At 45.1% G+C, this 144,179-nt stretch overlaps 1 protein-coding gene and 1 pseudogene across 2 annotated transcripts; both read left to right on the forward strand.

Annotated features, from left to right (window-relative positions):
- Positions 1 to 9,110: 9,110 nt before the first annotated feature.
- On the forward strand, positions 9,111 to 118,432 carry LOC147444929 (FAD-dependent oxidoreductase family protein). 2 transcript variants are annotated; one of them, XM_086527424.1, is made up of 10 exons: positions 9,583 to 9,721; positions 13,661 to 13,723; positions 72,558 to 72,707; positions 72,780 to 72,994; positions 73,218 to 73,288; positions 73,357 to 73,510; positions 89,965 to 90,112; positions 90,317 to 90,475; positions 90,572 to 90,660; positions 118,029 to 118,432. In XM_086527424.1, exons 3-10 carry the CDS (start codon positions 72,599 to 72,601, stop codon positions 118,146 to 118,148), a joined length of 1,065 nt encoding a protein of 354 aa, XP_086383550.1. In that variant the 5' UTR covers positions 9,583 to 9,721; positions 13,661 to 13,723; positions 72,558 to 72,598; the 3' UTR covers positions 118,149 to 118,432. The 2 variants fall into 2 exon arrangements, with proteins under 2 accessions (XP_086383549.1, XP_086383550.1); XM_086527423.1 differs by lacking the exon at positions 13,661 to 13,723 and having other exon boundaries at positions 9,111 to 9,721.
- On the forward strand, positions 26,801 to 27,747 carry LOC147444930 (uncharacterized; annotated as a pseudogene).
- Positions 118,433 to 144,179: the final 25,747 nt, after the last annotated feature.

Raw genomic sequence — 144,179 nt, forward strand, 5'->3', positions numbered from 1 at the left:
GCTAAAAGTGAGCAAGCTAGAGGTATGCCAATATGTTTGGTGCAAAACTTGCACGACCATAAATTTGGTACAAACCTGAATGAGTTTAGCTGTACTCATGCAGGTCTTTTGCACGTATTTTATCCACCAAATTGTTATATTTTGGTTTTTTCTAGTATGTCTGATGAGGAAGAGCCTTTCATTTTGTTGAAGCACAAATATTGAGAGGTTGAGACACAATCTGAGTACAATACATTTGTGGAAAAAGGCACATGGTCCTTGTGTGCTTACGTCCAGGAAAAAAAAACCATTGGTACTAAGAGGATTTTTAAGTTCAAATCTACTCCCTCAAGAGAAGAGCATTGATTTGGATGAGGAAGAGTATGTATCTCAACCTCATGGTTTTGTTCAAAATGGGTAGGAGAACAAGGTGTGCAGTCTTAAGAAGGTTTTGTATGGTTTGAAGCAAGCACCACATACTTGGTATGGAGAGATTCATGCTTAATCAGCTACACTTGGGGAGGAGCATGTCACAAGCATCCTTCACAGACCTACTAGAGTGGCGCATGGGGAGGACTCACGTGGGCTTTGTTGGGGAGGGGGGGGGAGGGATACAATATATGTTGGGTATCTTTAGCAATGGGGTTTTTTTTTGTACAATTTGAATAAATAATAATTGTACAATTCTAATCTATACATTTTCTAATGGCTTTAAAAAAATTAAATTTACTACCTACATAGTGCAAAGAAACACTAAGGAGGAAAAAAGGATAAAAAGAAAAAATACACAAAGTTGTCAATGCACTCTTGGACCACCTCTTTATAGGACATGAAAAGTCTTTTGACTTTCCATTTTCATGGGCTTTTGATTTCCTAAACTCACCCTTCACTTATACATTTGAGATGTTTTGAATTATTTTTATTTTTCTAAGGTTGGACTAACGTGATTTTATATTACCATACTATGGAGACACATTTTTAGGCGTTCCACATGGTAGTAGCTTTCAATCGTGGTGATGAGTAGTCAGGAGGGTGACCGGGCCGGTTTCGAGGAAGGGGAACAAGTGTTGAGAGTAGCAACGGCTTGGAGAAAGGCCAACAGTCAATCGAGTGGGGGAGTGGGGACAGGAATGCGTGAGAGAGAGAGAGAGAGAGAGAGAGAGAGAGAGAGATTCTTGCTATGGCAAGTTGTTGTTGACATCAAGGGACTGCATGTGCTGGGGGGACATAATCCTCTTGGCCCTCCTCCATCAACATCTGGTTGATGTAATCTAGCAAAGGATCAACCATGAGCACATTGGGATCATCTGGGCCAATACACAGGTCCGAGTCATAGCCACTGCTGAGATGCTGAAGAGCTGCTTCCATGTTGAGAGACAGACCATGGGCACATTGGGATCATTCGGGCCAAATATACACAAGTCCAAGTCCTAGCTACTACTGAGATGCTGAAGAGCTGCTTCCATGTCGAGAGACAGACTGGAGAGGAGTGACGTGAAAGGGGTGTGCAATCCCTACTTCTCAACTAGCTGTAGGGAGAAGGGCCTGTCACTATGACCCTCATTGTGATAAAATCCAAGTGGGAAAGGCAGTAGAGGGAGACCATGAAGAAGGCAGAAGGTCTCCATGTGCTAATCATCTTGGACCGAGAGAGAGAGAGAGAGAGAGAGAGAGAGAGAGAGTCCATTGTTACTCGCAAGCTGCTATTGATTAGAGAGAGAGAGAGAGGGACGTGGGAAGGAGCAGAGCACTTAGTTGTTGGCGAGCTGCTTGGGTAAATGGACCTCCATGGCATGGTGGGGAGCACTGGTTGCCCTCTCTCTCTCTCTCTCTCTCTCTCTCTCTCTCTCCCTCCTTCCTCGCCATCAAGCTGCTCTAGACTCCATAACCGCTTCAAGGACTCTCTCTTTCTCTCTCTCTCTCAATAATTTTGGTGCCTCCCTAGCTAAAGCCAAAGTCTCATTATCATAAGGTTACAATGACGATTGAGTCTTGACGATCTTCATGTATTTTTGCTTGGTTCCACTTCTCCGGTTGGGCTCCCAGCTACATGTTTTGCTGTGTGTGTGTGTGTGTGTGTGTGTGTGTGTGTGTGTGGGAGATGATCTACAATATGCATGCATTCTAATGGAAAATGCCAAGCTGTAGGTCACTCTATGGCTCTCGTTGGGTTCACATCAAGAAAAGGACTCCATGAGAGATAGTTATGATCTAGCATTTGGTTACCTTTCCCAAGGAAAAGGATGTTGTGTAGGTAGAGCAAAAGGCCCTGGGTGGAGCAAGGGCAAAGTTTGCGATAGAAAACATGCAGGGAAGAAGCTAGCTTGCAGCTGAGAAGAAGCGTGCCGCAACGAAGGAAGGTGACAAGAAGATTAAGAAGAAGAAGGCAAAGAGTGGAGAGTGTATCTACAAAATCTACATCTTCAAGGTTCTGAATCACTTGCATATAGAGTTTGGCATCCCCTCCAAGGTCATGGCAATCATGAACTTCTTCAATGACAATTTGAAGCTTACCCATGAAGTAATTACTTGCTTGGATCGCTATAATAAGAAGCCCAACATCACCAACCGCATGAGATAGAGATTGTTGTGTGACGTACCTTGCCTGGAGAGCTTGCAAAGTATCCTTATATCTCTAAGGAGGCCAAGGATATTGTCACCAAGTTCACAAGTGTACGTCTTCAAGGTTATGAATCACGTGCATATAGAGTTTGGCATCCCCTCCAAGGTCATGGCAATCATGAACTTCAATGACAATTTGAAGCTTACGCATGAAGTAATTACTTGCCTGGATCGCTATAATAAGAAGGCCAACATCACCAACCACATGAGATAGAGATTGTTGTGTGACGTACCTTGCCTGGAGAGCTTGCAAAGTATGCTTATATCTCTAAGGAGACCAAGGATATTGTCACCAAGTTCAGAAGTGCTTGAGCTGCGCTAAAGAGCAGCAAGCTCAAAATAGTGTTTTTGAACACCACCTACTTATGAAATTCGTATTTGCTCTCTTGGTGATTACATTTTATGTTGTGCGAATTTTGTTGTTGTTCGTGTGTATAAATTATTTGAGCCTTTGATTATTCTTGCGCTAACCATCTACTGGCAAGGTTTTTGCCCTGTGATCATCTATTAATACTTAAGTGTTGTGGTGCTTATTGTGATGTGGATTCGAGATCAAAGCATCAAATCCTTAAGAATTTTGAGGGCCCATGGAAGTGCTTCAGATCCGTAGAGTTTTGAAGGCCCATGAACACTTCCAGCCACCTTCGCTCTACCCAAGCAGGAGATGCTCAGTGTCTTCTTGCACCTATCTCTTTCTATTCTACTCTTTAAGGGATCGACCTTTTCTAGCTTGCCACATGGCATATGAGGAGGCTTTGAGTGAAAAAGTGCCATCTTGCAAGAGAGGGAAGATGCCATTGTGGATTCATGACCAGCATTCTGACAGGCCGACCTGCAAGAGGGGGGAAGTTGAAGAGTCAAGGGGGAAGCTAAAGAGTCCACAATCATGCCATGCTTGGGTTAGACCTCGATGGCATGGTGGGGAGCACTGGCTGCCATGCGTGCCTCATGTGCAAATGATGGAACGATAGGGATGGCCATCAATTTGCTGAGGTAGGAAGGTGGTTGGCTTTACTGCCTTTATTGATGTTTAAGGAATCATTAGTGCCTTGGGCCTTCAATCGACAGGGGCATGCTCACACAGAGCCTTGAGTTGCGAGGCGGCATGATGGATGCCACGGCCAATTACCATCACAGTCTCATAAAAGGGTAGCCCCAGCCTCTCTGGCAACTCATCATGGTGATTCACTGCAATGTACAAGAGACCCTCCTTCTTGAGGCGTGCTGTGTGGCATTGTGAGGGACCTGAGGGGGGAGCCGACATGGAAGAGTGGGAGGACTTGAATAGACAAGAGCTGAATAGCTACAAGATGAACATTCAACCCAAGTGTTAGAGAGAGAGAGAGAGAGAGAGAGAGAGAGACCAACTTGCCATATATTAGCATTGATTCTTGCAATAATTGGCCATATGACGATTCATCAATGACCAATAGAGGTGATTGTAGTGGATCATCCCATTGTTATCGGCTTGCAGAAAGATTGCTGGGTCTAGGCAGTGATAGGGAGAAGTGACTTGACAAAAATTAACAAGAGGGAGAGTAGGAGGACTTGAATAGATTTGAGCTGGAATAGCTACAAGATGAACATCCACCAACCCAAGCATCCAAGAGACAGAGAGAGACATCAGCTTGCCATATAGAAGCATTGATGCTTGCAATAAATGGCCGTATGACGAGTCATCAATGACCAGTAGAGGTGATTGCAATGGATGATCCCATTGTTATCGGCTTGCAGAAAGATTGTTGGGTCTAGGTGGTGGTAGGGAGAAGTGACTTGACAAACATTGATGAGCTTTCTCTTCTGGCCCCGCAAGAAAACCTACACCTCCACAAGATGCATCGTGTGCAGTTGTAGAAAGATTGATGGGTCTAGGCAGTGGTAGAGAGAAGTGACTTATCAAACATTAACGAGCTTTCTTTTTGACCCCGCAAGAAAACCTAGCAACACCTCCACAAGATGCATCATGTGCAAGTGCAACATACACATGGGACAAATGATGGAATGCTAAACGATGCAGGCCATGACTACCGTGTGCCCTCTAGATACAAGAGGGAGTGGTAAAGGTAACTTTGTGCTAAGTGATGAAAGCACAACTGTCATGAAATTTGTGATGAAGTAAGTGATCAAGGGTGGACAAGGGGCACCAAGGCCAGTGTTGATGAGCAGTCATTGCCAACCAACCACCATCGATGCCTACGATGTTGGTCAAGGGCACATTCTGTATTGGCAACCTATTTGTTAGCAAAGTCATCTTAGTTGCTATTAGTTCCACATGGTGTATTGCATGTGCATGCAACAATAGTGATGGGAATGGGATCGTGCTAGCTAGGGTGGATGAAAGAGAAACATCGTGCACACGAGTGAGTGTGTGTTGGCTAGATTATCACTCAAGCAAATCAGGTTCCAATATCAATCAATGTGGACTCATAAACATAGTCTTGAGTATTTGCTAAGCCATCACAAGCTCACCACATAAGCAAGGGAGATGTAATGCAAAATAGACATGAAATGAGCTTTAAGTAGCTCTAAGCCTTGCACCATTGCATGTGGGATAAATCCACTTTTTCTCTCCTTGACTCATACTCTAGGATTCTAGGACAAAGCTTACACCTTACAATCCTCCCCTTGAGGTTTGGACTAGGAAGATACACATGGTATCCACTAAGGATGTCTACACAAGAGGAATCCTCCCTTGAACTTTGGGCTACAACTTGATGAAGAAAAACAACACTCCAATCCAGGAGCACAAACAACATACATCCCCAATCCCGGAGACAAACATAACACTCCAATCCAGGAGCAAAAACAACACTCTAATCCAAAAGCAAAATTATGAGAAAATGTCCGCTTCGCTCTAATCCAAGAGCACCTTCGCCTTCTCCAAAGCTTTCTCTTTCACTGCTTCATGGTCTTTGTCTTCTTGCCGCACCTTTTTGGTGCCAATGATGCTGATGTCGCCATATCTGTGTCTTGAGCTTTATTGAAAAACAAGTGCAATGCGAAAATACTGATGCAAAAATTACTAATGCGGATGCGAATGCTATTGCCAAATTCCCTCCTCTCGAAGTGAACTTTTGAAATTTCCCCATGGTGCCTTGGAGCGGTGTTTGCACTTGTAGAGTCTCGAAGGCCAGTGTTTGGACTCTGCACATGAGCACAACTAGAAAATAATCTTCATAAATGATGACATGCATTGCAAAGATTGTGTTTGGCTGCAAAGTTTTTGGAGCTAAATGAGAGAGAGACAGAGAAAGAGAAAGTGAAGATTTACTCCTTTAGTGAAGCTCCTCTTCACCGTTGGTGAAGCACCTCTTTACAAAATTTCAAGCTTGCTTACCACAAGGAGTCACACTTGGTGTCCTGCAGGTAGTGAGAACAGCCTTGAGGCTTTGGCTTTGAAGTTCGAGATGCAAAGCTCTTGTTTTAGCTTTGAAGCATGAAGCTTTTTTATGCTTGAATATTGAAGCTAATTGCGTTGATGCTTGCTGGATCATCCTCGGGACATTAAGCTTTGGAAGCTTTTTGAATTTTGAAAAACAAAAACTTGCTAGTGGGCAGTTATTGCCTCGGTGTAGCAGGATGGGACTGCCCGCTTGGAGAGTTTTGTTTGGCGAGTTGACCGCGGGAAACTCCTCCCGGGAAGAGGGTGGATGCCTTTTACTATAGCAAGCCGTGGGACGAGATGCCTCTAAGGGTTATACAATTCAGCTCAATGCCAAGGGGAGGTCCACCGAGTGGCCAGAAGTAGGAGAAGGCGGTGCCACTTGCACTCACGGGCAATCCAAAGCGACCCACCAATGCTGATTGTTCGATCTCCGAACAGTTGGCCAAGCGGGTGAAGGCGAGGCTGCAGCGCCGTGGGTAGTACAGATTTGTGGGGATCCGGTAGATAGAAGATTTGATGATTAGCAAGCGATAAGCCACATTTAGCAGAGCAGCAATGCGACAACCTCTGGTTGGCTGAGCAAGGCCAAGCCTCTGAAAAACTGCGCGCTTTGTGTCACCGAGGTCGGATGAGTGCAGCCTTGCTTGGTGTGGGCTGTCAACTAGCCCTATATGATGAGGGCGAGGGGCCAACCAGAAACCAGAACACTAGTGATGACTGGAAGCGCGGACTGAGCATTAACGGGGCCGGCCACTGCGGCAAAGAGGTATTCGAGAATGAGCTAAGAGTCGTTCACGGACCCGACCGCTCTATAGGCGTGGTTTGAAATTCGCCAGCTGGTGGCAGTGCTCGCACCTACAAATGTAGAAATTTACCGCTAAATTTTATATTTGAAGGTGAGAAAACCTACAAAATTTTGAAAAAAAATAGTGTAATCTGGTGTGAAATTTACCATAAGCAAGGGAGACTTAATGCAAAATAGATTTGTGTTTATTCATTCATGAAATGAGCTTTAAGTATCTCTACAGCCTTGCACCGCTGCACGTGGGATAAATCCACCTTTTCTCTCCTTGATTCATACTCTAAGATTCTAGGACAAAGCTCATAGCTTACAAATAGCATGGATGCATGGTACGAAACAAAGATCATACAAGCAATTAAAGTGTTTGCAGGGGAGGAGATTCTTATTACAACTACTAAAGTATACAAAGTAGGTGAAGAGGGTGGAACCTTGTTTGTATTGGTTGGATGATATGCTCATCATCAAAAGTAGGGTCACGAAGCTCGGCTATTGTTCAAAAATGGATGCTATCGGAGCGAGCCTCCAGAGTTTCTCTGCAAAAACCGTTTTCATATTGGATGAATTCATGAATAAGAGCGGCCGAGGAAGCTCTTAACTATTTTCAAGCAGCCATGCTTCCACCTTGAAAGCATACGACAAAGAACTTTCATCATTAAATTTATGAATTAGGAAGTCTTGGAAACATTTTGTGCTTATCAGTTCTTTAATGGACGTGTGGACTAAATATGCCACCCATGATACAATGAGAAGTGCAGACTGTCACACGTTTTTTTGTTGTTTTTTTAATGGCTAAACCACTACTCTATTTACAACACTGCTACCACCTAAAGAAGAGAGAGAGAGAGAGAGAGAGAGAGAGAGAGAGAGAGAGAGAGAGAGAGAGAGAGAGAGCGCTTTGCAAGCCCTAACAAAGTTGCTGCCATACTACATGCACCCTCCAAAACTTAAGCCTTTGTCCATTTTGCTGGCAAGAACAACATTCGCCAAGTGATAGGCAATCATTTGCTCCATGGGGCCTTGTTGATGCTGTTGAAGTGACTTGGTTATATGATGTTGGGACATGATATGTGGGTGCTAATGAATCTGGAGGTTGATGTTTTTCGCTAGCCTGATCTTCCTGATTGAAGTTTTTTGGTGGGCTTGCTTCGGTTGCTTATGGCTCCTCAATAAGTTCCTCTTTCTTATGTTTCTCTTTTAGTATATGTTTGGCTAATGTGATGTTCTATGGGAGGGAGCTAACCCGTGATGGCATCTATACAATTGGAATGTATTCCGTTATGGCTTCCATGTAAAACTCCAATCTTAGATGAGCGATCGTTTCTTATTTTACCCTCATATAGAAGATTATTTGCATGAGGTTGTATGGAGTGTGTTGATGCTTTTTGATATATTCTATCGCTTGAGGGAATTCCTAAAAAAAGAAAAGCAAGATTCATCTCTCTATGAGCACTTTGACAATGTGGTTTAGGGACCCGTCGTCCCCTAAAAGATAAGATGAAAGGGGGCCAATAATGGGACATATGTGAGTGTATTGTTTAGTGGCTATCTAAGATGAAATACAAATCCTCACCATTTGATGCTAATTTGATCCCTTCGAGCAGCTTTGATAAAAAATGACCCCGTGTGACGTGCAGTTGGTACCCCCTTTTTTTTATAGACGAGAATGTCTAGTTTGCTGACAATCACGGCAACGTGGACTGTCGCAAGCGAAATTGCCTTTGTTGCAGGTGGCTACTGGCATCCATTGCAAAGTTGTCATGATATGTGTACATATCAACATCTGGAGTCTCCCCCCATAGCTATTTGGCAAGATGACTAGAGAGACACTCTGGCATAAAGATGAGATGGCTTTTACCAACAGTTTTGAATAGCATTTGCATATAGGGTAAAACCCCCAATAAAAAACCGCATCCTTGTAGAAGGACCCATCAACCCCCAATTCAAGTAAACAAAAGCCCCAATTCAGGGACAACGAAGCTTGAGTGTTGTTGTGGCTACGGCAAGCGGGACTACATCTTCACCCTTGGATCCTGGGTTCCATCCCTGCTGGCGCGTCGGCTACTTACTCCCCTCGGGGGTGTCTCCTTATTCGACCCTGATTTTGTTACACTGCAAAGTTTTCGTTGCGTTGTTCGTCACCTCTGCATCGCCGCTCAAGCCGCGGCTTTTACGGGTGGTAGATGCTGCTCTCACCTACGTGATGCACCACTAAGAGCTGAAAACGGTGCACTATGCAAGTCGCGCGTTGTCAGGTCGCTTAGGTGGCTCTAAGTTGGGGGTTTTACCCTAGGATTGGTCGCGTGAGCTCGTATATATTATGATGAGAATTTTAACCCGGAAATTTACACTACAAACTTTGCCAGCTTTGAGCTCAACGGCCGAGGAGCAAGGAAGGGACAGTGAAGCAGCAACCGAATCTAAATTCACTCCAAGCTGTAGAGGGGAAACCTAAGCGTGAATCAGCGCTACTATGTCGTCACACCTTGATATTGCCCGCACCTCCGATCTCTGGGCTTCATCATGCAGACCGCTTGTGAAATCAGGAAAATTTCCGGCTCTCGCATGCAGAAGTGGCGCTTTCATGGAGATTCGCAGCAAAAACTTCCCTCCCACATGCCTGGACCACAGCTTGATGCACACAATTGGGGCCAATTTATTTCCTAGACACGCCCTTAGAGGTATCAGACATGTAGGAAATGCGGGACAATCTATTGTTCAGGACTCTGTAGGGACCCAAAAACAGAGAGAGAGAAATCATGAAGTTTTTCCTGCCTCAATACAACCCTTGACTCTTGAAACTGCGCAGTTTGATGTGGTGATTGTCGGAGCTGGTATCATTGGTCTCTCCATAGCTCATCGCCTACTCTGCACAACCAATCTTTCAGTTGCCCTTGTCGATGCAGCACGCCCATGTGCAGGCGCTACTGGTGCTGGTTAGTCATCTCACTGGATATTTTGTTCCTGTCAAACAGGATTCGTCTCTTCTTTTTTCTGATGGTAATGCTTATAAATCTTTCAGGAATATAACGTTCCTTACGGGCAAGGCTTAGAATCCAGCAATTAATAGAAGATTAACTGCCTATGGAGGAAGCTACAAACATAGAGGGTAGTAGTATAGTATCGTTGTCTGGCAACTTCGTTGGGCCCCTATATAGGGAAGGGAGTGCCCACGCTTGTATCATCATTTTTATGCATTAACAATCAGAGTTATTGTTTTGGGTCTCTCTCTAGCAACATTTTCTTTCTTTGGTGCTTTCTTCTCCATCTAGTGTTTTTGTTCTAGATCCCCCTAGTAGGTTTGCTCCTTCTGTGCCCTTTCTTGTCTTAGGTGACATCTCCTCTTGTAGCATCCTTGGAGATGGAGGAGATTACTGCGACGGGTTGTTCTTGGAGGTTCCACACTCAGAGATTGCTGCTGTCCACCATTGGATATGGGAGGTTGTGCACCCGTTGCCGCCGTTTTCAGCCACATCCGTCCGGCTTAAGCTGCCACTTCCGACATGGTATCAAAGCTCTGCGTTAGATCCAGATTGGACCTTCGTCACTCTTGGAGGCCGGAGACTTCTAGTGTTGTTGTGTATCAAGGGTCTGAGAGTGGGTGTCTTTGGAGGTCATCTCCTTGGTTTTCCTGTCTAGATCTTGTGAGTGAGGGCTTCTTTGTGGCTATGCCTGGCCTTGTGAGGCTTTTCTAGAGTCTAGGCATCATGGGGAATTTTTCCTAGATTTTGTCTAGTGTGCCACTTTTGGCCTTTTTGTTGGCACCCTACTTTTGACCCCTCTAGCGTTCTTCTCCTCTTTCTCTTGCACGTGCTTTCTTGTCACCAAGTTGTCTGTTGCACTTTGACACTAGCCTGGTTCAAAATGAGCAAAATAAGAAGTGCTTGAAAAGAGAAGCAAGAAAGAAATGCGCTTGGACTTGGAAGTACAAAGAGTAATCTGAAAAAGAGTGATTAAAGAGCGCAATTTGATGAAAAAAGAGGACAAAAAAGAGACCACTTCAATACCTTTCTTACCATAAGAGGATGGTGGCATCCTATCCATTTACAAGTCTAAGGAAAATTAAGATTTCATTGAAGTTTCAGGATAGGATGAACTCATTGAATCATTCATGACAATTCTACTTGTGGTGGACTACATAGTGTTAGAGTTTTGGCATCTCGAGTGAACTGCCCAAAGTGATCCGATTATTTATTTTGGTTGTTAGGTATTTATTTTACTTATTTGTCAAAGTTTGGGCAGGGCAATTTGCTGAGGTGGGTATATATATGACCCCTTGCCCCCACTGTATATATGTATCAGTTATTCATTGCCAAGGTTGATTGGTTCAGGACTCTCTCTCTCTCTCTCTCTCTCTCTCTCTCTCTCTCTCTCCTTGATCTCTACGCTTCCGTGTCGTCGACTTTGACATGGTATGAGAGCCTTGGCGGAGGAGGAACAACATTGAGAAGAGCCCGTGAAGAGATCTTACCCCCTCTCTATCTGTCGGCGGCGTTCTTGCCTCACACGTTGCACACATCGTTTTAAAGCGCTGAGGTTCTGAAGCTCTTGGCGTTTCGTCAACCGTCATCTCCCACACTGCTAACGCTACTGACAATCTTTTGAAATGCTCTCCTACGAGCGTTGCTAACGGCACCATTGTTAGTTGCTCGGCTAACAGAAGCCTCAAAAGAGCGTCATCATCATTTTTATTCCCATTTATTGTATCAGAACCTCATTTATTGATGAGAAATCCCGTAAAAGTCCAAATTTGTTGTAACACAATTGAGTGCCAAAGAGTGTAAAGGGGCGAGGGGCTTCCAAAGTCGTAATTAATTGTAGTTTCTAGCCTTATTACTGAGCCAAATTAGCTAGGTGATCCATTTCTTGAACCTTGGCTAAGGTATAAAAGCCAATTTTTGTAACTTTTGACCTACGTTTTGGATAATGAAAGTGAGCATACGAGTGTTGAGTTCATTGATTGTATCTGTTTTCTCTTCTCTCCCCCTCGTGGGTTGCGACATTGGCATTCTGTGAAGAGCATTGGACTCGCAGGTGAAAGCTCTTCGATTTGACGTAATTTTCTTGCATCATTTCTGTGTTTTTAGTTGTGTTCATCTACGAGCTATTTTGGCTCATAACACATAAATCAACATTCTAAATCAACTTTTAAGCAAAGAAGGGGATAGAGCATTGTCTAAAGATGATGTAGGATGATCAGGAGACCAAAACAATAAACCTAATTTTTGCTGTTTATCTTATGCACGATTTTGTCTAGGTGCCAAAACTGACATTTCTAAGCTTGACTTCGTCTAATATGACGTGTTGAATTAGTGTAGCAAGTTTGGGTCCATTTGGACATTGCTAGCTATCTCAAAAGTGATGTGACAGACTGGCGGCCATATTGACTAGTTTTTGAGAAAGATAGGATAGAGAACTCTTGAACAAGGGTTTTTCGAGAGATTAGCTCTCTCTTGTAGCTTCCATGCACTAATTGAGTCAGCTACGTCCCACGGATTGACATTTTATGTTTGTGGTTCTCGCTTTGCTAGCATTGATATGGTGAGGCTTTTGGCAACCGATTGACATTTTGGCGTCGTTGCCAGCGACGAGGAAACCTAAACTAGAGAAAAACCCAAAGCATTCACTAAAATTTCCAGTACTTCTGTAGTTTCAACTAGAGTAAAACACTTTTGGACTTCATCACCGCTGAGAGGTGCTTGAGAATAGGGATACTTGGTAAGGATCTCGGGAGCATTAGTTTAGTAGGACGGACTAGGTGAAGGGTCCTTGAGACTAGATACTAGTCGGGAAGGGTATCACCTAAGTAGAAATTAGAGATTTGGTAAGGAAAGTTGATTTTTTCACATTTTGCACTCTTTTTCCATGTTTAGTAGGAGTAGGGTAAGTAGAAAACAGTTAGGACTGCATCTGATTTGAGGTGCACTGAAAATATAAAAAACTGGCTAAATTTATCTCTGGTGCGCCAAAGATAGACAAGGGCTTTCTAGGGCTGAAACTGGGAAATTGAACTCGCAAGGCGAAAGAACAACTTGTTTAGACCATCCCCATTGATTTTGGTATCATTTGGACCATTGAAAACGTGATCAGGCCGAAATTTGGTAAAAAAACAGCCAATTGTGAGGAAATTAAGGAAAGTAAAGCAATTTTTGGATCAAACATTGAAACTAGAGTAGGGGTAATCCTTCAACCAAGGGAGAAGTCAACCAAGGGAGGGTAGGGGTCAACCAAGGGAGAAGTCAAGCTGTGAAACCAAATCTGCAAAAAATTACAATTCTACAGAAATATATCTTTAGCGCGCCAGAGATAGATCTCTCCCACCAGGAGGTGAAATTTGTAAAATTTTCAATTGGTAGAGCTTCGTTGGAACATTATACAGCTCTTGAGCAAGTTTTGAACAAGTTTGGAGATGCGCAAAGACAAGAAATACCAAAAAAGTTGAAAACCTTTACAAAGGGACAAAAAAGGGTGGCAAAACACTGGTAGACAGTTTAAACTTTGTTAAACTCATTGGACAAGCTTGAAATCACATGTCAAAACCTAGGCAAGTCACATTAGGTAAAAATATATTGAAATAGAGAAATTTATCTTTGGCGCGCTAAAGATAAAATTTTCACCGGAAGGGTAATTTTGTTGATGTGACACCAAGGTTATCTTTGTCAGGCTATGAGGACCCCATCCAAGCGATTAAAGATAGATTTACTCTCTCAATAAGGTGTAGCCATCTCTAGCGCGCCTAAGATAGCCTGCACATAATTATAGAGTTTGGGGCACATTGAGTGTATCCAGTAATTGGTGGTAGGAATTGTTAGATATTCTATGACTTCAAATTAACAATTGTGGAATCACTTACGGTTTGAAGCGCTGTTGTGCAGGAAATCACGCTTTGGCAGAAAAGGGCTAGACACGGAGTGGAAGCATTGCGCTTGAAGCAAAAGGTATTTTTCCAGGTTTGAAGTATGTGTTCAATTAAGTTGTTTGAGTCCATATATGAACTTAATATTTGGTAGAGTGTTGGGAATTTGGGCACATTGGGAGAAAATAGGAGTAGAGCGTCCACAGAAGAGAGCATAAACCAAGGGAGACCTTTAGAGACTATAGCGGAAGAGGTGCCAGACACTTACTCCGACTCAAGTTCCGAGATGTTTTCTTTTTCGACTTAATCAGGGGTTGGGACCTTACTCAAGTTCAAGTATATTCTGACCTTCTTTAAGACTAAAAAGTACGATATCCTGATCTATCTGGATCCTAACGAGGAATTTGTCGTAAGGATAGATGACCATACGATTGAGTTTGAAGAGGAGATTAGAGCGAACAAGCACCATACTTTCTACATGGATCGAAATGGTGTGCAATACCTCAAAATACAAGATCTTGATTTGGTAGACAGATGAGGATTGGAAGTTGACACTCTAGTTTCAAACATGGCTATAAAGGAAGGACCGCACGTGCTAGAGTTAGAGGGATACGATTTGATAGACACTAAACCTCTAAAGCGTAAAACCACTGACAACCCTAGGCTTGGAGTCTATTGTTGGAAAGACAACAACGTTACAGACTTGATCTTGATTGCTCATGCCAAATCAGAGCAGTTGACACCCTTGAAAATCATGTATATTTTCAACATAAAAGAGAAGGGTTTGGCAGAGCTTCCCACTCACCTCTGTAGGGATTGTTATAACAACAATTTTGTAACATTGACTGTCACGATTGTGACGTATTCTTTGTCTTTGTATTACCTTCTTCACTTGATTCTTTTGTAGATACGAAGAGGTACCAAATCAGAGACCCCTATTGTAAGGATTCTAGGTACTAATGCTTAATTAAGTACTTAAAACTCATGATTAAGACTTGAGAAACTTGAATTGAACTCAGAAACAAGACTTAGAAGACTCCGTGTTTGATTGACTGAATGTTGCTTAAACTATTACAAGAGGTCTCTTATTTAGAAACTGAAGACACACATGTGAATAGGTGTGACCAATCATGAAGAGACACATCCTTTAGGCGAATAGACATGTTCTACGCAAATAGACACATCCATTCGATGAAGAGCAACAACCGTTGGTTGAAGGGGCATGACTAGTCGTCAAAAGAGTGTGGCTGTTGGTGAAGAGGCACGACTTTAGAGCGAAGGGTTGTGACCATTTGAGAACAGGGGTCCTCCTGGGTTAGTCACACTTTGCATTTGCATGTGTAATGAATCAAGAAGAGTGTATAATGTAATAACAAGTCACAATCGTGAAATTCCCTCCCATTTAAAATAAAGCCCAGGGTAGTAGAAACTCCGGGAGAAGAAAATGTATTGTTGTAGTGCTTCTGCATCCAAAGCTCTTTCTGTTAAGTCCCACGTCATGGCACTATTATTGACCATAACTATTTTGCCAAATTGAAAATTGATCATATCTGCAACTTGTCTCATCTTTGTCAAAAGTATGAGTATCACGTCTGCAACTTGATTATTGTTTTTGTCAAAGTCATTTGTAACTTCGAGGTTTTTCCAAGAAAAGATTGAATCTTTATCTGCTTCGAGTGAAACTATTGGTAAACTTTTCTATTGATTGATGACCACTGGTTGGAAATTTGCAAGGTATTCCATTGGTTTATCTAGAACAGAAAAGTCCTCTTGAAGGGATGTCGTAGACCGAGATAGAGTTCACACTTGCTTGGAGCAAATGCAGATGCAAACCTCTTCCTGGAGTCATACTACTACTACTTGGACTACAAATGCCGCTTCTCTGTCTTCTTCCAAACTTCAATGGCCGACCAAGAAGAACCGCTCAAACCAAAGGTTTTGCAACCCAAATTTTCTCACCCAAAGCATGGTTTCTCAAAGGCAACTAGACACAAAGTATCTTTGTGCGAGCAACAAAAGTCTCAGCATGAATATTCTTGGAAATGTTACAGCTCTAAGCAACCTACTTCTTATTGGAATCATCAGCAACATGAAGCTTCCAAAGGATCTTATCTTAAATAGAAATCAGCCGTATCAAGATGGGCTTACTTAGTGGCACATATATCCGACCCTAGTCAAGTACTCAGTCGTGAATGCCGTGACGTTGGACAAGTTCCCCCTCGCGAGCCATACCCTACATTTCTTGTTTGATGGTGGTAAAGTTGAAGATTTATTGATCCTTTCCTTGTGCAAGAGGATTCTTCAAAGGTTTAAGAAGTAACAACTCCTCTCAACCTGCCCCTTCTCAATTGAAAGCCTTAATACCCGTTGAAACAGCTAAAGATTCAGAAGATTTTGGTTCTTGTGTGACAACCAAGAGGCACATAACCCCTTCTTTGGCCGTGTTCCACGCAGAAAAATTCACCTCGTCACCGCCCTTGCAGAATAAAGTCTCTCTCTGAACAGATACCAAATGCAGTGGTGAATAATAACTTTTCAAACGTAAAGACTCCAATTCTTACCTTCAGCGGTGCAAAGGATAAAATAGATGCAGACTCTTGCAGCACAACTTTAGTCACTGCAATTGAATCTTTTGTCACAACTTGTTCCACACATAAACCTTTACAGATGGATGTATCTTCAAACACTACTCTGTCTCAGTCTACGACATCTATTTAGGAGGATTTTACTGTTCCAGACAAACCAATGGAATACCTTACAGATTTTCAACCAGTGGTCATCACTCAACAAAAAACTCAAGTGAGTTTACCAATAGTTTCACTTGAAAGAGATAAAGATTCAATCTTTTCTTAGAAAAAGCTCAAAGTTACAAATGACTTTGACAAAAGCACTAATCAAGTTGCAGATGTGATACTCATACTTTTGACAAAGATGAGACAAGTTGCAGATATGATCAGTTTTCAGTTTGGAAAAATAGTTATGGTCAATAACAGTGCCATGACATGGGACTTAACATAAAGAGCTTTGGATGCAGAAGCACTACAACAATACATTTCCTTCTCCCGAAGGTTCTACAACTACCCCTGGGTTTTATTTTAAATGGGAGGGAATGTCACGATTGTGACGTATTCTTTGTCTTTTTATTACCTTCTTTGCTTGATTCTTTTGCAGCTACGAAGATGTACCAGATCAGAGACTCATGTTCTCGAAAGGATGTGTCTCTTCGTCCAAGAGTCACACCTATTCGGCGAATAGCCATGCCTCTTCAACAAACTTTACGCTAAAAGGTCACGACTCTACAACAAAAGGATACGACTATTGGCATAGGGTCATGTCTCTTGACCTATGGTCATGTCTTTTTTATCGTGTCTCTTCAATTTCTATATTAGAACACCCTTAATAACAGATTTCAATCAATCAACACACATTCAGTTTCTTGAGTCTTTGTCTCTAGTTCTAGTTCAGTTTTAGTTTTTATCTAAGTTCAGTTCTGAATAAACACACATAGTAAGCGTCTTCACAATACAATACCAGGGACATTCCATCCGAGAAGTTGTTATGGGGACAATACTTGAAACTGAACAAAATATGGGCCAAATGAAGGAGCCTATGATAGCATGGTCAATCAGAGAGGAAGCACTGCCAGAGGCAGTCACCTCAATGATGGAAATAGGGGTAGAGATGTAGAAACCGCCTTTAACAAGGGAAGAATGAGTGACACTAGGATAAGAAGGGGTCCACATGAGTCACACCTACCAAACAATTGATTTGAAGGCGTATTGGTGTAGCCTGCTACAGTGTCACTTTCACTTTCACACGAGAGTAGTTTACAGTTGGGCTTTGGTCAATTGGTCTTTGGTCTGGTCGGTTCACACTTGGGCAGAGACACGTGGCAGGGTGGTCTAGTGGACATCGTGGCCAGTCACCACCACCACCCAGTGGGGATAGACTTAGATGATGTTCTTTATGAGCCGTTGGTGGCTCTTGATGATTGTACATATGAGTAGTCGTTTTGGGGCCAGTGGCATTATCTTGTACGTAGTCGTCTAGAGTGGGTCTTTACACAAAGCACGCCTTCACCATCCCGACACATCTGAGCCTCAACCCCCCCATCGTACCTGTGAGTCCTGGGCTGGAGCTGAGTGTGCTGCCACGCCAGAGTCTGTATCAGTCTTTGAGATAGTCGAGTCATATGTTCTGGTTTGCTGTTGTGTCTTTGCGAGCACTGTTGACGTCTATTGTTTCTTCCTGTTCGGTCTGTTTGAGGGAGATTCAGTCTGTTTGAGTGAGATTGTCACGCGCATTGCATTGAGTGAGATTGTCACGCACATTGCACTGAGGACTACCCACTGTAGAGAGCACGACACATTATCCGTGCTACAGGTGCTCCCATTTTGGCGATCACGGTGGGACCTCAAAGGAAGTCTCACTCTGCACACTTGCTTACACTGTGTAGATAGTCTGCAAGTCTGGTCCTCTCTCGCCCTGGTCCAAGTCCTAGTCCTCGTCCCTGGTCCTTGGTCTTTGGTCCTGGTCTAGTCCTCGCCCTGGTCCAGCCCTCCTCGTCCTGCCAGCTAGGTGGTCTAGTCACTGGTCCTGGACCAGGTGGTCTAGTCACTATCCTCACTTGTTCTGTGTTAGACCTGTGCTGTTCACTGTTCACTGCATGACACATACAAGGCAGTCAGTTGAGCGTCAAAGCGCACTACTGAGCCCTCTGAAGCACTATAACAGAAGACGCCCTGTGGTATCTAGTAGAAGTTCATTAACCTCATCAACCTTACCTCCACATACGACATCCCCTATTCCTTCATCTCCCATTCCTTCATTCCCCATTCCTTCATTCGGTTCCACATCTTCCAGATCACTTTCTCCAGTAAAGATCACTTTCTCCAGTAAAGCTCTCTCCTATTCTGCTACAGCAGGCTATTGAGCAACAGGCTCAACAAGGGGCCATGGAGGCGTTGGCTAGCGTGTTGGCCAAGGTAAACATCAAGTTCCCCACCTTCAAAGGACTCTCCTTGGAAGATGCAGACGACCATGCACGGAGGTTCGTATCTCTCTGTAGAGGACGTGGTCTTAACAGGGAAGATGCTTATCTGGTACTTTTTCCATCCACCTTGGACGGCTTAGCAGACAAATGGTACTGCCAGTTTGCAGAGAATCATTTTGCAACTTGGAGAGACTTAAGACAACAATTCTGTGCAGCTTTCAGGTCGGGCGACTACCAAGAGAAAGTGTTGGATGGGTTGGCCAACATGGTGCTCCAACCAGAGGAGACTTTTGCGGAGCTTATGACCAAAACCAAGTCTCTGGTTGCCAAGCTTCCCCAGCAACCCGGTGAATTCATGGTTAAGAAGTGGGTGGAGAAGGCGCTTCCAAAAACATCTCAGCAAAAACTCCGGGAGAGCCTCCGACCTGACGCCACTCTGGAGGAATTCATCGCAGCTGCTACTAGAATAGAGGGGGCTAGGAAGCTGTTCAACAACTCTCCTCACATAGATACTCCCTCTGTGTTCTCCGAAGGAAGTCCTGTTGATCCTTTGACTTCCTTGCGCAAGGAACTCGAAGCCCTCAAACTACAACGCGCCCTCCAAGAAGAGAAATCAATCTCTCTGAGACAAGAGAAACCATTGCACCTGGAGGCTTTGGATCAAATCAAGAGAGAACTAGAAGAGCTTCGGTCTCAGCAGGAGACCAAAGCTATGGTATGGTGCAGCTCTTGTCGCTCTCCTGGACATCCTCCACAGGACTGTCCCCTTCGGGCTTATTGCCACTTTTGCGAAAAATCTGGGCACGAAGATAAGGATTGTTACTATATCAAAGGATTGCGGCAAATACAACAAAATCTAGGTCCTTCTCTCCAACAAGGTCTAGCACCTGCATCCAACATGGTCTCACCCTACGGCCATCAAAACCCGTTGCCTCCCCTGCTGACAACACCCCCTATGCAGCAAGGTATGCACAACAACTTTGCACCCCACAGCTTTTATCATGCCAGTACTCCCCCAGTTCCCCAAAGTTTCTACACCTCAGCCTCCAGCACCATGCAACAACAAGAGCAGCGACCACCTCGTCCCCCGTTTCTTCCGTCTAATCGGCCAATCCTATGCTACAGATGCGGTGAATATGGGCATTACCAAAGTAAGTGTCCTTTACCTGAAGGGTCTCCTCCTTGTAGACATTGTCCGGAGTCTAAGGACCACTACAGTAAAGATTGTCCCAAACAAAGGGCATCCTCATCTTCAGGCCCAAATCAAAATCAACAAGAGTTTACATTCCCGAAAATCAATCTAATCACAGTGAACACCACCCCTCAGCCAACATCTGCTACACATACAGTTCAGCCACAACAAGTAGCAGAGCCTATTGGGGTGCTCACTCGAGCACAAAGAGCAGCCCTGGGTTTAAGTTTGCCAACGGGACCATCCGGTCCAACACTTCCGCAACCTGTTCAAAATGTCGCACTCGTAAGTGGTGCAAAGAATAGGCCAATCTCTATGCTTTTGGACATTGATGGAGCCAACCTGGCAGCAATAGCTGACTTGCAACAGGTCAAAGTTTCCGAGGAGGCCCAGGTTGTAGAAGCTAGGCCCACAGCGGAAGCAATCTTGAAGAACACCTTTCAGCAAGTGTCTCTTTATGAGATGCTCCGGCTAGATGCAACCCTTAGAAGTGACACCCTCTCAATAATTCAGTCTTTGTACCCTGGTACAGGGCCTAGTGGCGGGCACCTACCTGTGCAGCCCCTGGAGTCCTACATGATTTCATATCCAGCTGCTATCCTCACCGACTATGAAAGTCCACGTCTTATTGTATCTATTCTTGGGCAGTCATTCTCAGGCATCATAGTGGATGGTGGGTCTGGACTCAATGTAATGCCTGAATTTACCATGTCAGCCTTAGGTCTGCAGCCTACTCGCCCCGCTCCGTTCACTGTTACATTGGCAAACCAGAGGACAGTCTATCCTGTGGGCATAGTAGAGAAGGTGCCTTTGAAGGTACAAGACTTCACATTTAGCTTGGATTTTGTGGTGGTCAGTCTTCCTCAGGTGGAGGGAGGGTTTCCTTTGTTGATTGGTAGACCATGGTTGCGGCATACTAAGGCACTTCATGATTGGGGAAACGACGCCATGTGGATACACACTCCTGGCTCCCAAATGCAACCAATCCGGCTTGAAGGAGGGATGGATCCAGTGGCTCAGCACAACTCATTGTCAGTACAGTCCAACCCCGACCCTGAGCAGCCCATCCCACCTGACGGGTCTGACGAGGACCTGCTACAGTGGTTGGAAGCTACCTCTTCGATGCCATGCTACATGGTCTCTACTCAAAACTTACTTGTGCCGCCGGTAACACTCTCTTCAAACTCCTCAGGAGGACACAGATGTCCAAAGTCCTACAACAGACAGTACAACAGTCGAAGAAGTAAGTGTGTCAGCCCCAAATTCTCATGCTTCGAATGACCCGCCGATGGAAGCCCTCTGTCTTGGGGAACCCATAACACATCAGAATTGGGTGTCCACACTATACCTCTGGTTGAAGGGGCTAAGCTTGTAAGAGGCCGAGCTTACAAGCTCAACCCGAAGTATGCTGAGGCGGTCAAGGCAGAGTTATAAAAAATGCAAGAGGCAGGGATCATTGTACCTGTGGAGCACTCTGAGTGGTTATCACCCATGGTGATAGCGCCTAAGAAGCAGTCCAACAAAATCCGTGTGTGCGTAGATTACCGTGCTCTGAATAAGGTAACTATCCCAGATGGTTTCCCAACACCTTTCACTGAGCGAGTGCTCGAAGATGTAGCAGGGCATGTATTGTACAGTTTCATGGATGGGTTTTGTGGATACAATCAATTGGGCATCCATCCAGGTGATCGGCTGAAAACGGCCTTTGTGACTCCCTCGGGTATTTTTATATACACTCGAATGTCTTTTGGGTTGAAAAATGCCCCATCTTCTTTCAATAGGGCGGTATATCTCATCTTTTGTCCTCTGCCTACGGATCATCTTCGCATCTTCATGGACAATTTTTCGACCTTCTCAGGTGCTCAATGTTCAACCCTAGTGGAAAACCTAGAGGAACACCTCGCTCAGCTCTCTGCTGTCTTGCTCAGGTGTAGAGAGGCACGCCTAAAGCTAAATCCTAACAAATGTCATTTTTTGGTTACTGAAGGCACACTTCTAGGCCATGTGGTGTCTGCTAAAGGTTTAGCGCCTGACCAAGAGAAGATTGTGGCAATCTTAAAGTTACCACCTCCCATCAATCCAAAAGGGGTACAGAGCTTTGTAGGCCACACAGGGTATCATCGCAGGTTTATACGCATGTATGCACAGGTGGCTCAACCCCTAACCCGCCTAACCAATGCTGCTGTTCCCTTTCAATGGTCAAAGGCAGAGGCTGAAGCTTTTGCATACCTTAAAAAACGCCTCACTGAAGCGCCTATCTTAGTAGCTCCCGATTGGTCTCTCACCTTTCATGTGCATACATATGCGAGTCAACTGGCTGTGGGTGCGGTGCTGACTCAACCTAGCAAGGAGTATAACTTGGATCGCCTCGTTCACTATGCAAGTCGCCTACTCTGTCACAAGGCGGGCACCAGGTGCCAATAGAAAAGAACAGACTGAACAACTTTAAGCACTTCAAATAACAACTGAACTGAAATGGAGAGAGAGACGACACGCGACACGGAGTGGCGGAATTCCAACCCAGAGAGTATTGGCCCCAAACCTTGGCGCCCCTTTTGGTATTTCTTTATATTGCATCATCAAAGTACAAGCCGGATCTCCAGACTCTGCACCTTCGTACTGAAGCATGCCAGAGAATGAGCCCTAGCCTCATATTTAAAGGCCCTTGGCCTAAAAAGCAGTTTACATGAAAAGCTTTGAAACTCAAAAGCTTCTGGTTCAAAAGCAAAGCCAAAAAGCTGCCAGTGCAATTTACGAAAATCCGTACAGCCTGCCACGTCATCAGGCAGCGCAAACGCGGAAATCCGTACAGCTTGCCACGTCATCATGTCAGCGTAATTTTTGGAATTTGTATGGTGCCTTAGGGTTAGGGTTTCTGGCAGAAATTAGGGTTTGTAGGTTTAGCGTTAGGGTTTTCAGAATTAGGGTTTGCAGCAATTAGGGTTAGGGTTTTCTGCACTCGGGCAACCACGTCATCACTCTGTGACACTTCTTCTGTTGCTTGTTCTTCTTAGGGTTTAGGCCCCTCGGCCGGTAGCTCCGTTCTTCAGTAGGTCGACACGTCAGCAGTTTGTTACATACTCACCAAGGCAGAGTGCAACTATAGCACCATAGAAAGGGAAGGTTTAGCTATTGTGTATGCTCTGCAAAAATTTTGGCACTACTTATTAGGGGTCCACTTCACAGTTATTACTGATCACCATGCCCTGCGATATCTGCTCAACAAGCCGCAGGTTCAGGTAGAGTATGGCGATGGCAACTCTTATTTCAAGAGTTCGATTTCGAAGTGGTACTTAGGCCCGACAAACATCATGTCCTTGCCGACCACCTTTCTCACGTTCACACTGGTGAAGAAGCAACAGGGGTTGCTGACGACTTTCCTGATAGCAGTCTCTTTAAGGTGGATACCACTCCGGAATGGTACGGCGATATTTTGCATCTGCTTTCTACTGGCCTCTACCCAGAGAATGCTTCTCTCCTGCAGAAGAGACACCTGTTGCTGAAGTCTAGGCCTTTCACTCTCATTGGGGGCGAGCTATACAAATCAGGGCAGGATGGTGTTCTGAGGCGGTGTGTCTCCCCTCATGAAGTCGAGTATATTTTAGAGGATGCCCATAGTGGTCCCACTGGTGGCCATTACCCTGGCCATATTACTGCACAAAAGATTCTCCAGTGTGGCTTATGGTGGCCCTATATTTTCCGCGATGCAATTGCCTATGTAAAGGTATGTGATGTATGTCAGCGCTGTGGCCCTAAACCAAACAAACAGTCAAACCGTCCTCTGCAGGTCTCTATGGCATGGCAACCCTTTTAGAGATGGGGCATAGATTTTGTAGGCCCAATTACTCCCTTTGCTCAACCCGGCAATCGGAAGTATCTCTTGGTGGCTATCGACTATGCAACAAAGTGGGCAGAGGTACTTGCAACAACGGACTGCACTGGCACTACGGTAGCCAAGTTTCTCTACGAAAATATTTTGTGCAGGTTTGGATGTCCCTTGGAAATCACCAGTGAGGACAGGGGTAGTCACTTTGTGAATGAAACAATTTCTACCTTGCTGGCCAACTACAAGATTTTTCACAGAAAATCTTGTTCCTATTACCCTAGAGCAAATGGGCAGGCAGAGAGCACTAATAAGGTTCTGATAGCACTCTTGCGGAAAGCATGTCATCTTCATCCCTCGACTTGGGCTCAAGCTATCCACGGTACACTTTGGGCATATCGAACTTCTTTTAAAGCCACAACCAATCACACCAATTGGCTTTTGGTTTGGAAGCGATAGCACCTTTCGAATTCGACTCAGGATCCCCGCGAGTGGGGAGTCTTCGTGCCAATGGAAATTTGGGGTCGGCATGTGTCTCTCGTCTTTTCCTTTTGGAGGAAAGCCGAGGTTTGGCTTCACTGGCTCTAGAAGCAGAGCAGCTTCATTGTAAAGCCTGGCATGATCGCCATCTTAGAAAGATGCAAATAACGCAAGGAGCACTAGTGCTACTTTATCAGGCCAAGTTTCTGAAAAAAGCAAAGAAGTTGGTCCCAACATGGCAAGGACCATATAAAGTAATGGAGATTCTACCCCACGGAGCTGTACAATTAGCCACTCTCGAAGGAGTTCCACTGCCTTTAGTCAATGGATCTCGGATAAAATGCTATCATGCTTAAGCTGTCGCTCAAGGGTCTAACCGAGCTACATTCAAGTTTTGAGCTTCGTCGATTCCTGAACCTATAAATAACTTCGGAATCACTATCTTGCTGTTCCTTTTCATCTTATCTCATACACCCTATGCTTACACCCTCTCATTAGACAGCTCCCCTTCTGCAGACTCTATTAGGCTCAATGGGTTTGATTCTGGAATTGGATCAACTCTATCCTTCACTCTCTGTCTTCAATCTCTGTCTTTCTTGGGCATAACCTTATCTCCTCAATCTGACTCAGGTCCTTTTCTCAGCTTTTGCTCTCAAGTTAAACTCAGTTCTTGGAGATGCATAAATGCTTTGAGTGGGGTATTTATGTAGGATGATACTTCGCGTTTTATCTGAAATTGCTGATTCTTTCTGAGTACCTCGGTTTTATCAATGCTTTCTATTATTTTGGTCTAGCTAAATCTTTAAGGTCTTTGGGATAGTTTCGTAGGCGTTAAAGCTACCTGTTTTTTTTTTTTCTACCCTCCGCTTGTCTCTCCTCTCAACCCCCTCCCCTAGCCCTAATGCTCACCCTAGCCATTACCTTCCTCGCCCTAGCCCCTAGCCTCGCCCTAACCCTTCCCTTCCCCCTTTCCCTCGCCCTCGCCCTAACCCTCCCCTTCCCCCTTTCTCTCGCCCTAACCCTCCTGTCCCCTCGCCTATCGCCCTAACCTTCCCACTTTCCCCCTCGCCTCTCGCCCTCGCCCTTTCCCACCCCCTCGTCCCTCGCCCTCGCCCTAACTTTCCCATCTCCTCGCCCCTCGCCCCTAGCCCTAGCTTTCCCCTCCCCCAAACCCCCTTACCCCCTATCCCCTCGCCAAATTCCCTCGCCCCTAGCCCCCCTCACCCTCTCGCCCTCGCCCTAACCCTCCCACCCCCTCGTCCCTCGCCCTAACCTTCCCCTTTTCCCCTCGCCCTCACCCTTTCCCATCCCCTCGCCCCTCGCCCTAGCCCCCCTCACCCTCTCGCCCTCGCCCTCGCCCTCGCCCTCGCCCTTTCCCCCTCCCCCTCGCCCTCGCCCTCGCCCTCTCCCATCCCCTCGCCCCTCGCCCTTTCCCCCTCGCCCTCGCCCTCGCCCTCGCCCCTTTCCCCCTCGCCCTCGCCCTTTTCCATTCCCTCGTCCCTCGCCCCTAGCCCCTTCCCATCCCCTCGCCCCTTGCCCTTGCCCTGTCCCTCGCCCCTAGCCCCTCGCCCTAGCCCCCTCACCCTCTCGCCCTCGCCTTGTTACTTCCCTCTCGCCTTGGTCCTCGCCCTTCAACCCCTAATCGCCCGCCCCGGCGCCCCCAACCTAGCCTCCTGGCTTGCGCAAAAGCAATCAAAGCCCAAACAAAAACAAAAACCTAAAAAGCACCTTTTAAAAACTTGAAAGCTACTTTAGCTTCAACTTAAAAGTAAATAAGCCTCAACTTCTTCATATCAGAAGCGCCAAGAGTATTCTGGACTCCACAGTCTTCCCCTCGCCCTTTTCCATTCCCTCGTCCCTCGCCCCTAGCCCCTTCCCATCCCCTTGCCCCTGCCCTGTCCCTCGCCCCTAGCCCCTCGCCCTAGCCCCCTCACCCTCTCGCCCTCGCCTTGTTACTTCCCTCTCGCCTTGGTCCTCACCCTTCAACCCCTAATTGCCCGCCCCGGTGCCCCCAACCTAGCCTCCTGGCTTGCGCAAAAGCAATCAAAGCCCAAACAAAAACAAAAACCTAAAAAGCACCTTTTAAAAATTGGAAAGCTACTTTAGCTTCAAAGTAAATAAGCCTCAACTTCTTCATATCAGAAGCGCCAAGAGTATTTTGGACTCCAGAGTCTTCCCATCGCCAGGTGCCTCCGAAGCTCCTGTGTCTTGCTACTCCAATTTCTCACTGGAAGTCCCCGCACAGTTTAGTAAGATGGTTCGTACTCGGAATAGAGAAAAGCATCTGCAATCAGAGGAAGAGTCTTCTGCCTCTGGGGATAGCTCTGACAGTAAATCAGACTATACTTCTAGTTCAGAGCAGATTTCAGAGGGATCTTCAGAGGAAGATTCACCACAGTCAGTCACTGCTGACAGAGTCACCACTCTCCAGGTGCCTCGCCCGTTTGGTGCCCTCTCCAAGGTACCTTTAATAATGATATATCATTTACAGGCTCCGAATCTAGCACTCAAGGATGTGTTCTCTCAGTAGCAACTGATACACTTGGGTCTTCAAAATTTGGCTCAGACCGATTTGTCTGCCAATATCTCTACTGCCAAGCTATGTTCCCTCTTGCTAACTTTTCCAAAGCTGAATGATACTGCACTTACAGCGGAGGATATCGGACAAGCTATGGGAATATTGACTGTGCTGGCACCTCTGCCTGCAACCAAAACCTTCTGGAATCTCTCACCAGAAGAAAGTGCAAATGCTTGTCAGGAACTTTTGCTGGACTCACATCCAGACTATCACAGGAGTCAACAACTGCATTCAGTGTTACAGTATTAATTTTTACTACGAGCATCGGAAAGAACAGGGTTTCCATCTTCTCCAGGTTCTCCAGCAATATGCGATGCTCTTTTTTGTCTCTACCACTGCCTGCCGTACCCATTTCACAATTTACTGTTTAAAGTGCTACAGGACAGGGCAAAGCGTTTTCGGACTCAGCGTAAAGGCAAAGCGGAAAGGTTCAATTGCTATGCAGCGCCTATTATGTATTGGGTAGTGCAGATTATGCAGCAAAAGACAGATGCAAAAGCAGTTCACCCTTCAAGATGATCCAAAAGAGCAAGACCGTTCCAAAATGGCCAAAGGGAAAGGCATCTTGCGCAAGAGGACAAAGGTACAAAAAGATTCATCTGAGCAGTTGGCAACACTACTTTTCTCAGAATCACAGGTCAAAATCTCTGACGTCCATACTACAACACCAGCAGTGCGTATGTCTACTTCTGTGGCCACCTACCTCAACTTTCACACCACCTCTTGTGAGTAGTGTTGCAGTCACTAAAACACAACCTCCAGTTGTGTCGCCAGCACCACGTACTACTCTTAGTGCAGGGGCACCTAGGGATAATGCTGGGGCACCGAAGGATACGGCAGTGGCATCTAGCTCTGGGAAGCCTACATATGACAAGCATGACATATATGATACTTTTGCGCCTCAGGCCGACAGACTTTTAGAGGCAGACGGAAGAGCCATTTCGACGATTATCAATGCAGCCCTCTTATTGCAAGGTACCAACGGTCTGCATCGCGCTTGCTATGACGGTATGACAAGGGAAGTGCAGGCTCATCTTTAACGAGCGATGGATAGGGACAATTTCATTGCTACAACTCAAGATCGCATAAGAATCTTAACTCAACAAGTAGTGGACCTCAAACATATTGTCCACACTCAGCAAAAACAGTTAAAACAGGCAAATGATATGACCGCAGCAGTTCAGGACCTCTCTCTGGTGGTACATACACTATGTCCTTCTTGTGCAAAATACCAAGCTGTAGCCATTTCACAGGCAGTTCCAGCTACAGCTACAACTACAACTACAACCCCGGTTTCTCCGCAAGTTCCTGCTATGGAAACACAGATACCGACACAGACGAACGTTTCCAAAGCACATTCAGGGGATTCTCAAACAACAGAGAAAGCAAATCCTACCAATATGGAGTCTAAGCCAACAGGATCGGTCTCATCACAATTTCATGGTCCCTCTATGGCCAACCCCTCCCAGTCCCCATCCTTTCCTCAGCACTTCTACGGCTTCCCGGGATTCCAACAACCTGTTCCACCCTCGCAGCCTGCCTAGTCTTTTCCTGGGTTTCCACCAGCTCCACCTACTCACCCTCAACTGTCTCACATGACGCAGCCTGCTGCTCATGGGGTGGCTACTCCATACCCGATGTACCCTCCTCATGGCCACTACCCCTCACCATACACTTGGCCTCCATCTCCTTACCCACCTTACTATCAGCCTCCTCCTCCTCCATCATCCGACCACCAACAGTAGATCGCCGATATTTCAGTTCTTCAGTTCCGCTCTCCGGGACGGGCAGCGGTCTTGTGGCGGGCAACCTGTAGCCTGCTACAGTGTCACTTTCACTTTCACTCGAGAGTAGTTTACAGTTGGGCTTTGGTCAGTTGGTCTTTGGTCTGGTCGGTTCACACTTGGGCAGAGACACGTGGCAGGGTGGTCTAGTGGACATCGTGGCCAGTCACCACCGCCACCCAGTGGGGATAGACTTAGATGATGTTCTTTATGAGCCGTTGGTGGCTCTTGATGATTGTACATATGAGTAGTCGTTTTGGGGCCAGTGGCATTATCTTGTACGTAGTCGTCTAGAGTGGGTCTTTACACAGAGCACGTCTTCACCATCCCGGCACATCTGAGCCTCGACACCCCCATTGTACCTGTGAGTCCTGGGCTGGAGCTGAGTGTGCTGCCACGCCAGAGTCTGTATCAGTCTTTGAGATAGTCGAGTCATATGTTCTGGTTTGCTGTTGTGTCTTTGCGAGCCCTGTTGACGTCTATTGTTCCTTCCTGTTCAGTCTGTTTGAGGGAGATTCAGTCTGTTTGAGTGAGATTGTCACGCGCATTGCACCGAGTGAGATTGTCACGCACATTGCACTGAGGACTACCCACTGTAGAGAGCACGACACATTATCTGCGCTACAATTGGAAGAAACACCAGCAAGGTGAGTGGGAGTGGAACACAACCGTAGAGTCAGACCATCAAATTTCCAAAAATGGGTCAAAAAATACAGCAGGTCAGGAGATCTGTATGACCACTTAGCAAGCTTCAGACAAGTTATGAGAGTTGAACCCATAACAGATATTCACACACAATTTGAGGGGTTTGGAATGACCTTAGAGAGCAAGGCTTTGACTTAGTTTTAGAGTGTACCTTTTGGATCAATAATCGATCTACCGACCTTGGCGATGCGATTTGTTGCTGCTTGCTCGAAAATGAGAATCAAGCATAGCATTGTGGCACAAATTTACAGCTTTAAACAGAAACAAACAGAAATGGTAAGAGATTGTGTGAGTTGAATGAGGCAATATATCGACAGATATCCGGAATTGGAAATCCCAACCGAGGAGAGACTTGTCTCATTATTTATGGAAGGAGTACTTAACAAGGAGCTGCATGCTATTTTCTATAGCAAAAAACACACCACTTGGGAACCATGCAGCCTAAATGCAAATAATGTGGGAGACAATTGCAAGATTTTCAACGAGAAAATCATTGTTAAGGATGCACAGAGTGAATGAATCACATATAGAGTGCCAGCACAAGTAGCACCAACTGTTGCAGCCCCTGTCAATGCTATAGAAGACATGCTTAAGTGCATGCACGACATGATGACTAACATGCAAAAGATGCCTATGAGAGGGCCAGTGCCTAGCTCATGCAAAAACATTGGCAGATCAGCCAAAACGTTGGTTGATTTGATCTTCTTGGGGGAGTACCTATGCCGATGTAGCGCCTTGGATCATGGAGAGCCTAAAGCTCTGATACCATATGAGAGTGCACGTGTGCGGAAGCGTGAGAGAGGAGAGGAGGGAGAGAGAGAGAGACAATAGACCACAAAATGCAAGGTGTGAGAGGAGGGGGCGATCAGCCCCCCATGACTACCATGAGCTAAAGACCCAATGCACAATGACAAGCTAAGGTAAAAGTGGGTACCCCCTTGGCCCCATAAATAGGTGCCCAAGGGGAGGTAGGGCAATGCAAAGAAATCCCTCACGACCCAACGAGAAAAGAAATGTATATGAGGGCGCCTGGACAAGGTGGGTGGCCGACCCCAAACTCGAACGGTTGGACCAGGTACAACTTAGACTATGGGTGGCCAACCCGGAGACATACTAGCCATACAAGTATGCCCTAGATGGCAACGAAGTGGTTTAAGTCTAACAAAAATCGTGTCTATGCATGGTCGAGATTAGCCCTATCATGCTTCTGATGTCAATGCATTTGAAAACACTATTCGGTGCAAGAGGTGGGTCTTGAGTAGTGTACTAAACGGTTGTCATTGGCGAAGCATCTTGTTGATTAACTCTCGTGAAGAGAAAATCCTGTAGTAATTGCGCTCGTTGTTTGATAGTGCTATGCACACATTTCTCAGCCATGGTGTCGGAAGTGGTTGGCATTGGCGTGGGTGGTATTGCTCGTACTGGTTCTTGGTACCCACCAATAGATAACTTCCCATGGTTGTGCCTTGAATTGCCGATTGCGAACAGTTGGTGGCTTGGACTCAGCTTTAGATTCCTGCTTAGGTTTCCGTACCCATTTTGTTGTCTGAGTTTCCGTTGTTGTGGTTGGTAGGATGGTACAATAGTAGGCTTCTTCATAGTGTACAAAAGTTTTTTAGGCACATAAATTTGTGTAGGATTGATAGCGAGTTGGGTTTTGGGTACCCAAAATTGCCTGGTTCCTTGCATGTCTGTTTTGTGCGGATGAATTAGGTAAATTGTAGTGGGCACTGGATTGGAGTTTTCCTTGTTATTTGGTGGCGTCGGAGATTGGAGAGTGGCTTTCCACTCTTCTCGACTATAAGCAAACGGTACTCTTAGTTTTCCACCCTTGAGGGTTAATTCTAGAACCTTGTCATCGCAGTCTTGGACGGCTTTGTTAGTGCGCATCCAAGGAACTCCCAGCACAATAAGCACAATATCCTCATTCATATGCTCATTTAGACTACATATAAAAGTATGTGGGCATACAAATCCATGTACAAAAATGTTAAGATTAATCAGACCCAATGTTGGTGTTAGCTCTTTACGGCAACCTTTGACTTGTGCTCTGCAATGTTCCAACAGTTGGGTTGTTAGCGGTTGGGTTGTTGCTTTCTTGTACGTTCTGTAGTTGATCGCATTAAGCCGTGCGTCTGTATCAGCTAGTGCTTTGACTTTGAACCCATCCTTCAAGGTCACTATTATGTGCATGTCGAATCCATCTTGCCATTCGTCATCTGTCTCTATCTCATCATTTGCTAGAGGTGAATCTGAAGGGTATTGAGGGGTAGAGCTTGAGGGATCGGTTGCATTGTTGCCTTCCGCTTCAGAACTCGAATGCATGCTTTCTCTTGGGCTTTGTTACTCACCTGCTTCCTTTTAAGCTTACGTTCCTTCGCTGCATGCGTTCTTTGTAAAAGAATTAGTCAAAGGTAGATGATATTTATGAAGACGATAGCTACTAATCCAATTTTCTATGATCTCTCCATCTAAAGTAGCTAGTTTGACAGTACCACTCAGTGAAACATTCTCAATGACAAAAGGAACGTGTCCTTTTTTCTTGAATTTGGGTATATATTGTTTCAAGGAATAAACTAGAACCAAATCCCCTTGTTTGAAATTTTTTATCAGCAAATGTGAGTCAAAAAACTGTTTCTGTTTTCGTTTTTGCACATATATATGGGCGATGGCCACCAATCTCTGTTCATCTAGTCGTTCTAGGTCCTCGAGTCGTTCTGACATCTCATGCCCTTTCCATTCAAACTTGTGTGCAGCTCTGAGAGTGGGTAATAGAAATTCCATGGGCAATATTGCGTCTAACCCATAGACCAAGTTGAAGGGAGTTGTGTTTAAGGCTATATTAAATTAAACTCGATACGCCCATAAAGTTGAATGAAGATACGTCTCCCAGTCTGTTCTACCCGAACTAACAATCTTGGTAAGCACAAAGCTTAGGATCTTGTTTGTATGTTCGCCTTGACCATTCGCTTGAGGATGATAGGGTGGGGATTTGTTATGTATCACCATAAACTTGCTCAGTAAATGTTCTATCACTTTATTGAGGAAATGCGAACCTCTATCACTTACAAGTTAATAGAAAGTATATACCTAGTGAATATGCATTCGTACAGGAATGCAACTGTGGTTCTAGCATCGTTCTTTCTAGTGGCTCTTGCCTCACCCCATGTAATTAAGTAATTTGTGGCCACAATAATATCTTGCACCTGAGTTTTGTATGTTGGTGTTATATTGGACCAACAAAGTCTATATCCCATTAGCAAATGTGTCTCTCCATCATAGGTCGCAATGGCATGCATACTGTCAATTCTCGTCGGCATCTTTGCTCCAATCACATCAACTAACAAATTCTTTGGCATCAACAAACAAGGTTGGCCACCAGATGCTTGCCATCAATATAGCCTTGGTTGTGGTTGCATGAGAGAAATGGCCTCCTGCAAGACCCTCGTGCACTTGTTCTAGGATAGGAAGATACTCCTCTTCATTGGCACACAGTCTAAGACGTTGGTCCTTTCCTCGTCGATAGAGCTTATTTCCGATCATTGCATAGTTGGATGCTTCAGTCTCTATTGCTCTTCGTCGTCGTTTACTCATATCTTCAGAGAATGTTCTGTTGGTCAGATATTCCACCACATATCTACTCCATTGTGGTGTCACTGAAATTTGGAATAAGGTGGCATGGGCTATGATGGCTTTTTTCTTACATTGAGAGCAACTATTCACGTAATTATGAACGTATTTCTTCATGGTAGGTGTAAGGTGTAGCGGAAGTGAATGTTGAACTTTGCTCAAGATGAGTGCTCCGAACTGTGCTCAAGGGTTCCTTTACTTACGGAAGGGAGAGCCTTCCGTTCCTTTAGTCAGAGAGTGCAAATGATCACAAACAAAGTGGTAAACACTGTGAATGAAGGTGCTGAGACTGAGAGATAGAGAGAGAAGAATACGACACCCGAATGTTGTCAAACCCTCTTCTGAAGGCCCCACTCTCTATGGCGAGAGTGGTCTACTATTGATTGCACAAATCTCTTGAATACAATGGTCTTGCCGACGATGTCGACGACGATGAGGACGACGACGAGACGGCAGACTGAAATCTGAAAACGCTAAGGGCTGAAATCTGTAAATCTGGTATCTGCTGAATTCTGACTCTATGTCGGTGATGACGGCGATGACGACGATGCGACGACAATGCGCTGAAAACGCAGATGCTGAAATCTGCGAATAGCGGGCTGAATCTGCAAACGCTGGCTGATTTGACCGTGCGGCGAGGATTTGCTGCGGGAAGGTGAGATCTGCAAGGTTCGGGGGTTGCGGTGCGGAAATGGACTGCTGAAAACTGAAAACGCTGATGCAAATTTGGGATCTGTCGTCAAGGAACTACAAACACTAGGGCCGATCTGCAACTCCAAAAACGCTAGGGCTGATGAGACATTTGCTACAAAAACGCTATGGATTCTGCTGTCGCCAAGCTGATCTGCAAGTTGCAAAACGCTGGGGCTGATCTGCAAATGCTCGTCTTTGGTGGCTGAAAATGCTAGGTTGCCTGCCGGAGAGTCTTGCTGAGAAGGTGCACTGTTGGACACTTGGTCCCTGCTGCCTCTTCTGCAGAAAGTGCTAGCGCTAGCTTTCTTATATATTAACTTGCCAAAGTTGCCCTACCGAGTTTCCCAACAAAGTCACTTATTAATAATAAGTGAAAAATGGCTAATATAGGGAAAATAGGTATGTGCATTGTAAAAATGCTCATGATGGGTTCTGATGGTAATTTGATGATCATGCTGTGTGCAATCAGAGGATATGCATCTACTCTAAGTGCCTGGACATGCACGGTCTGCGAACAGACTCACAAAAGTGCCAGAACACTTTCTAAGCTAGGCTGACTGAACCCTTGCCATGAAGTAGCTTGTCTACGTATACATAGGGTTAGATGTGCACGTGACATCCCCTCCTTTTTAAAGTGAGGTACTGATACCGAACTGTATGGTGTCGAGGGAGATCGCCAACAGCGTCTGGATGAATTCTGGGAAGGACTCTTTGTCGGTCCACTCTGATGTGTGGGTCGTGCGATACTTGAACTTCATAAAGGTCTGCAACGCTTGCTTCTTTGGGCTGCGCCGAAAGCGACACAAAGTCATCTATGGCTCCTTCAATGCTTCAACTTCGTCTATAGTCATGCGTCTACCTTCTTCAAGAATCTCTGAGGATGAAAATTCTTGAAACCACTTCCAACACGAAAACATGAACATACCCATTCCATGTAAAGTGACTGGAAAAATTCTAGTCTTCTGTAAAGACTGTGCATGCAATGTAGATGAACATATAGACGGAGTGCCAAACCGTTCATCAAACACACGCAAACAATGGAATCGAAACTTGTCTTTCTGATCTAAATCTATCAACTGTGGCAAATCACAATGGAAATGCCGATGCTTGATGCTCAATTCTTCTTGTGCTCTTTTGGATACTGTGTCATGCCAAGGAAGAGACATGGAATGTGAATTCCTTGGGTGCAAACATTTCATCTTTTCATGAGTAATCCGCATATATCCGTGCTCATTTCTGAGTGAATCGTGTTCATCGTACCATGTGGCATGCCTATGAAAAGGGATCACATAAGGGCGGTGACTAAAATACAGGAAACCATCACGAATGTGAGTCGAGCTGCAAAACACGATTAGAGAAAAACATAACTGGCATACCATTTTGCTCGAGATTGTGCCAATCGTCTTTCAACCGTGCGAGGTACTGTGGTGGCATAAACTGCGCCTTGAGCTTGTCTTGGAAGTCAGCCCAATTGAAGGAAAGGGGCGCGTTTTCGTCGGTTGCCTCTAGGTGCGCGGCCAACTGTGTCTTTTTTTTTTCGAGAAAAAGATCCTTCTATTAGTTAATGAAAACTGCCCATGGAGCCACAACCACCTCTGCAAGAGAGGGCTACAACAATCATGATGGGGAGACTCTCCCACTGAAAAAACAGCATATGTACAATGAGGCTAAATCAAGAGATGGGAGGAGGGAAGAGCCACATAGGTGGACGGTAGTGCCATCTGAGCACACCCTGGACCATGGGTGAAGAAAGGCCCAGGATGCCAGAGTCGAAGGAATGCCTCTCTGTGCTCCCGCATGCAGCCAGAGCTGCCCTGGAGTCTCTCAAACTGTCCTCAGAGAGTATGGACCAGCTCAAGCCAAAGATCCCAAACAGTCTCTGTTGGTGGTACAGGGCGAGCCTCGAAGATGTGGAAGCAGCGGGCTTGCCAGATGAACCAGAGTGTCAGGCCGCTAATGAGCTCCCATCACTCCTCTCTCTCACTGTACCACTCCTGTGGAGTAAGCTTTGTAGCAGGCTGGAGAGTAGGTTGACTCCCTTGCATCACTATCATCCTGCTGGTGGAGGATAGCTCAAACTGAAGTGCCGGGCCCTTGAGAGTAGACCAAGCAGCTGCTCCCTATGTGTACTGCCGAGCTATGGATAGAGCTGGCATCAGTCGAAGAACACGAAGCCACACCTGCTGTGCCAAAGGACAGTCCCAAAGACAGTGACGTTGACTCTCCACAGGATGGTCACAAGCTGCACATGCAGCCGAGAGACCACTATGTACAAGCCAACTCCCAACTGCTGTAGCTCGGTGTGCAACCAACCACTGGAACAAAGTGACTCGCCTCAGCTCTCTGGAGTCCCACAACCTCTCCCAAAAAGCTGCCAAGAACTCAGCTATGAGACTCTCCTCCTGCCAATGAGGTGCTGCAGCAGGACGAGCCTCCCTCTGCGCTGCCAGTATGTGACGTCCCAATCGAATAGTGTACTGAAAGAAAGAGACACCTGGATGGTCTGCTGAGGAGAAAGGGTCCCTCCAAAGCCACTCTCTAGGATCCCACTGTACTCGTGCCAGTGGACAGCTCTCCCAAACCCATAGTCTCCAGTGGCCAGTCTCAAGAGCGTTGGGTTGGGATCTATGACACAAGTCCTCCCACAGATGCCCACCGCTCGGATCCTCTGAAAATAGCACTCTGCAACCTGTGGAGCCTCTACTGTGACTCTTTGTAAACGTCCCTCACCCTGTAGCTCAAAAAACAGGGAGGGTATAGTCTCTGAGCAAGCCTGAGATGAGAACCTCCAGTCGCGTGAAGGCTCCCATCCATCTGGGCGCTGTTGACTCGAGAGGTGTGAGCCACTCAGCTAGTACTGCCTCCACGATGTCCTGACACATGCTCTGTACCCCTCTCATGCCCTGTAGCTGAATACCCTGAAGCTCCTCTGAGAAGCTTGAAAACTGTAACCAGTCACCTAAAGAGCATGTTGGACCCTGTGCCATGGGACCTAGGAAACATGAGGCTGACTACCGACCAAGTGGCCTCTCTGAGTGCTAACCATGGGGTTCCAAACAAGGGGCTATCTCAGGCGCTCCTCCGTGCAAGTAGGCTGACGCTGCTCCAGGCCTCGCCGCAGTAGCTTCCAAGACCGAAGCAGACTCACAACGAAGCGGTCCTATAGTCTCCTTCTCAAGCCAACTCTGCGCATCTCTGTGAAAATCCATCGAGTCGAGGGTCGCCAGGGGCCTCCAGCCTGAGGCACCCTAGCACGAAGCCGCTGAAGCAAGAACTCCTTCCAGGGCTCCTCACCTGGAAGAAGTCCTCTGACGATGAACTTCCCAAGAAGGGCTCTGCTCTGTTGTGCAGGGTCTATGATCCCCAACCCTCCTTTGAGAACAAGGAAGAGTGATGACTTGCCATGCCACTTTGGCTCGGGCTATCTGAGTGTCACGCCCTGACCAAAGGAGGTTCCTGATCAACCTCTCTCCCTGGCTGATACAAGAACTCGAGAAGATCCAACAAGAAGTGATGTACCACATGTAGCCAACAACACCTGGTTGGCCACTACAACTCTGCCTGCCAGAGAAAGTCGTGCGGAGCTCCAATGTAACAACTTCCTCCTGATAGACAGGAGGAGGGGAGCAATCTCCTGCTCGGGAGACAAGTCGAAACCAACCTGACAGCCCAAGTACCGAACTGCGGTTCCCTGGGGAAATCCACCTGAAACCCTCACCTGGCATCCAATCGGGCGTAGGAGCACTACCAACCGAGAAAGCCACTGTCTTTCTCCAGTTGATCAGTGCGCCAGAGATGCACAACAGAAAGTCTCAAGAGCTTGCTCACACTTGTGTAGGTTGGCCTCCTGGCCATCCGAGCACAAGGCTGAGTTGTTTGCAAACTCAACGTCTAGTAGCTCATCTCCCCGAATAGGGAGCGCTAAGCCACGTAAACCAACCTGCTGTGAAACCAAAAACCTGCTCATCGCCTCAACATAGAACAGAAAGAGGAAAGGGGGCAAGAGGGCAGCCCTGTCTGACCGAACGTGTGAGCATGAAACGATCACCTCTATCTCTCGACAACAGCACCTGACTGTGTGCCTGTCTGTACAAAGCTGACACCCCTCTGATCCAGGCATCTAAGAAGCCCATCATCCTGTGTAGAGTGCCCTCCAAAAAGTCCGAGTCAACTCTGTCGTAGGCCTTCTCAAAATCGAGAAGAAGAATCACCAAATCCTCACCACGGAGCCGCGCGAGGGTAGAAGCTTCCCAAAAGTTAAAGATTTTGTCCAGGATACTATGCTCCTTGTCAAAACCTGTGTGAGTCCCATGCATAATGCTCTCTAGAAATGGTTGAATCCTCAAACTCAGAGCCTTGGCAAGAATTTTGTAGGTTGAGTTGAAGATGGTGATGGGGCGCCACTGTCGAATCTCATCCAAGGAGCCACCCTCCTTGGGAATGAGGTAAATCAGGCCCTCACTCATGCTGTCAAGCATCTCTCCTGTGTGCAGGATGTATTGAAAAGAGCTACAGAGATCTGAGCCAAGCAAGGCTCGGTACTCCAAGAAAAAGCTGGGAGTCAAGCCATCCTCACCTAGACAGCTACCATGGGGGAGTGCGCTAAGAGCAGTGTGTAGCTTCTCTAGCTGAAGAGGCAGCTCAAGCCTCTGACGCATCTCCTCAGTCACAAGACAAGGCATTTGTGCCCACACCTGCTCTCTGCATGCATCCTGACGCTTTGATTGGGGCTCTGCAGATAGTAAATCACGATAAAGTCAGTAGCAACTGCACGCATGTCCTCTGGCTCTGAAGCAACTGACCCGTCGGGCCTCCTCAACTGACTGACCTTGGCATGCGTATGTCGAGGTCCCACTGCCTCAAAGAAAGTGCCTGTCACTCTGTCACCCACCTGGGTCCACTGAGATGCCTGTCTATGGAAAGCAAACTCATGGCACCTCTCCTCTGTGCTCACGAGCTCCTGGCGAGCCTGCTGTAACTGCTTCTCCAACCAAAGACTGTCTGGATGTTGCTCCTGCATCCTCTGCAAGGAAGCAACGCCTCGTCGAAGACCCTGCTCCTCTCTCGCTGCAGCCATGCGAGCCGAAGACTGCTGAAGAAAGAGTCGACTAAGCTGAGCAAGTCCTGAGGCCACTCTGTCAGCAAGAGAGTCCTGCATGTCTAAGCTCTCTGTCCAAAGAGCCTCCACTCGCTCTCTAAGCGTTGAGTCCAGCAAGACCCTCTCTGGGATGCGAAGCATCGTGCTCCCCCTCCTCTGCCTATCAGTCGCTGTAAGGATCACTGGAGCATGGTCCGAAAAGGAAGTCCCTGCCAGAATGCCAACTGTCCCACCCAAGTCACAGAAGTGGTCACTAGTGTAGAAGCGATCTATTCGAGATAGATTCACGCCGCCCACTCTGCGGTCCGAATGAGAGAAGGCTAGGCTGTCTGGGGGCCTCACAAAGCTGGAATGTTGCCACACATCTGAAACCCGCAGTCATACAAAACCTCTCCCAAGCTGCTAGCTCAACTCCATGCACTGTAGTATGGCTATCACCAATCCTGTCAGAGGGTTCCTCCAACATGTTGAAGTCACCCCTTATGCACCATTGCTCTGCCTGTAGCAGAGACTCAACAATCTGAGACCAAAACTCTGCACGTGCACTCGCCACATTGGGCGCATAGATGTTCAGGAAGCCCACGAGACAACCTTGAACCTGCATAGTGATCCACTGAGCCCTGCCTGGCACAATAATCCCTTTGCCCACAATGGCGTGCTGCAAAGAATCCGCAATAGTCATACATACCCCGCCCTGGATGCCTCCAGGTCCAAATGCAGTTGACCAAAAAGTCTCATACCGTCCATGCAAAAGCTGACCACAACGTCTAATGCGGCTCTCATACAGATGATGCTCCTGTAGCATAAGAAGGTCAATCTCTCCTTCCACAAGACATCGTTGGAGCTCTTGACGAAGCCGGCCCCTCTGACGCTGAAACTGGGACCCACCTAATCCCTGTACATTCCATGAGACTATCCTCATGGGGAGCGAGAGAGAACTGATGCTGCCGCAGTAGCTAACCGTGCTATCCTCGAGGCAGGCTTGGATGGGGAGTAATCCGCATCCGAGCGTCCTTGAGATAGGTGTGATTGCATAGAGTGTCTAGCCCAAGCCCAAGTAGACCGAGCCGTGCGTGAAACAACCTCCTCTGTTTAGGAGTCCTCATGTATGTGTACATAGCATGGCGGGCTCTGCGTGTTAGCAAAAAAGTAAACCACAACGTGTCTACATCTTGTTGCGTTTGGAGGTGTCACAACAAACTTGGCCAATGGCTAAAGAGTCTGTAGCAAGTCTGTAACCCCTAGGTCTCCCATGTGATGAGAGAACTCTAGGGCCTGTGTCTACAGCCACTCCAACACTGAGTCTATAGTCCACTCAGTCTGGTCCCTGTCGCATAGAGAAAAAGAGAAGCCAAATGTTGAGTCCAAGGCCTCTATCCCCCTAGCTGCAATCAACAACATATGAACTCTAAAGCAGGTTGCCTCAAGGTCTGGTGAGGGGTCGTTGAGAAACCGTATAAAGTCGTAGGCAAAGAAATCCCAACGACAACGAATGTCGAAGCTCATCAGACCACGAGGAACTGCTGCAAAGGGAGATGTCTGTACCATAAGACGGGGTCGCAAGAAAGGTTGTCCCTCTCTCGCCAAGCGACTTGTGGCAAAGGCGCTGCCAAGAAATCTCCTAGCAGTCGAAGAGGGCTGCAAGACTGGAGCGGGAGGAGGTGAGGGAGAAGGGGGAGAAGGGGGAGAGGGAGGGCGAGGGGAATCGGCAAAGGTGGGAGGGTGAGATGGAGAGCGAGAGGGAGAAGGAGGGGGAACTCGGGGGGGGAGGGACGGTCGAAGGTGAGGCTGAGGTGGAGGCTGGAGCAGGGACCTCATCCTGCTGTAGAGGGTCGAAACGATTCCCCGTGGGAACTCACTGTTGCTGGGCAGGAGCTTGAGGACCACTCTGAGTGCCAGGCTGGCACGGTGTCCCCTGCCAACGTCGACCATGAACCTGCTGCCAACCCTCCTCCGCTTGAGCCCTAGGCTCGGAGGGTGGCTCTGCCTGCTTCTGTTGGCTAGCCCTGTAACAGACTTGGACACTCCAAGTCAAGAATCAACCGCGACAGCACCAAATAACCACTTCAAAACAATTCACAGATCACAATAGATTTGCACTGGCCCGACGGAGTTCCGTGCCTAGAGATATTGGCCCCAAAGACTGGCGCCCCTTTTGGTATTTCTTTTTATATTAATCAGATCAAAGTACAAGAGTGTGGCTAGGGTTTCACTCTCAGACTCTGCGTCCAGATGCTCTGAGAAGTGAAGCCCTCTCCATATATTTAAAGGTACAAAGGATGCCCAAAAGCAGAGCCCCAAAATCTTTTCAAATTGAAAAGCATCAGTTCTCTCTCTCTCTCTCTCTCTCTCTCTCTCTCTCTCTCTCTCTCTCTCTCTCTAAGAGAGTATCTTTTAAAAAAAAAAAAAGCAAGTTCTCTCTCTTCTCTTGGCGTGGAGCCCAAAAAGCAAGCCAAAAGCTGTCAACGCGTTTTGCGGCGCAAAATCCGGAAATCCGTACAGCTGCTCCTGCTGCCACGTGGCACCCCGACAGAATTAGGGTTTGCTGTCAAAAATTAGGGTTTTTGGCAGTTTTTAGGGTTTCCAAGGATTTTAGGTTTCAGCCTCAAATTAGGGTTTCAGCTACCCGTAGCCACATCATCACTTTGTGACATACCCCCATCTTGAAAGCATTGTAATCGACCGCGATTACGCCTGCAAAACCGACAAAAGCCATAAACCGTCTTAGCAGACACTGACTGTTAGTACCTACGTACTAGGAACACACATCTAGCACATGTACCAAAACGATAGTCACATCACAGGACATCACAGAACATCACATGACATTCAACATTCATTCGGATCTTAGACCATGATTTATCGACAATGTAGCTAGCAATCACATCTAGGTCCAATCGAGACCTCATCGATGTCCGATTGACTAACCCCTATTGCAACCATGTCTATTCGAGATCAATCAGACCAAAATGCTGCAGTCATTTCGGCTATCAGTTCCTGCACTCACAAGTAGTCAAGAACAAATCAGTATCATTATCAGGAATTCCATTTCATAAAGTCATACAGCAGAATACTGTCAGCTCTGAGTATCCCTGAAGCTCAAGGAGACATCAGTGGCTCTAGTATCTAAATCAAGGCATCTATTGACAAAGGGGTGGAGTGACTCCCCTCTTGTGCACCCCACTGCACCAGATCTCCGCCCAAGCTGAATTCTGGGTTCTATTTGGAGTAGACTATGCTAAACCAAAAGCATCGAGGTAAAGTTTCACAATCTGAGGAGTATCTGCTAGGTCCTCCTCCTCCATCCACTTCGCATCAAGTGCAGGATAATTCTTGAACTTAACCAAGAACCGCCTTCGGACTTTACCCTTATTCTTCGTATCCTTATGTGCCAAAATCTGTTCAGGAACAAGGATCTCCTCGTTTTCGTCCACTTCGGGTTGCTCATCAGGCTCCCCATCATCATGCACATCACCTTTAAAAGGTTTCAAGAGACTGACATGGAAAGCATTGTGAATCCTCCAAGTATCTGGCAGTTTCAATCGGAAGGAGACATCATTTATCTTTTCAGTAATCTGGAAAGGGCCATAGTATCGCATACTAAGCTTTGGAAAAAGCCTCTCCTTTCCCTTTTTCTTTCGTAGGCGTGCCTTCTCAAAACGTATGAGCACCCAATCATCCTCCTTCAATTTCAAGTCGCACCGATGGCGATTTGCTGCCTTCTTCTGTCGTTCTTGAGACTTCTGCAAAGTCTCGCGAACCTTGGCGAAAGCCGTATCCAGATCTCGCGTAGATTCATCTGCTTGAAAGATCTTATCTTTCGTGCTTAGGAAGGGTGGAACCTTCGCAGCACCTTCAACAATCTCAAATGGCGCCTTCCTCGTCGACGAGTGTATCATGTTATTGTAGGCAAATACCACCAAAGGTAAATATCTTTCCCATCGTGTCTTCTGATCTGAGATATAAGACTTCAATAAATCTTGAACCACTGAATTGGCAATCTCAGATTAACTGTCAGTCTGCGGGTTTAACGATGACGAGAACTGCAACCGCGCGCCAATGTTCTCCCAAATTGCCTTCCAAAACAAACTCGTAAATCTGGGGTCTCTGTCGGAGACAATCGTCTCAGGCATGGCATGTAATCTGAAAATCTGGGCCACAAACAGTCTCGCTAAGTGATCTGGGTTGACTGTTTTCTTCACTGGAATGAAATGAGCCTGTTTGCTAAACCTGTCAATAACAGTCGAGATTCCATCGTGACCACTCTGTGTTCTTGGGAGATAAAAAATGAAATCCATCGCTATACTTTCCCAGGGGCGGGTGGGTATGGGTAAAGGCTGGAACAATCCCTGTGCCTTATGCCTGTCAAACTTGACCTTTTGGCATACCAAGCAACTGCGCACAAACTCCTCCACATCCTTCTTGAGTCTCGGCCAAAAGAAGTATCTCTCTACCCCTTTCATGGTGGTAGCAATGCCGCGGTGACCCGTAAAAGGTGGATAGTGGCATTCAGTCATAACCTTTTCCCTCAACGGCTGTGTAACGCACAACATAGTCTTTTTCATCAAGTAGCCTTCCCGAAGGGAATATCCAGCTATTGTCTCTCCATCCCGTATCCGTGTGAAAATATCTGCAAAATCTGTATCTGTGGCATCTTGATCGACCATATCCTTGAAGCTCCTATGATGTATCGCGGAAATAGCCAGATCCAACGGCTTTCGAGACAAAGCATCTGCCACCACATTCTTCTATCCCTGCACATGGACAATTTGGAAGTGAAATTGTGACAAGATGTTCGCCCACCGCATCTGCTTTTCCAAAAGCTGCTTCTGTGGCAAGAAGTAGCGCAAACTCTGATGGTCTGTAAAGACAGTAAAATCCGCTCCGAGTAGGTAATGCCGCCACTGAGTAACAGCACGGATAACCACCAAAAGCTCTTTCTCATAAATCTGTGCTGTCATCTCCGGCCTAGAGAACAAATGGCTCTCGTAAGCTATGACATGGTCTTCTTGCATCAAGACCGCACCCAAACTACGACCACAAGCATCACAGTATACTTCAAATGACTTTGCAAGTCCGGTAAAGTCAAATCTGGTCTTGTAGTCAATTTTTCTTTCAATGTCTGAAAGGCAGTCACCTCTGTGGATCCCCACGAGAAAGGGTGTCACAAAGTGATAACGTGGCTACGGATAGCTGAAACCCTAATTTGAGGCTGAAACCCTAAAATCCCTGCAAACCCAAAAAACTGCCAAAAACCCTAATTTCTGCAGAAACCCTAATTTCTGACAGCAAACCCTAATTGTGTTGGGGAGCCACGTGGCAGCAGGAGCAGTTTGCGGATTTTACGCCGCAAAACGCGTTGACAGCTTTTTGCTTGCTTTTTTGGGCTCCACGCCGAGAGAGAGAGAGAGAGAGAGAGAGAGAGAGAGAGAGAGAGAGAGAGAGAGAGAGAGAGAGAGAGAGAGAGAGAGAGAGAGAGAACTTGCTTTTTTTTGGTTTAAAAAAAAAGATACTCTCTAAAGAGAGAGAGAACTGCTGCTTTTGATTTGAAGCTTTTGGGGCTCTGCTTTTGGGCATCCCTTGTAATCTTTAAATTAGTGGTGAGGGCCTCACTTCTCAGAGCATCTGGACGTAGAGTCTGAGAGTGAAACCCTAGCCACACTCTTGTACTTTGATCTGATTAATATAAAAAGAAATACCGAAAGGGGCGCCAGTCTTTGGGGCCAATATCTCTAGGCACGGAACTCCGCCGGGCCAGTGCAAATCTATTGTGATCTGTGAATTGTTTTGAAGTGGTTATTTGGTGCTGTCGCGGTTGATTCTTGACTTGGAGTGTCCAAGTCGGTATCAGAGCACCGTCGATTTCTCTTCTACGGGAAATCCGATCCCCGAATTTTTTTTTCCGTGGCACCTATGTCTTCAGGCAATGATCAGTCGACTCCCTTTGCATTTGGAGATGCGGGCTGGGATCACAACGAAGATTCCGGCACGGAGTATGGCCCGCCTAGGCCTACTCAGGCGGAGCAGCAAGAGATGGAGCGTCGTCAATTGATTGGCGATGCAACAAAGATGATGCTCAATTTTGCCAAGGACCCGAAGATGGCAAAATATATGAACCAGACCTCTTTGGAAGAGGTACAGATGGAGTGGCAAAGAACCACAACACCACTCCCGAAACCTGCTCTCAAGAAACCTTCTGCCTCCAAGAAATATACGGAGAAGGAACTGGAGAACGTGGTTGATGCACGGATTGCTCAGCTTTTTGACGCGCAAAAGAAAGCCAAAAAGCACGGCAAAAAGTAGAAGAAAAGCACTGACTTTCCAGGTTATTTGGATCGTCAGTCGACTTTTGACAAGGCAAAGAAACAGAAGAAGCGTGTTCGATTTGAAGGAGTACCCAGTTCTTCTTCTACTTCTTCTTCTGACAGTTCTTCTAGCTCCTCGGATTCGAGCGAAGAAGACAGAAAAAGTAAAAAGCGAAGCAAGAAACAAAGGTTCGGAAAGGGCAAGAAAAAGGCAAAGAAGGCTGTATCTCGCCCAGAGACTGACAGTTCTACTGAGGTCTCGTCTACAGACAGCTCGGATTCTGATGATGGATAGTTTTATGCGAACAAGAAGAATTTTTACAAAGCCAACCAGTATGACTTTCTCGAAGATAAAAGCAAGAAAGTCCGAGAGTTTAAGGAAGGTGGCCACTCGATCAAGTTTGATACTTTCTCAGGATACTCAGATGCTTCGAAGGCTTTGTCTTTTATACAGCAGTTTGACATCGCTTTTGCGGGAGGACGCTTTTCAGAGCACTCCAAGATTCGGAGAGCTGCCTCTTATTTTAAGGGGAATGCTCGTACTTGGTGGTCCACGCTTCTTTTAAACAAGACTGCGCCACTTAAATGGCTGAAATTTAAGAAGCTTTTTATTTCTTCTTGGTTGACTCAAGAGTTTGAGCGAGATATACGAGCTGCTTGGAACCATCTCCGGATGACCAAGAGCGATACAGTGAATTCTTACTGTGAAAGATTCTGGAACTCTTTTCTACCCGCCTCTTCATTCAAGAAGATCTCGTTCAGAGAACAGATTGAGCGGTTTACCTTGGGTCTATCTACAGAGATCCAAGATCACTGCTTGGAACAGAAGTCAGCTTCTATTCAAGAGTTGATGAGTCATGCGAAGCGGGGCTTTGCCATTCACTCTGGCAGGCTGACGTACCCCACAGATGAGGCCATGACACAACGAGCCGAACAGACTTATGGGAATGAAAGTAGAAAGAAAAAGAGCAACCCAGAGAAAAAGGATGCACGACCCAAGCTCGCTACAACAGAGCGGGGAAGTGCTTTGGATGCGGGGAACATGGACATATCTCCGCGAAGTGCCCTAAAAAGGCACAGAAAGATTAGAATGATAAAGACGACGACAGGCCTGAGAGTTCGAGAGCAGCTGAGGAATGTGGTAGAAAAGGCAGATAGAAAAGCAGAACTGGTATCACATGGCGTGGGACTTGCACCGAATCAAATGAATGAAAGTACAAACTTTGCCGCTTTTTGGGGCAAAGTGAAGGATCAGAAAGCTCTTTTGAAGGAGCCAAGGCCAACTTCTTTTCACTTGGAATTGGCGGCTCCATTTGGAATTACGCCCGACAGACTGATGCCACAGGCGGAGGTAGTTCGATTGGCACCCGGATGGGATGTTGCCATTACACGAGCATTGGCAAACTTTGATTGTAATGACAGGGGTGTTGAGGGCACGCGAGTGACGTTCTACTCAGGATCCCTTGGTATCACAAGAACTACGTCGTGGTTGACTACCGGGCCGAGAAAGCGACTTTGATAAATGAAGGGCTTAGAGATTGTACTTGATGAACTTCAGTTTCTTACTCATTCTTTTGGGAGAGAACTGAACGCTAGATAAAGGTTGAATATATTTTGACTTGATCAAAAGAACACCAAGATTTTTCTCCACACTCATGCCGATTGCTTCTCAGAGGGCCTGAAGATCAAATCATTGATCCGATACCTGGAAGCACGCCACCGAATCGGCCACCTTATCGTGTGAGCCGAGTACAGAAGGAAAAGATTATGAACCAAGTGAAAGACCTCTTGGAAAAGGGTCTTGTCTTGCCTAGTACTTCACCGTATTGCTCTCCAGTGTTGTTGGTTTTGAAGAAAGACGGATCTTGGAGAATGTGCATCGATTATAGAGCTCTCAACAAAATCACCATCAAGAACAGATTTCCGATTCCTAGGATCGATGATATACTCGACAGGTTACAGGGATCCTCGTGCTTTAGCAGGATTGACTTGAAGAGTGGATATCATCAGATAAGGATAGTGCCGAGGAGATGTCTACAAGGTTACAGTGGTATCAAGACAGCTTTTCGGACGACTTTTGGGTTATTTGAGCTTTTGGTGCTGCCTTTTGGCTTAACCAATGCTCCTGCGACATTTAATAGGATGATGGACACGATTTTTCGAGAGTACAGGCTATTTGTTGGCACTTTCTTTGACGACATCATTGTTTTCTCCAAAAATGAGGCAGAACACAGAGATCATCTGCTTCAAGTCTTTTAGGCATTACGAGATCACACGTTAGTGATTAATGCAAAGAAAAGTGAATTTTTCCTACCGGAGATACTTTTTTTTTGGGACACATTATGTCAGCAAGAGGAGTGCAAATGGACCCGGCCAAGATAGAGACTATCCGTGATTGGCCCGATTTGAGGAATGTCCATGAAGTTAGAAGCTTCTTGGGACTGTGTTTGTACTACAGGCGGTTCATACGAAAGTTTGCAGAGGTTGCTTCCCCTTTGCATATCTTGACACAGAAAGGAGTACCTTTTTCGTGGGGACCCACAGAGGTGACTGCCTTTCAGACATTGAAAGAGAAATTGACTACGGGACCTATTTTGACTTTGCCGGACTTGCAGAAGTCATTCGAAGTATATTGTGATGCTTGTGGTCGTAGTCTGGGTGCAGTCTTGATGCAAGAAGGCCATGTCATAGCTTACGAGAGCCATTTGTTCTGTAGGCTGGAGATGACAACACAGATTTATGAGAAAGAGCTTTTGGTGGTTATCCATGCTCTTACTCAGTGGCGGCATTACCTACTCGGAGCGGATTTTACTGTCTTTACAGACCATCAGAGTTTGCGCTACTTCTTCTCACAAAAGCAGCTTTTGGAAAAGCAGATGAGGTGGGCGAACATCTTGTCACAGTTCCACTTCCATATTGTCCATGTGCAGGGACAGAAGAATGTGGTGGCAGATGCTTTGTCTCGGAAACCGTTGGTTCTGGCTGTTTCCGCGATACATCATAGGAGCTTCGAGGATATGGTCGATCAGTATGCCACGGATACAAATTTTGCAGATATTTTCACACGGATACGGGATGGGGAGACAGTAGCTGGATACTCCCTTCGGGAAGGCTACTTGATGAAAAAGACTATGTTGTGCGTTACACAGCGGTTGAGGGATAAGGTTATGACAGAATGCCACTGTCCACCTTTTACGGGTCACCGCGGCATTGCTACCACCATGAAGGGGGTCGAGAGATACTTCTTTGGGCCGAGACTCAAAAAGGATGTGGAAGAGTTTGTGCGCAGTTGCTTGGTATGCCAGAAGGTCAAGTTTGACAGGCATAAGGCACAGGGATTGTTACAGCCTTTACCCATATCCACCCACCCCTCGGAAAGTATTGCAATGGATTTCATTTTTGATCTCCCAAGAAAACAGAATGATCACGATGATTTTCCGATTACATGGCACGTCTCAGACGATTGTCTGCGACAGAGACTCCAGATTTATGAGTTTGTTTTGGAAGGCAATTTGGGAGAACATTGGCATGCAGTTGCAGTTCTCGTCATCGTTCCACTTGCAGACTGACGGGCAATTTGAGATTGCCAATTCAGTGATTTTAGATTTATTGAAGTCTTGTATTTCGGATCAGAAGACTCAATGGGAAAAGAACTTACCTTTGGTGGAAATTGCCTACAATAACACGATACACTCTTCGACGGGGAAGACGCCATGTGAGATTGTTGAAAGTGCTGCGAAGGTTCCATCCTTCCTGAGCACGAAAGATTAGATATTTGAAACGGATAAATATTCGCAAGATTTGGATACGGCTTTTGCCAAGGTTCGAGAGACTTTGCAGGAGTCTCAAGAACAACAGAAAAAGGTAGCGGATCGCCATCGTCGCGACTTGAAATTGAAGGAGGATGATTGGGTGCTCTTACTTTTGAGAAGGCACGCCTATGAAAGAAAAAGGGAAAGGAGAGGCTTTTTCCAAAGCTTAGTATGCGATACTACGGACCTTTCCAGATCACTGACAAGAGAAATGATGTCTCCTTCCGATTGAAACTGCCAGGTACTTGGAGGATTCATAATGCATTGCATGTGAGTCTCTTGAACCCTGTTAAGGGTGATGTGCCTGATGATGGGGAGCCTGATGAGCAACCCGAAGTGGACGAAAACGAGGAGATCCTTGTTCTTGAACAGATTTTGGCACATAACGATACGAAGAAAGGTAAAGTCCGAAGGCGGTTCTTGGTTTAGTTCAAGAACTTTCCTGCATTTGATGCGAAGTGGATGGAGGAGGAGGACCTAGCAGATACTCCTCGGATTGTGAAACTTTACCTCGATGTTTTGGTTTAGCATAGTCTACTCCAAACGGAACCCAAAAACTCACCTTGGCCGAAGATCTGGTGCAGTGGGATGCACAAGAGGGGAGTTACTCCACTCCTTTGTCAACAGATGCCTTGATTTAGATACTAGAGTCATTGATGTCTCTTTGAGCTTCATGGATACTGAGAGCTGACAGTATTCTGCTCTATGACTTTATGAAATGGAGTTCCTGATAATGATACTGATTTGTTCTTGACTTCTTGTGAGTGTAGGAACTGATAGCCGAAATGACTGCAGCATTTTGGTATGATTGATCTCGAATAGACATGGTTGCAATAGGGGTTAGTCAATCGGACATCGATGAGGTCCCGATTGGACCTAGATGTGATTGCTAGCTACATTGCCGATAAATCACGGCCTAAGATCCGAATGAATGTTGAATGTCATGTGATGTCCTGTGATGTTTGGTGATGTCCTGTGATGTTGTTTGATGTGACTGTCGATTTTGTACATTTGCTAGATGTGTGTTCCTAGTACGTAGGTACTAACAGTCAGTGTCTGCTAAGACGGTTTATGGCTTTTGTCGGTTTTGCAGGCGTAATCGCGGTCGATTACAATGCTTTCAAGAGGGGGGTATGTCACAAAGTGATGATGTGGCTACCGATAGCTGAAACCCTAATTTGAGGCTGAAACCCTAAAATCCTTGCAAACCCTAAAAACTGCCAGAAACCCTAATTTCTGCAGAAATCGTAATTTCTGACAGCAAACCCTAATTCTGCTTGGGTGCCACGTGGCAGCAGGAGCAGTTTCCGGATTTTGCGCCACAAAACGCGTTGACAGCTTTTGACTTGCTTTTTGGGCCCCACGCCGAGAGAGAGAGAGAGAGAGAGAGAGAGAGAGAGAGAGAGAGAGAGAGAGAGAGAGAGAGAGAGAGAGAGAGAACTGCTGCTTTTGATTTAAAACTTTTGGGGCTCTGCTTTTGGGCATCCCTTGTAATCTTTAAATTAGTGGTGAGGGCCTCACTTCTCAGAGCATCTGGATGCAGAGTCTGAGAGTGAAACCCTAGCCACACTCTTGTACTTTGATTTGATTAATATAAAAAGAAATACCGAAAGGGACGCCAGTCTTTGGGGCCAATATCTCTAGGCACGGAACTCCGGCGGGCCAGTGCAAATCTATTGTGATCTGTGAATTGTTTTGAAGTGGTTATTTGGTGCTGTAGCGGTTGATTCTTGACTTGGTGTGTCCAAGTTTGTTACAAAGGGACTCCTTTCTGTATCAAGAATATGCAAAGGGGAAGGCAACCTCTGCAAACTTCCGAATGAACCGCTTGTAGTACGAACACAGTCCCAAGAAGCTTCTAACTTCATGGACATTCCTCAAATCGGGCCAATCACGGATAGTCTGTATCTTGGCCGGGTCCATTTGCACTCTTGCTGCTGACACAATGTGTCCCAAAAAGTGCATCTCTGGTAGGAAAAATTCACTTTTCTTTGCATTAATCACTAAGTTGTGATCTCGTAATGCCTGAAAGACCTGAAGCAGATGATCTCTGTGTTCTGCCTCATTCTTGGAGAAAACAATGATGTCGTCAAAGAAAGTGCCAACAAATAGCTTGCACTCTCGAAAAATCCTATCTATCATCCGGTTAAATGTCGCAGGAGCATTGGTTAAGCCAAAAGGCATCACCAAAAACTCAAATAACCCAAAAGTCGTTCGAAAGGCTGTCTTGTAGACGTCTCCCAGCGTGATTCGGATCTGATGATATCCACTCTTTAAGTCCACTCTTTAAGTCAATCCTGCTAAAGCACGAGGATCCCTGTGACCTGTCGAGTATATCATTGATCCTAGGAATCGGAAATCTGTTCTTGATGGTGATTTTGTTGAGAGCGCTATAATCGATGCACATTCTCCAAGATCCGTCTTTCTTCAAATCCAACAACAGTGGAGAGCAATACGGTGAAGTACTATGTTGGACAAGACCCTTTTCCAAGAGGTCTTTCACTGGGTTCATAATCTTTTCATTCTGTACTCGGCTCACACGGTAAGGTGGCCGGTTCGGTGGTGTGCTTCCAGGTATCAGATCATGGTTTGATCTTCAGGCCCTCTGAAAAGCAATCGGCATGAGTGTGAGAAAAATCTTGGCATTCTTTTCATCAGGTCAAAACATATTCAACCTTTATCCATCGTTCAGTTCTCTCCCAAAAGAATGAGTAAGAAACTGAAGTTCATCAAGTACAATCTCTAAGCCCTTCATTTATCAAAGTCGCTTTCTCTGCTCGGTAGTCAACCACGGCGTAGCTCTTGTGGTACCAAGGGATCTTGAGTAGAACGTCACTCGCATGCCTTGAACACCCGTGTCATTTTAAACGAAGTTTGGCAATGCTCGGTGTAATGGCAACATCCCATCCGGGTGCCAGTCGAATTACCTCCACCTGTCGGGCGTAATTCTAAATCGAGCCGCCAATTCAAAGTGAAAAGAAGTTGGCCTTGGCTCCTTCAAAAGAGCTTCATGTTCCTTCACTTTACCCCAAAAGCGGCAAAGTTTGTACTTTCATTCATTAGATTCGGTGCAGGTCCCACGCCATGTGGTACCAGTTCTGCTTTTCTATCTGCCTTTTCTGCCACGTCCCTCAGCTGCTCTCGAACTCTCAGGCATGTCGTCGTCTTTATCATTTTGTTCTTTCTGTGCCTTTTTAGGGCACTTCACGGAGATATGTCCCTGTTCCCCGCATCCAAAGCACTTCCCCTCTCTAATGAAGCGAGATTTCTCCTGAGGAGTAAGCTTGGGTCGTGCATCCTTCTTCTCGGGGTTGCTCTTTTTCCTTCTACTTTCATTTCCAGAAGTCTGTTCGGCTCGTTGTGTCATGGCCTCATCTGTGGGGTAGGTCAGACTGCCAGAGTGAATGTCAAAGCCCCGCTTTGCATGACTCATCAACTCCTGAATAGAAGCTGACTTCTGTTCCAAGCAGTGATCTCGGATCTCTGTAGGTAGACCGAAGGTAAACCGCTCAATTTGTTCTTTGAACGAGATCTTCTTGAATGAAGAGGCGGGTAGAAAAGAGCTGCAAAATCTTTCACAATAAGCATTGATTGTATCTTTCTTGGTCATCCGAAGATGGTTCCAAGTATCTCGTTCATATTTTTGCGTCAACCAAGAAGAAATAAAAAGCTTCTTAAATTTCAGCCATTTAAGTGGCGCAGTCTTGTTTAAAAGAAGCGTGGACCACCAAGTACGAGCATTCCCCTTAAAATAAGAGACAGCTCTCCGAATCTTGGAGTGCTCTGAGTAGCGTCCTCCCGCGAAAGCGATGTCAAACTGTTGTATAAAAGACAAAGCTTTCGAAGCATCGGAGTATCCCGAAAAAGTATCAAACTTAAGTGCTTGGCCACCTTCCTTAAACTCTCGGACTTTCTTGCTTTTATCTTAGAGAAAGTCATACTGGTTGGCTTTGTAAAAATTCTTCTTGTTCGCATAAAAGTTTCCGTTGTCAGAGTCTGAACTGTCCATAGACGAGTCCTCTGTAGAAGTGTCACTCACTGGGCGAGACTTAGACTTCCTTGCCTTTTTTTTGCCCTTTCCGAAGCGTTGTTTCTTGCTTTGCTTTTTGCTTTTCCTGTCTTCTTTGCTCGAGTCTGAAGAGCTAGAAGAACTGTCAGAAGAAGAAGAAGAAGAACTGGGTAGGCCTTCAAACTTGACGCGCTTCTTCAGTTTCTTCGCTTTGTCGAATGTCGACTGACGACCCAAATATCCCGGGAAGTCAGTACCTTTCTTCTGCTTTTTGCCGTGCTTTTTGCCTTTCTTTTGCACGTCGAAAAGCTGAGCAATCCGTGCATCAACCACGTTCTCTAGTTCCTTCTCCGTATATTTCTTGGAGGCAGAAGGTTTCTTGAGAGCGGGTTTCGGGAGTGGTGTTGTGGTTCTTTGCCACTCCATCTGTCCCTCTTCCAAAGAGGTGTGGTTCATATATTTTGCCATCTTCGGGTCCTTGGCAAAATTGAGCATCATCTTTGTTGCATCATCAATCAATTTCCGACGCTCCATCTCTTGTTGCTCCGTTGGAGTAGGCCTAGGCGGGCCATACTCCGTGCCGGAATCTTCGTTGTGATCTCTCCAGATGCAGAGGGAGTCGACTGATTATTGCCTGAAGCCATAGGTGCCACGGAAAAAATTTTCGGGGATCGGATCTCCCATAGAAGAGAAATCGGCTGTGCTTTGATACCACTGTAAGAGACTTGGACACTCCAAGTCAAGAATCAACCGTGATAGCACCAAATAACCACTTCAAAACAATTCACAGATCACAATAGATTTGCACTGGCCCGGCGGAGTTCCGTGCCTAGAGATATTGGCCCCAAAGACTGGCGCCCCTTTCGGTATTTCTTTTTATATTAATCAGATCAAAGTACAAGAGTGTGGCTAGGGTTTCACTCTTAGACTCTGCGTCCATATGCTCTAAGAAGTGAAGCCCTCTCCACATATTTAAAGGTACAAAGGATCCCCAAAAGCAGAGTCCCAAAAGCTTTTAAAATTGAAAAGCATCCGTTCTCTCTCTCTCTTTCTGAGAGAGTATCTTTTTTTCAAAAAAAAAGCAAGTTCTCTCTCTTCTCTGGGCGTGGAGCCCAAAAAGCAAGCCAAAAGCTGTCAGCGCGTTTTGCGGCGCAAAATCCGGAAATCCGTACAGCTGCTCCTGCTGCCAGGTGGCACCTCGGCAGAATTAGGGTTTGCTGTCAGAAATTAGGGTTTCTGGCAATTTTTAGGGTTTTCAGGGATTTTAGGGTTTCAGCCTCAAATTAGGGTTTCAGCTACCCGTAGCCACGTCATCACTTTGTGACAAGCCCTTGAGGGTTGGGGCTGGGCCTCTGGAGTAGGTCGGGGTCTCCTCCGTGGACAGGCCTTTGCAAGATGGCCTATCTGTCGACAAATGAAACACCGATTCAGGAGGCCCGAATACTCCATGCTCTGTTTGAACCAACCCCCACTCACCCGAGGAAGTAGTATGACCTTCGAGAGAGTGTGGGTGTCGCTAACTAGAACTCGTACTGAGGGACTGCCGGCCGCCTTGGCAACTACTGAGGCTGCCGTGCGAGGTGTCTCTAGGACAGTCCCAATCTCTGAGCCTATCTTGGACAAAAGTGGTAAGTACTCCCTCCTCAAACCAGGAAAGCAGACGGAGATGGGAAGGTCTACCTCCTCTACCAGAACATCCGAAGCTAGGTCAAAAGTGGGCTCGAACTGCTCGGATGGTCAGGGGGCTCATCGCGATGACCTTGGACGCCATCTCGGAGCTCTTAAACTCTATCTGATAGTAGCCGCGTCCGAGGAACTGAACGTCCAAGATCGTGCCCACCTTTGCAAGAAGGTGGGCCTGGAGAAGGTAACGCAGCTCTCCTCTGCTGGGTCCGGTACCGAGAATCTTGCAAATGACGGAAGTCGACTGCAGGCGTTTCACCTCTGCAGCCAAGCTCACTTGCTCTGTCAGAGTGAGAGCAAGTCGAATGGTGGGCTCAGCGGATCGGGCAAGGGGACTTCATGAGAGTCCCTCTGTGGCAGAGCTTGAGTCTCCATCTGTGTATGCTACTGTGGCGGAGAAGGAGTGGATAAAGTAATTTATCTGCAAAAAACCCCGACTAGCACTGTCAAGAAACCAACATCGCCAGAGCCAATCGAAAGAAACCTTTGGGGAGAGTACGACAGAGAATGAAATGAGTGGGGGGCGGGGGGGGGACAGCGCTGTCGGAACGTGTGCGGTCTAGCTGGGAAGGTGCAAAACCTCTAGCTGTGAGAGTTCGTGATGAGAACACTTTGTGAAAAAGCGTTTTGTGGAGAATCACCAACCCTCTTTCTAAGGGTGACAGAGAATCTAAGAGCGTTCGTGACAGCAAAGTCACAAACCCTCTTTCCTATCGTGCTTGGAAATTGCTTGTTTTCATAATTGAGATTTAGATAAGAGGATCATCAAATCACACTCAATTTCACTTTAAAAGACCATTTGAAAACACTAAAGTTTCAGTCATGAAACCTCAATGCTCATACAAGCACAATTCTCAATCAAAACCCAAACCTCTTTCATGGTATCATGTAGCCTCGCCCCCAATTACATAGTCGTAGCATCAAACAGTTGAAAGGAATGCTCCAGCTTCCACCTTCATGACGACAATTTTCTGATTTATGAGCTTCTAAAGTGAAGCCCACACACCATTTTGATAAGGGAAAACCCTAATTCACTCCCTCACAAGCTCAGATACAAGATTGTGAAGAGGCGTGACTGTCATACATAGACATGGATTGAGCAATTATGGAAGCCATTACATAGTAGTGATAAATTGCAGGTTTTTCTGTAAAAAGCCCCCTTCTCTCTCTTCCCCACGGCAATATGAGCTGATGTGTCAATTTTTGGGCCATTTTGCCACTTTGGACCAAAAACTAGGCCATTTTCAGCTCATTTTTGACCCAAAAAATGTCATTTTTAATGCGAAAAATCCCAAACGGAGTCAAGAAAATCCCTAAATTTGTGGGATCAGTCGCATAAGCATAAAAAGCATAGATAAGCATCATTTTCATCAATATACCATTTTGGGTCACTTTCCATGCAATTCTGCAACGGCGCTTGTTAGTTGCTATTTTTGGCAGTTTTTGCCTGCATCAGTCCTTGTAGGCGAGATGAGTGTGCCACCATGAAACACTTGGATATGTACATTGTCAAACCAAATTAGGCATCTTATCAATTGAAAAAGCACGCAAATGAGCCACATCCAGGGCCACGACTCCCCGGATAGGTATGTACATGATAGCAACCGCAATAGCCGCTTTAGCATATATCACGATATGTACATTATTGCTTTTCTTTTGATGCATCGAGAAGTGTGAAAAGTGAGGTGAATGTTTTATTTCACACTACGTACGTGCCACGTCACGATATCCACCCCCTTTTGAACATGCACATCCTCCGACATGTGCCAACATTTTCCTTATATAGGTTTAATCTTCGTTAAGATCCACAAATATTTGGATGTCATTTTCATTTTCTGCAAAGTCTGGAAAATCATACTCTGCTTCTTCATCCTCATCTGTAGCAATGTCATTAGGTTCTTCATCATCATCTTGTTGTGAATCAAAAGGATCATTATTATGTCTCCTCGTGAACATCTTGATTCTTTTGCCCGCTATGGGAATTTTACGCTCTGTTCCATCGAGCTCCCTCAAAGTATATGTAGCATTTCCATGCACATGTTTGACAACATAGGGACCAAACCACCTTTTTGTAAGTTTTCTTTGTGTGGTGTGTTGGTTGTCAAGGCTACTGTCATACATTAGGACCCAATCACCCTCTTCAATAGGCTTTGGTCGAAGCCTATGTCTTTTAGCAAACCTATCTTTATTCTTTAGTCTTGCATCCTTCAATCGAGCTTTAGCAATGTCTATATCTTCCTGTCTTCTTTCCAATTGCCTTATGCGCAAAGCAAGTAGATTTTCCCTACTTACACCATCTTCCCAAGGTAACATGTTCCAAGTAGGAACTACATCCTCAATTGGCATGACTGGCTTCTGACCATACATCAATTCAGTAGGCATGTAACCAATCACTGAGCTATGAGTTGTACAATCAGCCCACAAAGCATATGGTAGCAACCTTGGCCACTCAGGCATTCTACCTTTGCTTGCCTTAGCCAAAGCTTTGACAATAGGAGGATGTCCTCTTTCACTTTTCCCATTTCCCTCTGGATTATAAGCACAAGTCAGGGCTAGCTTGATACCAATTCTTGTAAAGAAATCCCTTGTTTCATCTACATCTAACTCACCTCTATCAGCAACTATCTTTCCCACACAGCCATAGCGGCAAATTACATCTTCAAGCAAAAATTTACAAACAACATCTGTAGTTTTTGTCCTCAATGCACGCCCTTCCACTTGGTTTGTCAAGTCTTTTCGTGCAAGTACCAAGTATCTCATTTGCCAAAGTCCTAAAGGCATTCTGACTAGATCAACAATCCATTAATAGTGCATGGCTAATGGGTATGTAGGATGCAATCCATCACGATGACGTACATTGGAATACATTTGGCATGTGACACAAGACTCCACAAAATCCGCTACATCCTTATACATGCCTTTCCACCAATATCTCTCTTTCACTTTGAAAAAAGTAGCCCATACACCTCAATGTCCAACATATAGGCTTTCATGAAGCTCTTTGATAACTTTGAGCTGAATAGGCTTATCACATACTACTCGTAATGGAGTCCCATCTCTTCTTTTAGGATGTTTCCATAAGTAGCCATTCCTCAAGAAGAATCTATATGCTTTCTTTCTGATCCTTTTGAATTCTGACTCACTCCAATTATCTTGCTTTTGTAAAGTACTCAGGTAGCGACCTATGAGCAACCATTCATCCTCATAGAACTCCTCTGAAAAGAATTCAAGTGAAGATACAATGCATATAGCATCACACTTTCCATGAGAAATTGTCTAGAATTTTGTGTCCACATCTTCTTCCTCATCAATCATATCATCCTCATCTTCATACCTTGCCCTTGAAAGCATATTTGCCATTGCATTATCTTTTCCTGCAATGTGATTCAATTCTGGGTTCAAGGACTTTATATAAGCAATCCACCTGAGCATAGCAATATCAGGAGTAGAGTAGCTTGCAATCATCCCCAAAAGTGGTAAGCAATCAGTCTCCACAACTACAGATGCTCCAATGAAGTACTCTTTGTCACACTTTAATGCTGTAACCACCCCCCATAACTCCCTTTTTACCTGTGGATATACTCTTTGGCGAGAGCTTAGAACCTTGGTCCCATACCTGTGTTTCTCTTCATCGTCTTGTCCTACTGCCCATTCAATTCCTGTTGGACTAGTGTCCATTGTCACAATCACCGGTCTTCGACACTCATAGTCAATCTTCCTCAAAGTTGGTGAAGACAGCAACAATTGCTTCAACTTCCTCATAGCTTTTACATGTACATCATTCCATTGAAACCTTTGATTCTTCCTTAGCAATTGATAAAGAGGATCTGCAACATGTGCATAATGTGGAATCCATATGAGATAGAAGACACATGCACCTAGAAACCTTCTCACCTCCCTGATATTTACGTATACTTCCTTCATCCTCTGTATTGCATCCACTTTAGTTGGACTAGGTCGGCGGACATGAGGATTACAAAGATGTCTCACTATCAATATTTCTTCAACCCCAAACACTGACTTTTGCCCAGTAATGTAAGGTTCGCTTCTTCCAGCCTTGTTAAAATTCTATCACAATCATTGATGTGGTTTGCAACATATTTACGGCACCCCCTCGAATTTAGAGCCTCATCTTTTTAGCTAAGTCGCATCCTTTGATTGGAACGTCATCAAGAAAAGGCATTGTAATTTGAGGTATGAAGTCACGAAGGACTTTGTTCATACCGTTCATCATGTGCGCAACCGAGTTGGTTGCTCCCTGGAGCCTGCGGTAATGTGCACATTCTTACCAAACCCAAGGGTGTTCTCATGGTAGTCAAGTCCCTGCTTTCCATTGCTAGTTAGAACTGATCATACCCTGAGTACAAATCCCCCATAGAATATATTGCCCTTCCTGCAAATGCTTCTGCAAACTCATCTACAATTGGCCCTGTATCCATATTCCTATTTGTGACTTTGTTGACAGGTTGCATGTCTTGAATGAAACGTAGAGCTCCATTTTTCTTTGGTACTATGAACCATCTGCTTGAGTAGGGGGCACATGAAGGTTCCAAAATCCCCATCTTTATCTTTTCATTGAGTAAATCTATAAGCTTTGGCAAGAGTGCTTTTGGCACTGGAATTGGTCGTAGATTCCAAGGCACATGAGATACAGTGAATATTACCATTGGTTCGACTATAGATAGATCCACACACCCTATCTCATGCGGCTCAAATGCAAAAGATTTTCTATGTTTGGAGAGTGTCTGTTCAAAGAATTTTCTTTCAATCTCTGTCAAGGAGTCATTGCCTCCAACTTTTAACATCTTCAATGACTCTTGCGTAAACTTGTGTCCAATTCTTTTTGGATCTCGGAGACTAGGTTGCAAAGAAGCCCGATCCATCGTTTCCTTGCAATTTGTAGGCAAAGGCAATGCCACTGGTTTCACCTTCTTTGCTATAGTTTTGTACTTCGTCTCCACTCGCACTTCTAGATCTTTTTGCACATTAAAGAACTCCTCATCTTTGAAAGACTCAATGATTCTATACATGTCCATAGAAGCTACTTTTACGAGGTTATTTCCTTGTTGGAAACTAGAACTTGTTATAGCATTGAGATCACCCATAGTATCTACAAAACAAACCTCCTCAAAAAACACCTGAAATGTACTCGTCTTCATTTAGCAAATTATGGTTTTTGTATTTTCTCTGTACACTATTTACATATTGTTTTTGTCCTTTCTTTAAATCTCCAAGCTTTGTGAAAGATACTGATCCATCCTTTGCTACTAAGGCACCTGTAGAAAAAGCTTCTTCTCCCTTTGGATCATGCGAGAACCTTTTTCTTTCTGTACCACTGCACTCCCGCTTTACAATGGTACTCGGCCAAAACCCCTCATCTCCCTTTGATCTTGAAACTCCTTGCTTGGTTTTGGTAGAGAATGGTCCCTTAAGCTGTCACGATTTCGCTCATGGTCAATGCAAACTGTCAAGAATTGAATAGCTCGTTTTCCATCTTTGCTTTTGACCATGGCATAGGCAGATTCATCATCCAATACTTTTGTCTCCATTCGCACTGCGGTGATGCATGGTTGTCCAAGGATTAGAGGATAGCTTGACATCTCTTGAACAAAGAAATTTTGCTAACCTTTCACATCCCCTATGGTTACATTAACATTTGGACAAGCACCATAGAGATCCCCGGATGAGTTGTTTGTAGCCCTAATCATCCACCCATTGTCAGTATCAATTGGCCACTTTCCCTTCATATAGAAACTCTTGGACATGAGGTTAATCTATGAACCATGTTCTATCAAGGCCACATAAGGCTCCTCAAGATCTCCCACCTTAACCAAGGTTTCTGTTGTAGCCCTTGCCCAATGGTTTCTAGAATAGTGGCTCTTATGAGTGGCTTCTTCTTCATCTTCATCTTCAAATTTAACATGCCTATTTCTGCCGCCCGAAGACTGGTAGCAGCTTACAAAATTCTCATCTTCATCTATTTGTTGTACTTGTATCACATGTGTCTTTGAAGCACTCTCTTCAGCTTCTGATTGGATAGACTCTGTTAAAGCTGGTCGCTTCATTAATATGATATCAATGATTTCCTCGTGGAACTCTCTTTTTGCAATGCCAAGGACTTCTCCCAATGTAAACTCCACCTTGCTATTTAAGATCCTTTCCTCTAAAACTTTCTTTAAATCTATGGTAGCTTCAATATCTGATTGTAGCTTGTATGATGGGCTTTTTCCCTTGCTCTTTTCTTTATCTTGCTTCTCCTTTGATGCAGCATCTCTCATTGGTACTTCTTGTGATGTAGGCTTCCTTGCCATTGGCTCTTGAGAGGGACTCGGATCTCCCTCCACCTCTAGTAGCCCTCTTTGAGGGGCCTTCATCCCCATTTTCTCTCCTTCGTTTTTCTTCAACAAATGCCTTGTTTCCTCGACACTTTGCAATGTAGGCATGCATTGACAAAGCATCTACAGGTTCATTCCACCCAGTCTCAAGACGGATACAATCTCCTGCTTCATTTAACACTTCTTTAATCAACTTTCCCTTCATAGCTAACTCCATCGCCGATGGCCAGACATCTTCACCATCCTCACTTACGTCTTTAATATATTTTGACCCTTTGAGCATGACTTGACCAGCCTTTAAGCCAAATGTTGCTGCTTTAACCATAGAGATAGCATGACTGGTTTCCATGTCCTCAACTAGCTTTTTCATCCCTCCTTTGCCAAAGTTGGTCGCCAAGGGCTTCCCTATTTCACTAAGATGTATCTTCCCTTTTTTGAAGAAGACAAGATCTTTACCCAAGGCATCTTTGAAGCTTTCACAGTCCCTTCTTGGATGGTCTGGGCTGTCACACCAGATGCACCTATTTACAAATCCCTCTCTGTTTTGAGGTCTTTGACTTGATGACTGACCAAACGTTTGCCCCTTTTCTTCAAGCCTTGCTAGCTTTAATTTCAGCTCGCGTATGCCCTTCACAAGTTCTTCAAGCATAGACCCATCATCCTTAGAAGCTACAATAGCAGGTTTTGGTTGCTTCTCAATAATAGCAGGAACTGGAGCACCATTGTTCACGACCATCTTGTCTCTCCTGCGTTGTCTTTTTGCCAACAGGGAGACTGTATCTTGTACATCATTCCACCTAGTCTTCAAACTTTGCTCTGCATCTTTGGCTTCCAAGAGAAGCTCTTAACTTTTCTTCAATTTCTTTGCCCGCTGCTTGTAGGAAAAGTTCTCCAAGGAAGCTTGTTCAGTTTGTGATAGTTGAGCATAGCGTCGCTCAAACTCTCTGAGAAGCTCTGTAGCAAAAATCCCTTCTTTAGGCTTTGCAACCCAATCTAAGAAAGTTCTTTTGGTCACCCTCTCAGAGTTCTCCATAAATTAGTTTTCTTTTAGAGCAAGCTTGAATTCCTCCCAATTTCTTCCATGAGCATTTTGAATCGCCATAATACGGTCTCTGATCTCTGGGACACAAACTAGCTCAAAACTTCGAACCATGTCTTCCTCACACACTCGGTTCAACTCCATTTCCTTCATATAATCTCGTAGATACTTTGTGATGTCCTTGCCATCAAACTGGTCAATTCTCTTCACAATGGACTGTAGTGCTTTTGTGGTTGAAATCTGGCTTCTTTCCGCTGCTTGTTACTGCTGTATGTACATGGCAAATGCTTGAAACATCTGCATGACTGCAGGATTAAAGTGTATCCAAATGTGTCTCTTGATTTTCATCCATGGCTAACAAAGTGTCTAGATCAATTCACAAACTCCCATCACAGCAACTTCGCGTTGGGTTCACCAGAAATGTCGGAATGTGTGCGGTCTAGCTGTGAAGGTGCAAAACCTCTGGCTGTGAGAGTTCATGATGAGAGTCACAAATACTTTGTGAAAAAACGTTTGTGGAGAATCACCAACCCTCTTTCTAAGGGTGACAGAGAATCGAAGAGCGTTTGTGACAACAAAGTCACAAATCCTCTTTCCTATCGTGCTTGGAAATTGCTTGTTTCGTAATTGAGATTATGATAAGAGGATCATCAAATCACATTTAATTTCACTTTAAAAGACCATTTGAAAACACTAAAGTTTCAGTCATGAAACCTCAATGTTCATACAAGCACAATTCTCAATCAAAACCCAAACCTCTTTCATGGTATTATGTAGCCTTGCCTCCAATTACATAGTCGTAGCATCAAACAATTGAAAGGAATGCTCGAGCTTCCACCTTCACGACGACAATTTTTTGATTTTGCAGAGATTTACGAGCTTCTAAAGTGAAGCCCACACACCATTTTGATAAGGGAAAACCCTAATTCACTCGCTCACAAGCTCAGATACAAGATTGCGAAGATGCGGGACTGCCCTACATATAGATTGAGCAACCATGGAAGCCATTACCAAGTAGTGATAAATTGCAGGTTTTTCTGTAAGAAGCTCCCTTCTCTCTCTTCCCCACGGCAATATGAGCTAATGTGTCAATTTTTGGGCCATTTTGCCACTTTGGACCAAATTAAGGCCATTTTCAGCTCATTTTTGACCCAAAAAATGTCATTTTTGATGCGAAAAATCCCAAACGGAGTCAGGAAAATCCCTAAATTTGTGGGATCACTCGCATAAGCATAAAAAGCATAGATAAGCATCATTTTCATCAATATACCATTTTGGGTCACTTTCCATGCAATTCTGCAACGCGCTGTTAGCTGCTATTTTTGGCAGTTTTTGCCTGCATCAGCCATTTTCAGCTCATTTTTGACCCAAAAAATGTCATTTTTGATACGAAAAATCCCAAACAGAGTCAGGAAAATCCCTAAATTTGTGGGATCACTCTCATAAGCATAAAAAGCATAGATAAGCATCATTTTCATCAATATACCATTTTGGGTCACTTTCCATGCAATTCTGCAACGTACCTGTTAGTTGCTATTTTTGGCAGTTTTTGCCCGCATCAGTCTTTGTAGGCGAGATGAGTGTGCCACCATGAAACACTTGGACTATGTACATTGTCAAACCAAATTAGGCATCTTATCAAGTGAAAAAGCACGCAAATGAGCCACATCTAGGGCCACGACTCCCCGGATAGGTATGTACATGATAACAACAGCAGTAGCCGCTTTAGCATATATCACGATATGTACATTATTTCTTTTCTTTCCATGCATCGAGAAGTGTCAAAAGTGAGGTGAATGTTTTTATTTCACACCATGTACGTGCCACGTCACGACAACGCAGGGGGGCTAGAAGCGACAGAGGGTGGGGGGTAGCGTGTGGCGGGTAGGAAACGGTAGTGAGGACTGAGGGCGGGCGCAAATGGCGAGGGTGGCGGCAGGGAGGGGTAGCGTAAGGGGAAGGCGGGGGACAGCGCGCGCGCAACAAGGAGTGCGGGCAGCGCTAGGGTCGGGGGAGGGAGCTAGCTATGGCGAGAGGGGGGGGGGGCGACATGTGCATGTGAGGGGAGCGTGCAGCAGCAACAACGAGCAATCTCCGCGATCAGATTCCACCAAACAGATTAGACTAACATGCCATGGATTGCCAACTGTGCCTCTTGCCATGCGTAATACCAATTAATGGAATCACCGGCAAGGCACATGGTTGCCGTTAAAACCTTGCTATTCCCTGTCTTCTTAGTTGTCGCAAAATAAGCATTAAATTGATGTGACAAAGAATGAATAACACTAGCATTCATCTTACCGTCATACTTACTGAATGTGATCTTCTCTGTGACGGGGTTGTTGGAGTTCGAGTCTCTGCTACTTGATGAACTACCAACATCTTTGACCGGCTCAGATTTCGAGGTAAGTACTTGTAGTACCAAGTCTTGCATGTGTTGGTCTCTCTACGCCTCACGCTCTAACTCCAAGGCGGCTTCTCTGTCTTCGGCCGCTACTCGTTCGGCTTGGCGTGCTTGCTCACGCTCAAGCTCAATAGTTGCCTTTCTTTCTTCGGCCGCCAAGCGCGCTTGCTCGCACTCATGCTCCAAGTCGGCCTTTCTTTGCTTTTCTTTCTTTGCATTTGCGATCCAATTCTGCTTTTCTTTCTTCGCGCTCGTGATCCAAAAATGCCTTTCTTTCTTCACGCTCGCGCCTCAAGGCGGCGCGTTGTGCTTCTTGTTGTATCATCATGTCTATCATCTTCTTGACCAAAGCCTCCATAGGATTTGGTGCAATCCTTGGCGTAGATGGGGAAGGGGGAGGGTCAAAAAAACCTCCTAGTGGGGAAAATTCGTTTTCGCCACTTCCATGCTTACCACCTCCATGCGGAGTATCCATTCCGCTTTGGGTGATGACCATATATTGAAGTCTTGGGTTCTTAAGTTCACGAGGAAGTTGGGTTCTTGTGGTTCTTGGGTTCTTGAGTTCTTGAGTCCTTGAGTTCTTGAGGTTCTTCTTTCGCTTGCAATCTGTGTTAGAGAAAGATCTTCTCTTTCCCGCGGGCGCACCCCTTGGGTGGCCTTGTGCTCACACCAAGGTTGCTTTTTCCCACCTCATGTCGATTAGCCAACCGCTAAGTGCACGGTCCGCTCTCAATGAGTGAAAAGAGAAACAAGGGGAGGCTGGACAAGCCCTTCTTTCTTGGGTTTCTTGTCACTCTTCAAAAACACGATTAGGAATCGACACGCCCAAGTGGACTTGGGTTACGTGTGACCGCAACAAGCAAAAAAAAATCTTGTGGTTCTTTCCTTGAGTGATACAGAACACTGCCAAAGCTCTCATACCAATGTAAGGTGCAGTGGAAGTGAATGTTGAACTTTGCTCAAGATGAGTGCTCCGAACTGTGCTCAAGGGTTCCTTTTACTTACGGAAGGGAGAGCCTTCCGTTCCTTTAGTGAGAGAGTGCAAATGATCACAAACAAAGTGGTAAACACTGTGAATGAAGGTGCTGAGACTGAGAGATAGAGAGAGAAGAATACGACACCCGAATGTTGTCAAACCCTCTTCCGAAGGCCCCACTCTCTATGGCGAAAGCGGTCCACTATTGATTGCACAAATCTCTACAATGGTCTGAATGCAATGTTTTGCCGACGATGTCGACGACAATGAGATGGGCTGAAATCTGAAAATGCTAAGGGCTGAAATCTGCAAATCTGGTATCTGCTGAATTCTGACTCTATGTCGGTGACGACGGTGATGACGACGATGCGATGACAACGCGCTGAGAACTCAGATGCTGAAATCTGCTAGTAGCGGGTTGAATCTGCAAACACTGGCTGATCTGACCGTGCGGCGAGGATCTATTGCGGGAAGGTGAGATCTGCGAGGTTCGGGGGTTGCGGTGCGGAATCGGACTGCTGAAAAGTGAAAACTCGGATGCAAATCTGGGATCTGTCGTCAAGGAACTGCAAACGCTAGGGCTTATTTGCAACTCCAAAAACGCTAGGGCTGATGGGACATCTGTTGCAAAAAGGCTATGGATTCTGCTGTCACCAGGCTGATCTGCAAGCTGCAAAACACTGGGGCTGATCTGCAAATGTTGAAAAACGTTGGTCTTTGGTGGCTGAAAACGCTAGGTTGCCTGCTAGGGAGTCTTGCTGAGAAGGTGCACTGTTGGACACTTGGTCCCTGCCGCCTCTTCTGCCAGAAAGTGCTAGCGCTAGCTTTCTTATATATTAACCTGCCAAAGTTGCCCTACCCAGTTTCCTAACAAAGTCGCTTAGTTGGGAAACTGGGTAGGGAAAATGGCTAAAATAGGGAAAATAGGTCCGTGCACTGTAAAAATGCTCATGATGGTAATCTGATGATCATGTTGTGTGCAACCAGAGGATATGCATCTACTCTAAGTGCCTGGACATGCACCGTTTGCGAACAGACTCACAAAAGTGCCAGAACACTTTCTAAGCTAGACTAACTGAACCTTTGTCATGAAGTAGCTTGTCCATGTACACATAGGGTTAGATGTGCACGTGACAGTAGGCCAATAAACCTCTAGCCAAGTCAATTGTTGTATGGTTTGGCCTTGTGCAAAATGGAGTCCTACCACTGTAGTATGAGCTTGACTTAAGTAGGTTTCTTGTTCCTCTGGGTTAATGCACAAAAGTAGATTTTCATCCTTGTTTCTCTGATGCAGTCTTCCAGGAAGCAATTGATATAGGGGAAATTGCTCTATCAATCTGGTGTGATAGGAAGTGGTATTTGTGAATCTACTTGCACTATGGTCATTAGTGATACAAGGTCTTCCGAACATCTAGGAATCATTTCCACAGAGAACTAATAAGCATCTAGCAAATCATCGTCTACCCCTTTTGGAGCTTTCCTTGAGGTGATCCTTGACAGATGATCCGCTCTTTGGTGTGTGGTACCCTTTTTGACAGGATGATTAACCACCTTACAATTCTTCCTGTAGTATTGCATGGCTTGTTTACCAAATAGAGCAAGGCTTAATGATCTACGAAAAAGACAAACTTATTAGCTAGCAAGTAGTGTGTGAATTTCTGTTGGCATATGATATAGGAAAATCCATAGTTCCCTCTCTTGGCTAAGCTAATATGCAACCAATAGCAAAATTTGAAGCATCGATGTCACGCTTGTTGATGCTCAAGCCCAGGTGTACTTCATGCGTCCCAGTAGGATAGGGAGCACTCGCACATTGCGGAGTCTGTTGGGCCTCCAAGACAGGTTTCTTCTGTCCACGAACAGGTGGTTAGGATGCCGATTCCACAGGTTTTGCCAATTCAGCCCGCCACCTTTCAGAGTCCACATGTTGCATTAAATGGACAAGGAACCAGTCTCCAAGCAATGCATCCGTTTTTTCCACCACCCACGGTACATCCTGGTTATTTCGGGGGTGGAACTGTGTTTCAAAGTATAGCTATGGCTGGTTATGCGTTTGGAAACCGGCATTATATGCCAGGAGTGTGTTTGGGGAAATGCAAGGCATGATGCCAAACCCCATGTATGGTAATATCGCCATGCAGCAAGGCTTTCAGAGCAATCAGGGCCAGTTTAGGGTGCCACATGGCAATTTTGGCATGGTTGGTTTTTCTGGACAGCAGCCAGATATGGCACTTATGACGCAAAATGTCAATGGCCAAGGAATGCCGATGATCCTATTATAGTTTCCATGTTGCAAACAATTCCCTATGACAATTTGGGGACATTGGAAAAGCCAAAAGCCTACAAAGAAGGTGGTGCAAGTGTAAAGTTTGACACTTTCAACGGCTTTGAGGATAAGGCAAAGGCTCTTACTTTCCTCCAGCAAAGGTCAGGAAAGCTGCCAATTTCTTGAAAGGCAATGCGCTTACATGGTGGACGCTACTGTTGGTGGAAGGACAGGCACCCGCCATATGGGTATACTTCAAGCAAATGTTTGCATCTGCGTGGTTTTCAAATGAATTTGAAGCCGATGTCATAATGGATTGGCACCAACTTGCTGCCGCTACTTGCAAGAGCTTAGAGGAATACAATCAGAACTTGTGTAAAGAGTTTCTCTCAGTAACTTCCTACAGGTTCGTGCCATTGACAGAGTAGATAGAGAAATACTGTTGTGGGCTGCCTAAAGGGCTCATAAATTACTGTACAAAGAACAAAGTGGCTACCCTTACTCGGCTTATGGAAGTTGCCAACATTGGTCATACCTTGTTGAAGGTAGAAGACAGTGGGTTTCAGGGCAACGCGAAAGGGGGTACGTCAAAGAAAAAACCAGCAAAGAGATCCTTTGCAAAAGCAGCTCCTGAAGCTTCCCAGGAGTCTAAAAGAGAAGAGAAAGCTGAAGATTTAGCTGTGTCTTCTGGAGCACATGCCAAAAGAAAGAAAAGTTAAGGGAAAAGTTGCACGACGATATTTGGTGAAGTTCAAGAACTATCCACCTATGGATGCAAAGTGGATGGAAGAGTGTGAACTGCTAGTCACCAAATCTATTGCTGCTTTAACTTGAGGCCTTTGGGTTACAGCCTATGTATGCTTCAACTCAACGTGTGCAAAGGAGGGGTAATGATAGAGCTAGCACATCAAATGTACATACGGATTCAGTGCAATAGAGGTGTGCATCGCTCTTCCTGTGTTAAAGGTATTATGCCCACTTCTATCATAGATGGAAATGACAAAAGTATGAAGGTCTCATTAAGTCATTTGTATCTATGTTTCATCACCTTTCTTGTAGGTATATGCGGTGATAAAAGAGTACTAACAACACAAGATCATCAATGGCATGTATCTATGGCATGTATCTATGGCATGCAATCGAGGACATTTGCGATTTCAAGAGGGGGGTAGGTCACGAGGACATGGAAACTGCTAACCTTAGTCACGAGGACGTGACAAATGCTAACCTTAGTTGTTGGTTTCTTTGCGATGATTTTTGTTTAATTTTTGGGAGCTTCTTTTTGAAGTCACAAATGGCCGGACATTGTGTGGCCAGTGTGAAATAGCCGACGGCCGAGAGTTTCACCCGCAATCGGGAAGGACAGGTCGCCACGAGATGGTCGAGCCAGTCGGCACTGAATCCGAGCAGTAAAAGGGTGTCTACGCTCAATTCAAAGTCATTTAGGCCCCTCGCTACACTTATAAGTTGGTGGGTACTAGGAAATTAACTCAAAAGAGGCTTAAGGGACACATGGCGGCTGCAGATGAACTTGCCAAGTCTGCGAGAAGAGGGGGCGCCCATTTTGAGAGAGAGAGGGCTGATTTTTTCTCTTCAAGTGACTACAGAGCGTGTGTGAGTAGTGGGTGCAAGTGATCACAACTTTAATGGAAAGCTTGCCTTCTCTCTTGCTCCATGTAGCGCAACGATTTTCTCTCGTGCATCTCTTTCCCCCCTTTGCACATATGGTAATGCCCCACTAGTTGGGCTTCTCAGATGACCATGTACAGTTCTGCAGGTTCTATGTGCGTTTGCCAAGGCAAGAGCCTTGTGTATAGGAACCGGATTAGCTAATTGCTAATCCCCTTCAGGTACGCACAATTCCATCACGAAGGAATGCGAAAACAGAGAGTTTTCTCGGGTGAAAACTCGTCCGATTTACAAGGGAACTGTCCCATTGCTTGCGGGAGCATTTGACACACGCATAGACGTGTTCGCTCTGCCCAAAACGGTCCAAAACACAAAATTACAGCCTGCTGTGTTTTTCGGCAGGTTTAGGGTTTTGCACCTAAATTGTAGGACATTTCCAGGGGAGCCTCGGGAAAGCCGTGCGATGCTTAAACAGGGCTTTGGGTACGTGACAGTGACAAAACAGGGAATTACAACATGCTGAAATTGACCTGCAGCTCATTGAAAAGCTTCCATACCGTAAGGGAAAGTGTCCTTGACGTGTACTTTTGACCTATAGGGATTTTTGCGTCGTTGGGATCTATGGCCAATTGGTTGTAACCAGAGAGAAACTGTAAGCCTCTTTGCCAGCTACCCGTTCTAGAACATGATCAATGATCGAAAGAGGATAATTATCTCGTATGGTGGTTGCATTCACCTTCTTGAGGTTTACACAAACTCTGAGTTTGCAATTCTTTTTTGGCACCACCACAATAGGTGATACCCAATTAGTGTGTTCTATTTCGTAGATGAACTCAACTTCCTTGAGCTTCTCGATCTCTTGCTTGATCTTCTTAGCAAATGTCTCATTGTAGGTGTATGGTTGTTGTCTACTCGGCATAGCGTCATCTCTCATAGGGATAGTATGCTGACATATTTGAGGATTCACTCCCTTAAGATCTTTATAGGACCAAGCGAAAACATCCCCAACTCTTTTAGCGTTTGAACGAGAATTTCTTCCTCCTCTTGCGATAGATGTGTAGCTATGTACGTTGGTTTCAAATCTTCTTCCGGCTCTGCTAGGTCGATTCGTTGGGCGTTTTCAGGGCCCTCATAGGCTTTTCTTGGTTCTCTTGGCTGTTGCAATGGTTGCTCTACAATGATTCTTCGGTCTGCAAAGCATATTTTTTGTAATGAGATGAAACACTGATTGCTCCTGGTTTATCACTTTCTGACTCCATCTTTGTGGTCCTGATTCTTTCAATGTCGTTTCAACTCCTTACATTTCGCTTTGCGCTCGGTTTTCGATATTGGAGGTTCTTTTCCTTTAGTTTCATCAAGTTTGCCCAGTTTTTGTTTTGTTTTCGTGCATCGATCCATGTTTTTCATTGTTGGATATCGTCCCATTATTTTGTCCTTGATGCGATCCGATGCATCAACCATCATCAAGAACTGTGTTTTGTTTTTCTTTGTTGTTTTTCTCGTTCTTCTTTTCAATTTACTTTTTTTTTTTTTTTGATATCTTTGTTAACGTCTACGATGCTGGTTTGAGAATTTTAAAAAAATTCTTCACCTCCCCTGAGTAGTAGTTTCGCTCTTACGTGCTCCTTTTCAGAGTCCGATCCCTCCGTTGAGTGTTTCTTCCTCCAACTCATTCGTGACATTATAGTAGTGATTAGAGAAGGTCTCCTCAATCATTTCAATAAATACCATCCGGATAGGAACTATGTCATTGCCTTCCTCATCACAAAAGTGTGTGGATGTGGATTTGTTAACGCACACATCCATAGTGGCTAGAAATCTGAGTCCACTCAAAGGGTCCAAACAAATGCTCAAGGAACGGTTAAGGTATGTATTCCCCATCGTTTACTTCTCTATCTAGTACGTAGTCTTCTCGTCGTAAACTGCTCGATTCAGAAGCCCCACACATCCAAATGGGAGTGTTTTTATGTATCCATGATGGTAGCTTAGTTTCTGTTGAGGTTTTCAAATCCAACTCTTGGATTGATGCCCTCGGGACATCCTTGTAAGAATGATCCCTCAGATTTACACGAGTAATTGATCCGACTCGTTTCAGGTAAAGATAATCATTTTCTCAATCCTGGATCATTTGTATTTGTCTCATGAATGGTCTTCCTAGCATGATTTCATAGTTGAGTTTCTTTCGAAAATCTACAATGGCAAAAGTGTGTTGGTAGGCAATTCCACAAAATCTGACTATCATGTTTTCTAGTAAGCCCATCGGTTTCTCAATGTGTCCATCTCCCAGTTGCAATTTCATACGTGTTCGTTTAATGGCTGGTTTTCCCTAGGCTTCCCAGGTAGCTTTTGTTGCTATGGTTATGCCTTCCTCACTGTCCAAGACAGCCATGGTTGTTATGTCATTGTATTGTACTGGAAGGGTCGTGTTTCCTTCATTCCCTTCACAATAGTCTCCTACTTTGTTCATGGGCTCACAGTTGACAATTTTAGCGCGTCTGTTCGTTTTGCAAAGGATAGTGGACATATAAGGCAATGAAGTACTGCTCGTATTTTTTGACTTGAAGCTTGAGTGTTATGTCCAAGATTGTGTGTAGTGTGTTGACTTTTTCGTTTCTTGAGTTCAATGTGAGGTTGTTTAAGCAAGCTGGAAGCCGTGAGCCTAAAGCTTCTCTTCTTCCTTGAATGACTTCAAACTTGATATTTTGCAGAAAATAAATGAACTTTAGGAGTTTTGATTTTTTTAAAACTAGTCACAGATGCACCTCTTGATTCCATGTTTTGCATTTGTAGTCTCTCGAGTTTAATGTGAGGTTGTTTAAGCAAGTTGGAAGCTGTGAACCAAAAGCCTCTCTTCTTGCTTGAATGACTTCGAAGTCTATATATTGTAGAAAATAAAAGAACTTCATTATGTAAGTTAATTTGAGTTTGGATCAAAGAAAAAATATATTAGATGTGCCTCTTGATTGTGTGTTTTGTGCATTTGCAAGTCATAGTTAAAGTATTTTGTGATGCTTCGGACTTTATTATGGATGGCCCACAATACACGTATGGGCTTGTCCTCATTCACACGAGTTTTGTTTTTAGCATTGCTACTTGTGCTTTCTCAAACATGATTTTTCTTGTTTGGGGGTAAAACAAACAATATCAAAGAGTCTCCAAGATGGGGTGGGTGGTAACTAGACTATTTGATCTGAAATGCAAATTCTTAGGAACTTAGAAATTCTCTATGGTTGTAAACAATTTTATGTGTTATTATCCAGGAGTGGAGGATTTAGCATCACGAAATAGTGGTTTTGATTATGTTTTAACCTGCAGGGGTGCTTTCAACCTTGTAGTCGGGAGTTATTTAATTAACTAGCCACGTGATGCATTGCACCTGATTCTTTGGTGGCATTTTTGTTTCAACATTCTTATATTTAAGGAATCTCTTTTACAAGCTGCATGTAACTGTCAGAAAAACCCAGTATTTTATGGCTTATCAGGACAAGGGTACGTATGGCTTGGACATAGGACCCCTGATACAATGGCCTGGAATTTGGCTAGACGAAGCAAATACTTGTGGGAAGATTTAGCACAAGGGTTGCAGGCAATGGGCTTGGACCCTCTTGTGACACTTGGATTCAAGAAAACAGGTGAATACTTTGTATAAATGAAACTGGCAACCCTCGCAAAGTCAGTTATCTAATTGAAATCTTGTTATGCAGGAAGCTTGTTATTTGGAACTTCTTCAGAGGATGCTCTTGCATTGGAGAAGACAACGGAAGCTCTGTGTAAAGGAGGAGTCCAAGCAGAGTTTCTTAACTCAGCTGCGCTAAAGGATGTTGAACCGCAACTTTATGTTGGTGCAAAGGGATCTGCAATTTTGACACCCAACGACTGCCAAATAGATGCACAATTAGCTGCTTCATACATTCTGGGGGTAAACTCTATGAGACTTTTATTTTAGAGCAAGTGATGCCTAGAGGTGACGTCCAATGGCTGTAATGGACACACATGTAACAGTTCACATGTTTTGAAATACTTTTTTTTCCTAGTCAATTTATATTCTTGATTTCTCTGTGTAATAAATACTGGGAGTATAATCAATCCACTTTTGTCTTCAGAAGTTTAAAGGTACATGGTAATAGTCCTTCCTCTTTTAGGAAATTCAAAAATATTGTCCATCAGGCCGCTTTCAGGAGTTTTTCGATGAGCCAGCAGTGAACTTTTTATGGTATGCTGTGAATATAGCTGTTTCTTTTTTACTTTTGCAGGGTTTAATTTTGACGTGCTTACTTTTAGGGCAAGTCAGATTAGAGGGATTCAAACAAATAGACGAGAGATATATTGCAACAAAAACTTAGTTATGGCTGCTGGTGCTTGGAGTGGACAATTGATGCAGAGTATCTTCAATCGTCTCTCATTGCCTCATGTCTTGGCCACCAAACCTCGGAAGGTGTGATTACATTTTGCTATTGAAGCAGTAATATATCAAAACAAAGCCCTTGTAAGAGTGGCCTTGGCATGTTGTAGGGACGTTTGTTTTAAACCTTTTGGAAATGCGTGTTTTCAGAGGTTAATTTATTTCTTTGATTTGCGTACCAAAATTTTCGCTTGGGATAATTACTAGGACTTGATCCTGTATCATAATCATTGACATGCTCATTTTGTGAACTCTGCAATGTTAAAGCATGCATTGTGAATGCATGATTTTTGTTTTGGGAACTGGGTACACTCCAATCAAAGCAAGGTAGATGCAGTGTTGGTTGTGGGAGGACGCGAGAACATGGTAGCAGTCTAGATCTTCACCCTCATCCTCCACCCTCGGTGACACCGCATAATATCCTTACTATTTTAGATTGACTTTGCGCATTTGACCTTGCAGGCTTTTTATCTATACCTTTTTTTTTCCCTTCAGAGGACTATAGTGATTATTGCTTTAATTTTTTGTCAGCCATCACCTAATTTAGGCATGGGCAAAAGCCAAAAGAAAAGCTTTAAATTACAGGAATAAATGTGACAATGTTGGAATGTATGGAGGGTAGTATAAATGTGAAAATGTTGGAATGTATGAAGGTAGTGGAAATTGCCTACTGAGAATTAGGCATACCATTCCTATTGTCATTCCTCATGTCACAGGAGTTAGGACCTGTTAGACCATTGCCGTTATCAAATGTTCTGATCTTTGCTCTTAAGATTTTAAAGAAAGTGGATAGTATTACTCTCCTCTTAATGTGTTAGGTTATTTTAGGGTGCCTTCTTGGTCATTCTATTAGTTTTTAAACTGCCTACCGGGCTAAAGAGGCATCCTGCCTTTGAAGCTAACAAACCCCGGAGCGGGATTGTCGAGGGTCAGTGCATGAAATAAAAGGGTCATCTGGCATTATCCAAGCAACCAAAACCAGTTGCATAGTCCCACTCCACTCAATTATTAGCGGTCTTTCTTCCAAACCTGATAGCCAATAGCATGTGAGGGATCACTCATGGATAAACTGGGTTAATAATCCAGCTTTTAGCATTGCAACCCATGATTATAATCCTTTGCCAGGTGCATGCATCAGAGTTTCTCTTGGTAATCCTCAAATCAGTCCCAGTGCCCTTGAACTTGGAATGTAAAAATGCTTATCCCCCAGCTCTCATGGTTGACTGGAAAAGTTTATTTTTTGGAAATAGCATACTTAGGCTTTTTTTTAAACGCAGACTACGATAGAGGATCCATACCATACTGGCGCGACATAGGAGCCGTCCTGACAGAGTGCCTACCTTGGAAGACATTGAATCTCTATAGCCTTTTGGATACTGATGTATATGTATATGATGCCTCGACTATCAGAGAACTCCATTGTATTAGCTCACCCCTTTGTATTCCACTTGTATCAGCTTTCACCCCACCCCTACCCACTATTTTCTTTTCAGCTCTTTGTACTTTTTGTACCCAGACCTGGTATTAGATTCACCACATGTAACCTTTTGGTCTCATAGGTCATTTTGGCCTTTGAAGACGTTAATATTACATTTCATTTCATTTCATTTTCTCTCTCACATTCTGCAAGGAGGCAGTTTACTTTGCTAATGCATTTCGGCTAAAATATATCTACTTTTCCAGATCCCCACAAATCTGGCTTTTTTAGCAGCCCTTGTAGCTTAGTAGACAAGATGACAAGTTATATGACCCTCGACATTCTGATTAAAGGGTTGCAAATTACGGTCTGCCAACCTCTTCCCACAAAAGCAGGTTTTGGCGTGAAACAGTCATATAGGGAGATCCTTACATGCATCAAAGCGCACCCCAAAGCAGGCTTCTGGCTGTGGGTATATTAGTATGAGGTGCGTCTGCTGCGTTGCCTATTTGTCCAAGGGCCAAAGGGCTTGGCCCTCCATAATTAAGCCTAAAGCTTCTAAACTCCTTCAAAGTCTTGGTTCAATAATGGTAATTTGGCTCTAGTAGCTCACAAACTGCTAGGCTGGGTTCAGAATGGCAGGGGGTAGAGAAAAGCAAAGGGGCGCTTAGCTGTTGTGGCAGAAGAGTATGGATGAATTTGAAGCATGCATCTCTGGACTCACAGGAAAACCTGGCTACACGTACCCCTGGGTGCGGGCTCGACTTCCTCCTCAAGAATGGCGTTCTTCAGCCTAGCTGTCAGCATCAAATGTAGACAAAGCATTCATGGTCTATCAGCACCAATGGGCTAACTGCAAGTGCTAAAGCAGGTGCAGCATTGTGTGAACATGCTGGGCGACAGCGCCTGGAGGCAGGCCGACTGCCTCTGCTCCTATTAGCACACTCTTACATCTTGGAAAAAAAACTGGTAAATTAATTTATGCAGCTATCTTTTGCAGAATGTCATCTCAGTGGAGGCCTGCTGATGTGACAGCTTGAGATGATATGACAGCTGAGATGATGTGGCAGTCAATGAGCAGCATGTCTGTGAAGGATATATATTGCTTGTTTTTTTGTCTAGTAAGTCCACATTGGATGGCTAAACATGTTGAGTTATGGGCCATTCTTTGCCCCTCTCACGCATTGCACATTGTAACATTAAGAAGGTCTCAATGCGTAAAAGCTTTACATCATGTTGAAGCGTCTATAAAGTGATGGACATGGACACATATGTATGTCTGAAAGGATTTTAACATATTTACGGACTTCTATTTGAAAAATTGTGAAAATGGAGAGAACTTTTCATAAAATGACTTTCAAAGGCGACGAACACAATCTACACAAGTCTCAGTACAGTCTACAATCAATGAGCTTGCACGACCAGCTAGATGGTAAAGCTGATAAAGTTTCCTTTAAGCTAAGGGGTTGAAGCAAAGTGGCTCTTTATTTGCTCAAGAACAAGACTGTCATTCATGATTTATTTGCTTGTTTCACACTTTCTGCAACACATGTTGTATTTTGTCAACTTTGTATTTCTCTCTTTTTAGAACCAAATTTACGGCTTATGAGGTCAGCCTTTTTTTTGGCAAGAAAAAAGCTCCTTCCATTAGTTGAAAAAACTGCCCAATGGGCTAACAAACTTCCCCTACTAGAGAGGGCTACATCAAAGGGTGGGGAGACTCTCCCAATGAAAACTAGATATGTACAATGCTGGATAAATCAAGATGTGGAGGAGGAAACAACCACATTGCTGGCCGGTAGTGCCATCTAGGTGACCCATGAGCTATGGTGAAGAAAGGCCCTGGTCGCAAGAAGGCCTCGCGGCACTCGGATGTGTGATCGAATTGTCCTGAAGCCTCTCAAACTGACCCTTGAGTGTCTGAATTAGCTCAAGCCAGATGTCTCGTAGTCTCCGCTGGTTGGACAGGTCGAGCCTCGAAGCGGAAGCATTGGGATTTCCAAATGAACCAAAGTGTCAGGTTGCAGATGAGCTCCCAACTCTCTCTATCTCTGCTCCACTCCTGAGGTAGCAAGCTCTGTGGTGGGCTGAAGTCTAGGCGGGCCCTCCAATCATCCTGCTGACTGAAGTCATTTCGAAGCGAAGAGCTGGGCCCGTGAGGGTGGACCAAGTTGCAGAACCCCATGTTTATTGGCTAGATGTCAAAAGTGCAGGCATTAGTCAAAGAATCCGAAGCCAGACTTGCTGTGCCATGGGGTAGTCCCACAGAGAGTGGTGCTATGTCTCAATTGTCACAAACGGCTGACATGTCAAGCCACTGAAGAGCCAAAGGGTTAGGACTCCTTAGCCCTAACCCTAGCCAACGTGCAGATCCTGGTCGAGGGGCCTAAACCCTAGCAGAAGCAGAAGAAGTCAAGTCTTTACCAACTTATAGATTCTCGCCGAGTGGCTCAAATAACAAATAGGGTTAGGATTAAAATCCTAACTTCCAACAACTTATGGAACCCTGGCTAATGGGGCCTAAATTACACACACACACACACACACACACACACACACACACACACACACACACACACACACACACACACACACACACACACACACACACACACACACACACACACACACACACACACACACACACACACACACACACACACACACACACACACACACACACACACACACACACACACACACACACACACACACACACACACACACACACACACACACACACACACAGCTCCCCCGTGCTGGGGCCAGCGTCCGAGGACATAGGCGTGCACCTGTAAGACCGAGCGTCCCATACCACCTGGCCTCACCTCCTCGAGGTGACCTTGCGCACTCCTAGCCTCGCGGGCTAACCACTGGCAGAGTGCACGCTGCCAGTGGAGTCGATGATTGTAAATGAGGCCTTGGCCTCCCTTTTATAATAATGGCCGGCCACACTTGCCGTGTTCACACTACGGCCGCCCGGACACTAGACGCCCATCTCGACGGCATTTGGGCTAGATCCCCTCTCCTGTGAGCGGGACATAACATACGTCCCCCCTTAAGAACCATTGATGTCCTCATCAATGAAGTGGGGATACTGAGCCTTCAAAGCTCTAACAGGTTCCCAAGTAGCAAACCTTTCAGATTGACCCTTCCATTTAATTAAGTACTCGTCATAAGACTTTTGGCGCGAATGACGGGTACGATGATCCAAAACTGCTTTTGGTTCTCGAGGAATATACTCAGTTTGCATATCTTGCCACACATTTTCCTCGATAGGCACTACAACTTCGGCTTCGCCCAATTTCTCTCTAAGGCGGCTGACATGAAACACTGGATGTACACTAACATCTGAAGCAAGAGCCAGTTTATAGGAAACTTGGCCAATTTTCTTTGTGATCAAGAACGGACCACAATATCTAGCTGAAAGCTTATAATGCTTTCTTGTTCACATAGTCTTGGAATCCTTGGGTATCTTCAGATAAACCCATTGTCCCACATCTAGAGTCCTTGGAGACCTCTTTTGATTAGCATAAGTAGTGACTCGATCACGAGCCGTTCTTATGCTATCCTTGGCCAATTCGAGCATTTCCTGCATGTCATACAGGAAATCACGAGCTTGGCGTTGCTTGACTTTCTCTAAGCCAATAGCAATTGGGGATTTAGGCTCGAATCCATACATGAGCATGAATGGGCTAATTCCAGTAGCAGAATGCTTGCTACTATTATAGGAAAACTCTAATTGTGGAAGATACCTTTCCCAGTCAGACTGCCTATGAGAGACATAGGCTCTCAACATGTCCTCTAACGTCTGATTCATCCTCTCAGTTTGTCCGTCGGACTCAGGATGGTCAGAAGACGACACACTCAACTTCGTCTGAAGATGAGCGAACACATCTCACCAAAATCGGCCAGTGAACTTAGTATCTCGATCACCGACGATATCCTCTGGGAGACCATACAGCTTATAAAGCTGATCGACAAATAAAACCGCCAACTCATGGCTTTTTACTGTCGACTTCGTTGGTATAAACTTCGCCATTTTTGTGAGTCTATCGACCACAACCCAAATAGCGTCATTGCCCCGACTAGTATTAGGCAAACCAACGATGAAGTCCATGGAAATACTCTGCCACTTGGCATTTGGGATTTCCAATGGATGTAACAGGCCAGCTTTCCTAAGGCGCTCTGCCTTATTGACCTGACACTGAGCGCATCTCTTCACATAGCTCTCTATGTAAGAGCGCATTCTTGGCCAATAAAAATATCGCTTGACCAAAGCTAAAGTTCTTTGGATGCCTGGGTGCCTAGCGCTAGGAACATCGTGGCATTCGCACAAAATCCTTTGTGGAATCTCATCGATTTCCAGCACGTAGACTTTACGATTTCTGAACAATAGTCCACCTCTAATGGAATATTGTCGCTGTCTCGTCTCTCGAGCACGACTCACTTGGGTCTCCGGACCACCCAAGCCTGTATGCGAGTCATGCCCCGCGTCGACCTCGTTCCATATCTTGCCAAAATGGCCATCAGAACGACATAGCCCTCGGAGAGAGAGATAGAAATCCGTCGAGATTTCAGCCATTGACAAGGCGTTGACCTCAGGAATCCTGCTGAGCGCATCAACAACTCGATTGCTGGATCCTTTCCTATAACAGATCTCAAAGTCAAACTCTTGCATAAGCTCAACCCATCTAGCCTTCCGACCTTTGAGATCACCTTGATCACAGATATAGCGCAAGGAATGATGATCTGTCCATGCAACAAACGTAGAGCCATACAAGTAGTGCCGCCATTTTTTTAGGGCGTGTACTACGGCATAAAGCTCCTTTTCATACGTTGGATAACGCATCTCAGCGTCAGAAAGCTTCTTACTTTCAAACGCAACAGGACGTACATCCTGGTATAATGCCGCACCAATAGCATAATCGCTAGCATTCGTTTCAACCACAAACGGTTTGCTAGGATCCACAACCTGCAATATTGGCGCAGTACTCACCAAGTGCTTTAGTGTCCGAAAGCTCTCGTCGAGACGCTCATTCCAGACAACAGGGGGATTACCTTTACGATGAGGACCCGAATTCTTCGGCCCTTTCACCCCTCCTTTTAAAAGTTGCGTAAGCGGAGCAGCAACTTTAGCGTAATCCTTGATAAACTTGCGAAAGAATCCAGTAAAGCCTAAAAAGGACTTTACTTGGCGTACATTCTTCAGAATGGGCCAATTTCGCACTTTATTCAACTTTTCAGGGTCGACGCAAATTCCATCGCGAGTAATGATGTGACCCAAGTACAGAAGCTCTTTCTTAAAGAATTCACACTTAGAAGCCTTAGCGTAAAGCTTCTCAGTTCTCAGTACTTCGAGAACGGCGCGTATATGCGCTAGGTGCTCAGGCAAACTTCGACTGTAGATCAAGATATCATCGAGAAATACAACAACGAAGTTGCCTAAAAATGGTCTCAGCAGATCATTCATCATCTCTGCTGAAACGTAGCCGGAGCATTGATCAAACCAAAAGGCAAGACCAAAACCTCGTAGTGACCATAACGCGTATGGAAGCCTGCCTTAGGAATATCTTCCAGTTTGATCTGTGTCTGATGATAGCCTGATTGCAGGTCTATCTTCGTAAAATACAACGCTTCATGGAGCCAATCTATCAGATCGTCCATATGCGGGAGCGGGTACTTGTTCTTGACAGTGAGCTTATTCAACCCCTTATAATCCACGCTGAAGCGCATAGTGTTATCCTTCTTTCGAGAAAGTAGCACTGGCGCTCCCCACGGGGATTTGCTAGGTGAACAAAACCCCTGTCGAGATAATCGTTCAACTGTCACTGAATCTCGTCCTCCTCGGTTTTACTAAACCGATAGGGTTGCTTTGAGAAGGGCTGACTACCAGCCACCAACTCAATGCCATGATCTACTCGTCTCGAAGGCGGCAAGCCAAGAGGTAGATCATCAGGAAAAACATCCTTGAAATCAGTCATGATTTCGTGGAGAAGGTTGGATTCGTCGGAATCCCCAAGTTCAACAAAAGAACACGAAACATTTTTATGAAATTCAGTGACAGAAGTACCAAGCACTAATGAATCAAACCAAGCAGATGGTACACATTGATAAAAGTCAACATTTGAAGACTTTATTTCTTTATACATTTCCAAAGGAGTAACAATTGGTATTGCAAAACCATTATTTACAGACTTCTGATTACAAAGCGACACAGATACATGAGGCATGTTTTGCTTAACAAAAACAAGAGAGTGATGGACATAGTCTATATACAATGAGTCTTGTTTATCATAAAACCATGGAATTCCTAAAATAACATCTGCTCTGTCCAGGCGCATGATGTGAAAATCCAGGTTCTCTTTGTAATCAGCCAGCTCGAGCGACAAGTCTGGAACCATCCGATTCCATACTTCCGTATCCACGCCACGAGCCATCTTCACGCGATACTCATGGTCACTGTCCTGCGTCCGCAGGTTCAGTTTCTACACCAATTTTGCATCCACAAAATTGTGTGAGCTTCCATTATCAAGGAGTACGGTCACGTCGTGACCATTGATCTTCCCGGGGAAACGGAGAAGATCGTGCTTACCAAACACTTTGGTGCTTAAAGTACAATTAGTGCATGAACTGTGCGCTTAATTATGGATTTCAACTTGAACAACATCAGAGTTACCTGAGATCTCGTGAATATGAACCGAAGGACGGCCTTGCGGTTTCTGCGTCTTCTTCTTCTTAGGGCAATCCTTGATTTAGTGACCCGTCTGGCCACATCCGAAGCAAGCCGCTTTCTTCACTGCATCAGCAACTGAAGCATTTCTGGCTTTCTTCTTTTCTTGAGAAGATCTCGGCGGTAATTTGGACTTATGCTGGAATCGGGGTCGCTTCCTCGAAGCACCCTCACCAGATTGATGGTCTGCAATTCTTTTCTTCTCATAATTCACTCCATTTATCAAATGGAATGTCCTGGCCTTGGCCACTGCATCCTTGACATCAGTCGAGGCTTTGTCCTTGATTAAGGCCCAACGGTAATCTTCATGTAACCCCAACAAGTACATGTGCACGGCGTGCGTGGAATCCACCTTGCAGAAGGTGAGCGCCTCTTTGAAAGCTGTTGTATACTTATCAAAAGACAGAGTTTTCATCGAAGGACTCTGCAGTTTGGCGTAAGCTTTCAAAGGGTCAATTTTGGCGAAATCCCTCTTGAATTTCACGCAAAAGTCAGCCCACGTTGTAGGCTTCTCTGTCATGTCACGCCACCAGGTAAGCGCCTTGCTGCGCAGATAGAGAGGAATCGTCTGAATCCTCCGTTCATCATGCTCCCCATGGAGATCAAAGTATGTGGTCCACTGGTGCAGCTAGTTATTTACGGCCAATTCCGTACACTCCTTCTCTTCACCTGAGAAATTTGTAGTTTTGTATGGAATTGTGGCAGTCGGGCCACCTTGCGAACGCCCAAAAGTAGCAATCTGCGTCCGCAAATGCTGGAGATGGGTTTCGCCCTCGGAAATACGCGCAGTCGTCGATTGAGCCATATTTTCGAGAGTAGAAAGTCGGGAACTGAGCCCCATGTACGACCCCTTCGAGAGAGGCCAAGCGAAGGTTCGTCTGAACATTCGCGTTTTCCAGAGCAGTAACACGCTGGTCGAAACTCTGGAAAGTAGTTGTAATCCATGTATAGAGAGCATGCGTGAATGGAATTTGGATGTTACTTGGCGCGTCGTCACGCTGCACATCTGAGCTGGAGGAATCCATGGCGAAGTGCGTGAAGAACTGGAAAATTCACGTAAAACCGAGCCTTTTCTACTCTTTTCGGTCGCGAAAAGTCGAAGTTTGAAGAGCTCTACGCGTCGGCGTGAGCGTCGGAACGCGAGCAGGTGATGGTGGGAGCGCGGGAGCTCGAGCAGGTGAGAGAGAGTAGGCTTTGGAGAGGAGCAGGAGAAGCAAATTGGAGGTTTCTGTAAGCTTGCAACTTTGTGTAAGTGAGTTTTTAATAAATTGCAGGTTTTAGACCAATACTTTTTAAAAAATCAAAGTGTCCAGGCCCCCCCTTTTTAAAATGACTCAAGTAACCTTGGCCATTTAAATAAAAGGCTTGCAAGATAAACAAACCAGCGTAAAAAAAAAGTTGAACGCTGCCTGCATATGCCCCGTGGGCTAAAAGAAAGCATCGCACACGCTTGAATGTGGGCAGCCTGCGCTCGCATGGGGTTGACACGCCAAGCTGCTAGTTGGGCGCCACGCTGGAAAAAAAACTACGCAACCTCCCTGCAGACTCAAGGCTCGTCAGCGAGAGGTAGCTCTCTCTCTCTCTCTCTCTATGCTTCGCACAGAGAGACTTACAGAGAGAGGTAGTTCAAAAGGATACAGTATGCTGATTTTTAACCCAAAACCAGCGATTTAATAGGTAATCCTTCAATTTTTGTCAAAAATCAATAGAATTCATTGAAAATTTCCATTTTTAAGTATTCCCGCCTGTCGAATTGCTGAATTTTATCAAAAATCAGCAAAAAGCACATCAAATTTCACCTGCAAACATGCTCATGAGAAGAAAACAATCGAGCAAACGGTTAATTCATAAAAAATTGCATGAAATGGTAATTATCCGACTAAATCAGTCTGTAGGTGCGCACACAGTCCTTCGTGCAGCCAAGCCGGCTCTGATACCATGAAACGAACGCGGAGAAAGGATCTCCCGGTTACACAGACCGCCTACAGATACGCGTCGGACGAACCACCCGACCATAGCCACCATCTGGCAGCTCCCCGGTGCTGGGGCCAACGTCTGAGGACATAGGCGTGCACGTGTAAGACCGAGCGTCCCATACCACCCGGCCTTACCTCCTCGAGGTGACCTCGTGCACTCCTAGCCTCGCGGGCTAACCACTGGCACTCTGCCAGTGGGGTCGATGATTGGCCTCCCTTTTATAATAATGGCCGGCCACACTGGCCGTGTTCACACTACGTCCGCTCGGACACTGGATGCCCTTCCCGACGGCATCTTGGCTAGATCCCCTCTCCTGTGAGCGAGACATAATAATGACGTGCCAGGCAATTGTATGGACGCCCGAGATTTACGTTGACATGTTGAGGCGCAACTATACGAAGGACCGCAAATCGCACTGATACTGATGACGTGGCGTTGCTATAAAGACAGCCCCTAAGGGCGCAAGCTTTTTGGGAATCAAATGCTTTTAGAACTTGATGCTTTTTATTGCTTTTGGTAGGCCAAGGGCCTTTAAATAAGTATAAGGGTTCACTGTATGGCATTCTACCGCATGGAGATGCAGAGCAGAGCCTCGAGTGTTGTACTTTGTTGAAGCAATATAAATAAGTACCAAAAGGGCCACCATTGTTTGGGGCCAGTGTCGGAGTGGAGCTACACCACTTTGTGTCTTGTGTGAAGTCTCTTTCTTTTTGTTTAGTTGTTTGAAGTGCTAAATGTTTGTCTTGGTTTGTTCTTTTTAGTTGGCACATGGTGCCCGTCCCGTTACAGCGGTATCGGAGCTTCATTCGTGTGCTTTTTTGAAAGCATACCGGTTCTTAAATAGCAGATAGAGCAAGATGGCACTTCGAGATTTTACAAAAACTTTTTTTTTCCCTTTTCTTGAGAGAAATCCGGACCTATGTGAACCTACAGATAGAAGTTATGGAGTTGAATGAAGAAGAAATGACAAGAGTAGGAGAAGATGAAGGAGAAGGAGTTTGTTTTTGCCCTAAGAAGCACAAAAAACATGCTTTTTGATGCTTTTTTGTGTTGCAGAGGCCTCTAAAAATCTCTTCAACAGTTGAGGGTTTGGTTATGCAACAAAAGTCAAAATTGATAATCTCGACAAGCAATGACGTGAGCGGATTTTGATTTCGGCAATTTTGAAAAAGTTTTAAGCAACAAATTAGGGTTTTTGCAGCATAGGTCAAAATTATGCTTTGGTTTTTTTTATTTTGTAGACAACAGGTAGTACTGGAAGCATTTGGGAGCAGAGATCAAGAGATTTACTTTTTTGCAACGCACAGAACCATTTGCTTGAAATTTTACTTGAGAATTTGTTTGAAAATATTGTCTAGAATTTGCTTGAAATAGATGTGATCTTGTTTTGGTGCTGATTTGAGATTGCTCGATTCTGGTTTTGATATGGTTTCAATGTTTTTGGGAACACTTTTGGATACTCATGGCTCGGGCTTTTTTGGGAGGAGTATTCGAAAGGAAACTGTGATTGAAAAGTTGTGTTTTTGCTCAATGCTCGAGCTTTGCCGGGAGGAGCATTGGGATGTTGGATAATGTTTGAATATCTCATGGCTCGGGCTTTCCCGGGAGGAGTATGCAATGATTGAAAAGTGGTGCTTTATACTCATGGCTCGGACCTTTTGGATTAGTTGCGGGAGAAGTATTGAAGAGAAAATTAAGTACAGTCTGAGAAGTATTTCCTCTTGGAACCTCCAAACGACGCAGGTTGCGGTCTGGGGAGCGTTTGGTTGTAAAAGGCCTCTATATCTCATGGCCCAGATTATTTGCAGGAGTGATGAGGGAGTCGTTGAATAGCTCATGGCCTAGACTTGGATGGTTATTTGCGGGGGGAGTGTTCATTGGCAACTTTTTTTTTTTGTTGAGAAAAAGGATACTTTCATTAATCAATAAAATTGCCCATAGGGCCACAAACCACCTCTAATAATGAGGGATACATCAAAACCATGGGGAGACTCTCCCAATGAGGAAACACAGTATACACAATGAGGGCTAGATCATGAGATGGGAGGAGGAAATAGCCACACTGGTGGCCGGTAGTGCCATCTAGGCACACCCTGGACCGTAGTGAAGAAAGGCCTCGAGCGCCAAAGTCTCAAGAAAAGCCTCCCGATGCTCTCACATGCGGTCGGAGCTGCCCTGAAGTCTCTCAAACTGACCCCTGAGTGTATGAATCAGCTCCAGCCAAAAGCCACGAACAGTCTTTGCCGGTGGAGCAAGGCGAGCCTCAAAGATGCGGAAGCAGCTGAACCCCAGAGCATCGGGCCGCATACGAGCTCCCAACACCACTCTTTATCACTGCACCACTCCTGAGGGATGAGCCATGTGGCAAGCTGGAGGGTGGGTTGACCCCCCTAAATCGCTATCATCCTGTTGGTAGAAGCCAACTCAAAATGGAGTGCAGGGCCCGTGAGAGTGGACGAGGCTGCAACACCCCAAGTGTACCGTCGCGCTGTGGAAAGGACTGGCATCAGCCAAGAACCCGAAGCCAAACCTGCTAAGCCATGGGGAAATCCCACAAACAATGGGCTGACTCTCCAAAGGATTACCACATGCTGCCGAGAAGCCGCTGTGTACTAGCCAACTCCCAACTGTTCTAGCTCTATGTGCAACTAGCCACTGAAACATAGTAACTCGCCTCGGTTGCCTGCTCTCCCACGCCTGACAAGAACTTGGCTGTGAGACCCTCCTCCTACCAGTGAAGTGCTGCAGCAGGGCGAGCCTCTCTCTGTGCTGCCAGTATGCGACACCCCAAGCGAGCAGTGTACTGGAAAAAGAGAGTCCCTGGGTGATCTGCTGAAGAGAAAGGATCTCGCCATAGCCACTCTCTCGGGTCCCACTGCGCTCGTGTCAGAGGGAGGCTCTCCCAGGCCCAAAGCCGCTAGGGTCCTGTGTCTCAAGATCTGCTAGGTCAGGATCTATGATAGGTCCTCCCGTCGATGCCCACAACTCGGATCCTCTGAAAACAGCACTGTGCAACCTGTGGAGCCTCTACTGAGATCCTACCCTGAACCTCAAAGAACATGTGAGGTACCGACTTCGAGCAAGCTGGAACTGTAATGAGGACCTCCAACCTCGTGAAGGCCCCCATCCATCTGGGAGCTGCTGCCTCTAGAGGAATAAGCCACTTAACTGGTATAGCCTCTGTAATATCCCGACACATGCTCTGTGCCCCCCTCATGCCTCGTAGCTGTATGTTGCTCTGAACCTCCTCGGGCAAGCCTGAAAGATAAAGCTAGTCTCTGGGAGTGCGGGCTGGACCCTCTGCCATGGGACCCCAAAAGACGTGAGACTTGCTACCAACTAGGTGGCCTTTTTGTGTGCTAACCATGAGGTTCCAAACCAGAGGCTGCCTAAAGCGCTCCTCCGTGCAAGTGGGTTGATGCTGCTCCAGGTCACTCCTCAGCTGCTCTCAGGACCTAAGTAGGCTAGCAGCAAATCGGTCCTCCAACCTCCTGCTCAGACCAACTCTGTGTATCTCTGTAAAAATCCACCTGGTGGACGGCGGGCTCCAAGGGCCGCCTGCGTGAGGGACTCGAGCTCGAATCTGGTGAAGCAACAGCTCCTTCCAAGGCTCCTCCCCTGGAAGCAGTCTAACCACAAGCTTCCCAAGGAGGGCTTTGCTGGGTCTATGATCCCCAGCCCCTCCTGAGAAACTGGTAAGGTGATGACCTGCCAGGCAGCCGCAGCCAAGTTGGCTGTTGACTCTTGGAGGAAGAAGCGATTGGGCTCCACAAGGTGAGTGGCTGCTCGAGCAATAGGGTCTCTCGACGTGTCCAAACTCCTTGTCCAAAGCGCCACAATTTGCTCGTTGAGCTCTGTATCTAGCAAAATCCTCTCTGGGATGCGAAGCATGAGACTACCACTCCGTTGTCTATTTGACAAAGTAAGGATCACTAGTGCATGGCCTGAGAAAGTAGTCCTTGCCAAAAGGCATACTATACCGCCGATGCCACATATATGATCACTAGCATAAAATCGATCTATCTAGGATAGATTTGCCCCTCCTACTTTGTGGTCTGATCCAGAGAAGGAGAAGCTATCCGGAGTTTGCAAAAAACCTGCATGTTGCCATACATCCAAGATCCTCAATGTCATACATAGGCGCTCCCAAGCAGCTAACTCAGCTCCGTGTACAACATTGCTGCCCCGAATCCTATCCGTATGGTCCTCAAGCATGTTGAAGTCATTCCCAATGTACCACTACTCTGCATGAGGCAATGACTCCAAAATTTGTGACTAAAACTTAGTGCTTACACTCACATGATTGGGCGCATAAATGTTCAAGTTCAAGAAGCCTACAAGGTTAGCTTGAACCTACATAATGACCCATTGGGCCCAGCCTGGCAGAATGATACCTCAGCTCACAATGGCTTGCTGGCATGAGTCAGCAATAGTCATACATACACCTCCCTGAATGCCTACAGGCCCAAAAGTAGCTGACGAAATGTCTCATAGTGACCATGTAAGATTTGTCCACAATGCCGAATACGGCTCTCAAAAAGGTGGTAAGTACATCAATGGAGCCACCCACAAGTCATCTCTGAAGCTCCTATCTTAGCCTGATGTATATAGTGGGATCCACCAAGAACCCTCTTACATAAATATTGGGGTCCACCAAGCCTCCATTAGACTATCTTGATGGAGTCAGTGAGAGAAACCGATGTTGCCGCATCAACCACTCTGGCAATCTTCAAGGTCGGCTTGGATGGGAGTAGTCTATATCCGAACGACCCCATGATAGGCGTGCTTGAAGTGTTGTCCGACCCATGCCCAAGATGAGCGTGCAGTCCATAGAGCTACATCTTGGGTCTAGGAAATTAGGAATCCTCATGCACAAATACATATCAAGGCGTACTGTGGGTGTCTGCAAAGAAGTATACCACAACGTGTCTACGTCTTGCTGTCATTATGAACTTGGCCAGTGGCCATAGGGTTTGTATTAAGTCTGTTGCTCCCAAGTCCCCCGTGTGGTGAGAAACTCAAGAGCCTGAACATGGGGCCAATCCAACAGGTACATAGTCGGCTCAGTGTGGTCCCTGCCACACAGCGGGAAAGAGAAGCCAACCGTTGTGTAGAAGGAATCTGCTCCTCTAGCAGCTCGAAAAAGAACATGTACTTTGAAGCAGGATGCCTCAAGGTCAAGAGATGGATCGCCAAGGAAGCGTGTAAAGTTGTAGCCGAAAAAATCCCATCGTCGGTGCATGTCAAAGCTGGTTAGCCCTTGAGGGATTGACTCAAAAGGGGAAGCCTGCACCAAGAGTGGTGTCCTCAGGTAAGGTTATCCCTCCCGAGCTAGACACCTCATTGCAAGCTCATTGCAAGAGATCTCTGAGCTGCCGGAGAGCGTCGTGCCTCCTGAACAAGAGGTGGGGTGTGGGACAGGCGAAAGGACGATGCTGCGGGTCGAGATGGGGAGATGGGAGGGGCGGGAGAAGAGGAGGGGGGGGGGGGGGGGGGGGGGGCTGAAGTGGATAGACTCTCCTCTGGACCCTCCTGCGGGAGAGGATCGAAATGGTTCCGTGTAGAAACCCATTTATACTGGCGTGGCGCAGGTCGACCACCCTAGGGTTTTTGTGGAGCATGCTTGTCCCTAGCGGCGATGGCCATATTCCTGCTGCTAACCATCAGTTGACTGGCCACCAGTCTCTGAGGAGATACGAGTTGGTGCAACCCTAGTCTCTGTTGGTTGTGTTGGTGAGCCTTGGTAGGCTGAAGCTGTGGCGTTGGTTGGCATCTCTTGCACGCAAGATGGCCCATTTGTCTACAAATGAAGCACTGGTTCAAGAGTCCCGAATACTCCACGCTCTAGCGGAACCATTGACCACTGACCCTAGGCAGTAGGGCTACCTTCGGAAGAGAATGGGTTTCCCGAACCAAAATGCGTACTCGGGCGTGGAGGAGATTTTTCACCTCGCCTTTGCTAGGTCGGGTGCCGATAATCTTGCAAATGACAGAGGTGGCTTGGAGGGGTTCCACCTTTGTTGCAAGGCTCGCTTGCTCCGTCGGCGAGAGAGCAAGTCGAATGGTAGGCTCTGCGGTATTGGGTGAGGGGGCTTCATCTGAGTCCCTCTGAGGTGAAGCAGAGGCCTCCATCTATGTCTGCTATTGCGAAGGGAGAGAGGATGGCGGAAATCTACTTGCTGCAAGTGCACCTTGGGGAGATGGCCCAAGCAAGCAGGGAGGAGGGAGAATGCCAAAAACGCGGGGGGGGGGCAGCAGCAGCGAGCGATCTCGCTTTTTTTTTGAGGTCAGCCTTGGTCTCAAGTGAATTAGCAAGTAGCTATTTCGGCTTAGCTTCTCTCTTTTATGTTCTTTATCCAGGGGCATTTGCTTGTGTTAGAAGGGCTATCAAAGATTTCTTTAAAGCATGGCTTGATGGAATATGCATACAAAGGGCTTGAAGAATCCTCAGTGATTGCTGGTATTGCTTCAACAGCCACTGTCGATGCAAAAGGGAGAGTTCTTTTAGGTATTACTTTGACCTTGGGTCCTGTGTGTTTTGAATGTACGCATACGTGTGCTTGTCTAGTTCTACTTTAGAGAATTTGAGTGAACCGCTTTGAATTATAGATTTGAATCTCACATCTCATGCATGGTTGCATTGTTTGTAGTGTTGTGCTATATTCTAGATGTAGGCTTGCTTAGACACTGGTGCAATACTTGGCATACACAGGTAGTAGCAGACAGTTCGTAGGCTTTGATTTCAACTTGCAGTATGATGTAATGGAAAACATACTTAAGAAAGCGGCTGTTTATCTACCAGCCTTGGCTAACCTCCATTTGTCCGAAGCATTGAATGATGGCAGCGTTCGTGTTGGGCACCGCCCCTACGGTATGATTATGAAGCTTAGGCTCTCTAATGTGTCTTTTTATCTGAGTCTTCCAACACAGTTGTAATAACAATTGTCCTCCAAAATACTTTCTGTAGTTCCTGATGGGCGCCCAATGATTGGAGAAGTTGCAGGCTTAGAAGGACTTCTCTTGGCAACTGGACATGAAGGGGAAGGGCTTTCCCTGGTAATCTCTTCAGTTGCTTCAACTCTCGGATTGATCATGTATGTTCTTAATAATATGCATCGGTTTTCATTTTGGCCATTATGCGGGATTCCTTGAGGAATAGTTTGACCATTGTCAGACTATTTCCTGTTTCTCAGTGACTCTCTCTTTCCCTGGTCTTGCCATTCCATTTGGGAGATATCGTGGAGGATTTTTCTCAGTGCTGGGGTATGGTGATGCGTGGCTCTGTTTCTACTGAGGCCAGCCTTCCTCATCTTCAGGTTAATGTGCCAGGTTTCCCAGTGTTTTCAGAGACAGTGACATCGAATGTCCTAGTGAGTGTTTTTTCAGTGTATGCAGGTTACTGGTCACCCTGGCCAGTGCCTCGGATGTCATGAGTTTGGTCACGTGGGGACGGCTTGTCTGACCTTGCCCACTTGAGACAACATACTCAGGGCTGTTACTTCATAGCATTCTTCAGCACCACGCGGGGGAGTCTATGTTGTGGATAGCGGCTAGTAGTTTATTCAACTGCTTCTGTGCCAGCAGATTTCAGACGTTTGAAGGAATGATATTATGATCTAGATCTAAGGCTGTAATGTTGTCTCTTAGTCTCCAATAGGCATACTGCTCTACTGCTACTACACTGCAGTATCATTTGCAAAGAGAGGAGAGAGGACTACATGCTGCTCTGAGCTCCATTCAACTCCCTGTGTCACAACTTGATGACATGGCATGACCATGGACTGGACTGGAAGAGAGAGGAGAGAATAGACCCAAACCAGCACAAAAAGTGAGACCCAAAAAAGATGAAAATCCACCAGTAAAATCCATCACAATTCACAGTGAGATTTGCTTTGCAAATTGCGGGTGGATGCTGAGATGGCGTGACTTTGCCTTTTAGGCTTTAGTCCTTTTGTGAAAAGCAAGCCAAGCCAAGGGCCTTTAAATATGAGCCTAGGGGGATCCACTCTCAATCATGCAGTTGCAGAGTTTGTTTCTCAATCATGCAGTTGCAGAGTTTGGGCGAGTGCTCCTTCCGGTAGTTGTACCTGTGAAGAGCAATCAATAAAGAATTATCGTAATGGGCGCCTAGTTAGGGGCTAGTGCATCAGGAAGTGGAACTCCGCCACTCCGAGTCTCGTTTCAAGTGTAAAGTTCTCTTTCATCTGAAGTGAGTACGTTGGTTCGAATTGTTATTTCCAGTCGGCACATGGTGCCCCTCTACGGTTACAATGTTATGAGAGCGTTGGCTGTTCACTTTTTCAGTACGGGCAGTGGTGCTTATATTTAATGATAGATTTCTTTTAGAATTGGTGGTGAAGATGCTTGCCATTGGAGCCTCAAATGGTTTCACTTGGTCGTCTTTGGGTCAGATATGTAGATACTTGGGGTTTCAGATTGGATTGGATGGACCAGCAGCAATTTGTGTCAGTGGTTCTCTTCTCATTTATCATTGGTGGGTAGAGCGCTCGCAGCCAATCAGGTGCTCTTGGCCACAGCTTGGTAGGTGCATCATGTCGGCGATAACTTTGCTAATGCAATAGTCTCAAGGTTGAAAGGTTAGTCCCATTTTGTATCTCTCAGTCTGATTGTCGAGTGATAATTTCTGAAAGTGGATATGGGACGAAGGTTTCTTAAAACTGCTGGTTACATGTCTTGAATGTCTCAGTGGGTTACATCCAAAAGCTAGACCGTGTTGAGATCAGACTCAATTCAAAGGTGTCATCATGGAGTTCTGATAAAGCAGTTAGAAATTTTGCCAAGACTTAGGTTCGTAGGTCTTGCAGTGTCCTATCCTTGAGGCAACAAGTGACTCTGGTAAACTTGGACTCTTTGGTGAAGTTTCCCCCTGTAGAAGATGAAATCAAATTGTTGGTGGAGAAAAACCAGTGTAGAAGATGACATTGAATGGTTGGTGGAGAGAAACCACACTACCTTTTTGGAATCTTGAAATCCATAGAAAGTGAAGCTTTTGATAGTTGAGCCACCACCACCCTCTTTGAGGGTTTTGGATGCGAGGAGGTGACATACTTCTTTTGTAAATCAGATTTGTTTCATTTACATGTGGGAAACCTCAAACCGAGGAAAACCCAAGGAAAAGAGGAGGTACAAAAGGCAGAGCTGTATGATGCTCCGAGGGCTAGAAACAGTCAAAGTTAATCTTGTATGCATCAAGAGTAATATCCCTAGCCTCATAAGCGAAATGCAGCGCTTGGCCAAGCAACAGTTTATAATAGGGAAACAGTGTAACGTCAATGCCTTGAAACATCAAGAAGTTGCGATGGTGCCAGATGGCCCACATAACCCAAAATCTGACCCAAGCAAAAAAGACTTCAAACTGAGACTGCGGAGGCTGAAGCGTCCCAAAACGCCAAAACCGTCTGTGAAAAGTGGCAGAAGGGAAATGGAGCCGAAGAGCAGTCGACACCTGTCGAATAAAGGATCTGGAGGAACGACAATCCCCCAATAAGTGTGGCACAGTCTCCTCCACTGCACGAAATCTGGAACAACCGGAAGGTGCAATATGCCAAGCATGCAATGTGCTGCCCACAGGTAAAGCTCCCACCAAACAGTGCCACAAGAAAATACGTTCCTTCAAGGGGAGATGACTTTGCCAAATGGTAGATGAGGAGGTGACATACACCTCGGAGGTGGAGCTTTAGGAGGTAACAGGGTTTGGCCTATTGAGATGGAGGGTAATGCTAACGAGAAGCCATGTACTTAGAGCAAAGAGCCCAAAAATTGATAAGTTCCATTCTGTAACATATAGATTATGAGTAGGGACGGGACCATATGAAGGGGGAAGAAGAGAATTTTGTTGATTCTAGGGACATGGTTGGCTGTTGGTAGATGCATCATCTCTCTACACAGTCTTGGGCGGCCACCTCTTCCAGATCCACCAGAGCCATGCCCACACACATGTGCTTTCTTTACTGTCGAGAGGGTAAAGAAGGCCATCAATAGGATGAGGACCAGGAGAGCATATGATCACAATGGTCCAGTAGTAGAGCATTTTATACATGCTAGAGATCTGCTTGGGGAGCTTCTAGAAGTGATGTTCAACCGTGCCGTGTGCGAGGGTCTACCTGATACTTGGAGTTTGTCTACTATTGTATCTATCTTCTAGTCAGGGGACCCTATGGAGCCTGGGAACTATCGCACTATCATGATTGGACACACATTTGCACGGTTGTACGCATCCATCCTTGAGCAGGAGCTGAGTAGATGGGGTAGAGAGAGAGGGTGTACGGGTAGCAGGACAGTCGGGTTTTAGGAGAGGTTTCTCTACTCTCGATCATATCTTGACACTCAGAGCCATTAATGAGAAGGGGATATCACATGGGAGACGGCTCTTTTGTTGCTTTGTGGATTTCCGCAAAGCCCTCGATAGAGTGCCCAGAGCTAGAATGATGCGCAAACTGCAGGAGATGGGGGTACCCACAAAGTTGATCATGGCTTTATACAGGTCAGTGGTGGGGCATGTATGCACTCCAGAGGGGATTTTTGATTTGGTTCTGATTTGGTTCATGTCACGAGACGGGCTCCACGTGCCAATGGAAAAGAACAGACTAAACAACTTTAAGCACTTCAAATAACAACTGAACTGAAAGTGATGCATGACATGAGATGGGGAGTGGCAGAGTTTCAGCCCAAGAGAGCACTGGCCCCAAACCTTGGCGCCCCTTTCGGTATTTCTTTATATTACTATACTCCCGAGGGGTTAGATGAGCATATTCACTCCACTGTTGGAGTGAAAGAGGGATGCCCACTCTCCCCTACATTGTTTGGTTTGTATGTCGATGAGGCTTCATATAAAATTGAGAGGGGAGGCGACAAAGGAGCATAGCTAGCAAGGACATGGATTTTATTACTTTTGTATACAGATGATATTGTGTTGGTCTCATAGTCGCGCGAGGGGATGCAACAACACTTGGATGTGTTGCACACATTTGCTAGTGATAGCGGCTTGGCGGTGAACCTTGACAAGACTAGACGATCTGCATCAACCTTCACATATAATCAACAAACGTCTGAGTATACAAACACATACACTTACTTGGGAGTGGTCTTCAGTGGTCCAATGTTCTCCTTGAGGAGAGTTATAGAGACGAGACTGACGAGAGCAAATGCAGTGTTGGGGAGGATGGAGGGGATGTGTTCGCAGATTCAATTTCAAGAATCTTGAACAAGGCTTTGGCTATTTGACACATAGGTTACTTCAGCTATGCTGTATGGGTGCACATTTGGGGACCATCAGTAGACCATCATAGCCTAGCTAGTAGTATTGATGGATGGAGATGTATGGAGAGGTCTATGATGTCCTGGACGATTAGGGCCAAGGCGTGTGTAACACATTTGCTCCTTCACTTCGTCATAGAGGCACTTACTAGATCTGTAACAGGCTTGGACACTCCAAGCAAGAAATCAACAGCAACACACGAATAGTAACTTCAAAATCACTGAACTTTAATATATATATATACTAGTACGGCCGGCCGCCTTCTGCAGCCTCTCTCTCTCTCTCTCTCTCTCTCTCTCTCTCTCTCTCTCTCTCTCTCTCTTTATCGCGTGCAAAGGGGCTTTCTTAGTTTTGGACTTTAGCCTTCAGGTCGCAGATTGCGACACGTATGAAAAACTTCAAATCCAAAAAGCAGCCAGCACGTTTTGCGGAAGTTTGTTCAACTGCGACGTCATCATGGCAGTGCAAATTGCGGGCGTCCATATAGCCTGCCACGTCAAGGAAATTTGCGGAAATCTGACTTGCATGCCATGTCAACAATTGCACGCCATTTCTTTTAAAATCCTTGTCCATCAATTGGACATGCCACTTCATCACTTTGTGACATACCTCCCTCTTGAAAGAATAATAATTGCCCTCGATTACGCCTGCAAAATCAAACATAAGCCAGAAACTAGTTCAGTAGACTCTAACTCTAAGTATTGATACACTAGATGACACAAATCCAGCACTCGCACAAAGATGACAATCACTGAACATTCGAATCACATTCAAATTAAATCACATAAAGCCCATCGAGGTATCGGACCATGATCTATCAGCAACGTGTTTAGCAATCGCAACTAGATCTATCCGAGATCAGATCTCATTGATGTTCAGATTGACTAATTCTTATTGCTATCATGTCCATCTCATCTATAATCTCAAGATCGAAATGCAGCAGTCATTTTGTCTTTCAAACATGCACTCAAACACGACTCACATGAGAGAGCACACGTAAATCAGATTCATGTTGGGAATTCTGAGTTTGAAGTACTTCTTCCATAAAGTCATCTAGCAGAATACTATCAGCCCATCAGTATCCTTGAAATCCAAAAGAAAATCAGTGACTTTATTCCATCTGGGTAACCTATGACAAAGGAGTGGAGTGACTCCCCTCTTGTGCAGTCCCGTCTGCACCAAATTCAACCCAATTGATCTCTGTGATCTCTTAGAATAGTCAAAGCTAGACTAAAAACCTCAAGGTAAAGTTCCAATATTTGAGGAGTATCTGCTAGTTCCTCCTTCTCCATCCACTTTGCATCCAATGACGGAGAGTTCTTGACTGAGTAAGAACCATTGTTCACTTTACCTTTCAATTTCCTTTCCTGGTGAGCTTGTATCTGTTCCAAAACAAGAATCTCCTCGCTCTCTTCCATTTCAGGTTGCTCTTCAGGCTCCTTGTCCACTAGGAGCTCACTCTTGAAAGGTTTCAATAGACTCACATGAAACCCATTATGAATCTTCCAAATATTTGGCAACTTCGGTGAAAAGGATACATCATTTATCTTCTCTTGAATCTGAAAAGGGCCATAATACCGCATTCTTAGCTTTGGAAAAAGCCTCTCCTTTCCCTTTCGTTTCCTTAGGTGTGTCTTCTCAAACCGTAAGAGCACCCAATCATCTCCCTTCAGGTGCAAGTCACGTCGATTCTTGTCGCTTGCCTTCTTATACCGTGCTTGAGACTTCTGAAGAGCTTCGTGCACCTTTACAAAAGCAACATCCAGATCTAGATCATATTGATTTGCTTCAAAAATCTTATCCTGTGTCTGGGAAATTCTCTGACCCACCGGTTGATTCCATTTTTCCTTTCTTTCCTTGTGCCCTCGGACCTGTTGGTAGCTTCGCTAGCCTCCCCTGTCCATTGGAATGTCAGTCTCAATCATCGAAACCTTGAGACACACTATCATCTTATCCCCTTTCTCCAAAAATCTTTGACGAACTTGCATCTGGTTCCCTTAGTTCGTCGGAACTTAGATATGCTACCATCTGTTTCTCCAAAATCCTGTGATGAGCTGTCATCTGGTTCCCTTGATTCATTCTTTTCACTGGCAGACTCTTGCCCTATTGAGGTGGATACTATCTTGTCCGTAGGATAAGTCAACGAGCCGGCATGCATTCCAAATAGTTGGTTAGTGTAAACGGCACGTTAACTTCAAAAAGGGCGGTAGACCTTAGACTTAAACCTTATTTGCTTTCACCCATTTAATTTTTCCCCCACTTTACCTGTACTTTCAAGACACAACAAAGGGGAAAGGGATACAAGCTGCTAGATTGCACCTGTATGAGAAGACCGACACCAGATTGGCCCCTAACTTAGGCTCCCCTTTCAGTATTTCTTTATTGTTTAAAAGAGGGAATAAATGCTGTGGTTCCCTACAAGCTGCCCCGCACAAGGTTGGCTGAATTTCAACTGTTCCGGCCTGATTTCGGCAACATAACTGTACTAGGACCCTTCACAGTCAGTATTCCCACGCATTGAATGACTTTCCCTACGCATACGGGCACTTTGCAAAACCTAGCGAGAATCTGCAGCACGCTGAATTCTCTGTTTTCAGCCCCGAAAATGCGCCAGATCACCTGTACAGCGGTCCCCTCGCGTCCCCGAACCTCCTGGGGGTATTAGGGTCCGTTTAGGGCCAAAACCCTAAACCTGCAAAAATACACAGCAGGCTGTAATTTACTGTTTCGGGCTCCGTTTCCTTCTGCCGGTCGCATCCGTAGCAAGTCCTCGAGCTCCCGCACCTGTAGGGCTACTTGCCCTTTGAATCGGACGAGATTTCGCACGTGAAACCTCTCCGAATCACTTGTACCTGCAGGGGATTAGCCGCTAGCTAATCCAGTACCTGTGGGAGGCTCTTGCCTCGGCAATCGCGCATGAACCCACACAACTGTACATTGGTCAATTGAAAAGCCTGCTAGAGAGGCATAACCGTAAAAAATAGGGGAGAGAGAGAGCAGTGAGAGGTGTGCAGGACATAACATCCTGCACCTCACTGTACATAGAGGGTAAGCCAGCACTCCATTGACGCTCTCCCACCTGTGACAGCACTCCAAAACGAGCTCACAGCTGAAAATCACGTTTTTGCCTTCTCTTTAAGTAGTAAACTAGCCTCAGAGTGCCAAGTGTCACTCATTTGTGCATTTTCCCGCTTTAGACCCTCGGGTCTAAAAATATCTCACCTGCAGCCTCTGTTGACTTGGCCACAGAGTAACAAAATGATCCCCATGTCAAACTGCACGTAATGTCGCGAAGACATTTTGCCGTCCAAAAATAGCAGTCCCTAAAATTTAGGAGTTTCTGCCATTACATTCTTCTAGGTCATTTGACCCTCTTTGTACACTGCAGCCACACCCAGGACTGAAATGTAGCCTATGTAGAAAAGGATTCCGCTTTGGCTGGCCAATGACCCCACTTTGGCTAACCATAGTCCTTGTCCAACCTTAGTGCTCTTTAGCCCTCAGGCCTGGACTCTCTCTGAACAGTTCCACACTGGCTATGCAATGCAGGGCAGTTAGATTTCCAGAGGGGTGTTTCCAAAAGGTAAAACAAACGAAATTCCCCAAAGAAAGAGAAAATAAACAAAAATGGAATTGCCAGTGGCTGGTGACATACCCCCCTCTTGAAATCTCAAACGTCCTCGTTTCCATCTATGTCGTACATGCTCACAGTCAACTCTGGTGTATTCAACACTTGTCGATACATGCACGACACATACATGCTTATTGTCAACCCTGGTGTATTCAACACCTCGTGGACACATGTATTGCCTGCGTGTGAACCCTGTCCCAATGACATAGTGGTAGCTTCGCACTCTTCCATTGCTTTGAGTCATTAACTTTGGATCCAGTAACACTTTCAAGCATACCCAAACCGACAGTTTAAGAATGCAGTTACACATGTACCCTTTAATAGAAGCAATTACTGTATCCTTGATAAACTGACAAGAAATACGCACTTCTATAGCACTAACCAAACTTTTGGACATTCCATAAGAGAAATTGCCAAACTGACACTCTGTACAACTCTAACATTCATGTAACATGCACTTCATTTGAGCTCACTGTAAGTAACATGTACATCATTTCTTTCAGAAGCCATTGTCACACTGACAATCCATGTAGCTCTGAATCTCAAGGGGTCAAGGTAGGTTGCAAACCAAGCTTTTAAGTTCCCATACTTTTAGTGACTCTGCAATTTCACTTTTTTCCATCCACTTGACATCCAGAGGTGGATAGCTTTTGAACTTTACCAAACAACACCTTGCAACCTTGCCTTTTCTTTTCTTTCTTTATGTGCCAAAATCTGTTCTGGGACCAAGATCTCGTCAAGTTCCTCGACTTCCGGCTGATCTTCAGCTGGCATATCTTCTGGCACATCACCCACATAGGGTCTGAGAAGACTCACGTGAAACGCATTGTGAATCTTCCAACTCTCATGCAATTTCAGCCTTTATGCAACATCACTGATTTGCATACTGAGCATCGAAAACAATTTTTCTCTGCTCTTCATCTTGATCTGTGGAGATTAACCTGTGATCTACCCTTATGCTGTCACTTTTATTGGGCTGAGAATTCTCTTTTTGACCCAATTTTGGCAGCATAACTGTAGTAGAAACCTTCACAACCAAAAATCCACATATCCAAGTGATTATCCACGCATAATAGAGCACTTTTGCAAACCTGTCCTGGAAATTCAGCACGCTGAATTCTCTATTTTTAGCTCCTAAAATGCTCCAAATCACTTGTATTACTGTCCTCTAGCTCCTGAAGCTCTTGGGACAAAAAGGCATCAAATAGGGTCAAAACCCTAAATCTGCAGAAAAATACAGCAAGCTGTATTTTCTTCTTTCGGGCTCTGTTTTGCGTGCCAATCGCACCAATTCGTAGCCTTTGATCTTCTGCATCAGTAGGACTACTTGCCCTTTGATTTACACGAGATTTCTCGTAAGAAAGCTTGTTAAATCATCCTGTACATGTTTTGAATTAGCCTTTAGCTAATTCGGTACTTGTATGAAATCATTCCAAGTGGAAGGAGTCTGTCCTTGTAACAATAGTGTATTCCACCACTGACTTGCATTTTTTTTTTTTCCAGAAAAGTGGCAGCTTTGCCGACTTTAAATGCTCCTTCCAACAAATGCTTTGTCAAACTGTTCAAGGAAAGAGAAAACCTTTGTCCTCTCATCAAAGCCATTGAATGTGTCAATGGACTCACTGATCATCTTCTTTGTATGGCTTTAGCTTATCCATTGACTCCCAATTGTCAAAAGAGACAGTTTGCATAATGGGTACACCTGTGGGAGCCATCTGTACTCCCTGGCCAGTAACATGTTGATGTCTAGCTGTCATATTCACTGATGGGATTGAAAAACCAGCCATACCCAAGTTGCCTTGTGACACCCCAAACTGACCTTGTGTGCCCTGAAATCGTGGGTGCAAACCAATGTTTGCATACATGGGGTTGGGCACCATGCCTTGCATACCCCTAAACACTGTTCCTGGCATGCCAAAACTGCCTTGAACTTGATGTGCTATTGATGAAGATTGTATGAACTCCATAAATCTTGGATTCTCCATCAATTGCTTGAACATGGTCACAACAATAACAACCTGCAAAGCTTTCTCTGCTTGTCCTGAACTTTCGCCAATTTCATGTGCAGTTGGAATAGGCTGCTTATCCTCTGAAGAGGAACCCTCTTCCTTGTTGCCATCCATCCTGTATCCAAAGAAAGACTCGTAGCCTTGCTCACCTGTATCCAAAGAAAGACTCTTGTAGCCTTTCTCACCTGTAAATCCAAAGAAAGACTCGTAGCCTTTCTCACCTGTATCCAAAGAAAGACTCTCGTAGCCTTTCTCACTTGTAAATCCACTCGATCTACTTTCAAACTCTCTGTGTTTTCAAGGTCATCCCAAACTCTCACTGTGTCTTTAACCCAAACTGACCAAAGCTCACTTTTTGAGGAAAAAGTGATTCAAATCCCGGCGATGGAACCATGTAACCGGCCTGTTAACTTCAAAAAGGGCGGTAGACTTAAACCTTATTGCTTTCACCCATTTAATTTGTCGCCCACCTTACCTGTACTTTCAAGACACAACAAAGGGGAAAGGAATACAGGCTGCTAGAGTGCACCTGTATGAGAAGACCGACACCAGATTGGCTCCTAAGTTAGGCGCCCCTTTTGGTATTTCTTTATTGTTTAAAAGAGGGAATAAATGCTGGGGTTCCCTACAAGCTGCCCCGCACAAGGTTGGCTGAATTTCAACTGTTCCGGCTTGATTTCGGCAGCATAACTGTACTAGGACCCTTCACAGTCAGTATTCCCACGCATTGAATGACTTTCCCGACGCATACGGGCACTTTGCAAAACCTAGCGAGAATCTGCAGCACGCTGAATTCTCTGTTTTCAGCCCCGAAAATGCGCCAGATCACCTGTATAGCAATCCCCTCGCGTCCCCGAACCTCCTGGGGGTATTAGGGTCCGTTTAGGGCCAAAACCCTAAACCTGCAAAAATACACAGCAGGCTGTAATTTACTGTTTCGGGCTCCGTTTCGCGTGCCGGTCGCATCCGTAGCAAGTCCTCGAGCTCCTGCACCTGTAGGGCTACTTGCCCTTTGAATCGGACGAGATTTCGCACGCGAAACCTCTCCGAATCACTTGTACCTGCAGGGGATTAGCCGCTAGCTAATCCAGTACCTGTGCAAGAGGCTCTTGCCTCGGCAATCGCGCATGAACCCACAGACCTGTACATTGGTCAATTGAAAAGCCCACTAGAGAGGCATAACCATAAAAAATAGGGGAGAGAGAGAGCAGTGAGAGGTGTGTAGGTCATGACATTCTGCACCTCACTGTACATAGAGGGTAAGCCAACACTCCATTGAAGCTCTCCCACCTGTGACAGCACTCCAAAACGAGCTCATAGCTGAAAATCACGTTTTTGCCGTCTCTTTAAGTAGTAAACTGGCCTCAGAGTGCCAAGTGTCACTCATTTGTGCATTTTCCCGCTCTAGACCCTCGGGTCTAAAAATATATCACCTACAGCCTCTGTTGACTTGGCCACAGAGTAACAAAATGATCCCCATGTCAAACTGCACGTAATGACGCGAAGACATTTTGCCGTCCAAAAATAACAGTCCCTAAAATTTAGGAGTTTCTGCCATTACATTCTTCTAGGTCATTTGACCCTCTTTGTACACTGCAGCCACACCCAGAACTGAAATGTAGCCTATGTAGAAAAGGATTCCGCTTTGGCTGGCCAATGACCCCTCTTTGGCTAACCATAGTCCTTGTCCAACCTTAGTGCTCTTTAGCCCTCAGGCTTGGACTCTCTTTGAAGAGTTCCACACTGGCTATGCAATGCAGGGCAATTAGATTTCCAGAGGGGTGTTTCCAAAAGGTAAAACAAACGAAATTCCCCAAAGAAAGAGAAAATAAACAAAAATGGAATTGCCACTGGCTGGTGACAGATAGTGTTAGATTTACACCACGCTGCTGCTTCACAGGTCCAGGGCATACTTGTACGGCTAGTATGTCTCCGGGTTGGCCACCCATAGCCTAGGTTTCTCCTGATCCGGCCACCCGAGTTTGGGGCGGGCCGCCCACTTTTGTCCGGGCGACCACATATATTTCCATATATCATTTTTTTGTTGGGTCGTGGGGATTTTCATCAGGCCTTTCCCTACCGCCATTTGGGCACCTATTTATAGGGCTAGGGGGGTACCACTTCCATCGTCTATTGTACTGAGGTTCTCTTGCTTTGGTAGTCAGTGGGGGGCTGATCGCCCCCTTTCCTACACATAGCGTTTGTCTCTCTCTCTCTCTCTCTCTCTCTCTCTCTCTCTCTCTCTCTCTCTCTCTCTCTCTCTCTCTCTCGCTTCCGCACACGCGCACTCTCACACTTAGCATGTCCCATAAGTCTCTGAATGGACTCAGAAGTTTGGTTAGACAATAGTCTCAAATCTCTTTTGGCAAACCATAGCAAAACCGCTCAATCTGGTCTCTATGGCAAATAAGTATCTCAAAACCTTTGGCATAGTCATCCAATGTATCTTTCTTGGTCATTCTCAATTACCTCAAATGGCGCCTTTCCCGTCGAAGAATGAACTGTGTTATTGTAGGCAAACTCTACCAAGGGCAAATACTTTTCCCATTGAGTCTTCTGATCCGAAATATAAAACTTCAACAAATCCAAAACCACTGAATTGGTTATTTCAAATTGCCCATCTGTCTCTGTTTGCGGGCGAAACGAGGACGAGAACTGCAATCGTGTGCCAATGTTCTCCTAGATTGCTCTCCAAAGCAAACTAGTAAATCGGGGATCTCTGTCCGAAAGGAAAATCCGTGAGACAAACATTTTTGCCAAATGATCGGGCTTAATTGTCTTCTTTACCGGAATGAAGTGGGCTTGTTTACTGAATCTGCCAATGACTGTCCAAATGCCATCCTGCCCTCTTTGAGTCTTGGGAAGATAAAAAATAAAATCCATGGCAATGCTTTCGCAAGGACGGGAGGGTATGGGTAAAGGTTGTAGAAGTTTTGATGCCTTATGCCTGTCAAACTTGACCTTTTGGCATACTAAACAACTGTGAACAAACTCGTCCACATCCCTTTTGAGCCTCGGCCAGTAAAAGTAACGCTCAATACCCTTCAAGGTGATATATATGCCGTGGTGGCTGTCACAAACTAATGACGTGGTTGCCCAGTGCACACACACACACACACACCATTGTGGCGGGCTGAAATGGTGGCTGGCAGTGGCAGTGCTGACGTGGCACTGTACTCCCGAAAATTGCGCCTACAGTTGATTGGACTGACATGTGGCTGGACTGTCTGAAGGTAGTGTACGGAAATCAATACGGTATAGTATTTTTCAGCGCTGGGAAAGAAAAAAAAAAGCTACGCAATTTTACTCGCAGCTTTTTGCTACGTTGGCTGAAATTCTATGTCAGTTTTTGGCCTTGCTTTAATTTACGCAAGTAGTTGAGATAGAGAGAAACTAAAGTTGCTTTATTTTTAAAGCCTAGTTTAGAGGCAGTTTTTAAGGAAGCTTTTGGGCTCTGCTTTTGGCATCCCTTGTCTGATTGTGAACCTTTACCTTGAAGCTTTTGGTTTAGCATAGTCTACTCCAAATGGAACCCCGAATTCAACTTGGCCGGAGATCTGGTGCAGTGGGTTGCGCAAGAGGGGAGTTACTCCGCTCCTTTGTCAACAGATGCCTTGATTTTTAGAATACTTGAGTCACTGACATCTCTTTGAGCTTCAGTGATACTGAGAGCTGACAGTATTCTGCTGTATGACTTTATGAAATGAAATTCCAGAATATGAAACCGATTTGTTCTTGACTTGTTTTAAGTGCAGGAACTGATAGACGAAATGACTGCAACATTTTTGGTATGAATGATATCGAATAGACATGGTTGCAATAGGGGTTAGTCAATCGGGCATCTATGAGGTCCTGAATGGATCTAGATGTGATTGCTAATTGCATTGCCGATAAATCATGGTCTAAGATCCGAATGAATGTTGAATGTCATGTGATGTCCTATGATGTCTAGTGATGTCCTGTGATGTGACCGTCGATTGGTACATGTGCTAGATGTGTGTTCCTAGTGCGTACATACTAACAGTCAGTGTCTGCTAAGGCAGTTTATGGCTTCTGTCTGTTTTGTAGGCGTAGTCGAGGGCGATTGCAATTCTTTCAAGAGGGGGGTATGTCACAAACTGATGATGTGGTTGCCCAGTGCACACACACACACCTCTGTGGCGGGCTGAAATGGTGGCTGGCAGCAGCAGTGCGGACGTGGCACTGTACTCTCGAAAACTGCGGCCGCAGGCTGGTTGGACTAACACGTGGCTGGACTGTCTGAAGGCAGCGTACGGAAATCACTACGGCAGAGTGCTTTTCAGCGCTGGGAAAGAAAACAAAAGCTACGCAATTTTACTGGCAGCTTTTTGCTACGCTGGCTGAAATTCTACGTCAGTTTTTGGCCTTGCTTTAATTTACGCAAGTAGTTGAGAGAGATAGAAATTAAAGCTGCTTTATTTTTAAAGCCTAGTTTAGAGACAGTTTTTATGGGCAGTTTTTAAGGAAGCTTTTGGGCTCTGCTTTTGGCATCCCTTGTACTTTTAAATAAGCTGGCAGGGGCCTCACAACTCAGACCATGTGGACGCAGAGTCTGAGTATTAGCGTTTGCCCGCACTCTTGTACTTTGAACATAGATTAATACAAAAAGAAATACCGAAAGGGGCGCTAGTCTTTGGGGCCAATATCTCTAGGCATGGAACTCCGTTGCGGGCCAGTGTCGAATCAAATGTGAACTGTGAACTGTGAACTGTTTTGAAGTGGTTATTTGTGTTGTCGCGGTAGATTCTCGACTTGGAGTGTCCAAGTCTGTTAGTGGCCGGAAAAAGGTGGACAATGGCACTCTATCAAAACCTTTCCCCTCAAAGGCTGTGTAACATCGTTTTTCGTATCAAATAGCCGTATTGTATGGAGTAGCTTGCAACTATCTCTCCACTGTGTATAGGGTGAAAGATATTTGCAAAATCAGGATTTGTGGCGTACTGATCTACCATATCCTCGAAGCTTCGATGATGTATCGCGGAAATAGCCTAACCCAAGGGCTTACTAGACAATGCATCTGCCACTAAATTCTTTTGTCCCTGAACATGGACTATTTGGAAATGAAACTGTGACAGGATGTTAGCCCACCTCATCTGCTTTTCGGAAAGCTGCTTCTGCGACAAGAAGTAGCGTAAACTCTGATGGTCTATGAAGAGGGTAAAGTTGGCTCCGAGTAGAAAATGTCGCCAGTGAGTAAGAGCATAGATAATTGCCAAAAGCTCTTTCTCATAAATCTGTGCAACCCATTCAGGACGTGAAAACATCCTGCTCTCATAAGCTATGACATGGCCTTCTTGCATCAAGACTGCTCTCAAACTGCGACCACATGCATCACAATGAACGTCAAAGGGCTTTTGCAAATCTGATAAAGCCAATACTAGTCCGGTTGGCAACCTTTCCTTGAGAGTTTGGAAGGATGCAATCTCTGACAGTCCCGAACTAAAAGGAACCTCTTTTTGAATCAACACATGCAAAGGAGAAGCTATCTCTGCAAATTTTCAAATGAACCGCCGATAATAGGAGCAAAAACCCAAAAAAGCTTCAAACTTCATATACATTCTTCAAATCGAGCCAATCACAAATGGTCTCAACTTTGGCCAGGTCCATCTTTACACCTTCTACTGAGACGACGTGTCCCAAAAAGTGTATCTCTTGTAAGAAAAAGTTGCTCATTTTTGCATTTATAACCAGTTTATGTTGCTGCAGTGTTTGGAAAATTTGTAATAGATGGTGGCTGTGCTCTACCTCACTCTTGGTGAAGACAATGATGGCGTCAAAGAAATGCCCACAAATGATCGGTACTCTCTGGAAATCCTAGCCATCATGCGGCTGAATGTAGCCGGAGCATTCGTAAGGCCAAATGGCATCACCAAAATATTCATACAAACCAAAAGTCGTCCTGAAAGTTGTCTTGTAGATGTCTCGAGGTCCAATTCGGTTCCGATGATAACCACTCTTCGAGTCAATTCGGCTAAAGCAAGTAGAACCTAGAAGTCTGTCGAGTTTATCATCGATCCTTGGAATGGGGAATCTATTCTGGTTCATTATTTCTACATTATGGGCTTGGTTAACTGAGTAAGGTGGCCAATTTGGTGGTGTACTTCCGGGAATCAAATCAATCGTATGATTTTTTGAACGTGCAAGAGGTAACTCTCCTGGTAAGTGTAGCGCGGATAATATGTCGTGCTCTCTACAGTGGGTGGTCCTCAGTGCGATGTGCATGACAATCTCACTCAAACAGACTGAAAAGAAGGGAAACAACAGACAACAACTGAGCTCACAAAGACACAACAGCAACCACAGACCACAACAAATGACTCGACTATCTCAAAGAACTGATACAGACTCTGGCGTGGTAGCACACTCAGCTCCAACCCAGGACTCTCAGGTACAATGGGGTGTCGAGGCTCAGATGTGCAGGGATGGTGAATCAGTGCTCTGTGTATAGACTCACTCTCCTCTCGCCAACGATGCTGGACCAGAGGTGAAGAAGATAATCCCGTTGACCAACCGCTACTACTCATATGTACCACCATAAAGAGCCACCAACGGCTCATAAATGTCAGCCATGTGGTGACCTGGCCACGACGTCCACTAGACTAGTCCGTATCTCTGCTGCCACGTGTCACTGCCCAGCCTAGAGAGTCCGTCTAGTGTGAACCAGCCTAGACCAACTGTACTAACTGTGTATCCTGTGAAAGTGACACTGTAGCCTGCGACAGGTTGCGCGCCACAAGACCGCTCACCGTCCTGGTGAGAGGAATACTGAAAAAACTGTGAAAGAAAACCATTAGGTACTGCATCTGTACATCTCTCTTGAAGCAGGTTCTAGGCCCAAAAGCGGACTTTAAACACATTGCACTGCTTGCAAACGTTTTAAGCCTTTGAATAGGCGGGACTCAGTATGATTGCATAATCCAAGAATCCCAATTGGCGAAAAAATGAGGCTCTACAGCAAAGAGAGAAGCTCAGTTTGATTCCAAGGCATCTTTATCTGCCCTAACCATAGTGATAGGAAAATGACCTGGTCCATGCTTGCAGTTGCAGATGAACCTTGCCACACTTTTTGCAACAACACTCTTCTCGAAAGGAGGGATGACCATAAGCCTGAGTAGCACCGCAAATAGGGTTAAGCTCCATTATGATGGCAGATAAAAAAAAATCCTTCACAGCAACAGGATAGCAACCAAGTGAATGTTGAGAGCCAGCTGATGATGCGGGGGTGGGGGTGGGTGGGGGGGGGGGGGGGGGGGGGGGGGGGAGGAACTTGCTGAGGCTGAGAGGGGTGGGGAGGGCTAGGTAGGGGCGAGGGGGAGGGAGGGGGTTGGGTAGGGGTGAGTGGAAGGTGAGGGGGTGGGTAGGGGCAAGAGGGGGTGGGTAGGGGCGAGGGGAAGGTGAGGGGGTGGGTAGGGGCGAGGGATTGTAAGGGGGAGGGTAGGGGCGAGGGATTGTAAGGGTAGGGGTGAGGGGGCGAGGGGGAGGGTAGGGCGAGGGCGAGGGAAAGAGGGGAAAGGGACTAGGGCGAGGGCGAGGGGGTGAGACTAGGGCGAGGCGAGGGGGAAAGGGGGTAGGGGACAAGGGACTAGGACTAGGACTAGGACTAGGGCGAGGGCGAGGGCGAGGGCGAGGGCGAGGGGGTGAGGGTAGGGCGAGGGGTAGTGAGGGGGTGAGGGAGGGACTAGGACTAGGGCGAGGGCGAGGGGGTGAGGTAGGGCGAGGGGTAGTGAGGGGGCGAGGGCGAGGGGGAGGGTAGGGCTAGGGGTAGGGGGCGAGGGGATGAGGGGGACTAGGGGCAAATAAGAAGCACCCAACTATGATGACCAAGACAGATATCATGATCTTGGAATTCATCTTGCAGGACGGGCTCTGTGAAGGGAGTTTGCTAGACGCAGAGGAGAGCTTTGTTCTGGTCGGAGAAGCAGGCACCACAGGGGTTGATGTTTGAGGGGTGGTGAACTCCTGTAGGGGAGATTTCTTCCCGCTTATATACTTTTTCATACGCTTTCCAAATTCAACGGCTTTCATCAAGAGGGCTTTCACCGAGAGCGCATTTGGAGTATCTTCTGTGACCTTCAACTCTTGAGCTGGCACATTAGGTTTAGTGACTGTGGAAACATTTGAAGAGGGTGTCTCTTCAGGCCAAGAGTGAATAGAGACTCCATAACAAGGCATAGATTTGGTAGCCTCCAACCACTCGAGCAGATCTTCATCTGACCCTTCAGGTGTAGTAGGCTGTTCTTGTTCAGGTTTGGTTTCCATTGACAAAGAAACTTGCTGCACCACGGGATCCATACCACCTTCTAAGAGAATGGGTTGCATCGAGGAGCCAGAAGTATGTAATCCACATTGCGTCGTTTCCCCAATCATGAAGTGCTTTAGTGTGTCGCAGCCATGGTCTTCCAATGAGCAAAGGAAATCCGCCCTCAACCTGGGGAAGAAGAACCACAACAAAATCCAAGTTAAAAGTAAAATCTTGTACCTGCAGAGGCACATTGTCCACTATGCCCACTGGGTAGACTGTCCACTGGTCGGCCAATGTAACTGTGAAGGGAGCAGGGCGAGTAGGTTGTAGACCTAGAGCTAACATAGTGAACTCGGGCATCAGGTTGATGCTAGATCCACCATCCACTATCACTCCTGAGAATTGCCTACCCAAAACGGACATTGTTAGGCGAGGGCTTCTATAATCAGTGAGTGGAGCAGCATGATTGGATATCATATAGGACTCTAATGGTCGGAAACTACTTCCAAGAAAGCTTCATCAATATCGGAGAGCAAGGATTTGGATTCCTTCATGGCACTGGGGGATGGCTTGTTAACAGTTGCAGGCAGGGTATCCACTGGTGTGAGAATGTGTGGGGGAGTTGAACTTGATGGAATGCTAAGACCGAGAGCGGCTCTCTGGGCCCGGGTGAGGACGCCCGATGGCTCCTCTGCCAACTGCTGCGGCTTATTTTGAGGGGTAACCACGTGGGTAGAAGGGGGCGGCTGAGAAACGGTGCTCACTGCTATCAAATTGAGCTTGGGAAAGGAAAACTCATTCTGACTTTGAATTGAGTTCGAAGCCGTGGATGCACGAAGTTTAGGGCAATCCTTACTGTGGTGATCCTTCGTTTCAGGGCAATGACGGCACGGAGGGGACCCTTCTGGCAGGGGGCATTTGCTTTGGTAATGCCCATATTCCCGCATTTGTAGCACAAAATGGGCCGATTCAAAGGGCGAGTCGACGGACGAGGTGGTCCTTGCTCCTGGTGCATGGAGTTGGAGGTGGAGGCATAGAAGTTTTGAGGGGATGAGGGAGCACGGGTATGATAAAAGCTCTGAGACGGAAAAGTACTTTGCATACCTTGCATAGGAGGGGCTGTCAGCAAAGGTGGCATATGGTGTGGATGACCACATGGAGAAACCATGTTAGATGCAAGCGTTGGCCCTTGCTGAAGAGTAGGACCAAGACTTTGCTGTATTTGTCGCAATCCCTTGAGGTAGTAGCAGTCCTTGTCCTCATGCCCAGACTTTTCGCAGAAGTGGCAATAAGCTTGAAGGGGACAGTCCTGTGGAGGATGTGACACGAGTTGCATCATACCATAGCCTTAGTCTCCTGCTGAGACCAAAGCTCTTCTAACTCCCTCTTGATTTGATCCAAAGCTTCGTGATGTGGGGCCTTCTCTTGTTTGAGAGAGATTGATTTCTCCTCTTGTAGAGCTCGCTGTAGTTTTAGGGCTTCCAGTTCCCGACGTAAGGAAGTCAAAGGGTCGGACGGACTCTCCAAGAGTACCGAGGCAGTCTCTACTTGAGAAGGGTCGGTAAACAACTTCCTTGCCCCCTCTATCCTAGTAGCAACAGCAACAAACTCCTCCAAGGTGGCATCAGGTCGGAGATTCTCTCTCAGTTTTTGCTGAGAAGTCTTTGGAAGCGCCTTCTCTACCCATTTGTTGACCATGAACTCACATGGTGGTTGAGGAAGCTTGGCGACCAGGGACTTGGTTTTAGTCATGAGTTCTGCAAAAGTCTCCTCTGGTTGGAGCACCATGTTGGCCAACTCATCCAAAGCCTTTTCCTAGTAGTCACATGGCCTGAATGCTACACAGAACTGTTGTCTTAAAGCTGTCCATGTTGCAAAATGGTTCTCTGCGAACTGGCTGTACCACTTGTCTACCAAACCATCCAAGGTAGATGGGAAGAGTACTAAGTAGGCATCTTCTCGGTTGAGGCCACGACCTCTGCAAAGAGATACAAACCTCCTTGCATGGTCGTCAGCATCTTCTGAAGAGAGTCCTTTGAATGTAGGGAACTTGATGTTTACCTTAGCCAAAACGCTAGCCAACGGCTCCATGGCCCCTTGTTGAGCTTGTTGCTCAGTAGCCTGCTGTAGCAAAATAGGAGAGAGCTTTACTGGAGAAGGTGATCTGGAAGATATGGAACCGAAGGGAGGAATGGGTGATGTCGTATGTGGAGGTATGGTTGATGAGGTTGATGGGCTTCTAACAGGTTCCAAGGGTTGTCTTCTGTTGTAGTACTTCAGAGGACTCAGTAGTGCACTTTGACGCTCGATTGACCTCCTTGTATGGGTCATGCAGCGGCCACCAATCCAACCAAGCTTTGGGCAAGAAGACTCTAACTCTGGGTGAACAACACAGGTCTAAACGAGGACGAGTGAGGATAGTGACTAGACCACCTTGTCCAGGACCAGTGACTAGACCACCTAGTTGGCAGGACGAGGAGGACTGGACCAGAGCGAGGACTAGACCAGGACCCGGGACGAGGACGAGGACTGGTTGGACCAGGGCGAGAGAGGACCAGACCAACAGACTATCTACACAGTGTAAGCAAGTGTGCGGAGCTAGGTAACAACCAATTAGCTTCACGATTTGTATCTTGACAAGAGTGAGACTTCCTTTGAGGTCCCACCGTGATCGCCAAAATGAGAGCACCTGTAGGGCGGATAATGTGTCGTGCTCTCTACAGTGGGTGGTCCTGAGTGCGATATGCGTGACAATCTCACTGAAACAGACTGAAACGAAGGGAAACAACAGACAACAATGAGCTCACAAAGACACAACAGCAACACACAACAGGGAACTGGCATCCAACAGTGCACCTTCTCAGCAAGACCCCCCCCCCCCCGGGCAGGAGACGTAGCGTTTTCAGCCAAGGAACAAGCAACCGTTTTCAGCTTTGCAAGATCTCCTGGCGTTTTGCAACTTGCAGCATCTTGGCGACAGTAGAACAACAGACAGCCCTAGCGTTAGCAGAACATCACAAATTCAGTCCTAGTGTTTTTGGATGAGCAGATACCCAGCGTTTTGCAGATCCTCTGCGAACAGAACCACAAGTAGTATCAGCGTTTTTCAGTTTTCAGCATCAAGACCCCGCAAAACAAGTCTCAAACCTCGCAGATCTCTCCTTCCTGCAGGAGCAGAGCCTCGCCGCACGGTCAGATCAACGAGCGATTACAGTTTCAGCCCGGAAAACGCAGATTTCAGCATCTGCGCTTTTAGGGCGTCGTCGTCATCGACATCGTCACCGACATAGAGTTAGAATTCAACAGATAAAGATTTGCAGATTTCGGCCCTTAGCGTTTTCAGATTTCAGTCCGTCACGTCGTCGTCCTCATCGGCGGCAAGTCCGTAGCATTGTAGAGATTTGTGCAATCAATAGTAGACCGCTCTCGCCATAGAGAGTGGGGCCAGGAGGGTTTGACAACATATTGGTGTCATATTCTCTCTCTATCTCTTAATCTCAGCACCTTCATTCACAGTGTTTGCCACTTTTTTTGTGATCATTTGCACTCTCTCACTAAAGGAACGGAAGGCTCTCCCTTCTGTAAGTAAAAGGAACCCTTGAGCACAGTTCGGAGCACTCATCTTGAGCAAAGTTCAACATTCACTTCTGTTGCAGCTTACATTGGTATCAGAGCTTTGACAGTGTTCTGTATCACTCAAGGAAAGAACCACAAGATTTTTTTTGCTTGTTGCGGTCGCACGTAATCCAAGTCCACTTGGGCGTGTTGATTCCTAATCGTGTTTTTGAAGAGTGACAGGAAACCCAAGAAAGAAGGGCTTGTCCAACCTCCCCTTGTTTCTCTTTTCACTCATTGAGAGCAGACCGTGCACTTAGCGGCCGACCAATTGACGTGAGGTGGAAAAAAGCAACCTTGGTGTGAGCGCAAGGCCGCCAAGGGGTGCGTCCGCAGGAAAGAGAAGAGCTCGGGTAAGAGAAGATCCTTCTCTAACACAGATTGCAAGCTACAGAAGAACCTCAAGACTCCATAACCTCAAGAACCTCAAGAACCTCAAGACTCAAGAACCCAAGTTCCTCGTGAACTTAAGAACCCAAGACTTCAGTGTATGGTCATTACCAGAAGCAGAATGGATACTTCGCATGGAGGTGATGAGCATGAAAGTTGCGAAGAAGAATATTTCCCACCAGGAGGTTTTTCTGACCCTCCTCCTCTCCCATCTACGCCAAGGATTGCACCAGCCCCTATGGAGGCTTTCGACAAGATAATGATGGACAGGAAGTTAGAACACGAAGCAAGAAAAGCAGAAATAAATGCAGAATTAGATCGTGCACACAACGAAAGAATGGCAGCCATAAAGCGTGAGCGCGAAGAAAGAAAAGCAGAATTGGAGTGCGAGCACCAAGAAAGAATAGCTAAATTGGCTCGCGAGCGCGAAGTTCGACGGTTAGCCTTTGAGCTTGAGTGCGAGCAAGCGCGCTTGGCGGCCAAAGACAGAAGGGTAGCCTTCGAGCGTGAGTGCGAACACACACGCTTGGTGGCCGAGCAGAGAGGCCAACACATGCAAGAGTTGGTCATACTTTTTTCTAATGTGCAGGCACAGATTGACAAGTATCAGGAGAAGGAGACTCTCTCAGTCTTTTCTTCTCCAAAGCACGATACACATGAATTGCATTATAATGTTAAGCATGATGATTTGCATGATCAAGATGTGATTATTCACGAGCATGATGATTTGCATGAGAATGACGTGATTGTTCACAAGGATGATGGTTGAGTTGATGCTTTTTCTAGTGAAGCTAACCTCATTGCAGATTCGATAGATCACGAACAACCGATCTTGGCTCTCTAGTCGAGTTCCCAAGAACCCCCATAGGAAGTATTCTGTGTTCGAATGATTATTCAACACGTATTGTTCGAGTGTTCCATTCGTGATGGTTTCCTGTATTTTAATCACCGTCTTTATGTGATCCCTTTTCATAGGCATGACATATTGTACGTTGAGCACGATTCACTCATGAATGGGCACGGATTTATGCGGATTACTCATGAAAAGATGAAATGTTTGCAGTCAAGGACTTCACATTCTATGTCTGTTCCTTGGCATGACACAGTATTCGAAAGAGAACAAGAAGGATTGAGCATCAAGCATCGGCATTTCCATTGTGATTTGCCACAGTTGATTGATTTAGATAAGGAAGTCAAGATTCGACCCCTTTGTTTGCGTATGTTTGATAAATGGTTTGGCGTTCCGTCACTTTGTTCGTCTGCATTGCATGCACAGTTTTTTTGACAGAATAGTCTTTTTCCAATCACTTTACATGGAATGGGTATGTTCATGTTTTTGTGCTGGAAGTGGTTTCAAGAATTTTCATCCTCGGAGATTCTTGAAGAAGCTAGACGCACGACTATAGACGAAGTTGAAGCATTGAAGGAGCCACAGATGACTTTGTGTCGCTTTCGGCGCGGCCCAAAGAAGCAAGTGTTGCAGACCCCTATGAAGTTCAAAGTATCGCATGACCCACGCATCAAAGTGGGCCGGCGAAGAGTCCTTCACAAGATTGTAGACGTTGTTGGCGATCTCCCTCGACGCCATACAGTTCGGTACGAGTACCTCACTTTGAAAAGGAGGGGATGTCACGTGCACATCTAACCCTATGTGTACGTGGACAAGCTACTCCATGACATAGGTTCAATTTAGTTCAGTCAGCCTAGCTTAGGAAGTGTTCAGGCACTTTTGTGAGTCTATTCATAGACCGTGCATATCCAAGCACTTAGAGTAGATGCATATCCTTTGGTTGCACACAGCATGACCATCAGATTTCAGTCAGAACCCATCAAGAGCATTTTTACAGTGCATAGACCTATTTTCCCTATTTTAGCCAATTTTTACTTATTATTAAGTGACTTTTGTTGGGAACTGGGTAGGGCAATTTAGCCATGCAAATATATAAAAAACCCTAGCGCTAGCACTTTCTGGCAGAAGAGGCAGCAGGGACGTGACATCCAATAGTGCACCTTCTCAGCAAGATCCCCCTCGGGCAAGAGACATAGCGTTTTCAGCCAAGGAACAAGCCAGCATTTTCAGCTTTGCAAGATCTCCGAGCGTTATGCAACTTGCAGCAGCCTGGCGGCAGTAGAACAGCAGATCAGCCCTAGTGTTAGCAGAACAGTACAGATTCAGCCCTAGCGTTTTTGGATGAGCAAATACCCAGCGTTTTGCAGATCCTCCGCAACAGAACCACAAGTAGCATCAACGTTTTTCAGTTTTCAGCATCAAGACACCGTAGAACAAGTCCCAAACCTCGCAAATCTCACCTTCCCGCAGCAGATCCTCGCTGCACGTTCAGATTAATGAGCGTTTACAGTTTCAGCCTAGAAAACACAGATTTCAGCATCTGCGCTTTCAACGCGTCGTCGTTGCATCGTCGCCATCGACATCCTCACTGACATAGAGTCAGAATTTAGCGGATAAAGATTTGCAGATTTTAGGCCTTGGCTTTTTCGGATTTCAGGCTGTCGTCGTCCTCCTCATTGTCGTCGACATCGTCGGCAAGTCCATAGCATTGTAGAGATTTGTGCAATCAATAGTAGACTGCTCTCGCCATAGAGAGTGGGGCCTTCGGAGGAGGGTTTGACAACATTCTGATGTCGTATTCTTCTCTCTCTATCTTTCAATCTCAACACCTTCATTCACAGTGTTTGCCACTTTGTTTGTGATCATTTGCACTCTCTCACTAAAGGAACAGAAGGCTCTCCCTTCCGTAAGTAAAAGGAACCCTTGAGCACAGTTCGGAGCACTCATCTTGAGCGAAGTTCAACATTCACTTCCGCTACATCTTACACTTGGTCTCACACTTTGCTCCATGCTCTGCCAAGTTTGGTACTTTCGTTCGTCTGATCAGGGTCGGCAGTTCCCACAAAGTCTGGTGTCAGTCTTGCTTTCGTCTTTCCTTTTCTTCCGCGCTCAACTGCTGCTCTGTAACTCTCTGGCTTATCTTCTGGTGGTCCTCTGGTTCATCTTCTTTTCAAGAGTTCGGTCCAGCTCTTTTTGCGAGTACAGGTTTCGCTTTTCTGCATTTGTCTGTCCTTTCAGCTTTCCGCCTGATCTGATAGGAGAATCAATGGCCTCACTCCATCTCGAGTAAATCTCATCAATCGTGTAATTCTTCAAGTGTTTCACAAATCTCGGGTCTCGAGAGTACTTGATCAATCTTTTCACACACGTGTCGATCTGCAGTTGATGCTTGTACTCCGCTTTGGCAAACTTTTTTGCCGAAAATTTACCCAAATCTTTATTCTTTTCTTCAGTTCCCGCGTTGGATTTCAACTTTTCTTTGCCTTCCCGTGAGAGGTGTTATCTTTGTCAAATTCTCCACGAGAACCCATGTGTAATATGGGGTTGTTTATGGCTTATGCCCTATAAGACAAAGCCATGAAGACGGGAGCGCTTTTGATGCATGATGAAGTAAGGGTGGGAGTGCCTAATACGTCTCGGGTCGGGGCACGAAGATTCTTTCAAAAAAAACTGTGCGCGCTACCGAAAGGATCGGATCCTCCGTAGAAGAAAAATCTTTTTGAGCTCTGATAGCACTGTAAGAGGCTTGGACATTGAAAGCGAAAAATCAATAGCAATACACGAACAGTGGGGACGGGGGACAGGGCTCAAATGGATTTTTAGTGTAAAAGAGAGGGCGGGACCGAAAATTGGGAACGGGAAGCCCAAAAATGGGCGTCCTTTGTGACTATGACAAAAACTTCAAAATCACTAAACTTTGAGAGAGAGAGAGAGAGAGAGAGAGAGAGAGAGAGAGAGAGAGAGAGAGAGAGAGAGAGAGAGAGAGATGAAATAAAATGAAATGTTTTCTTAACGTCTTCAAAAGGCCAAAATGACCTATGAGACCAATCTGTTACAAAATGGTGAATCTAATACCATGTATTGGCCCCGGTATTTCTTTATTATTAATCATTGCAAAGTACAACTCCCGGGGGACCTCTGCTCTCAGACTCTGCGTCCAGATGCTCTGTAGAGTGAGGCTCCAAGGGCTCTTATAAATAGTACAAGGGATGCCGAAAGCAGAGCCCAAAAGCAATCACATGAAAGGCTTCAAATCAAAGCATCTGGCCCAAAAAGAAGCCAGCGCATTTTGCAGAAATACAGCTGCCACGTCATCATGTGAGCGCAAATTGCAGGCGTCGGCATGATTTTCAAAAATCTGGCCTGCCTGCCATGTAGGCAGCTGCACGCCATTTCTTTTAAAATCCTTGTGTCCCTCCTGGGCCCCATTGGACGGACCTCCATGAGTTGGGACATGCCACGTCATCACTTTGTGACAAGATAGATATGCTTGCCTAGCTTTAGAGTCTTCTCAACAGCTTGCCTCACAAGGAGACACATCTTGTTGGTATGCATAGATCATCGCACCAGCTAGAGATTAAGGCTGGTAGATTTCGGAGAGTACCAGCAGAGGCAAGGTTTTGCAAGTTGTGTCATATAGAGCCAGAGACAAAGTTACATCACATTTGCCATTGTCCAGTGTACTATGAGATACGGCTGCACAGACACAGGGAGAGTCTCTTGAGGAGATGAGAAAGTGGGACACATTCACAGAGGGAAATCATTGATTGCTTTAGAGCAGAGACTCAGCAGTCAGATGAGTAAGCTTCACAACAGACTTCAAAGTCCCCCTACACCAGAGGTATATTTACTGAGAGAGCTAGGTGTTGAAGGATTGAAGGTTTACTGCTATTGGGTGACATTGTCCAGCAGTGCTGTTGACGTCGATGCAGAAACCATAACCCTTAAACCTGCCACACACTTGAAGATGCATTGCTTGTATCAAACTTCATAAAAAAATACAGCTTGCATTGATCTCAGAGGCAGGATGAACTTCCTTGATAAACAATCTCGAAATTCGAACAACTTGGAAAGTTTGACCTGAAGTTTTTATCTTGAAAAAGAAGATGAAATTTAAATAGTATTTTTTAAGATGCGTTTTTATGTCATTAGCTTTTTTGAATGTCTGAAGCAACATGATTGTTGGAAATCCAAACATCTAATGGTGGGGAATGTTGAGGTAGCGTCTTGTCAAAAGGAATTTTCTTGATTGATTAGATGTTGCCTCTGCTGCTGAAACGAGTGTGTGTGATTTAGTAGCTGTTTATTTTTGTGATGCACAAGTGTGGCGTTGTTTTGAAAGAATGAAAACTGATCAATTGGCTGGTTGTATTTGTCTTGTCTGTTAGGCTCTTGGAACTGCTGAGATGATTGTGAACCTGATTCTGGAGGAAGAGGAGCCTGTCGTAGACCCTTCTCCATTTTCTCCCACAGGAAGACTTGTCCCCTCAAGAGTAAACATTTCGTAATGGTGCGTCTCTTTTGCCAAGCTTACTGTTCTGGAGAAAAACCATTGGCTGCAAATAAGAGTGCCTACTCTTATTAGCCTTGGCAAAGTATGCTGCCTTGTGGTCAATGGGCAAGATTGCTAAGACAACTTTACCAATTCTGAAGATTCAAATTTAGACAAACCTTGTACAAAAATCCATTAAAAGTAATCATATGGTTTGCGTGTATAATAGGTAATGACAAGATTCTTGTATTGATTTCCCCCCCCCTTTTTTCTTAAGTGTGCTGGCAGCCTTTTACTTGAGATGCAGAAAGGCTAAGGAGCTCAGTTATTAGCCCCAAGTCAATTTTAAAGCCACATAAAGGCACTTTTAATATAGTACACACTGAGTGCAATAGTTATAGTGACAAAGTAGAAGAAAATACAAGCTAAGCTGCAACTTGCAAACACATGAGTGCTCATATCGCTCTTGATTCCGGAGTTAGAGCTATGAGCATCATCCTCATCACCATAGAAATTGCAATTTGATGGAATGCCAAAGTCTTCCTCAATAACGACTTTTCTTCCTCATTGTATCCAGCCCTCTAGCCTCTAGGGGTATAGAGTGCTGTGGCCTCCTCATGTTCATGGGTCCTAGGTGCATATGCTCTACCATAAGCAACGATAATCCATGTCCGAAAGAGTCAATGAAACAGTAAAGGCAACAACAATAGATGGGGATTCGTCCTCTGGTATTATCACTTGCTTGGTTGAAAGAAAGTTGACAGAGGTTGCCTCACACTTGTGGCATTTTGGAGTGACGTATGCCAGCGTTTTGGGTATGAGACACCTCTCTCTCTCTCTCTCTCTCTCTCTCTCTCTCTCTCTCTGGACAGATCTTTTGAGGCCTCTTGGGATTGTTCCTATGACTTATCTTCTCTCTCTTGGCCGCGTTTTCTCCCTTAAGCAAAATGAGAAGAGTAAGCAAAATGGTCTCCATATCCTTCAACAAGAGGGGCTTCCCTACCTAAGGAATCACTCATTCTCTTGCAATTTGTGAATCTGATACCTTGTATTACTTTTGAGAATCTAGTGAATGGGCTGGTGTCTAATGTATAGCTCTATTGGATCCTTGAAGGCTAGTAGCTTATAAAGCTTATCCAAACGCTTTGATGAATATACCTACTTTTTGAAACACCCATTAGTCATCTCATTTGGCACAGCTGAAGAAGAAGAAGATAGAAAAATATACCAATGTCTAAATATTGGCAATTTTTTATGGCATACCCAATGTCTCGATAGAAGTCCATACGGTCCATCGGGCATTAACTCATCCCCAAGCATGCGTGTGTGTAGAGTAGAGTAGAGTGTGTGGATTGTTCCCTGAGTAGTAGCAAGAGAGCAAACATCTTGCCATGGTTGTGTGTGTGTGTGTGTGTGTGCATATGTGTGTTTTGAAGGTAGTAGATAGAGATGAAGAGGAAGGAAGCCCATGCTATGGCTTCAGTTCTACCTTCTTTGCTCAAAAAGTCCTCTTCCTCATCGTTGTGGTTTGTGTTGTCTCACTCATGTGAGATGTTTCCATGCCATGGTTGTGTGTGTGTATTTTGAAGGTAGTACACAGAGATGAAGAGGGAGAAAAACCAGAAAAAACTAGTATGCAACGACAGTCGCATGTGCAGGGTGCCAACAATCAACCACATGATGCCAACAACTCCTTTAAAATAAAAAACCTTAATCACTCCGAATAGTCCGATTTTGTTCTTTTTATAAAAAAAACACAGTATGTTCATCACATCACCACCCAAGCGAGAGCAGATCTTATGATTGAAAACAAAAAAAGGTGAGATAGTTATAATAAGGTACTGACTTGAGAAGCATCTCCATGTTCCACCAATTCCATAGCTGCATAGTAAGTAGTCGAGCAAAGGAAGCCCTCAAAAAACCCTCTCTTTCACATACACACACGATAAGCAAAGGACAAGGCTAAGCGAAGGGCATAGAGAAACCCTCACATGTTTAAATAGAGTTTCTATTGAATTTTAATTTGTAATTAGTACTTAAGTGTTGCGCGTGTGTGTGTGTGTGTTTTGAAGGTAGTAGATAGAGATGAAGAGGGAAGGAAGCCCATGCTATGGCTTCAAGTCTGCCTTCTTCTTTGCTCCAAAAGTCCTCTTCCTCATCTCTATGGGTTGTGTTGTCTCACCCATGTGAGATGTTTCCATGCCCTGTCCAAGTATATGCTATTGTTATTGATCTTGTGTGTGTTACCATATACATGTGGTAGTGATGTTTGTGAACACACTAGGACCGTCAGGCCATTTTTTCCCTCTTTAGGAGGTTTTTCCCCCGTGCATTGTGTATACACCCATTACTCTAGGGCTATCTATCTTTCCGTTGCACACCAAGTAATACACTCTCTGTTGTGTGCCTTGAGCTTCCTTCGTCTTATCCAAGCTGTGTGTTTTTCTGCAACCCTAATTCCAACAATTGGTATCAGAGCAGGTTGCGTCCTAACGGGCTTAGTCGCCAGCAGCTCCAGCACACGCCTGCTTGCTTTCTTTGATTTCAGTGAGCTTTGGCAAGCGTTCGCAAGCTGACAAAATTTTAGGGTGACCTCGTAGAGCACAGTCTGCTCAGATTTCTGATTCGGGCTCACTTCGGCATCCGTTTCACTACAAGCAGGTCTGCACAAGCAATTTCGTCATTTAGTGCAAATTTTATGTCTGTGCCGTTTTTTGCATAACAGGTCCCATACAATCTACTGCGGGTTGTACTATATAGCACATGCTGATCTCACTGAGTTTCTCCTCATTTCAGGCAGTTTTCATATTAGGTGCATACATTTTTCATGGTTGACAACAACACAGATGTGTTCAAGATGTTTGTTATTGAGGACACGTTGGATGGGGACAATTATCCTATGTGGGCTTACATGATGCAACATGTTCTTGTGTCAAAGGGCGTCTGGAATATTATGCAGGGCATTGATGTACGCCCTGGTGCTGAGGATGTAGGCGGTATTGAGGATGTTGCAGGTCTTGCTGCAAGGATTAATGCTGTTAGACTTGTTTTGCTTATGGCAGAACAAGCTCGTTGGGATGTAAAGGATGCGCAGGCTCATGCGTTGATTGCATTGTCTGTAAAGCGCACCATTACTCCTCACATTCGTTTAGCGAAATCTGCAAAACAGTCTTGGGATATTCTAGCAAGTCTTTATGCAAGCCGCAATAAGGCTAAAATTGCTTTGCTTGCGTAAAGAGCTGGAATCGAAGATTATGCATGAGGAAGATGATATGGACACTTTCCTTGCTGGTGTCAAGGACATCAATGAGCAACTTATTTCTGCAGGCGAAGTCATTTCAGACAGTTTCCTTGTGCAGACTGTTCTTGATGCCTTACCAATTTCTTACCAAACTTTTGCTAGTACTTGGAGACTTATGATCCAAGGAAATCCTGAAGTTGTCAAGTTTGATGCATTATTCACATTGCTGTTGCAAGAGTCACTTTCCAAAAAAATAGGACTAGACAGCATGCAATTGAACAGGCTTTTATTACTGCTCAAAGAAAGGGTGGTAACAGCAATGCAGCCACTTCTTATGGTTCTTCTACGAGTGGAAAATCACATGTTCCTAATGCTTTCGCTGGCAGCAATTCGTATGAAAATTCTGGTGATAAGGGCAAAAAGAGATGCGTTGCCATTATTGTAAAGCAAATGATCACTTGATCAAGCAGTGTCCTAAGTTGAAGGCCAAAGAGGCTAAGAAGAAAGAGGGTGGTTCCACTGCAAATATTGGTTCCACTACAAATGCAGCCATTGTTGAGTTTTTTGTGAAAGGAGATTGTGATGCTGATGTTGATGCAGAATGGGCTTTTAGTGTAGAGTGCACTTACAATCCTGTTGTCCATGATGCATGCATGTCAGTTGCTGCATATTCACATGTGGTATTTCGACAGTGGTGCTACAAAGCACATTACTTCACATCTTGAATTGTTCACCTCTCTCGAGTTTGTTCCTCGTGGGAATTCAGTCACTTGTGCCAACAATGCCTCTTATTCGATTCAGGGAGTTAGAAAGATTGTGCTTATTGCTGCAAATGGCAGTTCTTTCACACTTGTTGATGCACTTTATGTACCTGGGATCAAGAAGAATCTTTTGTCTGTATATTTGTACTTGCTAAACTTGGACTTGTAGTCAAATTTGTGTATGACAGATGTACAATTCATAATCTTAGTTTTGGTGATGAAATTGTTGCATCTGGCCTTTTGTGCCGTGGGTTGTATAAGCTCACTTTGTATGACAAGTGTGTACAAAATTTTGCAAATGCAGTTGTAAATTCAAGGGTTGTTTCAGATACAAACCTGTGGCATTCACGTTTTGGACATCTGAATTTTGCATCTTTTTTGCTTTTGCAAAAATCTAATATGGTTGCTTCTTTGCCGCCTCTTGAAGCACCTATCAAACATGTTTAGGAAGGCTGTATTTTGGGTAAAATGCAGCGTTCTAAGTTTCCAAAGGATGGTTCAGTTAGGGCCACATGTGGATTGCACCTTGTGTAGAGTGACATTTGTGGGTCTATGCAAACTCCGTCCTTGGGAAATTACCTTTACTTCGTGACTTTCATTGATGATTACTTCAGGCATGCATAGGTATTTCTGCTTAAAGCGAAGTCCGAAGTTTTTGTGTGCTTCAAACAATTTTTGGCTATGGCTGAAAATGTCTCAAAATGTACTATAGGCACCCTCCGTTCCGATCGAGGGGGGGAGTATATGTCTCATGAATTTAATGCATTTTTGGCTAGTCATGGGATAAAACACCAATGTATAGTGCCTTATACGCCTCAACAAAATGGTGTAGCTGAGAGGAAAAATAGGTCACTTACTGAAATGGCACGATGTATGGTCAAAAGTCAAGCTTTGCTGCATTCTTTTTGGCTTGAGGCCATCATGTGTGCCACTTATATACTAAACACGTGTCCTATGAAGCTTTGCAGTCTATTACTCCATATGAAGCATGTCATGATAGAAAGCATTCTATTGAGCATATGCATGTTTTTGGCTATTTGGCATATATGCTTTGGTGCCACAAACACAGTGCAGAAAATTGGATGATAAGGCTATCAAATGTATTTTTGTTGGTTATCGTGCTGAAAGCAAAGGTTACAGGTTGTATCATCCGCAAACAAAGCGTATTCTGGTTTCACGGGACGTAGTGTTTGTGGAAGATACTGTTTAGCCCTTCTTGTCGTGTACTAGAGACAGTAATGTAAGCTCACAAGACATTTATGACACTTTGTTGCCTCTTTTCAGTGGTTGAAGTTCAAATGCAAATTCCAATGAGGCAAATGTATAGCCTATGGGGGTTTTCAAAAATGTTACAGATTAGCCTATTATATTGATGCAAATGTACATGATGTACTTCATGAGGAAAGGGCTGAAAATGAGCAGGCTAGAGGTATGCCAAAATGGATGGTGCATACATTGCGTGACAGTAAATTGGATGCACCTTTGTCTACTCGTACTCGTTCAGGCTCTCGCCATGCATCAAATTGTTATGCTTCGGTTGTGTCTAGCTTACATGATATTGAGGAACCTCTCTTTTGATGAAGCACAAAATTCAAAAAATTGGATGGCTGCCATGCAATCAGAATATGATGCACTTATAGAAAATGATGCATGGACTTCATGTGATTTGCCTCCTGGCAAAAAGGCCATTGGTACAAAGTGGGTTTACAAGTTGAAACGCAAGCCGGATTGTGAGGTTGATCGCCATAAGGCTCAACTTGTTGCAAAAGGCAATGTGCAGCAGAAAGGCATAGATTATGAAGAAACTTTTACTCCCACTTGTCGTATGACTACTTCGCGTTTTCTATGTGCATTGGCAGCCCATTTTGGTTGGGATGTATATCAATCAGACGTTGTTACTGCTTTCTTGAATGGTGACATATTTGAGGAAGTTTATGTAATGCAGCCTCGCGGTTTTGTCATGAAAGGACAAGAGGACAAAGTGTGCAAATGTAAGAAGGCTTTGTATGGGTTGAAGCAATCTCCTCATGCTTGGTATGAGAGAGCTGACACTCATTTGGTCAAACGAGGCTTTTATAACAGTCCAACAGAAAGCACATTGTATGTAAGCATGAGGGTGACAAGTTGTGTGTGTTTTTCTGCAACCCTAATCCAGCAGTGTGGTTCAATATACTATGATTGCATAGAAATGGATATGTCCAAGATCACCAAAAAGACCAAAACCATTGTAAGACTATTGAAAATTGGTTCCAAGGTAAAGCGAAGTGGCAAAGTGATCTAGATCACTTGGTACTTCACAAATAGACTCTACCACCCTTGGGGAGCCTGTCCATATATTCAAAATTTTTCAAATATGAAACCTCATGGATTGCAATCCATGGCCTACCACCATAGCCATCACTATTTTCCTAGGGCCTTTTAAGGAAGCTTTCGGCTAGGTTTTGCATGGATATTCATTTATCTGCATGTGGTTTCAAGCTTATCAATTTTATGGTCATTCTTACGAGGAAAAAAACGACATTTTTGAGGCTTTATTCTATCCAATTTTTGCACGGCATAGCTTGAGAGGATTGCTATGTTGAATTTTTTTGCTTGATTTTACAGCACCATGCCCTACGCATCAAAGAAAAAAAAAAAGAAAACACCAAAGAAGGAATGGTCAACACCGCCTTACAAGGGTATAGACTTTACATTGCATGAGGTGTGCTGCTTGATTGAAGATTATCTCCACACCATTTTTATGGGGAGATTCATGGACAAACATGAAAGGATTTTTAAGGCCACCATATTTCCTCAAGAGCTCTAGTGGAAACATTAGCTTTGGAGATTATGACCCATCTAATTTGAAAACGTACTTTCAATTTTTGTCTTGGGGCTTAAGCTACATTAGGGCACATGAGTTAATTTCTACAATCGAGTATGATGGGACAGCCACCATCCCAAGTAAACATGCAAAGCGTGTCAAAGTAAGATCACAAAGGAAGTGGTCATGCAAGCTTTGAAGATACCAAAGGGCTCCTATGATTTGCCAACCCGCACCAAGCCAATTGACAATGACAAGGTATCCAAGGAGAGCTTTACTTGCATCAGTAGACAGTATTTCCACTCTGTCTTATCTCTTGCAGCATTTCTAAAGGAGCAAAATTACTAGACACTGTACTTTTGTGGCATTTGCAATAGTTATGGTCATGGCTATAATGAAAGAAAGAATCGTTTGTTGCAAATTCATTGGTTATATCTTGAACTGGCTTGCCATTGCAAATCTAAAGCAATATGTTATGTACCAAATTTACATCAATGCTATTCCCATGCCAAGATTGCAAAGAGTTTCCACCTACAAGGACATAGTTAGAGTTGATACATGCAACAAAACATCAAGTGAAGATTGTTACAGGCTTGGAAGACTAATCCTCTATTGCACCCTCCAAGAGGACTAATAGATTGGCAAGCTCATTGGCTAAGGGTAGCCAATTGGAATCTCTAGACTTTGATGCCACCCAATTGTCAAACTTGACGATGTGAAAGCGTAGAGCACTTTGGAGTACGAGAGAGAGAGAGAGAGAGAGAGGGGGGGGGGGGGGGGGGTACTTTTGATCCAACCAACTAGGTTGTGAATTAGTGATTTACAATGGGGGCAAGGTGTTGCTTTTATACTAGCTTGGGGGCCTTAAATACCCCCCTTAGTACATTGCCTTACCCAAGACTTTCACAAATAAGTAAAATAAATATTGGGATCACATAGGGTTGTTCACTTGAGATTATATAACTTTAACACCCTCTTTGCAACTACACATATGTAGGAAGATCAAGTCAATATAGAAGCTACCACGGACACACCAATAGTGACGTCTACTATTGGATACACATCAATTATGCTACCAGCAACTTTTTACCTTAGAAGAATGCCATGTTGAGTACCGTTTGCCTCATGCAAAACTGAACTATAGACCACACTACGTCCAAGAATCCCTATTCATGAACTATAATCACATCACGTCCAAACATGCCTAAACAACAAATTTGAAACACATGTGCCTTTAACTCCAACCCATGGGTTTAAACAACAATAACCTGAACTCCAACACATGGGTCCAAATAATTTGAAGGGAGCTCTATTTTCCCCTCTCTGCCACTCACTATCCTTTCCCTGGTTGAAGTTAGTTGCAGCAACGGCCACCTAACTAGAAATTTAGCATCATGGTCATTGTGGCCGCCACCATGTGTGCCATGTTGGTCTCCTTTATCAAATCTTTGTCACCATTATCTCTATCCAGCTTGCCTTTGCCTTTGTCCTCTTGTGAGTTTCTTCTTTTGCCTTTGGCTTCGCATTCCTGAGCAAAACAAAGCATCTTCTTACATTTATAACAACGGCTCTCAGACCTCTTTGCATACCAAGGAAGCTAATTGAGCACTGGTTCGGTCGTCCTCGTCAAGTGTACCTTGGACTTTGTTCTTCTACAATATTTGAACCTTGCCTTGGACGTTACAATTCTGAGGTACATGGGATGCCAGATCCCTTGACAACTTAGTACGTGTTGAGGGCGTTAATTGAGTACTAGCCTTGCCCTCCTTGTTGAGCTTGTCTTCCAGGGCTTCGCCTCTGTCCTTCTAGCGAACTCATGCATTTGCATTTGGCTTTACATTCCCAATCCAAATGAAGGATTCCTTGAGAACATGTTTGCATAGGCCCCGAACTAGGTACTAGTTGATGCACTATCCATAGCCTATGGTTGATATTGGCCTACCTTTGCCAATGGTGCCGAGGTGACACTGCCATAATAATTGTTGCCTTTACTATCCTCGTTAAGCTTGTCTTTGCCTTTGTCCTCTTGCAAGCTTGTGCATTTGCCTCTGGCTTCACATTCCCGAGCCAAACAAAGCATTTCCCTCAAGGAATTTAGTTGTGCAGAGGTTGCTAACTGAGTACTAGACCAACCATTTTCTCTAGTGAAGTCTACCGTCTCTACTCGACATCTCAAGCTGCAAGCAAAAATGTTGAATCTTCTCAAATGTCTCTACAAAACATGGCAAATTGGTGTGTAGCATTTCAAAACAATGGATAATCACTCCTCTTTGCTTGCTAGCAGTGCTGCTCTTGTAGTAGTAGGATGCATTTCAAAGCTCTAGTAGCTGATCTTGTAGTAGTATGATGCATTTCAAAGCACCTACTCAAGGCTAGAGAGACCTGTTGTTGCTTAGAAGAGAATATTTAACGTCGTGGGAACCTATCCCAAGAGACCTCAAAGATCTGTCCGACTCAAGACTTGTTATTCAAGAGGGAAATGGCATAACCAATCTGCCAGACTTGGGTGATAGAAAGGTTATACCATTTCCTTTTTTTATTAACACCCCCCCCCCCCCCCCCCCCCCCCCCCCCCCCACACACACACACACACACACCCACCCAAGAAGAAGAGAATTTTTAATGTCGTGGGAAACTATCCCAAGAGACCTCAAAGATCTATCCGACAAGAGCATTTTAGAATGTTTCCATATGGACTCTATCTCCTAGCAATGAGCTCCCCAAACTACACCAAATGGGCAATGAATTAGTGATTTACAATGGGGGCAAGGTGTTGCTTATATGCTAGCTTGGGGGCCTTACGTACCACCGTCAATAAATTTCCCTACCCAAGACTTTGACAAATAAGTAAATAAATACGTGACGCCAAAATAAGTATTGGGATCGCATCGGGGTATTCAGTTGAGATGTTACAACTTTAACACCAATATGACACAAAGGCAAAGAGAATAAGTCCGAGGTACATTTTGAGTTTCATGACATTTTGACAAAGGCAAAGAGAGTAAGTCCAAGGTACATTTGGAGTTTCAAGACATTAACAAGGAGGAAGGAACCGTCAAAGCTAAATACCAAATTCCCTAAAGCAAAGAATGCCTTAAGATGGATGCCACCTTGGCGGCCAAAAATCAAGAAGAAGATGAAGAGATACTTTGATCACTTGCATGAAAAAGGAGAGAGAGAAACAACATAAAAGAGCGATTGTGGAGTCTATAATGGCCAAAGAGCAACAAGAACAAGTGCATGCAGGATTGAAAAGGAAAGCAGAGGCTACTGACTATTGGAGAGGAAAAGTTTTGAAAGGAGCAAAAAGAAGACAAGTCATGGACTCCTTGTCCACACAACACACCACCTCCATCTCCTTTAAGAAATTGGTCTACTTGTTAAATTGAACTTCACAAAGACCAGCCCAAGGTTAACATGGCCACTATAGATTTAAAGAAAGGAGGAGATGTGGTTGCCAAGCCAACCAAGGTAGAACTTGAGTGGAAAGCTCTTTGTCCCACTAAAGCAAATACCAAGACCAAGACAAATCAAAGCCAATCAAAAGGTTTAAGGTGGATAGACTAGTGAAGCATTCATGGTGGTGAACACATATGTAAAGTAATTAGAGAAACTAATTAGTCATCAATGCAATGGAAGCATAAGCTTGGCACAAACACACTTGATTATAAGGTTAGATATCGCGTGTATACACAAGCTCACTTTATAGCTCGGCATGTTTGCACACATAGTAGATGATGTCACAGGGATTGCCAACTAGGGCTATTGACTGATCTTTCCACACATGTCCTTCACAAGTTTAGGGTGGATTCTTTGCTAATACATGTGATTAGAATAAAATAGAAGCTACTTAATCTAATTATTATCAATACTCAAAGAGAGAGAGAGAGAGAGAGAGAGAGAGAGAGAGAGTTGAAAGGGTAGGGTAGATAGACTAGTGAAACATTCATGGTGAGCACATAAGTAAAGTAATTAGAGAAACTAATCACACACTAATTATTCAATGCAATTAAGCTTGACACAAACACACTTGGTTATAATGTTGGATTATTGAGTGTATACATAATCTTACTTTATGGCCTTTGGGTAGGCATCTTTACACACATAGTAGATGATGTAGCCAACAAGGATTGTTGACTAATCTTTCCATACATGGTATTCACATGTTTTATCACATGGATTTTAATGCATCATTGACTTAGGTGGAGAGATTGTTCTCACAAATGCAACAAAAACCCGCATCCCAACAACCCCCCCCCTTCCCCTTTTGTGGGTTTTGTTGCTTAATGTAGGACTCACACATATTATCTTCCCCTCAAAAACACACAAAGGGATAGAGGTACACACAATTGCCTCTCCTTAACACAATGGGTGTGGAGACACAAACCTCCCCCTACACAATAGGGTGCAGGTACACACAAGACTTCCCTAGAACAATTAGGTGAAGGAATACACACATGATCTTCCAACATGAAAGCACAAGGAAAGATCCACGATCCTCCCCTACACACATGAGGGTATGGCACAAACTAAAGCTACACATATTTACAAAGTTGATTTCTTAAGGGATTATTTCCCTCACACAAATTTGCAAGTTGTTGTTGTCATGGCCATGTTGGTGTTGTTGTCAATTGTCGATGCTTTGTATGATGGTTTGAATGATTATGTGAGGTTTATTGTAGATGACTGGTGCCTTGGTAGACATGGCACATGGAATGGTTTCACACATGATTTTTGCTAATGAGGAAGGTCTTATCCGTAGTAGGAAGGCAGTGTCTAATCCTCTCATATATGGCAGAAGTGTTCAAGCATGGATATATGCATATATATCATGAGTGTATGTGAGGTCAAATGGTGCACAACAAGAAAGTTGGGTCCCCAAACATGATAGGTTGAGGTCGTCCAAAATGATGCTCCTAGAAAACTTTGTGTTGGATCAACCCTAGTAAAGGAGGTTGTTAGTGCTTGGGATAAGCCCCTTTGAGAGAGTATTTTGTGCCACCCTTGGTGAGTGAGGCCTTAGGCTTTGGTGGTTGAGGCAAGCCAAGTGTGTGATCTAGGAGCTTATGGAGTTCTTTGGAGGAGAGCTTGGAGTTAAGCTAGCACACGTGGGCAACACTACTTACAAAACTGAAAAGCGCCTATAAGGTGGATTTTGCAGCTTGAGTCCATGGTCGGGGACAGGAGTGCTCAGAGTTGTGGAACACCGGTTGGATGACAAAAAACAGCAAAAGGCAACACCTGAAGGGTGAAGAGGGGATGGATTTGGTGTGAGACCGCAGGGGACTAGATCCTGCAATTCACCTCCCAACCATGTCCTATATAGGCCCTTGGCCTGGCTAAATATAGGAACCCCCTTAACGCATGTCCATCCTGGCCCTTGGCCTTGCCCGGTCCTACCCCTTGGCCTTGCCCGATCCTACCCTTGGCATGACATTAGTTCCCCCTTGGAGAAGCGTTTTCGTCCTCGAAAACAAGAGTGTTGATACACTAATGTTTTCCACAGTGGCATCCTTCATGGATCCAGCTGGTTGCTTGACCGGAACATGGTTCAGTAGGAGGTTCAATGAAACCAAGAGTAACATCTTGATTTTTCACATTGTTGTCCATTTGCAACCATCTTGTGTTACCGGTCCCTATCCAATTATAGTGTGTAGACTCCATTTAGAATGCGCATGAGCATGCTAAACGAGTTAGCAAAACAAAGATGTACCTGACAGAGTGTCTCTTTTCACTTTCCATGAAAGTATCTTGCTGACATAACTCATCACTTAAGTTTAAGTCCTTGACTTGTTCTCAGATTTCATCAGTAAACAACCACACCATAACTAGTGTTCAAGGTTGAGAACCCGACTTATACATGAAGAGACTAAACCTAGTGGCAAACATGCTTTAACTTATGGTAAGCAAACTCCAAGTAGAGCAATAAGTTCTTACTAATTGGATTGCTTGGTGCTAAAGTACACACTTTGCATATCCTTTAGCACAAGATTACACTTTGTAATCTGCCTATCCCCTTGGATAACTGACAGTACTGAGGTATTTCTCCTCACGGTTTACAGATAGTCTTCCCAGATGACTGGTAAATGGGGATCATTGTATCGTACAACATTGCTGAGGAATCAATAGTGTCAAGGATTTAACCATCGTGGTTAACTTGAAAAGTCCACAAGCACCCAAACCGAGCCATGACCTCTATTGGTGATTGGTAGACCCAAAAGTAATCTCATAGAGAAACTGCACATAGAATGTAAAATGCTTCATAAGCAACAGCTTGATGATGAATACACATGCCGTTCCAAATCAGTCTTTGCTAAACACTAGGGCCCATAACACCTAGTGTGCATGCATTTAGCAAAAAAATAGATCCGAACCTGTATATCCATAATCATCCTCCCCAATACTTATGGCGAATGTGATGCGCCTAGCACACATTGAAGAGAAGTGTAAATCGTTGCAAAAAGAAACTAAATACTTTCTATTGCAATCATTTGCAAGCCTTGCTGAAACGTTTGAAGCAAAATAGAAGGTGAAACAGAAGTCACTTCAATGAAACTTTTTTATTAATAACTCATAGCCTTGCTATATGTATAAACAACCATCTGAATTGTTTAGCAACACTTGTACCTTAACAAGTCATTGTTAGAAGCTGGACACACCCCACGACATCTAACTATCCGGAGGATTATTATTTTTGTAATTATTCATTCATTGAGAAAAACCTGATTTTTCACCTTGTAATTATTGGGACTTACAGAAGTTTCCAGATTGTATCCCAGTTTTGATAGTTAGATTGAGTAGATGGTTGATTGTGGAACTTTAGGGTTTGAGAAATTGTAAGGTGTATATACCACTTTTTGACCTTAATGAAAAAACCTTTTGTCATTTTAAAAATAAGTTTTGAAGTCTGTGAGTGAGCGTACTGTGTACGAGAGAGAGTGTGTGAGCTTCATCTTGATGCTACATGTGCTTCGATGGTCAGAATCGGGTGCTGAGAAGTGCAGCGTGTTGCCCCCGACGAGAGCTACACGCCGATACCTACATTGCGCGCTCACGGTCCGGTTTTGCGAGCTCCTTCTACGAGCTTCATCGGGTGTTTGGGTGAGCATACATTGTCCGATTTTGCATTGCAGCATATCCACGCGTTCACATTGAGTAGAACTACACATTAGGAACTTTAGATTTTGGAAACGAAGACCTACATGTTAGGTGAGTTCTCGCTGTGCTGACGTCCGTCGCAGCGTATCCGTCCAACATTGGCACCGCTGCCGGGGACGAAAACCTTAGGTATGTGACCGAGACTAGTCCTTGAGGATTGGGATTTTTGGCTTGCCAAGAGTCTTGTTTTACATTTAGTTAGGATCAGAGGGTGGAGGACTCTCTAGGTCTTAGAGGAAGTCTAAGAAGCGTGTGCGTGACATAGATCCTTCAACTTAGGTAGATTAGGTAGACCAAGGTAGTTTTAGGTAGTAGTCGAGTTCTAGAGTAGGAGTTGGAGTGGTAGAAGCGGTGAGAGGAGAGCTTGAGAGTCCGGAGAGGCCAAAAAGCAACCAAAAACACCATTATCACCATTTCACATGATAAGTAGGAGTAGAGTAAGTAGGACATCATGATTCAGGATCTAGAGCATTTCATGCATGTACACTTGCTTGGTAAAGTCATTACAAGTTTGTAAAAGACGCAAAGGTGTGTTTGAAAGCATAATTGAAGTCCAAAAGTTACTGTGAGTGTTTCTGATAGATCTACAGAGCATTAGAAGCATTTCTGTCAGGAAAAAAATTAATTTCAAGCTAGGAGACATCCTATGCATAGGATGTCTACAGGCTAATCTGGGAGGAATTTTGGGATTTTGAGTTGACGAGTGTGTTCAGAAGGTAGGGTTTACCCTAATTTCAAGTGGAAAGTGGAAATTTGGCCATATCTTGACAGGATAAGGCCAGATAGACTGAAATTGCTAGACATCCTACCCAAATAGTGCCAAAACATTATTTTGAGACCAAAACCATAAGATGGCTGCATGAGCATGTCTTGCATGATATATTGAGTGACTGAAAGGGGTTTCACCTCATTTGGGTGAGAAAATTGGGTTCAAAGCGGACTTTAGCACTTTTGACTGGAAAAGGCAAGAACATCTAAAATTTGGGACTTTTGACATCCAAACCAAAATCTAAGCATACCACTGGGTTACTGACATCAAAGGGAAGCTGTGGGACAAGTCTAGGGTCAAACAAGCCAAAAACACATCCTACGCGTAGGATGTCTTCTGAGTGATTTTGGACTCCAAACCAAATTTTGAGTATACCAAAGTGATCAGCAACTCAAGGGGAGCCTGGGCTTTGAGTTTGAAGCCATTCTGATGAAAAAGACATCCTACGCGTAGGATGTCTAAAGCAAGAATTTGAAGCCAGACTTTGACAGTGAGCATAGCTAGGTGTTGTATAGCCTAAGGCAAGCCTCCTAGTCAATTTTGGTCCAAATTGGAGTTGATTAGACTGATCAATAGCAGCAACAGGCTGTCGGAATAGGTTTTTGACTCATTGACCAGCTAATAGGTGTCCAAATCAAAAAGTAAAAGCAGCTGTAGTCTCATCACAACAAGGGGAAACCACAGTGCAAAAATCCAGGCAAAACACAGCAGGAGACATCCTACGCGTAGGATGTCTATTGGGGCATGCTGCAAAGAAAATTTGACTGGCATTGACAGTGAGATTCCATTTGGCTTAAGGGTTCCAGAACTTCTTTCAGAAGTGAATTTGGACCTTGTTTGCCCATTTGATGAAGCAAAGACTGAATTCAGACTTTTTCGCGTAAATTGACCAACATCTGAGGGTAGTACAGTTTCAGATTAGCAGACCTAATCCAGAACATCAGCAGTGTATAAAATACAGTAGTGGTTGAGATTAACTCTCCAGTTATACCAATCATTACTAAGATAACCACTAGCAGATAAATGCTTTGACTCGATTGCCGAAATTAAAACGCTTGTGTACGTGTATATTCAATAAAACAAAGCAAGAAGTTGTGCAGAAACTGACCCTTTGCCAGGTGAGTGGTTGGATTTGTGATAAATTGCATTGATAAGTTTGATGAATTTAAGATGAGGAAGATACATTGTTAGAGACCAGAAGGTGGCATGTGACCAAGGTAGCTTAGTGTTCACCGAAGAGAGTGCAACTCAGGCAAGGCTAGATCCGCTAGCACCGATTATTGAGGAAGGTAGTGATACTGACACTTCATCAGACAAATCTTTCTTCATGATGGGTAGTCGACAGCCAATAGGTTTCACCTATGATGGACCTATGCGAGGAGGAAGCACCTCCCAAAATCCTTTGAATGATTCCAAGCTCACTGTGATCTTCTTAGAGGGGACAAACTCGAGGGGAGCCCTAGCCTATTCTGACTATCGAGGACGCAAGTGCATTTGTATCGAAGAGAGACCAGATCAGGGATTGGAGATAATACGAGTATATGATGATGGAGATAGATTCCGAGACGAAAAGGGGAACCACTATCTAATAGTTAGTAACCCTGAAGATTACAACAGATATGGAGATAACGTGGCGAAAGGGAAAATGGTTTCAGAAACTCAAGAACCTCCACCAAACATTGATCAGCCCGGAGCTATTTTTATGTATGATAAGAAAACAACCAGGGTTCCAACTTATAACGAGAACGTGGGAATCTACAAACATGAGAGTGAGGGTATAGTCTCTTACTTTCGCAGCAAAGAACCATACGTGAACGAATTAAGCAAAGACAAGGTTCTTTACTTATTCTCTTATGAAACTGCTATGGGGAAGGGTATAGTTTTTGTTGATAGATACGGGCAAGAATACCAACGTATTCTCCCAGAGGAGGTAGAGAGGGCAACATGTCCAGGAGCATCAGCATATGCCCCTGAGGAAGTGTCAAGAGCCACCTACACCCCAAGCAAGTCAACGAATCCTTTTTCAGATGAGTATGACACTACCTCACATTCCACCCGACCACAAGCATTCAACAACCAAGACCAACCGGCAAACGAGCCATCATTGTAGGCATGGCTTCGACAGAGTGCAACAATGGAACCAGACCGAAACCGAGATGGTTATCAAGCCGCACAAGGGCTAAGGGATTTGCAAGAACCACCACTCTATTCAAGGTATCAGGCAGAGAGTAAGCCAAAGACTCAAGGGTCAACAGAGCCTGGAGGACCACCCGTAGAGCGAGTTCGAAGAGAAGAACCACATCCAACGAGAACCGTTAGAAATTCTGGCTTAGGAGCACCACTAGGAGAGGAACCAGCCTATTACAAAAGACCTGAGGAGATATATCGATTAGGACGGGGAGATCCAATGATGAGAGTTGTAGATCATCGGAGAATTAAGACTTCTCAAGTGCAAAAATGGGTAAACAAGAAATACACAGGAAGCAGAGACCCAAGAGATCATGTAGCAACCTTGTGCGTGTAATTAGAGCCGAAGAGGTGTCATATTTTCCTACCCAATTTGCAGGGTTTGGACTAACCCTAGAGGATGATGCTGCCACTTGGTTTGACTCTGTAGAGCGTAGAGACTTTGAGTCTATGGAGGAAGTGTTTGACGAGTTTATCGAGGAATTATCACAAAGGGGAATAGCTCATAATACCGTCTCACAAATCCATAAATTCAAACAGAAAGATGGAGAATCGGTACGAAAGGCAGCCCTAAGACTAAAAAGATATGTTAAGTTCTGCCCTGTTGAAGAACTGCCAACTCAGTCCAGACTTATGCTGATATTCATCCAAGGACTAAGGAATGCAGATCTCCAAAAAGACTTACATATGAAGAGGAGCACGACGTTGAATGAGTTGACCAAGGAAGCTCTTTACCTGGTGGACAATTGTGCGGTCTACAAAGAGGGGGAGTTCAAGGACCTTGATGACGATTCGTCTTCACAACAAAGTGGAAGCAAGTCTTCTAAGACAACACCGAAAGGAGAAGTGGCTGTAAACCAGGAGCAGCTCGTAGATGAAGTACTAAAAAAAATCAACTTGTACGCCAAACCCCAGGCTAAACAGCCCAAGTGGTGTGCTATTGAACAAAAATGGACAAACCATCAGACCAAGGAATGTTATTATAACAAGGGATATGTGAGAGAGAGACCTTACACTCCCCAAGCTCCGGTAGCTTCTCCTCAAGTTCCATCGATGCCTAGATATCAAGCAGGCAACCTACCAGGACCTGTAGGTGTAGAAAGACCACAACCGGTGTTGGGGCAACAACCACCCCTACGAGGATTACGACCAGTTGGTATAAGATACACACCAACAGTAACTGAATAAGAGGATAAGGCTTTGGTGCCTATGCGTGCATATTATGAAGATCCCAATGGATATGCGGCAAACCCTGTCTATTATCCACCGAAAGAACCCCCGACACCAGAACCATGGAGTATGATAGGAAATACAGGACCACCAACTGCTGCACAGGCAGCAGGAGAAGGAAGATACAACTTAGATGAAAGAACACTGATGTTCATAGCCAATGGAGACATGGGCGGACAGAGACATGCTTACCAACAAAGAGGAGCTCAAGGAGCACCTCAACAACCCAAGGGACCCTGCTACAAGTGTGGTGGAGACCATTGGCTGAGAGACTGTCCTCATGATGAAATCATTAGAGTCAATGCGTATTGCCCAGAATGTGGAATTACTCATTTGATTCCCGATTGTCCCAAAAACCCGAGCAAAGGAGCAAAAACCACCTTGAACATGCTAGAAACAGTTCCTTCCAGTGGAGGATCGGAAAATGAAACAATCATACCCATTCAGGCGGTAACACGAGCACAAGCTCAAAGAAGGATGAACGAACCCATGGTTGAAGAACCAAAAACCGATGCCCAAAGTTCAGAAACGAGAAATCAAAGAAGCACTTGGAAAGCTAGAAAGGCGCTGGCAGCGGGATGGAAACACACACAACGCCTCTATAACAACCCGGCACACACTCTTGGGAAGATACACACACAAATTATGGGGCACCACTCGGCTTACACAATCCACCTAGCCGAGACAAGGAACACACCGATGGAGTGAGAGGAAAGAGACTACCCGTTTATCCACTCCACACAGAGAGACACACACACACACACACACCCAAAAAAACTCAGCCCAAAAGAGGATAATTTCTGATGTTTAGATACAAATGAGCTTGGGCCAACACCAATGGGGCAAACAACTCACACAATATGGGGAAAATATGCCAGATACAATCACAAACTGAAGCAGAAGATTCGCTTATAGGAGAAACTTACACAGCCAAAACAGCAGAAAAAGAGTGAGGAATTTGGCAAAATGGACGGCGCCATCGCATCCGGAACGGCCCAAAACCCCAATCTACAATGTCAAAGTGCTCAAATCCGATCTCGGATGAGCAGTTTAGGGCCAAAACATGCTCCAAAAACACCAAAAACACACCTGCGGCTGTTCCTCCTCTCTTCTCCACGTTTTCTCTAGTTTTCTCTTAGTTTTTTCAGTTCCCACACTTAGCTTTATTAGTTGGGCACCCTCGCCTTTTAGATGACTTCAAACGGACCCCGAACATGCCAAAAACTGACCTCGCAGTGCATAGTTGTCACCTTTTTTGCATCATCCGCACACTTGGCACTCATTTCTTTTCAATAATGCATCCCGTCACCACGTGGAGTGGCCCCAAAAAGTGGTCCTAATGATGACCTTTGTGCATAATTATCACAAGAAAACACCCACGTTGTGTCCGTACTTCTCCGCGTGCAAGTATTGACCCATTCGACCTCGTGACACCACTAGATGCCATCTGACGCACTCGCTTACCTCATGTCGTCGGCCCGCCGATAGCTTCCTCGAGAAGTTTTACGCGCTATCAACTCCTCATTATTGTAGAAAAACACACTGATACTGGTAATAATGAAAATCGATACACTATGTACATCCTGTCCTACCTGTACACATGTGGGCCCCACATAACCACCTGGCTCTGGAAAATGGGCAATTATTTATTTGATGCACCATGCATGTGTATGTACATATGTGCAATCCCTTGCTCCAAAAAACTCCTGACATAATTTGCCCATCCCCTAGCTTGCTAGATCATTCATGATCAGTAGCAGCAAAAAGCGATATGAGGCTCGCAGCGTCACAAGTCTCCTCATCCTTCACAGACATCACTTGCTCTTCAGAAAACTCATCTTGCTCCACCATCATCAACCTGGCATGATACAACTTAAGACGCAATCCATTTACCCTTAACTTATGTAGAACACCATCCAGGTTAGCCAGCTGATATGTACCATTCGGGAAACACTCCACTACCTTGAAAGGGCCTTCCCACTTAATTTGAAACTTCTTTTGGAAGGTGTTGTCCAGCTTACTGTTGTAGCGCAAAACCAAGTCATGCTTCTTGATACTCTTACTTTTGACCTTTTCATTTATCTTTGCCAAAGCCTTATCCTGCATCTGCCCATAATGCTCCAATGCGCTCATCCTATCTAGTTGAACCTCTTGTAACTGTAAGAGCCTCTCTTTGAATGCATCACTAGGCGGCCCAAGTAACTTCTCTAGCATCTTGACCGCAGGCAACTCTACTTCCACAGGCAATAGTGCTTCCTTTCCATACACCAAATGAAATGGAGTAAACCCTGTACCTGTCTTCACCAAAATACAGTAAGCCCATAATGCACTAGGCAATTCCAAATCCCAATTCTTTCCTTGGTGCTCTGTCACTTTCGAAAGGATTTGTACCAACTCACCATTGAATCTTTCATTTAAGCCATTACACTGCGGGTAATAAGGAGTGGTATGCTGGTGCCTAATCTTCATCTTCGCGCATAAAAAGTCTAGCAGTTTAGCTCTAAATCCTGGCCCCTTATCTGAAAGTAGCTCTAATGGCACCCCAAACTTGCAACAGATTTCATCGTACACAAATTTTGCCACATCCTTTGCAGTGATCTGCTTTACTACTATAGCCTCTGCCCATCTAGAGAGATAGTCCACTGCTGTCAAAATATAACTTTTGCCCCTGCTTGTGATTGGTAACGGGCCTATTGCATCAATTCCCCACTTTTCAAACACATCAAACGCCATAATGGTTTTTCGTAGCTCTGGCTTCAACACTCTCTTCCCAAATGCTTGACACCTATTGCAAGACTTACACCAATGGTGAACATCCTTGTGCAAACTAGGCCATACATACCCCTCTTGCAAGATCTTATGCAAGGTGATCTTTAGAGCAAAATGTCTGCCACATGCGCCTTCATGATTCTCTTCCAACACTCTGTAAAGCTCCTCCCGCCAAGGTACACGTCTCAACACAAGATCAGCCCCTTTCATGTACAAGTCATCACCAATCAATTTATACCTGTGTGCTCTACGCACAAAACCATACTTCTTAGACTTCTAAATCTCCTTTGGAATGATTCTTGTTAGCAAAAACTCCTCTTCTTGAGCCAAACTTTCCCGGCCATGATAAAGAGGTAAAGTGGTCCTCAACACAAATAGCTCCCCAATCATGCTTTGAGCTGCTTCATGTGCCTCTCCATTTAGAGCACGTTCAATGTGTCTGATGCTCCATGCCTCAAAATTTTCAACAGGCCTTTAATTCTAAAGCACATTTCCTTCAATGAGGTGTTCTTGCTCTTCCACACACCCAACACTTGCTTCACAACTAACAAGGCATCACCTTTTATACTCAACCTTCTAATCCCATGCTTCAAAAAAATGTGTAATCCGGCTTCCAAAGTAGCATATTCAGCCTCATTGTTACTATGAGCATCCAACTTAAACCCTCTCTTGCATACTAACTTCCCCTCTGGATCATAAAGTGCTATACCCCCTGAAGCTGCATCATGGCTTTTCCTGTATGGGCCATCAAAGAACAACACATGTGCATTGTTGATCTGTGGCACTTCTTCGACTACCTTTCTCACCACCTCTTCCTTAACAAGAAGGGGATTCTCCTTGTAAGTCAACAAATCGGCTAGGGTAGCCCTTGTACTGTCTTCCACTAAAAAAGAGAACTCAAACTCCTGCAGCTCAATTACCCATTTCTTCACCACATTTGACATGTTAGTACCATTAATTAACTGTGGCAAAAAGGCATAACTCGTCAAGAAAACAAAAGGTCGTGGTATTAAGTAATGACGAAATCGTCGACAAGCAAATATTACACTGGCCATCACTAGCTCTACTTCCGAGAACTTTCTCTCCGCTACCAACTTCACTCGGCTTGCACAATACACTGGCCTCATATAATTTCTACCCTTCCCCTTTTGCAATAGCATGGATCCAATGGCATCATCCGCTACTGATGGATTTACATAAAAAACTTTCTCCCAATCAGGAGCCTGCATGGCTGACAACCCCCCTAACACCTCTTTCACCTCTTGAAACACTTCTTCACACTTGTCATCCCATTGCGATGGATCATGCTTTGCCACTTGCTGTAATGGATAAAGAAGCTGCGAAGACAATGGAATAAACCGTGCCATGTACTTCACTTTGTGTATAAAGGTTGCCAATTGCTTTGTACTCGTAGGTGATGAAAGAAGAATGATAGACTTAACCTTGTCTGGATCAGCCTCAATGCCATTTTCTGACACCATATGGCCCAGTAACTTCACCCTTGGCTGTGCTAGATGACATTTCTTGGGATTTAGTTGTCCTCCACATTCATCATATCGAGCCAATACCATCTGCAGCTTCTCATGGTGCTCAGCCCTACTGCTGTATACACAGAAGTCATCCATAAAAGCTTTAACACAATTGCCAATGAATGGTTCCAATACCCAATTTGCTCTCTCTTGATAGAAAGATGGTCCATTTGACAATCCAAATGGCAATACTGTGTAGCAATAGCAGCCCCATGGTGTAATAAAAGTCGTCTTTGTGCGGTCTTTAAGAGCAATCTTCAATTGAAAATAGCCTGAAAAACCATCACACACACTGTACCTCTCATAACCTGCCACTGAATCCAAGATCTGATCGATGAATGGAAGAGGATATGGGTTCTTCTTAGTGGTTGCGTTTAAGGGTTTAAAATCTACACAAATTCTCCACTTCCCATCCTTCTTTGGACTGACTACTACTGGACTCACCCATTCTGTGGTCTCCACAGGGACTATGAACCCTGCCTTCAATAACTTGTCTACTTCTTCCCGCAAGGCTACCATTTTCTCTTGACCCATCCTTCTTAGCCTTTGCAGCACTGGCTTAGCACCTTCCTTTAGCTCTATATGCATCTCTTCGCCCTTGAATCCTCTGATCTCTTCATATGAAGTAATGAACAAATCAGGAAAACTAGCTAGCATGTGCAAATATATCTCCTTCTCCATAGTTGAGAGGTCTCCACTAATCATTTGCGTCATTAATTCCTGCTTCTTTGACAACTCAACCTTGGTTTGCATTAGCCCTTCAATCACTTCATAAGGCCCTTCACTTTCATCTTCGACCTCATTTGCAAATGTGACTACACCAAAATCTTGGATTCCTTTGTCCATCAAAAGAAATGCAACATCAGCATCCTCATCGCTGCTGGTAGTACTATCACTATCCTCATCTGTCACCGTGGAATAGTCTTCATCACTAGACTCATCCTCATCTTCATAAAGCTCCTCCAATCGTTTCCTTGTGTCCATATTATAAAGCTTCTTGGCACCTGTCTTTCCATAGAGGCTGATCGTACCACGTCTCCAATCTTGAACTGCTCCCACTGCACATAACCATGGTCTGCCCAGTATAATAGGATATGCTCCCAACCCCGCTGGCATCACATGAAAATCAACCACTGCCTTTGCATCATATGCCTCCACTTCTAAGCTCGTTACAACACCCAAACATTTTACTTTTTGATGGTTTGCCAATCTGATCCGGAAGCCTGACACCCCAGTCACTGTAAGACCCATCTTCTCAACACATGAGTGTGTTATGACACATATTTGGGCTCCACCATCCACATAACCTTGTCCCAAATTTTTCCTTTTATGCCACACATCTACTATTGGACAAATGTCGGGTAGCTCATCCATTGCCAACACCTTCACTGAACCTCTCTGGCTCTTTCTCCATTGGGTTAACCATCCTCTTCCACTGTCGCTTTAGTTTAGGAACCATCTCTATGAGTTGCCCAAAAGTAACATCTGCCTTCCTGCTTGTCAGATCCTCCTTTAAGTCATAGCTTAATTGCCCATCCCCTAGTGGAAAATCTGAAACATGAAACTTTCGACGAGCTCTCCTTTTCCTCTTGGCCTTGACATCCCCGCCTTCATGACTCTTTCCCTTCTTCTTACTAGGACCTGGGGCACTTCTTCCTTCCTTGTCCTCTGTCGTCCTCTTCCCAATAGGCATCACTAATGTATCCTCTAGCTTTGATGCCTTCTCCAAGGTGACTACACTTAGCACTTTTGTCTTTCCCTTTTCCTCCTGGGTTAATCCACTGGTTCCTTCATCTCCCTTAATTTTGATGCCATAATCATGCGACCTAGTTAGCACCTGTTTTGGAAATGGATACATGTCTCCACCCATCCTTGGTGGCTTATCACATTGCGGGTTGATGCGGCCCAACTCTCCGCAGTTATAACATGTGGGCGTCTGCCTCCAAAACCTACCATTACTTTGTCTAGCACCATTTCTAGGTCTTTCTTCACCTCCTGGCTGATTTGCATACCTCCCTCGACCTCGATTATTTCCCACTTGACCTAGCATGTTTAGGCTGAGATTATTCATCAAATCTACCACTTGCCTCATATCTTGCCTTAGCCCATCATCTTGCATTGTTGTAGTGACCACTGCTGGCATAACTTGAGGAGTAACAGAAACCATTGGTTCATGATGAACCCCTGGCATGCGACCTTGTAAAGAGTCCATTGGCTGAAATTCAGACCTCATGGGCAAAGACTCCACCCCTAACTGGCTCATTTTCCTCAGCTTCCACTCTTTGTTCCTTGCCACTTCTAGTGCATCTTCATATGTCCTAGGCTTCTTTAGCTCCACTCTCCAACGTATATTCTCCCAAAGACCAGCCAAAAACCTATCCTTCTTCATCATGTCAGGCGGGGGTACTTGTGGTGCTAAGGCCTTGCACATTTGCTCCCATGCCAATGAAAACTTTCGTATGTACGCATCTACTGGCTCACCTTCCTTTTGCACTAAAGCCTGTACTTCTTGCCACACTTTGTCAGGATCTTCTGTCTTCACAAACTCCACTTCCAACCCATGCCGTAGATTGTCCCAACTCAATCTTACAGGTGGATCATCCACATGCAACTCCTCTTCAAATGCTTTAGACCAAACTCGTGCATCACTCTTCAAACAAATTTGGAGAATACGTAACATCGCCGTAGGGTCATGAATCTGGTTGCTAATGCAGGCAACCTCCATCTTTTCCAAAAAATCTTCCACATCTTCATCACTTCTTCCATGAAACTCTGGATAAGAGAAAGCCATGGCTACCCAAGTTACAATGCTTTGAGAACCCCTTTGAACACACGTGCAAGAACCCAAAACTTTTGACTACCCAATCCCCAGAAACTTCAATGGAGCTCAACTTTAGATAAGGACAAACACATGCACATCAAATGAGTTTTCATAGTTGATCATCGGAATTACAACAGGCAAAGGACATTCCAAGATCTCTCGTAATCTTCTTGGCCCGAACATAAAGACTATGCGCTGCTGGAAAAAAATCTTCCTTGACACATGAACATTTATCTGGATTCTTTGAGTTAAATGAAATGGAGTGAATTGAGGACCATTTTGATCATCCATTAAAGCCAACCATGAAGCTCCCAAGAAGGCACACCTGACTTAACCTCTGATTTTGCCAAAATTTCAGCAGCATAACCGCATAAATGGCTCAAAAGACTAAAAAACCAACCATCATAACTTGAAAAAATTTTGATAGAGTTTCCCCAGAAGTAGAGCAATGAGAACCCAAAATATAGACTGTAGATGTATGCATAAACTGCCAACAATAGAACCCGAGCATCAAATAGGACTCACTAGTACATAGCCTATGGCGAGGTCATGAAAAGGGTGCTCCAGCTACCTGTATCACCGAAAGGATCTCCACATTTGAGAATCCCCCAGCTCAATAAAACCTCACGCTATCGACCCTCACACGAAGGCTTATGCAAACCGCGTATAGTCAAGTCTTAGAAATGACTATCTTCCAGACCAAGTCTCAGAAATGGCTGGGACTGCCAAATAAAACCATATATGGCTCCACAAAGGTGTACCATGGCAGTTTCCACAAG

Source organism: Adiantum capillus-veneris, chromosome 13, assembly GCF_014529385.1.
Source record: "Adiantum capillus-veneris isolate H3 chromosome 13, ASM1452938v2, whole genome shotgun sequence".
Classification (NCBI taxonomy): Eukaryota; Viridiplantae; Streptophyta; class Polypodiopsida; order Polypodiales; family Pteridaceae; genus Adiantum; species Adiantum capillus-veneris.

Coding starts and splice junctions, on each gene's coding strand:
- LOC147444929 (XM_086527423.1), top strand. CDS start 9,259: ATGTCGTCACACCTTGATATTGCCCGCACCTCCGATCTCTGGGCTTCA. Junction 72,708..72,779: donor ACTTGGATTCAAGAAAACAG/GTGAATACTTTG, acceptor CTTGTTATGCAG/GAAGCTTGTTATTTGGAACT. Junction 90,113..90,316: donor AAAAGGGAGAGTTCTTTTAG/GTATTACTTTGA, acceptor TGGCATACACAG/GTAGTAGCAGACAGTTCGTA.